The following is a 134,520-nucleotide window of genomic DNA, read 5'->3' on the forward strand; positions in this document are numbered from 1 at the left end:
ATCGATATCATATCGGAGTTACCTTGCCACTGCCCCCGCGACACACGACAGCAAGAAGAGGCTCGATCGTGCTCCAGCCGCCCGCCGCGAGACGCTCCCCACGAGATCTCCACCGCCCGCCGCGGCAGATCCACCCAGCCGCACATCCGCCAGCACCACTTTCCCCAGATCCACCCAGCCGCACCACCAAAGTATCAGACTGCAAGTTCGGATAGCTTGTTCGGACCTCCAGACCCCCAGGCGGGTCTTGTCTGAGGTGGGAACAAATGCAAGACGCCCATGATCTGAGACGAGCCTTGCAGACGCGCGTCTCCCATCCTCATGATCTGAGACGTTCCGTCCAAAGGCGCGTCTCCCATCTGATGATCTGAGACGAGCCTTCCAGTGACGCGTCTCCAGACCCCCAGGCGGGTCTTGTCTGAGGTGGGAACAAATGCAAGACGCCCATGATCTGAGACGAGCCTTGCAGTTGCGCGTCTCCCATCCTCATGATCTGAGACGATCCGTCCAAAAGCTCGTCTCCCATCTCATGATCTGAGACGAGCCTTGCAGTCGCGCGTCTCCCATCCTCGTGATCTGAGACGTTCCGTCCAAAGGCGCGTCTCCCATCTGATGATCTGAGACGAGCCTTCCAGTGACGCGTCTCCAGACCCCCAGGCGGGTCTTGTCTGAGGTGGGAACAAATGCAAGACGCCCATGATCTGAGACGAGCCTTGCAGTTGCGCGTCTCCCATCCTCATGATCTGAGACGATCCGTCCAAAAGCTCGTCTCCCATCTCATGATCTGAGACGAGCCTTCCGGTGACGCGTCTCCCATTTGTCTCAGTAAAGTAAAGCGAGACGCGTCCCGGCTATTTATCGAAAGAAAATTATAGTCACGAGATGTACTGCTGAACGAGATGACCACGGCTGAAATCCCCCTCCCCAGCGTCCCGGAGACCGAGGACCTCGCCACCGCCAAAATCCCCCTCCCCAGCGTGCCGGAGACCGCGGCGCTCGGCATCACCCTCCTCGGCGCATCCTCCGAGACCGCCGCGCTCCCGGAGTGCACCGCTTCGGAGATCACAGCGGTCGCCACCGGCAGATCTGCGGCGCCTCCTCCAACGGGCTTCTGCACCACCAGCCGCAGATCTGCGACACGGGGACCGCAGCTCCCTTCACCACCAACATCCCCGGGCTTCTCCACCACCAGCCGCAGATCTGCGACACCGGGACCACAACGCCCTTCACCACCAACATCCCCCGCACATAAGGATCGGGTACCTCCCATTGTTGAATGTATTTGTTGGAATCGTCGCATTCTGCCTGAATCTGCATCAGCAAACCCACGGAGGAAGCTTCTCTTTGTTTGCTTTAGTGGTAGTACTCTATCGATTTCTATTGTCTCACGAAACCCACGAAACACGAGCTGGCCCAGGATGAAATTTCCGAGCTGGTCGAAGCTGTTTAGCTGCTTCGGCGGCTGCCTCCCCTGCAGCGACTGTTCAGTCACCCTAAACTGCTGTGGCTCGGGGAACAACAACGTTTACAAGGGGGAGGACGGTGATTCAGCTCGCGAAGCTGCTAGCGCTCGTAAGCCAGCGCCATTGCCTGATTTAATATCTATCTAATAATTAATATCGATGTAATAATAATTGCTGGATTTAGCTAGACATTGTAATGCTGGATTTAGCTAGACATTGTAATGTATTGTGAGATTATTTGTATTTCAGACATTGTAATGTATTGCTGGATTTACTAATGTAATGTAATGTAAGCCGGTTCGTTCGGTTTCAAGGGATTGATTCCATGTAATATGTATTGTACGCTACAGACGCGCCACCGCCACCCCCCCCCCCCCCGATCAATGCGAGACGAGCCTTACTAAGGCCCGTCTCGCATTACTTGTCAACGATTTTTATAAAGCCACAGAAATTAATGCGCGACGAGCCTTAGTAAGGCGCGTCTCCCATTACTTTCTGTGGCTTTATAAAATGATCGGAGACAAGCCCTCCCACGACGCGTCTCGCATTGAGGTGGGAACAAATGCGAGACGCGCCGTGGGAGGGCTTGTCTCCGATCATTTTATAAAGCCACAGGAAGTAATGAGAGACGCGCCTTACTAAGGCTCGTCGCGCATTAATTTCTGTGGCTTTATAAAAATCGTTGACAAGTAATGCGAGACGGGCCTTAGTAAGGCGCATCTCAGATCTTAAAATGATCGGAGACTTGCCCTACCACGGCCCGTCTGGCATTTGTCTCTTACCCTCCCCCACCCCACGCAGCGCCGCGCCCGCATTTTTAGCGCGTCTTTCTTTCTGTAATCTGCGACGTGCCCTTAGAGGCTTGTCTCAGATTGCTTGCTCCTATTTGCTGTTTTGGCGTAGTGACGACGGCTGAGAGGTAATTAGTACATATTAAGAACTATCACATGGGAACATATTTTGTTGGGTAAGTTTGCCCAAGGATACTGGTATTTGTTGGTGGACACTATTTCTCTTTCCAAGTGAACACTATTGAATGGTGTTGTTTGTTTCCACGATTCCTTGTTTCTTGTGACAACTGCTTGGACTAGAAGTGATGAATTGGTCTTGGCGATTTACATTTTTTTTCTCTCTCTCATTTTAACGCATTACAGTGGAATGGATAAGAGATTCACCAAATCAAATCTTTTAAGGTCGATCAATATTCTCTTTTGATTGGCTCGTTTTGAGGTGGGACATAGCCTTCTGTTACCTACTCCATAAAGCTGTTCAATGTCAAGTTTCCTCTTTTGAGGTTTCATTATTTAAAGTTTCAAGGTGGCAGATATCAAAACTTAGAATTCCAGTCCTATTTATCTTCCGGAACGGCAAGTTTTAATGTGCCACGCGTATCCAAACCTCACAATTCCAGCCTTATTTCTTCCGGAATGGCAAGTTTTCTGAGGTGGCACAAATCAGAACTGCAAAGTTCCAGCCGTAGGGTGGCCTAATTTCTCCAATTGAAATGGCAAATCTTTTGAGGTGACTGCTCACACAAATGAGAGAAAACGGTGTTAAAATACTGTAAAACAAATTTAGAATCGTGAAGAAAGATCTCCCAATCCAATTTGATTTGAGCACACATGGAAGAAGCGTTTCTTTTCTAAAAACAACCACATTAAAGGAAATTAATAATAATCCCCACCACCAACCCAAGGTGGGTAGAATAGAACCAGTATAAAGTAAGGTCGCCCTGGTGCGTTCCTTGTAGAAGAATGCTTACATGTTCTAGGTAACCAGGTGAAAAGTTGTGCTGCTTGTTGTTGGAGTTTTGGCCTCCCTTTCAGTCTTGGGCTGCTAAGATGGCGATTATGCAGGGCTCTGCTGCTTTGCTTGCTGGGGCAATGGCTCTTGGAGTTTTGGCCTCCCTTCTTACTGGTATGTGGTTCGATTATTGCTTCACTAAACCGAAGTACATGCTCCATAGTTGTGTTTTAACAATTTCTCCTTTAGAAAAATGGTTTTCTTTTTGCGGGTAACCGAAGCATGTATTGTGACTTTTGTCCTATTTTTCCTATTTTATTTAATTTGGTTTCATGTTAGGAAAGTGCATGAAAGGTATATGTCACTTCATATATAGTATACTGCATGTACGAAGAAATCAGAAAAAAAAAATGGCATAGGTTTCTAAAAATAATTATTCCGCTTGTAGGTTTGAGTGGTGTAAATACAAAGATATCTTCGCTGGCGTTTATTCCTACAAAATCTATCGATTTAATAGCCTGCGATTGCACCTATTTTTTGAATGGTTACTCCGATCAAAATAAGCACCTGGACATACTGCACGTCTAGGTGCATAGTTAGAAATGTGTTTGTTTTCAGATGGAGGGATAACTGTAAATGTTCTTATGTTTAATCAGTCATTACGTGGTGCAGGCGTGCAATCCAATGGCGTGTGCTACGGCATGGTAGCCGACGACCTCCCGCCCCCGGGCGAAGTCGTGCAGCTCTACAAGTCGAGCGGCATCAAGAACATGCGCATCTACGCCCCTGACAGCCAAGTCATGGAAGCCCTGCGCGGCTCCGGCATCGGGCTCATCCTTGGCGTCGTCAACGAAGACATCGGCAACCTCGCTGGCTGCTCATCATGCGCCGCGACCTGGGTCCAGACCAACATCAAGCCCTACTACCCCGCCGTGAACATCCTGCACATCGCCGTCGGCAACGAGGTCCAGGGCGGCGCGACGCAGAGCATCCTGCCGGCCATGCGGAACCTTGAAGGCGCACTGGCCGCCGCCGGCCTCGCCGGCATCAAGGTGTCCACGTGCGTGAGGCTGGACGTGGTCATCAACACCTTCCCTCCCTCCAGCGGCGTGTTCGCGCAGCCCTACATGGTGGACATCGCGCGGTTCCTGGCGACCGCCAGCGCGCCGCTGCTCGCCAACGTGTACCCCTACTTCGCCTACAAGGGCAGCCCCGGAGACATCAGCCTCAACTACGCGCTCTTCTTGCCGGGCACGACGGTGAGGGACGGCGGCAACGGGCTGGTCTACACCAACCTGTTCGACGCGATGGTGGACGCCATCCACGCCGCGCTGGAGAAGGCCGGCGCGGCGAGCGTCAGGGTCGTCGTGTCAGAGAGCGGGTGGCCGTCGGCAGGTGGGGCGGCGGCCAGCGTGCAGAACGCGCGGACGTACAACCAGAACCTGATCAACCATGCCGCCCAGGGCACGCCCAAGAGGCCCGGGGCGCTGGAGACCTTCGTGTTCGCCATGTTCAACGAGAACAAGAAGCCGGGGGAGCCGACGGAGCAGAACTTTGGGCTCTTCTATCCTAACAAGTCTCCGGTGTATCCCATCACTTTCAGATGAACCCCTTTGATGTACGAGGGTTATTGTTTTGTTTCAACAAAAAAATATTATACTACATGCTGCCTACATGTATTATTGCGAATTTGCAACAATATAATGCAAAGATTTGCTATACTACAGCTATACAGATGCACATACATGTGTACAAATAAAATCCCGACATTGAATGATGTATGGGTATATATATCGCCTTAAATTGGACCTAAAAAATGAGCTTAGAGTGAACAGCGTGAAAGTCGAAGGACCTAGATGTCCATTTTGGCAGTTAGATGAGAATCCAGGAAAAATTAAAGAACCCTATTGCATTTTAATCTCTCTCTTTTTTAAAAAAAAACTTGAAGCCAAGGATTTTTGCTATAAGATATAGCATTTACCTAGGAATCCTTTTGGATTGCTTGTTGTTCCAACCGAGACGATCACGAACCAAACAAGTTATATAGAAAAGACTAACTTCTATAAATAAGGAGTATCTGTTCTTAAACAATGCACCATTTGTGGTACAAGGATCATGTGTCTTAAGTATACTTGCTGGGATGCAATAAACCATACAGATGTTTTCTTTAAGATAAAGGAATATCTTTACTCCATCCTTTATATAAATAAAACATGGGCATCAATCCAGAAGAAGGTAGATATATATGAACATCCACGTAATAAATAGAGATTTCATATAAGTATATAACAGACATAGAAGGATCATAAATGTCTTAGCTATCCAGCGCAATCCACGGGAAGCTGCTGCATATCCTTGTTCCCATCAGCAATGGCCGATGCCGAGTATAAAACAAGCCGGTGTGCCATTTTTACTTGCCCATCGCATTTGCTGGTTTCATTTAGAATTTTAGATGGTGGGTATGAACGGAGTTGCTTCCTTGCTTGCGTTCGCATTGTTTATTATTGGATTCCACAGCTTGGTTGTTCGAAAGGGTATGTGCTGGTATTTCTTCTTCTTCTTCTATCTATCATCATTGTATTAAAGAAAAAGAAGCCTTTGATGAAAGATTAACCAACTATGGTTAGCACACGGCGCGTGCAGGTGTGGAGTCTGTCGGCGTCTGCTACGGCATGGTCGGCGACGACCTCCCGCCGGCGACCGACGTGGTGAAGCTGTACAAGTCCCTCGGCATCAACAACATGCGCGTCTACGCCCCCGACACCCGTGTCCTGGACGCCCTGCGCGGGTCAGGCATCAGGCTCGTCCTCGGCGTCGCCAACGAGGACCTCGCCGCCCTCGCCGCCAACAGAGCCTCCGCCGCGTCGTGGGTGCGGGCCAACGTCAAGCCCTACTACCCGGCCGTGAACATCACGTACATCGCCGTCAGCGACGAGGTGCAGGGCGGCGCGGCGCAGAGCATCCTCCCTGCCAGGCGGAACCTCGACGCCGCCCTGGCCGCGGCCGGCCTCGCCGGCAGCATCAAGGTGTCCACGTGCGTGCGGCTGGACGTGATCACCAACTCGTTCCCTCCCTCCAGCGGCGTGTTCGCGCGGCCCTACATGGCGGAGATAGCGCGGCGACCACCGGCGACCACCGGCGCGCCGCTGCTCGCCAACGTGTACCCCTACTTCTCCTACCGGGACAACCCGCGCGACATCAGCCTCAGCTACGCAATGTTCCGGCCGGGCACGGCGGTGAGGGACGGCGGCAGCGGGCTGGTCTACGCGAACCTGTTGGACGCCCTCCACGCGGCGCTGGAGAAGGCCGGCGCGGGGGGCGTGAGGGTCGTGGTGTCGGAGAGCGGGTGGCCGTCGGCCGGCGGGTTTGCGGCGAGCGCGGACAACGCGCGGGCGTACAACCAGGGCGTGGTCGAGCACGCCGGGAAGGGCACGCCCAGGAGGCCCGGGGCGGCGCTGGAGGCGTTCGTGTTCGCCATGTTCAACGAGAACCGGAAGCCGGGGGAGCCGACGGAGAAAAGCTTTGGGCTCTTCCATCCAAACGCGTCCCCGGTGTATCCCATCAAATTCCGGTGAGAGTGGCATCATCACGCCGAGGCGGATTGTGCTGGCGTGTCAGCGCATGCAGATCAGTGCAAGATGATGCAAAAATAGTTCAACAATAAAGGCTCGAAGAAAAAACAACTTCAATATGCTCTCTGACAAAAGAAGGATCAACAAGAGAAACAGAAATTAGGGTATGTTTGGTTGGGCTGTGGTTTTTGGAAAAGCTGCTATGAGCTGTGGGAGTGCAAAAGCTGCTGTGAAAAAGCTGCTATGGGAAAAAGCAGAAGACCGTTTGGTTAGAACAGCTGTGAGCTGTTGGAAATTATGTACTATGGGTGAAATACCTATAATACTCCTGAAAGTTTGTGAGACTGTATATAAACCAAAATATTCCTACAAATATAATATGTTCACTATTTCGCATGTAAATGTATCTTTTGGAAAGAAAAATATTAAATTTTCTAAGTTTTTCATCCATATGGGCGGCGTCGGGGCGGCAGCCGGGCCGGGCGGCATCGGGCAGCGCTGGGCGGCGTGGCGTCGGGGCGGGCGGCGGCGGGGCGACCGCCTGGCGGGCGGTGGCGGGCGGGGAGCGGGGGGCGGGAGGGGGGTGGGGGTGGGATGGGGACGCTAGAGCGGATGGGAACGGGAGGTGGATAGAACGAACCGTTTTTTCAATAATTAGTGGCAGGTGGGTAATTTTTTACCCTAAAAGCCATTGAAAGTAGGAGGGTGCTTTTGCATTTGTACTAGGGTGAAAATTGCTTTTAGGCAAAAGCAAGTTTTTGCAAAAGCCCAATCAAAGGCACCCTATATCTGTAACTAGAAGTCCAAGTCAAATCCGTTAGCACGCACCCCGGCCCAGAGAGAGACGACCTGAAATTCCACGTACAGTATTCGTCAACATCTCTACCCGTACGCATACGACGGCGTACGCACGCAATTAATACGTGTACCGCAGCAGGGGGAGAGATTGAGAGAAGAATTTCCATGCATGCGGTGTGGTGGAAGATAAGATAATTTGATGGCCGCCACAGAGAGAGAGAGAGAGAGAGAGTAGTACGCGAGGAAAACCGGCGAGAAGGCCGTCCGGCTTCCACAATCCCCGGACTTTCTCGACCGCGTCGTCGGAGATCGCCGTTTTTTTCCTGTGGAAAAAAAATGGGAGGAGATCGGCGACGTGTTCGGAGCTAAGTGACCGCCGCCACGCGATCCGTGCAAGGTGACCGCCGGCGGTGTACCGCAGGGAGAGGAGAATTTCCATGAGATTTTTTGCGTTGGGACGATGCACGCGCGCGGACGGTCACCGCTCGCTCATCATGATCACTCAGGTCAGGTGCGCCGGCACAAGAAACAGATCGAGACCGGGCGGCCTACCGGTAGCCGCAACCGGTGGACTTGGGGAAGACTACGCTAGTGCCGTGGAAAATGGGCGGAGGGCGACGTGTGTTAGGCCGGCCAGGCCATGCAGACGCAACTTGATCCCTGTCAAACGAACGCGGCCGGCGAACGGTGCGACGCGGCGCCACCACATGAATGCATGCGCCTCTGGACGCGGGAAACGCACCGGACCGGCGACTGAAACTTGTTTATAAAAGGAGCCGGGGGGTGCATGGCTTGCCTGCGCATCGGTTGTTCGTAGTAGCATCCATCAGGAGCAACAATGGCGAGGCAACAAGTTGCTTCTTCCATGCTTGCGCTTGCTCTCATCGTTGGGGCATTCGCCTCCATTCCTACAGGTACTGATGATCGTCATACATTCTCCGTCTCTTCTCTCTATTCTATTTGCATCCTAGTGCTGCCAGTGTTTACTAGTACCTAGCTAGACTTATTGAATGGAAAACAGCGTTCATGTAGTTCCTGAATTAACTGCTGGGTTTGCGTTTTGGTCTTTGCAATTTAATCTGTAGCTGTCCCCTTTACTTTGCAATGGATTTATGGAAGAAACTGCCAGGTGATTTTCCACGAAAGTTTTAGCTGCTACGGTATTTACCGCTACGTAGCAATCGATATCAATCGGTCTACTGGTAATTTTTATGCGTGCACGTCAAAGGAGGAATTTTAGGTCTACCATGTATAGCAGCAGCATCCATCTACTCCTGCCTACTCACAGAAACATATTCCTTTTGCTGACACATCATTCCTTTCGTGTTTAGCCAGATAAACCGATGGACCACTCATCATATTATACCCACATTATTGTTGCACATCGTCAGCTTTACCCAACAGCTAACAGTGTGCATGCATGAGTCTTTACTTTGGTCTGCTGCCTAATCATATTAACCGCGCGCGCGTCGCAGCCGTGCAATCCATCGGCGTCTGCTACGGCGTCCTGGGCAACAACCTCCCGTCTCGGAGCGACGTGGTGCAGCTCTACAAGTCCAGGGGCATCAACGGCATGCGCATCTACTTCCCCGACAGGCAGGCCCTCGACGCCCTCCGCGGCTCCGGCATCGGCCTCATCCTCGACACCGGCAACGACGTCCTCGCCCAGCTGGCCTCCAGCGCCTCCAGCGCCACGTCGTGGGTCCAGAGCAACGTGCGGCCCTACTACCCGGCCGTCAACATCAAGTACATCGCCGTCGGCAACGAGGTCCAGGGCGGCGCCGCGCAGAGCATCCTCCCGGCGATGCGGAACATCAACGCCGCCCTGGCCGCGGCGGGGCTCAGCGCCATCAAGGTCTCCACGTCGGTGCGGTTCGACGTCGTCGCCAACTCCTTCCCGCCGTCCAGCGGCGTGTTCGCGCAGGGGTACATGGCCGACATCGCGCGGTACCTGGCGGGCACCGGCGCGCCGCTGCTGGCGAACGTGTACCCCTACTTCGCGTACCGGGGCAACCCGCGCGACATCAGCCTCGGCTACGCGACGTTCCGGCCGGGCACCACCGTGAGGGACAGCGGCAACGGGCTGACGTACAGGAACCTGTTCGACGCCATGGTGGACGCCGTGGTGGCGGCGCTGGAGAAGGCCGGCGCGGGGGGCGTGAGGGTCGTGGTCTCCGAGAGCGGGTGGCCGTCGGGCGGCGGGTTCGGGGCGAGCGTGGACAACGCGCGGAGCTACAACCAGGGGCTGATCGACCACGTCGGGCGCGGCACGCCCAAGAGGCCCGGGGCGCTGGAGACCTTCATCTTCGCCATGTTCAACGAGAACCAGAAGGGCGGGGACCCCACGGAGAGGAACTTCGGGCTCTTCTACCCCAACAAGCAGCCCGTGTACCCGATCCGGTTCTAAGAATCAAGAGCTTCGGATCCATCCGATGGATAGATATATACCAATAAACCTAGATGGGGTATGCATGAAGATGCTGGGAGAAGCATCCATCTTCTTCGTTGCTTTAGCAGCCTACAAACAAATACTGTACTAATAAGCTGCAGCTGCATGCACAGCAGCAGGGGTAATTAATAAAGGGAAAGCACATCTATGGATTGTGAGCCCAATTATTGATTCCGAGGCCCATATGTCTGGGCTGAAGAGGCCCACGAACGTGCCCTCCGGCTTCTGAGTTTTTTTTAAAAAAGGGGATAAAAAAAAAACAAAATTCGAAAAAGGGGTGCCAGTTGGAGAAATTTAGGGAAATGGGTGCCTCCCGCCCGCTGGGAGGGCGGAAAGAAGCATCCCGCCCAACCATAGGGCGGGATGCTCAAAAAAAATTTCCAGGGACCTCTTCGCGAATAAGAAAACTTTTTTTATTCGCGAAGTGGTCCCTGAAGCAGGCCTCCCGCCCGGCAACTGGGCGGGATGCCTCCCGGTGCACTGTTATTTCATGTGTATGTGTTTTCTGGCTTCCAAAATTCGTAACAATTCACAGAAAAATCCAAAAATAGCAAAACTAGTTTTGTTAGAAAGTAGATTTCAAACTCTATAACTTTTGTTAATGGAGTTTAGTTTGAAACAAAATACTTTTACTCCTATTTTAAAACTAAGATTAAGGAAAGTTTATGCATAACTTTAGGATTTCATGCTTTGTTGTTTATGAAGTTTGGTATGACTATTCTATAAACTCTAGGTACCTTTGTGCAAAGTTTCAAACTCAAATTTGATGTAAATTTAACTTCTTTTGTCTTGAATTTTTCAAATTTGAAATGTTAACTAAACCTAATTATAACCCTTTTCTAATTAAAATCTATTGTTATTCTCTAATGTGATATTATTTAATATCTAATATATAGTCAAAGTTCTAAAACCTATAATCTTATGCTCCTGGTCCATTTTTGTTATATTTTTTCTTAGATTATTTGTTTCAGAAACTATTTGAAATTCAGAATTTTTTCAAATATAAGATTCATTCGCCATACTCTTATGTATGCACATAAAATTTTAATTCAATTTTCCAAAGAAGATTACGGTATCTAAAACTCGTACGAAGATAGTTAAACGATAACGTTTGCAACGTAGAATCTAAATATTACGATAGTACAATACATGAAGCCATTTAAAATAAAATAATATGATAATGAACATTACAAATATTACAAATACATGAATCCAAATATTGTGTCTTCAGTCAATGCGGCAAATATTACAAATACGTATCTAGGTCTGATAGAATCTCAACGCAGCAAATATTACATATGAGCAAACAACGTTTAAATAAAATTACAACTAAATGATGCCTGATGACGTACTAGCACTCGATCGGCGACGTCTCCCACTTCTTGATGCAACCGGAGGTCTTCCATCTGTAGCATCACCTGTAGAGCCAGCTTCAGCACAACTGGGGCCAGCATCATTGGTTGGACAACGTTTATACGTGTGTCCAATCTGATTACATGCACTGCAGCGTTGTATCCTCGGACGGAGCTCTGACTCATCCATATCATTACGAATACGCCGTGACTGACGGCGTCCTCTCTTAACCCGTGATGATCTTGGGTCTGGAATATAGATAACAGGATTATATTTTACAGATTCTAAACTATTCAGATTATAAATTATACTAAAAATAAATGAAAATACTAAAACTATTCAAAACATAACTACTCTAACAAATATTTCCTAAATTATAGTTATTTTCAAGTACTTATATGGCTAGAACGAGAATATACCTCAAAATCGACGCGTGGACAGGGCTTCGCCGCTTCCTCTTCTCTCTTCCTCTTCTCTCTTTCTCTTTTTTCTGATTTTTGCTGGATAAAATAGCATTTTTGGGGCAGGTTGGGGCTTAAATAGCCGGTGGGGGGACCTCCCGCCCGACCAAAGGGCGGGATGCCTCCCGCCCGCTGAACGGGCGGGACGCGTGGGGCCCGGGACATCCCGCCCTTTGGTTGGGCGGGATGCCCTCCCAGGGACCTCTTCGCAAATAATTTATTTGCGAAGAGGCCCTCGGGTGACGTCCCGCCCTCTGGGTGGGCGGGATGTCCCGGGCCCCACGCGTCCCGCCCGTTCAGCGGGCGGGAAGCACCCATTTCTCTAAATTTTCCCAACGGCCACCCTTTTTTCGAATTTTAGTTTTTTTTTATCCCTTTTTTTAAAAAAATTCCCGGCTTCTTCACATTCTGCTTGACATCTCACCTGCTGCTTCCTCCACTAGGCCGCTATCATCAGCAACAGCAACGACGGCTTTAAGCAAGCAGCAGGCTAGGAATTGGTTTTGACGTCTCTCTCGGCGACCATAAACCACACGCCGAATTGCCGGTCGCTGGGCTCGCCCCGACGTCCGCCTCCACTCACCACTGGTCTGGTCGCCACTAATTGCGTGCTCATGAGCAGCCGCGCAAAACAAGTAAAGCGAAGCGCCAACACCCAACCCAATTTGAGCCGAACAATCCACCGCTTAACTCCTCAACGAAAAATTCAGCTCGATTACTCTGCAAACTGTTTCAATTGGTCTAATCTCAACAAAATGGTAGTTCTCTTTCTTTTTGTTAACGTACTGCTGGTTAAATTTTAAGTTCGGTGGCAGAAGATACCTAAGCCATATACTAAAAATATACTCATCTGTAAGGCTGTAGCATGCACAGGATGACCTTCCTTTTTATTTTATTTTTTTTCCTTTTGCAATCAATTAGTACGACAGTTTTATGTAATTATTGCTTCTGCCTTGTAATTCTAAGTTTCGTCTTTACGCATCATCATAGCCAAGAGAGCGTTATATATTAATTTATTATCACACACATGATAGCGAGTAACAGAAGAAACGGTCCGGTGCATTAGTCTAGTGAAAAGTGAAACGTAGCAAGGAGAAAGAGCGAGCAAAGGAAACTAAAGGGATCGGAAGATTACCAATCATGGCAATAGGGACTGATCGATTACCAAGGAAATCATATCACGTTGCAAAACCATGATGAGTACACTACTCCTAATTCCGTCCAGCACGTCGATCTTGGCTTTGCTCGCAAACAGAATCATCATCGATCAGTGCGTAAATGGTTGACACCAAAGTCAAGGAAGATTGATAGTAAAGCTAGGAATAGGATGGACGGTGGAGGTAGAATTGACTTAGCCACGTCTCCGAAGCAAATAAATGCATGCACGTTTTCAGATGAAATAGACAATCTCCAAAACTCATTGCGACTACTGCAGGTAAATGACTAGGCTATATATTTGATAGAAGCAGTAATCAGCCTAGAGAACTCTGTCCTGGTATGAGTAGTTCAAAGTTAAGAAGTGATGATGAGCAAGGTGGAAAATGGTATAGGCGGCCACAAACTATGCTAGTGCACGTACAAGTATTTTCCAGAACAAAATGGAACTACAAATACATGTAGGGCCGGAGGGTGTCCAGTTAAGCATTCGGTGCACCTAATAATGCTGTCTTCACCGCTGGTTATGTATGGGAGTACGGTGCACAGTTGTACTCCAAAATAAAGGACCATCTGCATAAACGCCAGGTTATCCGCCACCAAAATTCGCACATTGTCCGTCCGACGCAAGTATGTAGGCCCTGAAATCGGAAGGTAGCTAGCAGTCTAGTACCTCAGAATTTCAGATGCCCTACGGAGTACCAAACTTAACATTGGAGCAGTTAGGTTCAGACGACGACCCATACAATGTGTGTATAGGCCTCCCACTCTGTGACTTCTTGACTTGATGCCTCGTTCCGAGATTTAGTTTATTTTTAAGACTTCAGCTTTAACAAAGATCGGTCAAGCGTAGTAAGTGGTGCGAGCACTAGAGAGAGATCATCTCTATTACAATCTGTTTGAATTTTTCTTTTTTTTGATAAGATGCCTACTTTGACTTGAGAACAAGCAGCCAAGTGCGAGTGTGAGGTCTCCTAATCCGACCGGACAGTGTGACTCCTCAAATGCTGCATGTGTTTTTGTTTTTAGAAAATCATACTATGCTGTATGTTGCTCGCTGAGTCGTCAGCGGGTCATCCTTCTTAAAGTGAAGTTGGCCAAACGCTGACCAGCGCATACAGAGCACCCTTTTTTAATACGTCAGATCAGGCCACCATACCATACATTGGTTTATTTGGACCCAGCTGCAGCATATCTGCAACTTGTGTGTATATTGGCCACTACTGCAGGAGCGGTGGTTATCGGGCTCTGCAAGCACTACCAGCAGCAGCAGCTCGAAGCTTAGATAGAGGTCTGCAGGGTGGTCATCGTCTTGGAAGAGAGGTCAATGGCAGCAGCAGCAGCTTCTGCTTCTCCCCCGTTCTTCTCCGGCTTCGACATGGCGCTGGTCCTCGGAGTCTTGGCTGCTATCCTTGCAAGTAACTCTCTCCATCTCTCTTCTTCTTCCTTGTTCGTTTCAGGCCGGAAACCCTGATTATAAGCTTGTCCGTAGATGCACGCTAGTCCTTCTCGTCTTCGAGGTCTCTCTCTGAATGAGTGCCGCCCGAGAGCAAGAGAGAGCGCGGTGGCGTCTAGGAACACCACCTGCAGCATCACTTTTGCTGATTTAATCTACTAGCAGTCTAGCATCAGGGCATCAGCATACATTTCGGTTCATCAAGCTAAGTATAATTCCTACGTGCAAGCAAAGCCTTCCTTCTCTTGGCTTAATTTCCCTTGGTCGCTTGGTTCATCAAGCTACATTCCGCCGTTAGGACCGCAATCTAGTCAACTGGGTCCCATGGCGATGCTTGATTGTATACCAGCTCTTGTGGGTACGAGAGTACGTATGCGCTTCATGCCATTTGGCTGCAGCCGAGTTGTTGCACCAACTGATTATTCAGGCATCAGATCACCTGCATGCACGCCCAGGTTACTTCTCCCAGTACGAATCGAGTAGCTTGCTTGATTATCATGAGGAAATTCTTGTTTAGTTTGATAAATGTTATTACTGCATTTCCTCTGCACTGATCCATGAATGTTGCTTGTAAGGCACTGGATCGAGCTTCCCCGGCTCGGAGAGCTCTAGTGCTAGCACCCAGCAGCTACTACTTTCTGTCGGAATGGACATCTCTTTGTTCCCTTTCGGAGGCGAGATGGACTAATTAACGGCCCTGTTGCAGACGTTGCAACAGAAGCTCTTTTTTTGTTACTTACAAAGTCGCTGGTCTTGCCTGCTGATTACTTTTGTTCTGACAGTTGAGTTAACGGTCAAAAACTACCTCCTCCGTTACAGGACATGTAGTTGACCTATCTAGATTCTTGGAAGTCATCGTCAGTCAGAAATTAGAGAATACTAATCAACATAAGTTAGCACCATGTTCCATCAAAGAGCACTACGTAAACAAAACAGTCTGCAAAGTTTGGAATCTACCGGAATTTTCAGTTACTTGTCCTTTTCTTCCTCCATCACAAAGAAAAAGTTGAGAAAAGATGTTTGAACAGCCTTAAGCCCGCCCTTTTCTGAACTGAACGTCCTGTGGGCTATACTAGTTGATTGATTCTGCAGCTGAGAACTCAGATAGAGAGAGTACCATTCATACGAGGTACTACCGCCCATCACAACGTACGTAATTCTTGGCAACAAGAAACATCAAACTAATCAAGTCGATTACCGATACATCCTTCCACGCATGTATATGCCCAGCAAGTACCAGATCCAGTTATTCACCCATCTTCTTCTCCATTCATGTACTGTGTTCCATCTTTAGCAATTCACTCATCGATCCTTCCACGCATACGCATACGCTGGCTCAAGTAAATAGCTCAGTTTTGATGGATATAATATAGATCGGAGTAGCTGGTGATCATTCTACATACCCTGCACTACTAAACCACAATCTTGGGTTGTGTTGGTTTATTATTAGAGATTATAATTCAGCTTGTGCTCACTGCTTGTCTGGATCAATATAATGGCGGGGTCCGATGCAGGGGCGGCGTCCGTTGGCGTATGCTACGGCACGAGCGGTGACAACCTGCCGCCGGCGAGCACCGCGGTGGGCATGCTCCGTGAGAACGGCTTCACCGTGGTGCGCCTCTACTGGCCGGACCCCGCGGCGCTCGCGGCGCTCGCCGGCACCGGCATCAAGGTCGTCGTCGGCGCGCCGAACGACGTCCTGCCCGCGCTGGCCACCAGCGAGTCCGCCGCCGCGGCCTGGGTCCGCCAGAACATCCAGGCCCACCCGCTGGTGACCTTCCGGTACGTCGTGGTCGGGAACGAGGTCCCCGCGGGCGAGACGGCGCACCTCGTGCCCGCCATGGAGAACGTCCATGCGGCGCTCGCGGCGGCTGGTCTGGGCCACGTGAAGGTGACGACGGCCATCTCGCAGGGCACCATCGCCGTGCACCTCCCGCCGTCGGCCGGCGAGTTCACGGAGGAGGCGCGGTCGTTCATGGGCTACGTGGTGTCCTTCCTGGAGCGGACCCGCGCGCCGCTCCTGGCCAACCTGTACCCGTACTTCGTCTACACGCTCGGGCTCGGGCACATGGACATGGGCTTCGCGCTGTTCACGTCGCCGGGGCCGGTGGTGCAGGACGGCGAGTACGGGTACCAGAACCTGTTGGACGCGACGGTGGACGCGCTGTACACGGCGGTGGCGAGGCTCGGGGGCAGCAGGGTGCGGGTGGTGGTGTCGGAGACCGGGTGGCCGACGGCGGGCGGCGCGGCGGCGTCGGTGGAGAACGCGATGACGTACAACCAGAACCTGGTGAGGCACGTGCGGAAAGGCACGCCGCGGCGGCCGAGGAGGGTGGAGGCCTACGTGTTCGCCATGTTCAACGAGAACCTCAAGGAAGCCGGCGTGGAGCAGAACTGGGGGCTCTTCTACCCCAACATGGAGAGGGTTTACCCAATCACCTTCGGCGCCTGACAATCGATGAACGGAATACGTATTTGCCGGTATTGTGCTTGGTGTGTGTACCGTATTTGTACAGGGATTGGTTGCGACCGCTGAGGATTTGTTTGCCTCAGACGCGTACGCTGAGATGTGTTCCATGTGTAGTATAGTACACTACTAGTGTGCGAGGTGTGATGAGATTTGGACACGCGGATCGACACGTTTGCTGGACAAGCAAATTGAGTTGAATTTCATTTCACTGTGCTCAAGTACCCTTCTCGCTCCGATTATCGTTAGAACAAGGGTGTATTCGTTCCCCGGGTATAAAGTTTAGAGGGGTCACATCAGAGAGAATCTTATTATTTAGAAGTATTAAATAAAGTTTAATTATAAAACTAATTGCAGAACCTTAGGGCTAATTTGCGAGACGAATCTAACGAGGTATATTAGTCTATGATTAGCGGATGATTACTGTAGCATCACTGTGGCAAATTATGGATTAATTAGGCTCATTAAATTTGTCTCGCGAATTAGCACCCATCTGTGCAAAAAGTTTTGTAATTAGACTTTATTTAATACTTCTAAATGATAAGATTCTCTTTGATGTGATGGGTCTAAAATTTAGAGGGTAGGAAACGAAACAGGGCCTCAGTCATCTTATGATCAGTACTATTGCTATTCTGCCAAAACGGATAGATTAGAATAATCCCAGAGTAGAAAATGACACGATGATGAAGCAGTTTTCATAATGAGCACCGACATATATTTCTGGTGGGCAAATGGCAGCTGAGCAACTACGGCTTTAACTAGTTGGTAAACAAAACGGTGCCGTGGCAGGATTCATGCGAACAGATAAAAGCATATTCTCGCGCGCTCCTGCACGGACTCTCTTTTCCCCGTCCGTCCTGGCCTGCAGCATATTCCCCTCCCTCCCCTGCTTGCTGACCTGACGGGTTCCGATGCTACCACTACCATCGTTCAGCGTGACTCACGCCCCGTTCGTTTCCTACCCTCTATACTTTATACCTACCATATCAAAGAGAATTGCTATTTAGAAGTATTAAAATCTGTTTATAAAATTTTTTGCACAGCTGGGTGCTAATTCGCGAGACAAATTTAATGAGCCTAATTAATCCATAATTTGCCACAGTGATGCTATAGTAATCATCCGCTAATCATAAACTAATATACCTCATTAGATTCATCTCGCGAATTAGCACTGGGATTCTGCAATTAGTTTTGTAATTAGACTTTATTTAATACTTCTAAATAATAAAATTCTCTTTGACGTGATCCTTCTAAACTTTAGATTCCAAGAAACGAACACACCCTTAACGTACATGTCCTCTGTTTTTCTTCCTCCGTTTCAAAAAAATTATAATTTATCTCCGTTCCAAGCTGTTTTGATAAATTTGGATACATAATTTTAATATATATTTAGATTTATCAAAACAATCTGCATTTTAAAATGGAGGGAATACGGCTTTTCTTATCTGACCGATGATGGCTCCAATCTGCATACAGTAGTGGTGCACGCCGCGACATGCAGATGCACCGGTTGATCAAGCACAGCAGCTCTGACGTTGTTTTCTCGAGGACTGGAGCGGCAGCGACGTTCCTGTGCTGCGCTGCTTAAAATTTCAGAAATTTTATTTTTTTTCGAAAAAATAAATTTCACAGAAATCACACGGCATCCAGTACAAATCATCAATCACTAGCTGCTTTTTTCTGGCCCGAGCTGCCAGTCTGCCACGCACAGTACCACCACCGCCGCGCCAGGCGTCACGTCTCGCGCGCGCAGCTCCACCAAGAACGCACCAAACCCGTCGTAGGGGCCACGCCGAGGCCGAGATGCGGTGGTGGCGCGGCCTCGCCGCCGCGGGCGCCATGCTTGCCGCCCTCGCCGCCGCCGCGGGGCTACGGCCGACGGCCAAGGAGCGCGGCGGGTACCCGTCGGCCGCCGACGCCTATAGCCGGCCGCCGCTGCGGTTCGGGTCGGGAGGGTTGTTCAAGGTGGCGCTCTTCGCGGACCTGCATTACGGCGAGAACGCGTGGACGGACTGGGGCCCCGCGCAGGACGCCGGATCCGACCGCGTCATGGCCGCCGTCCTCGACGCCGAGAAGCCCGGTCCTTTGCTTGCTCCACGCATTCTGTTCTGCCTTCTCCCACTGCAAAATCCCAGCTTTTTTCTCTGAAACTCCTCTTCACTCTGTTGTGGAAATTTTTCAGACTTCGTGGTGTACCTCGGCGATCTCGTGACGGCGAACAATCTCCCGATCCCCAACGCGAGCCTGTACTGGGACAGGGCGGTTTCTGCGGCCAGAGGCAGGGGGGTCCCGTGGGCGGCCGTGTTCGGGAACCACGACGACATGCCCTTCGAGTGGCCGCCCGAGTGGTTCTCCCCTGACGGCGTCCCACCGCTGCGCTGCCCACCGACGAGCATGTCGGCTTCAGGTAAACATGAACAACTTCAAATAGAAAAAACATAGACTCGCGCCGCTTCAGTTCAGTATAGACAACCTCTTTTTTTTTCCAATCGAGGTCCCTGATTGCTTCCGTTGTGTGTAATAAGGTGTGGATCAAGGATGCAGCTTTCGAGGGACTCCGCGGATTGACCTGATCACAACAGAGATCAGCAAGAACAGGCTGTCCTACTCATCGAACGGCCCCAAGGACCTGTGGCCCGGCGTCTCCAACTACGTCTTGCAAGTGCTCTCACGCTCCCACGGCGATCCGGCTCTGCTCATGTATTTCCTCGATTCCGGCGGAGGATCATACACGGAGGTCTTATCTAGTGCTCAGGTCAAGTGGTTTCAGAGCCAGTCTCAGTTCCTGAATCCAAATGGAAGGTCAGAGTCAGACATACTACATTCTGCGAGTATGTTAGCTTGTCTGTTAATCGTACTGATGATACTGGTATGTGTTTGGTTTTTTCCCTCATTTCCTTGAGGCCTGCAGGATCCCTGAGCTGATCTTTTGGCATATACCAAGCACAGCATATGTAAAGGTAGCTCCAAAGGCCAATTCTGAAATAAAGAAACCCTGTGTTGGCTCTATCAACAAGGAGAATGTAGCGCCACAAGCAGCTGAATGGGGTATGATGGTTGCTCTTGCCAAGAGGCCGTCAGTTAAGGTATCTCAGAGACTCAGATCAGTCATCTCAGTTTCCTTTCACCCGATAAATTCTCAGATACAGTAACGTACCATGGTAAATGGTATTTAGTGTTTACTACTGCGTATTCCTCAAGAATCCTGGCTGTATGCTTCCGGGGGACGTTGAAATCCTTAGATCAGAATAGTATATACTGTGTAAAATAACATTGTTTTCTTTTGACAGGCAGTCTTTGTTGGGCACAACCACGGGCTGGACTGGTGCTGCCCGTACGAGAAGATGTGGCTATGTTTTTCACGGCACACCGGTTATGGAGGTTACGGTAACTGGCCCAAGGGAGCAAGGATCATTCAGATAACTGAGAGCCCATTCTCGACTGTGTCCTGGATACGGATGGAGAACGGGACGAAGCACAGTGATGTTACACTAAGCTCCTGAATCTGCCTGAATTTCATGTACAGAGGAGATTTCTCTTTTAAAAGAAAAAAAAAGAGAGAGAACCAGAGGACTGAGTGTTTATTTTCTGTAAATTACGAAGTGTGAGCCCTGATTTTTTTTGGATAAAATGATGGGGTTGTATTTATATTTACTTGAAATAATGGTCATATAATAAATCATCCGAGGGATATAGCTCACTATAGTGGGGATTACAAAATTTGGTGATTAGATGCTTTTCCAATTAAAAAAAAGGACAATACGGCAGGACTAGCACAAACTAAGAAGTTTGATCTGATCAAGGACTACTCGTCGTATCTTTAGAACAGTATAGTAGGGATAAAGTAGTCATTGAAATAACACATAGCTCACTGCTTTAGGCAGACCTTAGATATGTCCAAAAAAAAATATCCACCACGTTTATGCTCCAGACATGGCTTATTTGCACGAATACTTTTTTTTTGAGGGGGTCAACGGAGGCGTTTGCACGAATACTCTAACAGCCGTTTCTTAAAAAGTGAAATACTGTACTCAACTCTGCAACTAGCCATGTCACGGTTTTTGTAAAACAGAGAAAAGCTCCAGTTTCAGAATATTTTCTCTAGTCACAAGTAACTGCCAGTAATACCAAGTTTCAGAATATTTTCTCTAGTTCTATGTGTAGAATGCGTTCAGTAATCATGTCGGAAGTTTGGCCATTGATATCTCTTTGAATATTTCAGATGAACTTTTCGAAAATTGTATGCCCAGCTTTGTTTTGAAAATTAGATTCAAAATGTTATAAATTTAATATATTTTGAATATGTTTTGTAACCATTAATTAGTGGTCAAAGTAGTATCTTAGCGACCATTTGCAATCAGAGAGTGTGTGGTATTGCATGGCAATTGTTTTTAGACTGCAGTGTATCAATATATGTTCAACAAATCATAGGGAGATGCCGGCAAAGGGCGGGAAGGGCACAGTAAGAAGTGGCCGGCGGCCACTGGCAGCCGGTCTTCTTCCGCGGACGGAGCCGGCAAGAAGTTATATTATGCGACGATGGTACAAGTGGTCGTTAGAGTCCAAGTTCATTTCAGAATGTTCACTTGTTGTTCTCCTGTATTGTTTGCCTTCAGAACGTTCGAGTTCAGTTCAGAACGAACCGCCCTTGCCCTTACCGGTTTCATCTTTACTGTGTTTGGCTTGTCAGCACTAGAACATAATGCAAGTCTCTCTCAGCAGAGCTGATCGCTGCCTCAAGCCAGCCTGAGTATTCCGTTGTTTATCAGTTATTCAGTTCAATCATTCAACGTCATCTCAAATTCCTGATGCGATCAATGCCAGAAGAGCACTCGTGAAAATTTCAGATGTGAAAGTCCATGCACCATGCCAGCGGAAGAATTCGCAGAACAATCAAACGAGGTCTCTCACATTTCCAACATGCATCGCCACACAGGAGCTTGCAGAGTTGCAGTCCTGCAGAAGAGCTATCTAACTCGCGCGCGGAGATCGCATGGACCTTGGCCGACGCTGGACGGGCGGCTGCGAGACCTCCATGCTGAGAAATGAGAAGGACGCGCGGTAAGCCAGACCGGATTCCCGCGGCGAGCTTGGGAGCGAGGCGGAGAGGGGCCCTCCCTTGTGCGCCCAAGCGTTGGTCGACTGGTCATCGTCGTTTCGTAGGGGCGGCGGAGAGCCCACGATTAGGAGGGGAGAGGGGAAGACGGAGCGGCCTGGGCGCGGCGGAGCTCCGGCAAGGCACGGCCTGAAGCGGAGGCGGCGTTCCTCGCAGCCCAGGGGGTGGACGTCGTTTCAAATACCGACCGTCCGTCCGATCGGACTTCTACGGCCTGGATCCAGCGCATAAGGGAGTCGTCTTCCTCCTCGAGCTCGCACACCTCAAGCCGTTGTATCCGCCGGCTCAGTAGATGCGCAGGGGGATTCTCCTTCGCCGGCGAAGACGGCCGGCGACGAAGCACCCAGAGACGCGTTTGTGGGTTCCTGGCCCCCGCTCCACCGTCAGCGAGGCAGATCTCCGTGTCAAGTGCGTTAGGTGATAGCACGGAACAAATTTTCTCATTCGCCAATGCACATTTTGGTGTAGCCATTACAATGCTCATCCTTCCCCATTAGTATCTTGCAACGTGATTATATATGCCTCTTATTCATCTTTAGGTTACAGGCAACTAATTGATAGGTTATTCATAAAATTTGAAGTATCATCTGCTTATTTGTGTATGTATATCTGTATGTAGTTGTCTTGTTCTTGTATCAATCAAATCCGCTCGCTCAGAACCTGATGGGGTATGCCGGCGATTTGTCCGGGTTGAACAATCCGAAGTGCCTCTCCGTCTCTGCTCCTGGCTTCTGGTCCTCGTTGAACATGGCGAATATGTAGGTCTCGATGGCCCCGGGGCGCTTGGGCGTGCCCTGCCCAACATGGTTGATGAGGTTCTGGTTGTAGGTCTGCGCGTTGTCCGTGGTGGCCGCGTCGCCCCCGGCCGACGGCCAGCCGCTCTCCGACACGACGATGCCGACATTCCCTGCCCCGGCGTTCTCGAGCGCGGAGTAGAAGGTGTCGACGAGCGCGTCGAAGAGATTCTGGTAGGCGTTGCTGCCGTCCTGCACGACGGTGCCGGGGGAGGTGAAGAGCGCGTAGCTGATGTCGATCTGGCCCTTGTTGCCGATGTAGGAGAAGTAAGGGTAGACGTTCGCGAGGAGCGGCGCGCCGGTGCTCTGCAGGTACTGCGCGATGGGGCCCATGTGGCCCTGCGAGAAGCTCCCCTCCGACGGCGGGAACCCCTGCGTGACGCCGCTCTGCACCGCCGTGGACACCTTGACGGCGCCGAGGCCGGCGTCGGCGAGGGCCCCGTCGATGTTCCGCATGGCGGGGAGGATGCTGGCGGTGTCCCCGCCGGCCACCTCGTTCCCCACGGCAATGTAGCGGAAGGAGACGCCCGGGAAGGCCTGGACGTTGTCCCGGACCCAGGCGGCCGCGGCGCTTGGGTCGGAGGCGAGGGAGCCGAGCTTCTCGTTGGGCACGTCCATGATGAGCCCGATGCCGGTGCCGCTCAGCGCCTGCAGCGCGTTGGCGTCCGGGAAGTAGATGCGCATGAGGTTGATGCCGTTGGACTGGTAGAGCTGCACGACGTCGGCCGCCGAGGGCAGGCTGCCGCCGTTCACGCCGTAGCACACGCCGATGGATTGCACCCCTGGTGCACGCGGTCGGTGACAAACTTAACTGATTAGCATTGATCTAGTTGAATGCGTGGCTAGCTAGCTGTGATACGTAGTAAGAGACATCATCTCGATCGATCAGTCACAGTACCTGTAGGGATGGCTGCGAATGTTCCGAGGAGCAATGCCAGTGCGAGCATGGAAGCCACGGCACCCTGCTTCGCCATCTTGGATCGCTGCTGCTTAATTATCTGCAGGTAGGGGAGGAGGAGTGTCTACAGCAGAGTATATTAGCAGGTAGACAGCAGATGGATTACTGAAACAGCTGCTGCTGCTGCAGTTAACTGAACTTTGCATGCAATCCACCGAGGCTTGCGGGGCCTATTTATAGGCTGGCAGCCGGCTCGACCTCTATCCGGTTCGGCACGCCACACAGCGTGGTACCAAGTCCGTCAATGGCGATTTTCCACCACTAGCGCTACGTAGAGCCAAAGCTCAGCTGAGCCCCATCGGCATCGGCGCTGCTGGTTCACGGGCTCCAGCTAGCAATACTACAACTTGGCGGGCGGCCTAACATAACAGGGCGAGGTCCTCCGCCGATCGCGGCCTCCGTGTGTATGCAGCGCGTACAGATACAATCATACAAAGCCGCGCCTTGGCCGGGCTCGTGGAATTCCAAGCCTCGCTGACCAGACTCAGAGCTGAATCCATCCTGCCCCGTTTGACGGGGCTCCGGCGACATCGATCGCCTAGCTCCTCCTCCTCCCAGTTGCGTGTTGTTTGTACGTGGTGCCGCGACGCGTTCGCTTGGTTTCGTCGCAGCTCCGGCGCGGAGGAGGAGCAAAATTTGAATGACGCGGACATGCAGTCACCATCGGCTTCGGGAAGGGAAGTCGTGAACCCCGTTCAGATTCGGGACAAGCCCGAGAAGCTGCTTTTTTTTTTCAAAAACAAAATAGTTTGGTTCGGCCCAAGTGGCCCGTGAGCACGGCCGCATACCAGCCCGTCCGTGGGCTGCCAGCGACCGATCTGCTGCCAATTACGCCGTGGAAAAAATCCGTTTTCCCTCTTGAATTTTGGCGTTTCCTTCTTAGATAATAAAAATATAAAACTGTCCATCTGGACTCCGAACACATGATCTTTCTTCCTAGCTGTTTTCTCTTAGTGGTTTTCTCTTTTTCTTTTATATTTAAAAGAAATGCGGTTTTATATTTTGAGAAAACGCGGACTCGTGTTAAAAGTTCAGGGAGGTGAAAAATATATTTTCGTTATGCCGTCCGGTCTCCCAGGCCCAGCTGCACGGCGTCAGTACTCAGTAGGCTAAACAGCTGAGTTGCTGACGAACCGCATAAAGGCAGGCATGTCGTCGTGCACACAAACGCTGTGTATAATGAGCAGTATCACCGAACGAATCAAGCATACTATATAGGACAAGTTACTTCAAAGGACTACACTGCAGCTTTGGCTATAACATGCGTGCTCTGCAAGCATTTTTTTCTTCCCCAAGAGAGTCGATCGCCAGACTTGGGAACTAACAGGGGAAAATCCCACAGCTAATCCTGGGATCTTGTCATACTTGTCTTCTCGGCCTGTTCCTGGTGCGCGTAGCGGCTGATGCAGCACCAACAACAACGGCCTCCTTTTCCTCCACCGGGGCGTGCTCCTCCTCTTCTTCCTCCCCTTCCTCTTCGTCATACTCTGTGCCATCGTCTTCATCTGATGCCTCGTTCTCCTCCAGTATCGCTTTGTTGATCTCCATCTGCGCACAGGCAACCAACCGTTTGGACACTAGCACTCTAGCAGCTCAATTTTACTCACGTTTTGCTATGCTAACGAAACTCGGCTGATGTAATCTCACTTGGAATGCGCTAATTAGTGAGCATCTGCTACTGATTACTGCTATTTGGGTGGGTCAGCAAGTATCGCTGCGTACCTCCCGCAGGAAGCGCTCGTCGAGGTCGTCGGCGACGCGGGCGGCGGTGACGAGGGTGCCGACGAAGAGGGAGAGCGGCAGCACCAAGGCCAGGATGAGCGCGTTGGTGCTCGGCGGCCCGCCCGCCCGCACGACCATCAGGCCCCGCCGCCGCCGCCCGCGCCCTCCCACCGGCCGCGCGGAGGCCCGGACGGTACAGGACGGCGGGGCAATGGCGCCGAGACGCGCCGGCAGAGAGAGAGCAGCGACGAGGCCCCGCGCCATGGGGCGGAGTGGGGCTCGGTCGGCTGCGGGGAGGCTTCCGCTCGCAGCGCAGCGCGTCGTGCCAGCAGCGTTCGCCTGCCTTATCCGTTGCTGTTGCCAGGCGGGCGGGCGCTTCCGTCGTATAGGAAAAAGGAAAGGGTTGGATCTCGCGAAGAGGCTTTGTAGGCCCATTTAGCCACCAAAAGCCCAAAAGCATCTGGAAATGTCTTTTGCTGGTAGTGGGCCACTAAATAAAAGGCCAAATACTTGTATGACTTCACTGTACGATGTTGCAGTGTTTCATTTGGTGTTAGGGGTAAAAGAATTATTTGATGTTGCATTACACCGTTAGCTTGTCAAACCAACGGAAGGGCTAAATTATGTCCGCCGCCGCCACCAGGTACGTCCGCCGCTCCGACTGCTTCCGCGCCGCGCGCTCCGACACCGCCCCCCGCGCGGCCTCGCCTTCGCCGTCGTCCGCCGCCGCCGACAGCCTCGTCGTCCGCGGCCACGCGCGGCGCGCACCGGGAGGGCCGCGAGCACCACCAGGAATGGAGCCGCCGCCGCCACCAGCCTCGCGACGGCCATGGCGAGCCGTGTGCAGGCAGGCGGTCACCAGTGAGTGAATGGGACGGACAGTGGCTGGACTGAGATCGCTGGTTCCGCGCCGGCCCCGACTAGGTTTGGGCGCGTGGGTGTACGTGCTGTCGGCCTGGGTGCACGGGATGTGCGGAGGACGGAGGACAAACAAGTGGGCCGGAGTCGTCGTCGTCGTTGGCAGGAGGCAGCGAGTCAACAGCTCGCGGGCATGGAAATCCGGGACGAGCGCCGGCGAGGAGGAGGAGACGCGGCACGGCGGCCTGGTCCACGCGATGCGAGGTGAGAGAGACTCACCTCTCGTGCCTTTTCACGGCCAGCTCTGCTATGCTCCAGTGCTCCATATATATTTTAGGACTTTCAGAAGATGGTTACCCTCATCTCTCTTTGATCAATGGATAGAGCTGGTTGATAGGGTGTTTTCTTTCCCTTTTGATAACGCACCTGATGTGATAGTTTGCATCCAAATCTGTATATGAGCATTTGACCAAAAATGATTCCCTGGCTGCCTGTGAGTGGAAGATTTAATTCAATCAATTCGACCCTGCCTGCCTGCCGCGCCGGACTTATCAGGTCAGTGAGCGTCTGAGCGACTGCGTGCGTCGCCATCGTCCGCGGCCGGGCCAGATGCTCTGCCGTCCGGACACCTGGTGATGGATGAGGGGCGGCGATAGTGGTGGCGATCGAACGGAAGGAAAGCAAGGTGCGAGTGCGAGTGGCCTTCATGGTGGGTGGCGACGGCGACGCGGGCGACTGGAGCGAGCGATCGCCCTAGTGGCGCGGCCCGCCGCGCCGCGTTTGCTCGGGCTCGCCGACACACGTAGCTCGTCTGCCGGGCAGGATAGCGGATTCCATTGGCGCACGTAGCAGCGGCCTCTCATCCTATTGGGGTCGAGCGATCGATTCATTCGCCGCCCGGGGAGCTTTTCGTTGATCTGGATGTGCTCCTTCCCTTGGCCTTGGTGTCCAGACTCCAGACACATGCAAGCGCAGCCAGTCATGACGGGCCACGAAGGCCCCGAACAACTACAGCGTCCCCCGTCCATGGCGGTCAGCTGCGGACTGATGGCGACCGAACAAGGTCGGCGACAGTGCGGGAAAGCGGAATCACTGAAAAATTAGGTCTTGTTATTAGTGGACAATCGGCCTACCTAGTTGACAGGGCGTCGAACAAGAGGAGTTTGGAATTTTTTTGCAGACGAGACACCATGTTTCTTTAACTTTTGGCAAGCTCGACTCTCCCGCGCACGCATATGTTTAGTGGTGAATTACGTAAAACACTAAGACAGAAGACATCATGAGACGAGACACTACTTCTTTCATTTTTCATATTTGAGATTGTTTCTCTTTCCTTTTCTCTGAGATATAAAGAGAATCCATTTGAGATTTGAGATTGTTACTATGAAACCCAGTAATTCAGCTGAATCGTGTGATTTCAGATCGATTATCGTCTTTTGCTTGAGGAAATTCTCACATCTATTGTGTTTGTTGTGCTTACTATCCGGGGATGTTGGCCCAGGACAAACTATTGCAAAAGCTGATAATATCATAGGCCTAGAAAAGAAAAAGACAAACCATCCCACTATAATTCTTTTTAAAATCGCATATCAACTATACTGTGATACAGTCCAGGATTTGCCCCAAAACCTCAGTAGCGCAATTTTCATAATTTTTTTTGGAGCCAATTAAGCTATCAGCCCAATATCCCACCTCACAAGAGCCAACTACCAAAACTAAGCCTTACCACTCTCCTCCCACTCACAACTACCGACGTACGGGCGACTCGATCATAGGCTCATAAAAGAAGACCGAACACAACATCAGGTCCATATCCAATATTGTGCGATGGTCCGGTCCTTTCCCACTCCGAGCATGGATCTCAAGGGGGAAGACACGGACTCAAAACGCTCTCCCTCGCCCCACTAGGGTTTTCCTCTCCACCCCCTTCTCCGGCAACTCAGGAGAGAGCAGCACTATCCCGGCGGCGGCAAACGCCGTGACGACCCCACGTGGCGCAGGCGCCGTGCATTGACGGACGTAGCATTATACAAATAGGTATACATACATTCTTAATTTTATTCGTAAATGTATATTATTCTATTACATAATTTTTAAGTAAGCATAGACTTTCTTTTCAAATGAAAAATAAAGTTTTGCTTAACTACTTGTTCAAACTAACAATCCTAAATACATAGAAGAACATAATCTTCATATGTTTTGCAAGTTGTGCTTGTTGAAATATATTTTTCACTTTTTGACTAAAATATACGTTCCGTGGTTTATCACATATTTCAGGAGATATCATGGCAACTCCTAAACTTTAGTGATAAAGAAGTTACTGGTTGGTTATCTTCATCGAAAATTTAATAGATAACAGTGTAGTTGTGCTAGCCAAATTATAAAAATAAATAATACTTTTATCATGAAAATAAAAAAGATCTTTATATTATTTCTATATTATCTTGAAAGAAGTATATATCTATTTGATTTCAATAATATTCTAAAAGTATGCTTTAAAAGGTAAAAAGTTTTAGAGGTGAAAACCGACACATTATGTTAAGATAATACTTTAAAGAAAAATAAAAAATTAAATATTTCTATCAGATTTGGACCGTTCGTGCTCGCTGCACGTCCCACCCTTGTTGCCATCCATTGGCGCCGCCTCCGCCATGCACCACCCATGTTTGTTGCGACGTCCCGTGCGCAACATCCCGCCCTCGCTGCGAGTGCTCATCCCCATCGCGTCCATCATTGTGGCCTATTGATGTCGTCTATTTCCACCGCGCGCTGCTAGTGTTTGCCACGGTGGTCCTGCAACTACCGACTTTGGGGAAGAAGAAGAAATAAAAAAACTAGCATCTCAAAAATATTGATATTTGCTTTGGAAAATGTTGAATCTGTTCTACTTATATGTAGCCTATAGAAAATATTAATTGTACTACCTTTACAAACTGTTGATATATATTTTGGAAAATATTGATTATATTATTTTCGATTGTTAGTATGATTTTTTAAAGTTTTTAAATTTGTTACGTTGAAATATTAATTTATTTTAAATTATGGAGTCTTTTTTCTCTTTCTCCTATGAGATCGGTCGAACCGGTTCGGCTCGTACGACGGCGTCTACTTAGTTTTCCTCCTCCGTGCGACTAGAAATGGACATAATTAATTGATGACTGAAAACCGACCGGTGTAACCGAGATGGAAATCGAATTGATCGAAACCGATATTTTCGGTCATAAATTCTGTTTCCAGAGTTTTTTCGGTTCTTAGACTCGAGTAACCGATAACCGAACTATTATCTGTCAGGCCCAGTAGCACATACAGCCCGGGCCCAATAACCTACACAGTCTCCAATTCATTTTCATCCCGAAATCCCCACCCCATCCATCCATACCCTAGCCGCCAGTCGTCTGGTCTCTCATCGGCGGGCGATGGTGTCCCCTCCCCTCCTCTCCTCCCCGCATGATCCGGTGTGCCGGCGTGCCAGCGCCTCCACCCGTCTGACGGTGGCGGCCTGACGGGTGATGCGCTGGGCGGGCCTCCGTCGGCACGAGTTCCTCTCAGCCGGGCGGCTCTAGCAGCTCACGGCCCCACCATCTGGCAGGTAGCCGGCGGCGGAGCAGCAGTGCCTTCTCCTTTGACGGGCAACACGCCCACACTGCAACAAGGCCCGCTCCTTCGGCACCGCGATCCATCTCCTCCCTTCGCTCCCCCAGCGCCCGCCGCTCTCCACGCGGTCGGCCCGTGCGCCGCCCTCCACGCTCCCCTGCCCAGCTGCAGCTCGAGTCCGGCTGGTGCGGCAGCACCCTACCTTCCCACGACTTCTCTGTTCTTTCTCTCGGCCTCGGTCTTCCTTTCCTAGCGGCGACGACAGGGCGAGTTGCGCTGCCCGTTGTTCGTCGAGCGACGGGCGCTTCGCCGGAGACGAACATCCGACAGGGGTATGCCTGCCTATTCCCCTCCCTTCCCATCCTACTGCGCGAAATCAAACACCCAAACCCCTAACGTATGGTATTTGTATTCGGATCTGACTATGATTTTACCTACTAAATTTGATCTTTTTGCAACAGTTACTGGGTCCGCCCCTGGCGCCATGGCTGTACCAGAGGCGCCCTCATGCTACGTAGGGATCGCGCGGCAGTCCGCCGCCTTCCGCCTCATGAAACAAATGGTATATGACCCAGTCCCGTCCTCGTGCAATCTTTCCATTTGGCATGTGAATTAAGGATTTAAGGTAATCATAATCATATTTATCAGCTTGAGCCATGAATAATTCGTTAGCATCACGAAGCAAGTAATCTCTGGGATGAACGGATGAACTTTGCTTTCTGTAATTTTGTTGCCTTGCATCCAATTATATTCAGTTTATTTACTGATCCTACTATGGATAATACTGTTTTAGGGATGGGAAGAAGGTGAGGGCCTTGGCAAAGACAAACAGGGAATTAAAGGTCATGTTAGGGTGAAAAACAAGCAGGATACTCTAGGTCCGCTTCTCTTCATCTAGAACTCCCCAAGAGTACTCAGTAAAGAAGTTCTCTCCCAAAATGGCCACAGCTGAGTTTGCTGATCATGACTCTGACTTGTATGCAGGTGTTGGTGTAGATAATCCTTGTAACAAATGGGTATATGATACCACTCAATTTGACAACATACTGAAGAAATTGAAAGTGGTATGTCACATAGCGTTACCATTTCAGTTGCGCAGTCTAAATTTTGATTTGCAACGTCCAGTAACTGTTCTAATCTTTCTCTTGTGCTTTGGTGGTTGTTTCTCTCTGCACAATTAGCAATCAGCTAAGCCTATTCAAGAAGGTATATTTTTCACATTGTTTTTATGTTCTCATTTTGTAACGTTCATATTAGTTATACTCATCTTTTACTTTCCCCTTTTCTCAGAAATTACAGCTCTAAGTGATTCGCCTGACAGCACGCCCAAGAAAGACAAACCAGCAAATGTTGAAGTTACTAAAGTTACTCGACCTCAAGGAAGGTTCGTTTGTACCTGATTCTTAACATTTTGATTCCTCAACATATTCGTTCTTTTCTTTACATGGTACCCTTTTTTCAGATACAAGAAAAGAGAGGGGGGGAAAAGAGTGAGCTCTTATTCAGCAATAGATCTTCAAGGCATACTTGTGAGTGATGGATCCTTTTATCTGTGGTTATTTCGTTCTTAGATAATCTGGCAATCATCCATGATCATTTGTTTCTTGCACTATGTGTTGGTTTGTGTCTAACTCAATTTTTTTATGAGTGATAACTGATAAGTACTAATCTGCTGGATTTAACCGCATGCACTTGAAATTGAGCTACATACTCGCCAATAAGATTTTCAAATTATCTGCCTTATTATGATCTCTGAAGCAACTTGCCTCGGTACAGGTACGCAAAAACGAAGATAATTGCCAAGTGGATCAGAAACCTGAACCAATATGCTTGGATGAACCTGATCCTATCATTTGCCCTGATGCAGGTCAGCAGTTTTGTGGTTTTCAATTACACTTGCTGTTTTTCGCCCTGGCTTCTTTATTTTGCGAGCTTTTGGCCCATCATTTTCTATTTCTCCTTATTGATCTGAGGTGTCTTACTTTTAGTACTGGAATAGGCTGTTGCTGGACTACTTTCAAGGAGTTAAAGAAATAATGCTTAAATATGCCAGGGCACGTGCTTTAACTATTGAAATCTGATTACTTAAAATGAAATCAGGTTTGTTATGTGATTAATTTCTTTGTTCTTTTCAACCGGAAGTTTAAGTATGATTTTCAGGCTTAAACTGTACCGTTTACTGCTACCAAAAATTGCACCCAGAAATTTAGATTATCCACTTAGCATACAAGATATTACAACTATATTTATGTTTTCTTTACAATGTTGTAGTCTCGTGCTTATTAGAGAATAGGTACTGTGTCTGCATCTGGACTGTTCTAGTGCTGCTGAACAAAAACGAAATGCATGTTTGTTGTGCTCTTACCTTTGTTTCTTCTCTAATGTGCTTCATCGTGTACTAACTTCGTTGTGGTTTTACTAACTTGCTTTTTCAATTTTTTGCTGGTTCAGTATCCCAAGCTGAAGATGTGAACTGGTGGGGGCACAAGTTTGGATTCGTATCAGGAGGGTTTCTAGGAGCAACATCTCGTAAAAGAAAATCTTCACGAAAAGATCCTGCTAATGTCCGCCAGACATTTGCGGAGGAAGATCAAGAAAATCTATACAATCTTGTTCAGGTTGGTATGATGTGCTGAATACACTCTAGATGTGACTTTTACAGTCTTTCTAGACCTCTTAAGTACGTTGTCAATTCATTTCACTCCACAGAGATTATGTTATGCCATTTTCACTTGATGTCCTAACGTCGATGTTGATTTATTATACTGATGATTTTGTGCATGATTTCAAAGTAGACATGTTCAAACAATTAAATGTACCTGAATTCTTAATATATCCATTGTTTGTAATTTGCTGTAGGATAAAGCTACTTCTGGCAAGCAGGGTCTTGGCATCAAGGGCCTGCCAATGAAAATTGCTGGCCATCGTTGGAAGGGAAACAAAACTTCATTTGGTGATAGTGACGACGATGATTCAGCCCAGTCCGATGAATTTTCAGAAATTGAAGATGACAATGTGGAACAACCCACTGCTGTTGAATCCATAGAGATAGAGAAGAATACAGAAAAAGAATTGCATGTGGATGTTGGATCCAAAACCAAGGTCAAGAAACTTTGCAAAAGAATACTTCGTCAGGTATAACCATCTTCTCTGTGTGAGTATGAGTCGTGCTGTGCTCTGGTATATGATGGCTACTGACTCTTTGTTCTTTCCAGGCCCCATCTCAGTCGATGAAATTGAAGGATCTTAAGGAAGCCGTTGAAGAACATTCTAATGCTGTATTCTCCAGCTTCTCTTGCAGACGTGAAGCTCTGTTGTTTCTGAAGAAGAAGGTATGCATAATATATATATATATATATATATATATATATATATATATATATATATATATATATATATATATATATATATATATATATATATATATCATTACACATGATCAGTCATTGAAGATCTATTCCGTCCAAAATGGGAAGGATCCTTTACCCTTTCTGTCTGTTTTCTCTAAACTGTTGGCATTACCTACTAGGACAAAATCCCTCAGTCGAGCTATCTGCATCTTCATACCAGGAACTTTGGATGCATCCTTGTTCTTTTTCTGATCGAGGAATAGTTATTTACTGATATGTTATAACTCAGGCTGTATTTTATTCATGAGCCCAGAATACTGTTAGTATTTCTGCTCAGTGTTGATTCCCATTCCATCTCATTGTGTTCTGCAGCTTCAAGGGAGCAGTAAGTTCAGCGTAGAAGGCAAGAAAGTACAACTTGTGTCTTGAAAGCGAAGCAGATACAAAGTTTTGGGGGTTTCCAGTGCCCATATTTGTTGTTGCTTGAGATTTGTAACAGTAGCAGTAGCACATTGAGCTCTGTTGCACAGATAAGGAATCAAACCCTTCCGCAGATGCGGGAGGTAGAGTTTTGCAAAATTTTGGTTAGATGCAGAGGTGCTAATCTACATGTTTGCAGTAAGCACATTCGATGCATCTCTAGCTGTTCTGGTTGGCCCGAGTCTACAAACTGCAGCAGAACTATAATTGTATGTGATTGTGCTATGTGCGCTACTTATTTGCTTGCAAATTGTTTTGCACGTTCCATTATCGTGAAGTCTGGCTATGCACATCAATATGCCATGCCTTCATGCAGAGAATCGTACTATACTTGAACGCATCAGAAGAAAACAAATCTGCCATCCAAGTTCAGCAAGTCTGTATTGCCTGCGAAATGCAATGCTGCAATTCGAATGCCTGCGAGACGTCTGAACCCTGAATTTTTCGTCGTGAATGAAAACACCTAAAAGCTGACGAGACATGCCGGATTCAAGATCATCTTGAACAGACAAGTGACTGGTGGCTGCACGCGAATCAGCAAGCCACAGTGACACGTGATTCAGCAGGTCGCTGGTCGCGTACTTCGACAGGCCGCGGCGCCTTTCAAGCCAGTAGAGTCAAGGGACGAGTCAAGTTTTTTTTTAATAGCCTGGCTGCTTACGAGAGTACAAGAATTCCTACTCCCAGCACATATCTATGTGCTATGTGCAAGCTAAATCCTGCCCTACGTTCACTCGTATGCCTGTCTCGAAGTTGAGGCTGCAGGAATCTAGAAAAAATTATAAAAAATGGCCCCCGAAAATCGCTTCCGAAGGGGTTCGAGCATGGGACGTCCTACCGAGGGCCTGATGCCACTGAGGTTCTGGTGACCGCCAACTGGTCCCAGGCCCGTTCGCAAGGGACGAGACAAGTCGGGGATAAGCCGCGGCGCCATGGCCGCGCCGGCGACACCAAGGCCGTCCCTGATCCTCTCACGTGCCTCCTCGCACTCCCACTCCCAACCCAGCGCCGGCGGCCTCACGTCTGACCGCGTCACCGCCTCCAACCGCCGGCGTGGCGACTTCGTTTTCGTCGTCAACCCTTCCGGTATGCTCCCGCATCCCTCTACCCCTCCGCCCCCGCTAGTACCCTTACGGATTTGCGCACTAAACGCCCTTCTCTTCGCGCGTACTCGGCGTTGTAGGCGCCAATGGCCGCACGGGCAAGCAGTGGAAGCAGCTGCTCCCGCACCTCCGCGCCCGCCTCGCCGACCAGTGCAACGTAAGCCGCGGTCCATAGCTTTCAGATTGCGAGATGATGCCTTCCACTCTGGGATATGTAATTGCCGACTGAAACCCGCGTCTGGTCTCAGATCCGGCGGTAATTCGGCAATCTCACTTTCACTGAATGTTTTTATTTGTTGGTGTTGGCTGATCAGATTTGCGAGTGCATCACTTCGGGCCCATCCCACGCCATAGATGTCACAAGGGAGGTGTGTATGTGTTCGCTTGTCCAATACTTTTGTCAACTTTCTTATAAGCACTAGTGATAGCCTACTTACTGTAGTAGGCTATAAAGGATGGAGTTGATGCCGTGATTGCTGTTGGCGGGGATGGTACGCTTCACGAGGTATTCATGTGTGTAAATTGTTTGTAAAACCATGCTAAATATAGTTGGAAAATTCATGATGCATCATGTGTGTAGAATCTGTAGGTTGTACAACCACGCTCTAAAACAGTTCACATTTTCCAAGGATTGAAATTGGGAGTGCTTATGGTTATAGAGTCGAGGATATTATTTTGAATATGTAGGTGGTGAATGGCTTCTTTTGGAAAGGAAGTCCAGTGTGTGCTCTTGATCGAGGGCCTGACCATTCAACAGCACTTGGTGTGAGTACTATGCCCTACCCTTTTAGCTTTTGGATACTTAAACTATAAGTGAATTGTTGTTTTATACACTGGGGTTTGTTCAGTAGTGAAGTACGTTATTATTGTTCTCTGACAGCTTATTCCACTTGGAACTGGCTCAGATTTTGCAAGGACATTTGGCTGGTATGTTTGTTTCCTTTCCTGCTTGATCTACATATGACATGGTTATTTGTTAACCTCTATTTTTAAAATTGGTGTCATTGTTTATTTTTAAACCAGGACTAATGACCCTCGTGACGCAACCGATCGGATTGTGAGAGGTTTCTTTCTTGATACTTTCTTTTTTATGGTGTTTGAAGTGCTATCTATGTCCTTTTATGTTAATGGATGAAGTATGAACAGTTGTATGGAAACAGAACATAGTGATCCAGTATTATGTCTCTTGTATCACTGAGTGCAGTATCTTAGGAATAATAAACTTCTCACCAGTCAAACATATAAATTATATGACTTCTCTGTTCCCCTGCTCATCTTTTCCTAACATTTGTGGAAATAAGGGTTGAGTCGTGTGATATGATGGTTCTTTACTTTGTGGATTTTTAATCTCTACATCTGAGTTCACAGATAGATCTTTTTTGCAGGAGTAAAATCAAAACTAGACATAGGCGTGATGGAGGGTGCAAACAGAGAACCGCACTTCTTTGTTAATGTTGCTGACATCCATTTGTAAGTGAAACATAGCCATGCGAAACATATATTCAGTGGATGATTTGAAAAGAAGAAAAATTATGTACCTGCAGGAGTGCTAAGGCAGGCTATTTTGCTTCTATGTACAAGAGATTTGGCAACTTATGCTATGTATTTGGAGCTTTAAGAGCCTTTTGGGGACATAATAATCGAGATATGAGAATAAAGGCGAGCTTTGATCTTGGTTCCTTTTCAAAGAAGAATGGCATGCTTCCGAGCATTCTTTTGCTCACACCTCTCTGCAACTGCACATGATAGGTAAATGGGGGAGAATGGAGAACTGTCCATAAAGTCACCGCTCTATGCATAGGAAATGCCAAGTACTTTGGTGGTGGTATGAAGATAACACCAACAGCCGATCCCTTTAGCGGTAACCTTGAGGTAATTCACATGATCAGTATTTATGTTTGAAGTTGTTCGTAAATACTAAGACATTGTAGGATTTCTAAGTTGTGGTAATTTATAGGTTGTTATTCTTCAAGATTTCAAATGGCACGACTTTCTTCTGAAGCTACACAGGCTGTATGGAGGCACGCATCTGTCAGTGAATGGTGTGTCGTCAATAAGGTAAACATAAACCCTGAATCTCATTATGAAGGCTCTTTCCTTTGAGGAAGCAAGCATAACAAGCATACCAGCAATGAAATAATTCGGCGTCTTCTCTAAAAGCACATGAAATGATTCTCTTAGTTTGCATGCTTTGACTTATGAAAGCTTTTACCTTAACTGAAGAGACACAAAGTGCTTTGGGTAGCATTGCTTTTTTATGCTGCGAAGGAAGGTAGTGGAATAGTTTCTTGAAGAGGTCCCAGCTGGGAAATCCTGAAGTGGAAAGTTCTAATTACTTTCTTGAAAGTTGAAATCCTAAGAGTTAAGGGGTTAAAATACCTTCTGGCTTCATGCACTAATACCCTCTAGTAGTCTGCTACTTTTTTACCTAAGTTTATTTGACATATGCTGTAACCTATGGGTCAGATAATCTGACAGGTTCATATCACAAACAAAATACAATTTGTTAGCCTTCCTCATTGTTAGAATATCTGGCAGAGGTCCAAATCATGGAAAGAATTTTACTGGATGCTCAACTCCTTTCCTCCTGAACTGGGTTCTTACCTCTTAGTGGTTTGAACTTTGAAGCCTTTTAAAACAAAGACCAGCGCTAGCAACCTGTTTTTATTTATTCTTTAGTAGCTATCAATCCATCTTCACCTAAGTGACAACATGCTTTTGCAGGGTTCAGTCTATCGAAGTAGCAGAGGTGACGGCTAGCGGTGACATCTTTGTGCAATCTGATGGGGAGCATTTCGGCTTTCTGCCAACCAAATTTTCAGTTCTTCCTGGTGCAGTTGATTTCTTCTGCTAGATCGTCTTGGTCTTTCTTCCTGTTGGACTGATAACAGAAAGATGCACGATTCTGGGTTAGATCACTGTTGTGAAACGATATGGTAATGATCTAGTTGTTCCATTCATCTCCTGCAGTACATCCAACAAGTCAAGTTGTGCCGTGCTGTAGCACACCAACATGTAAGTACTATACTAGCCGTAAAATTTGTTGAGGGCAGGTGTACGTACGAGTGTATTTAACCATTGGATTATTCTGTCAGCAATGTAAATTTGACAGCGACTTTCAGGCAGGCCTCCTGTACCATGTGGATGTGGCAATAACACTTGTTTGCTGCCTGTGTCCCAACAACAACAGGGCCATGATTTGCTGTGGTTTAAGAATATAAGTTAATGCACTCCAAGCTTGCAATACCATGTACTACTACGGATCAGCAGGGCACAAATCGCTACTTGGTCATCATTCTGATAGTGCTAGCCAAGGTAGCATTTCTTGTTTGTTCTGCTTGTTTGGTAGCAAGTGTTTATCTTTTAACTTGCTGTATTTTGTTCTGTACCATATGGATCGTCATTTCCGCAGCGAAAGGTGTGATGCCGTCGTCTTGTGTAGGCAGTATAGTTGTAGCAAGCTTGGCCAAAACTCTTGTTTGATGTGAAGTGATTCCCAATCAGCATCTCTGCCGGTTGATTGTTCCAGCCCTTTGAAATGGGTATCCTTTTGCTGGTGATGGGCCACCAAATAAAAGGCCGAATTACCGTGTGTGTTGGGTTGCCCATGGGCCAATGGGCCGAAACCAATTGGACTCTACATAAACTTCCTTTCAAAACCATCATCACGCAAGCGATGCTTCTTCTTCTTTTCTCTTAGAAAGGTCTGCAAGCGAAAAATCGGAATCATGCAACATATCAAGTGTCGACCGCCGGTCGTGGATTCGGTGGTTGCACGAGGGAAACTGGAACCTGCCAGCCGGTCCCGATCGCCGGCGTCGGTCAGTAAAAGCAAAACAAAGCGCTCGAGCCAAAGCAGCACAACGAGAGCTCGCTCCTCTAATCAAATCCCCCACTGGCAGGGGCGGCGGCTGCGGTTGCGGCTGCTCTCCCGCGCTTGCTTTGGGCCAAGATCGCACGCAGCACGTCGCTGCCGAGCGACCGGATCGGGTCGGCGGGCGTCGCCGTCGGCACCCCCCGAATGATGGATGCGCGTCGCAATTGGCTCGTGCGGCTACTAGCTGCTCGTCGCTCGTTTTCCACTCCTCGACTCCCTTTCGCTCTCCTAGTAGTTCCCTCGCGCCGCCGTCACGTCACGTCACGCTCCCACGTCATCGCCCGCGCACGCATGGTGTAACCGCTGGCGTCACGTCACCGCATCGCGCTGCCTGACGTGCGCCTGCCGTACGAGGAATTTATCATTTAGCCCCGCCGAGCAGACTGCCACCTGTTTAATTTCTTGCAGCCGTATTCATGGAGAAAAGACGACGCCTCTGTCTGATCTTCTCTGGTAAATTTGGTTATCACTGAGCTGTTTAGCTTAGCAACGGTCAGTTTCTTCTACCCGGCGTTTTTCTCGTTGTAAGCAGTAGTAGTAACTGTCGTGGCTGTGGACTCTTCGGGCACATCACTAAAGCGACCAGAGCTTGCCGGTGACCACCAGGTTCACTGGTAGTCTCATCTCACGTACCGGTGAGCGACGCGTTGGTTCGTTCCCCATTCCCTGTAGCTCTGCGGCTCCACTGCTTCGTGAAGAGGCAGCCAGGCAGCGGTCATCTTCCTATATTATCCCTTCCTTTTTCCTTGCACTAATCTATCTGGCATTTTCTAGTTAAACCCCCCATACTACTGTCCCTACTTAATAAACCCTATCCTCGTTCAAGTGGGTTGGGCCGGGCTAGCTTGGGCCACTCAAATAATGTGCTCTGCCTGGCTCGTGCTGCAACACATCTCTTCTTATTGGTGTATCTCAAAAAAAAAAAGATCTCTTCTTATTGGTCTTTCGCATTTTTGAACGATCCTCCATCCCTCCTCGACGAGGGCAAGAAAAGGGCATCTAGTAGGAATTCAAAAAATGTGTGCGAGCATAGACATGCACGTGCACGTGACCGGCACGCGCGCATAGACATGCATGCGGCGGTATCCGAGAAATAGACGGGCAAATGCGTGCGAGCTACTAGCCATGATGGCGGGGCGGGCGAGGCGCAGCGCAACACCGCGCCGCGCCCGTGCCCCTGCAACGATCTGCAATCCAGCGTGCTATACTACCACAAGTGAGCTGGATCCTTCCATGGATGTTTGCTAGCTCTCCGATCCTGCACGACAAAATACAGACGCATATGAGCGGCGAGAAGGGCAGCTAGCTAGCTAGCACATCATCGCTGCAGGGCCATGCTGTCCTGCGGCCCCCTGCCTGCCTGCCTGCCTGCTGCTGCGTCCACCCATGGATCCATGCATGCATTGGCCCCCCCCGGGCGGCACACTGATCACGAGCCACCGAACTCGAGACACAGAAAAGAAAATGACCGATGATAGCGATATATTATCGTATACATGCATGTATATATAAAAACATACACCCGACCCATGCATGGAGGATGTGTATATGTTCTGCACTGCTACTGTTGCGCAAATACGTACAGTGCAGAGCAGCCACATCAGATTTGCTAGCAGCTAGCTAGACAGGTGCTTTTGTGCGTACGTGGCCGAGGCGTCCCCGTCGGCCGGTGCGGGCCCCAGCCGGACACGGAAAGTGGTTGGTGCGGCCTTGTTGTGATCGTTGCAGTTGGAGCGGTGACGACGGGCGACACCGTGCAACACGCCAAGCGGCGGTGAGCAAGACCAGGGGTGTATGGCTGCATCGACCGGTACGTGGCCCTGCGCGCAGCACCCGCAGCCGGTGCCACCTATTAGGTGCACGAGGGAGAAAACCTAGGGGCGCCCATGCTTCCGATCGATCGTTGGAGCACGGCATATCTAGAAAGTGCGCAGAGACCGGCCTACATACACCTACCTAGCTTTTTGCTTGTTTTAGCTCCTGTGCTGGGGACACGCGCTAGCCACCAGCTAGTATATATAGCTTCTTATGTGCAATGCATGGATGCATGGGCATTACACATATATTATCTGTGGCTGATTGGTGCGCGAGCTTTATTTCGCTGTTGCAATAATGTGCATTATTGCATGTGTATGATGAGATGTTGCATTGGGACTCCTGGAGGAATCATTCTGTTGTTGGTACATATGGTGGAGACATGCATGGTCTTGATTTCTTGGATGGCATGGACAATATAATGGTCGATGTGCATGGCGCGCCTACGTATCCCTATGGTCACTACTACACCATCTTTCGTCAGATTCTAAGTTGCCGTGAGCTACCCTTGCTCTGCCCTAGTGACTCTGGCCGGCGGCCCCAAGCAAAAGCTGATGACGGTGGCCGGTGAGATTGCAAAGAGCCCGCAGGTCGGTGGCGAGCCGAGATGTGACTTTCCCCAGTGGCAGGCATGCAATGCACGCATGGTCCTAATATGTAGGGATGGGTGGGGGGGCGGGGTCGCGAATGAATGGGCCGGCCCGTCCCCCCCGGCCGGCAAACGTCCTGACTTGCCAAGCTAGCTAAGGTCCGTCCATGCTCACAAGGTACCTGCATTTACAGTGCTCGGTCGGTCGATCGGAGAAGACACCCACACTTACCTCTTGGCCGGTCGTAGTAGGCCCATTCTATCTAGCTTAGGTAGCCTGGGCGCGTCGGGCCACCGCGGCGCCATGCGTGAAATATAATGAAAGGAAACCATGCACAATGCAAGCGCGGAAGGCATGTGCTTATATATGTTCGTATACATGACCAACAGTGCCGCCCCATGCACGAGCAGCTGGCACTACTCTTGTGGAGTAGGAGTATAGGAGTATGCATGTACATGTACATGTACTCCAAAGAGATCGGCCGATGGGTGCGTTGCCGTGGATCGGCAACTATACGTACCATGGGAATAATACCACGTAACATGCATCGTTGATAGCAGCAGCCAGCTCGAACAGGAGCGGCATGCGCGTACGTTTACGATATATATTCTAATCATCTCCCTCCTCACCATGCACGCTTCCGTGACCGTACCACACGCGTATCACTACGACGTGGCGACGCAAACGCAGCAAGTACTCCGATCCGGAGATGGCGGGGCCTTAACTACTCGGCGCTGGACTCGAGGTGGTAGTCTCGGTCGATCGGTGATCGATCACGGTGTCGGCCGCCCGGCCCGGTTCCATAGATACCCGGCCGGATCGGAGTCGAGGAAGCGCGGCCGCGTGGTCCGTACGCGCGTGCAGCAGACGCACAACAACGAATGTTCATACGCGCGGCGTTTGGACTTATTTTTATCCGGATGGCATCGGATGATTAGGACAATTAAATATGAACTAACCGGTATAAATGGGAATGAATGGCTAATTAATTCATCATTAGCATATGTTTGTTGTAGCACAAATACATGGAGTAATTAGACTTCATGCATTCGTCTCCATCCGTACGATTCGTTTCGTAATTAAACTATATGTAATATTTTAAATATGTGTAAACTAGTAGGAGATGCACGGCAAATCATCGGGCTGTACGCAGTACGCTGGAGTACAACATGTTGACAAAGGCTTCAGATCTCATTGCCCGAAAAAGCGTACCAGAAATTATTTACCGCAGGCAGGTACGGTACCTATACGCAACGTCAGAATAGTACTATCTATTATTCACCGCAGGAGTATACCGTGCGGTGGGCGTCAAGATTTGTGCGTGCATGATGGATCGGATGCGCCTCCTGCGTCGTATGATATGGCTGTAAAGCCGACAAAGCCTCATACTGGGTGGGCAGAGGACAAAGAGCTGGCCTGGCCTGCCTGTACTGTACGTACTTGCAGGCCAAAACCACGTCCATCCAATCCAATGCCCCTCCCCTCCAAACCCTGCCACTGCCAAGCCAGCTCACCCTGCAGGCCTCTCCTTCACTTTTACCCACTGCCTCGTGCTCTCCGTTTACCCACTATCGGCAGCAGTCCTTTCCTTCTTTTTCTTTTTACCCCTTTCTGCTGGTTTCCGTCCAGCTGGACAGCTTGTGGTGTGCATTGCTGACCCATGCAATGCTGATGCTGCCGCGCGCGGCCAGTGTTTCTCCTTGAACAAATACATTCTAGCAGCTGGCAACTACAGGTAGGCTTACGTGCCTTTGATCTGCGCAACGCGTTTGTTTACGGCAGGCCTTTAATTTTACCACCCTTTAATTCGTTTGGATCCATCGGGGTGCGTTGTACTCTGAGCGGAACCATCACGTACGTACGTGCCAGACTGCCAGCTCATGCGTGCTTCCTTCCAGCAAGGTTTCGGGGTTTGGAGGCAAGGCAGGCAGGCATGCTCCGGATGTGTCGATTTCCCAGCTTGGGAGTGCGCGTATGGATCCCGTTTTCGAGTCGTTCGAGGTTCCCCTTCCCCCGAAAACATGTGTGCCGCGCCCGCGTCGATCGATCTCGGTCGGTCGTGCGACACAGCTGGATCTCCGCGAGCAATTGACCAGCCACTTGTCAAAGCATGCTTTGCTGCTCCACCTGGGCAAACCAAACAGCGCGCGCGGCGGCCGGAGCAGGCCGTGGGAGGGATCAGATCAGACCACCGTTGCGGTCCTCCGGATCCATCCTCAACAACGACGACGAGAGCATTTCGCGGCGAGCTCGAAGCGACCGATGGGGCAGCCAGCAAGCAAGCAGCCAAACAGAGATGAGAGATCCATCCAGCTCCAGCCCCAACAGAACAGGGCTAGGCTGTGCTGTGCGGCCTGACCGAGTCAGTGGCAGCAGCCGAGCCAGCAGCAACCACCCCCACCGCACCGCACCAGGCGGCGGCAGCGTCTCGTCTCCCCGTCCCGGCGTCCCGCGGCCGTAAAGAAAGGGTTAATTTGGCGGGGCCGGCGGGCACAGCGCCGCACGCCCCCCAAACCATCCACCATCCATCACATGCCGCTCAGGAAGAAGGGCCAAGCCGACGGCGACCACCCGGCCGCTCTCCCTCTCCCTCCAAATCTGGCGCTCCGCTGCCCCCTCCCCTCCCCTCCCCTGCCGGCCCGCCACCCCTTCCACGTGCGCCAGCTCACCGCCTGCCCCCCCAGCCCCCATAACGGCCGGGCCGGGCGCGCCCCCGCGGCGTCGGATCGGGATCGGGCGGTGGCCAACTAACCACGGCCGACGAGGTGGGGCCCGCGGCACGGCACTCGAGCCCCGGGCCCGGGCTCGGGGACTGGGCCGTGGGCTTCTAAACAATCCTTCACGAGGGGGCTCGCTCGACCTCCACCACCCGACTGGCTCCGTTCCGTCCACCCCGCAACTGTGTCTCCATGGGGGAGAAAGCTTCCTCTTTTTTTGCATGGCCTGCGGCATGCTGAAACCTTGCCTTTTTCCTTGCTCCTCTAGCATTTGTTCCTGGCTTACACCGTTGCCTGCTTAGTTTCACCACTCTTTTTTTCTCAATATGGAAATTTCCAGGTTATTTCAACTACATGACGTAATCAACCGTTGTGAATTACTAGATAATCTGTACCAAACTCTATGCCAGACTGTACAACCATTGTGTCTACATGATTGCCGCTTGCTTTTTGTGTTTTAGAATTCGCATATAGAAATAGTGATTACATATGGGCATGCGAGTCAATGATTAACGCCCTGTATGCCTACAAACAATGAAAGACAGTATCTACTAATATGCCGTAAAACGGGCCGTACGTCATTATCAATCAGGGAAAGAGGAGAAAGGAAAGGGCTACTACCATCTCGTGAAAGCAAATACTAGGACGCCAACCTGCCATTCCTGAAAATGTTGGTCTTTGGGGCGGAGGAATATGTAGGTAGCGAGGTGTGGGGTGCGCACATGATTTTGGGTGGTTGTGATGGGTGCCAAGTTGTGTGGGTGTGTGGGGCCTAAGCTGACGTGGCAGGGCGGAAGCGGCATCTCGAGGGGCGCAGCGCGTGGGTGGGTGGTGAGATTCCGGGGCGCGTTTTCGAGCGCGAGGGAAAAAATAAAATAAAATAGTGCCCAAATCAAAAGGGCACCGCGCAGGGAGCTGGGAGCTGGGAGCTGAGCTGGGAGTGAGCGGAGGCCAGCTGGAGCTTTGGTACGGCCGGCCCGGCGAGACGCAGCTCCCGTCGCCGCTCGCAGACCCTCCGCTCCCGGCCTCCCTGCGCCCGGTCCATGGGCCTCGTCGCATCGGTGTCACTGTTGGTTGCGTTGTTCTTCGGGTGGCGGAAGAAAGAGGGTGTGGTTCCTTGACATGCTTATGGGCCGCGTCCACGCGGGGGGTCGCCGCGCCTTTTGTTCCTTGTCCAGAACTGTAGCCGCGCTGTCCCCCTCCGCACCCCCATGTGTCCCACACACTTTACTCTGCGCTCCGAAGCCGATCTCCCCGTTGTGCCCTCGGCCGCCCCGAGCCCATACCCGCCCTGCCCCTCCGGCCAACCCTAGCCATCAGGAAAATGATTTAGGGGTGCTGGTCCCCCCAAATCTTGGTGCTGGGATCTCCTGGAAAACACAGGCAGGCAACTGCAACGCAACGCAGCGTCATCGGATGAGATGAGATAGGACTGCGCGTGAATATTCAAAATATTAGAAACTGTAAGACTATCACATAGGCTAGCAAAGTCCTAATGCGTTTAATACTTTAATGTAGATTTTAATAGACCCCACATGTTTCCCATGTTTATTTGTATCAACAAACAATTCGTCCTATTCTGCATTTAATGGCACACATATGGCCTAGTCATTTTCCGGTGGAATTCTGTCCTCCTTTTCAATAAAGAAAAACCATGCATCATGCCCGGGAGAGAAAGGTCTGGATTGTCCCATGGCAAAATGCCTTTGAATTCTTGGAGTACAGCACAGGCGATTGTTCCACCCTGTGGCGGCAAAGGCGCCGCGTGGTGGTGGGCATTCATTCCGCTCCGATCCGCGGCGGCAAAGTTCGTTAATCCTCGTGGAGCTCGCTTTAACGGTCTCTCTCCTCCTCCGGGATTCTTCATTCTCCGAGCCAACCAGAGAGCCCAGCAGCCCACGCACCCGCCCTTTTGACCGCACGCAACACTTGACCGGTCTCCATGTGCGTGCGTGTGCCTCCGGCGGGATTCTGCGTCGTCGCTGCTGCTGCTTGAATAGTTTTTGTTATCGCTCAACCACGCTTATCTCGGGTGTAATGAGCAACTAAGCGTGGTCGCCGTCGTCGCCGCCGCTCGCTGCAGCCCCGGCAGGCGTGCGAGCTCTTGTCGCGGCATGTACTTGTCGTCATACATGTGATGGCAGCAGCACGGATGGATGGATGCGCGTAGAAAAGTGTGGAGATCTCGGACAGAATGATGCGTCGTGTCGTACTTGTGGTCGACGAGCGATCACGAAGCGGTCTAGAAAGTGACTTCCTGGACTGGAAGGAGGAGAACAGCAGAAAGGAATTCCTCCTCCTCCTTCAAGCGGTCAGTTCAGTAGTAGGAAATTGCGGCGAGAGCCTTTGCACCTTTGCCTTTTACGCTTGGGTCCAGGGACGCGTGCATGGCCATTCCTTTCGACCGCGAGGCTTTCATTACGTCTCCGTGTGTAATCACATAGGCCATGTGTTGGGACAGTGCCTGCCCCTGCCCCTGCCCCTGCCCCTGCCTAGGTAGACTGCGAACGAAGCAAAGGCAGCAGCTGCGGCAGCGTTCGCGCGTGCCTGCATGAGCTAACTGTAAATGAGCTCTCTCCAAACCGTTGGGTGACTGGTTGGGCCTGGCCTGGTGGATGCTACGGCCATGAGCGCCTGCTCGCCGGCTGCCCGGCCGCCCGTCACGCGCCGGTGCCGGCCGCAATTAATAGCCCCACCACTGACCACACCCCCCGCGTCCCGTCGAGGACGGTGTGGTAGGCGGCCTGGCCTGATCATGGCTTCCTCGACTACGAACGAACCAACGGAACTTTGAAAAACATCCGGCCGAATCGCGTACCAAATGGAGCCTCGCGTCGCATTCTCGCACCCCATGTGTGTACTAGTATTTTCACGCCGACGCAGCGCAGCGCAGGGCAGGCGGCCAGGCCGGACACATGACGCGCGCGATTCATTTCCCTCCCACCATCCACTCGCGTACGACCCGGCGGCCGCCTGGTCCCTCCCGGTCAAAGCTGCCGCCGCTGACCGGCCGCTGGTTCGGCCGGACCGGATGGGTCGTCAGGCGCGAACCGAGCCCAGCCGAAACGGGCTAACCGAACCGTGGGGGCCGTCGCGATCCGCTCCCCCCGACAGAGGTCAAAGGCCATGCCGTCCCACGCGCCGCCCCACCCCGCGCCCATATCGGCAATTCCGCGGCGCGCACGGGGGCGCCCCCGTCTTTTCGCCCTCCCTCCCTCTGGGCTGGCTCCCGCAAAGCGCGCCCACCACCACCACCGGCGCGCCGCGCTGGCCTGCGTGTGCCGGCCCACCGCTGCCGCCGCTCCGCTCATGCGTCGTTGGAGCGGAGTGGCCTCGGCTGGCTGGCGGGGGCTGTCGCGTCACCGAATTCCCCGGGAGCGCGGGGGCTTCTCTGCATGAGTGAACTGAGCCCACCGGGCCGGAGGGCGAAGAAAGGATCGTGGTGTGGATCGGCTTTTTTTGGGTTTGAAATTTCCATGCCCTGCCCAATGGGGCGCCCGCTTCGTGATTGACCGCGCCGCCGCTTTGGTTATGCTGACTTGCCGCCGATGCATGCTGACACTCACATCACCACCCCCGTACTGCAACTCCTATGTGGTAGAGTATACGGAGAAAACTGCGCGCATCATCTTAATCGTCCTGGCATGAGTGGATAGGACACCGAACATGACAAATCCGAGCGACGTCTCGTGCAAAAACCCAACCATATACGTACTAGCAAGCAGATCGAGCGTGGCTTTATTTTAAACCCGAGGACGCAAACGCAGCGCATGAGCAAAGACCCCCTCCCCGAAGCAGGTCAAAGGCGAGGAGAGAAAGAGCATTTCACCAAGAGGTAGCAGGGACAGGTGGCGGCTGCCGCGAAGCAGAATAGGGGGGAACGTGGAGGGCGGAAACGAAAGAAAACCGGGGCATAATAAAAAGAGCAAAGCCCAGGCCGCGGCCACGCTCTTGGCTTCCTCCACCTATTTCTATTTCTCCCCCTCCTCTCTTCCCCCCCTTCTCTCTCTCTCTCCCCCCTTTCCCCACTATAGCCGCCCCTCCCCTCCGCGCCGCTCTCTGTTCCATCCCATCCCGTCCCATTCGCCATTCCGTCGCGCGCCGCCGGCCGGACGCCGCGTCCCGGGCGCGCGTGCGGATTCGCGGCTCCCGGGGAGGGGGCAGGAGCGCGCGCCCCCTGGGATGCCGTGATCGCCGCCGCGCGCGGTTGGAGCCGGAGGGGGGGGGGGCGGGCGGCGGGGGGATGGGGCGGGTCGGGCTCGGGGTGGCGGCGGGATGCGCGGCGGCCACGTGCGCGATCGCCGCGGTGCTCGTGGCGCGCAGGGCGTCCGCGCGGGCGCGATGGCGGCGCGCCGTCGCGCTGCTCAGGGAGTTCGAGGAGGGCTGCGCCACGCCGCCGGCGCGCCTGCGACAGGTCGTCGACGCCATGGTCGTCGAGATGCACGCGGGCCTCGCCTCCGACGGCGGCAGCAAGCTCAAGATGCTGCTCACCTTCGTCGACGCGCTCCCCACCAGGTACGGCCCCTTCTTCCCCGTCCCTCCTTGTGCTGCCTGCTGTGCCGTTGCCTTCCCTCGTTCGTGGCCTCGCGGTTCCTTGATTTGAAGCGCTTGTTTCCTCCTTCCCTTTTCGAGTCCCTTTTCGGATTCTTGATTAGAACGCACACAAAATAAAGTTCTTCCCCCCTCTATTTCTTAACTGACATGTTGGTAGTTGGATCATACCCTTGCATCTCGCCAGCTTGCTCGGTTTCGATGTTACTCCGGGGCGTGCACGCAAATGTGATTTCTTTTTCTTCGGTTTCCCCTTGCCTTCCGACTGATGTGGAGCGACGCGCATTTCTGGCTTTTCCTTCGGGTGTCCGTGCGAAATGCTGCGCGTACGGATTCAGCTCGTTTTTTTTTTCCGCAGCTTGGGTTTTTCATCGGTTCAGTTCAGTTGTTTTTAAAAGCGGCGGCACACAAGGACGCACATTTCTAACTTGTTTGCGCCCAATGCAGTGTGCATTGGGCGTCCCATTCTCCGGACTAGTCGTGTCAGTGCTCAGTACGAGATCGTCCCACATGATTCTGCTTCTCCTTTTTCTTGCTTCCTGCTCTTCTTCGGCGTTGCTGTGCAATGGCGAACAAATTTGGGTCTCCACTTTTCTGATGTGTTCTTCCAACAGTGAACGAATTTGGGCCGTTACTTTTGCTGATATATTTTGTTCATAAAGCCGCCATCTTTATTCGATTCCGTATAATGCCGTGCACATCTCATCGATTTTCCTCGTGGAATTCCCGCAAATACGACGTCATAAAGTTGCCATCTTTGTTGGAGCGGGACACAACGATGCCCATTTCTTGCTCCGTCTCCGCGGGAGCTCGGAGGCTACAGCCTTGTTGCGTCTAATCGCCGTTCTCCGGTGGGTTTGAACAGTCCTGATGCCTGATGCCGCCTGCGCTGCAGTGCTGCTCCTTAGTGCCGGCGCAGCTCCGGGGCTGAGACCATTAATCTCTCGGCAGATGCCAAGAAGTTCTCTTGTGGCCCTTATGCCGCCTGGGGCAAGCACTGTTGGGTTGACGCCTGCATTCATGGAGGGGTTTGGTGTCCTGACACCCATAAAGGGGGTGTGGAGCGTGGCATCTTGGGACATGAATCTGCCTACGCTTTTATGCGCCCAGCGTTGGGTTCACAGGCGCCAGGTTGTATTCCACAATGGCAATGTGGCCTGGGACGTTCTCTGTCAGACGGGAATCATTGCTTGGGGAGGCCGCTCCTTTTGGTGTGAAAGAATACCTGATGATGATGATGATGACGACGGCGGAGCCCTAATGCAGAAATGTTTCTGGGTTCTACTGGGCGGGAATCCTCAGCTGTTGTTGGTCCAAGGCTGGGGTCCGGTGCTGTTCCCACACTTCATCTGATTCCAAGCTGATCATTCAAGCTGCTGGCCAAACCAAATATTAATCTGCTTACTTCTCATGGAACCTATTCGATTCTACTGATTTGTTGGAGCTGTCGAGGTTCAAGGTTTTGTTTTAGGTAGCTGCTCTTGCAACAGCTTAGCGGGACGGTAGAACCATCTACATGACAGATGGATACACATTGGTTTGGTTGGCGTTTTGTTCTTATGCTTCTGTCACATGTTTGGATTTTAGTTCCGTGATGTTTCTCATTCATCGCCAGTGCGGGTTCTTGGTTATTCCTTATCTGTTTTGTGATGGTAATGGAACAATTTCTTCTGGGTGTGCATAGCCTTGTGCAGCATGCAGTATGCTTGAACTTGATGTCTTTAATTTATCTTGACCGGTTTCATATTTGCTTAGGAATGTGCACACTGTTCCTTTCTTTCATCTTTGCCAGATGATATTGCGTCCATTTGTTTCTGTTTAAGCCTATCAGTTTTTGCTCAATTTCATAGGCTTAGCAACACCAGTTTTGTACCCATAACTAATTTGCAATTTTGTACTTCTATTCTATAGTGCCTCGTAGGAGATATAAGCATCTTCCGTATTAGGACATTTGTTTGTGCAACATTTGGTACTAAGAAAGTCTTTCTCCAATTTGCTCTTTATTACCCGAGAATATGAGTTTTCCTATTTTCGCATGGCAATTCAATGACCGCTATACAATATTAGATTGCATTTGTGTCTCTAAAGTTGCGCTAACCGTTAGGCAGTGATTTAGCCATCCTTTATGTGGTGGCTGGTGGCGTGCTAGATATGAAAGATTGCTAAAGTACAAAGGTGTAGTGGAAGGTGTGAGGAGGTGCGCTAGCTTTTAGAACACTAAGCAAGTGAGATGTGCTACCAATTAAACCTGCACAAGGGAGATGCTCTAGCTGGTAGAGCACACACACAAGGGAGATGCATCCATGGAGTTGGCTTTGAGCTGGCATGGTGTTGTTCTGTGGCTGGCTGTTAGAGTACTCACAAGGGAAACCCTCTAGCCGGAAGAGCACACGCACAAGGGGGATGCATTCATGGAGTTGGCTTTGAGCTGGCAGGGTGTCGTTGTGCGGCTTGTCGTCAAGGGGTAGTGCACTTACTTTTGGTATGCAACATCAGACAGATAGCGGCTCCTGCTCACATCCGTTGCTTGTCATTGCATGCACAAACGGCTATTGTCGTCTTGCATGGCTTGTTTGTATTGTAAGACTGAAGCATGAGTTTCCTGGGTCAGTAGGGTGAATCGGTTGCTATGAGGAGGTTAGTAAATTGTTGTCATGACAAATGTTTCATGCTTTTTCAACAAACTGATTGTAAGAAATAGTAGTATGCTTCTAAAGATGGGATGGAGTAGGGGTGACCCTCATAGTCATAGAGTTAAAGAAATGTTATTCTTCTCCTAGAAGAACTAATCGTCCTTTTCAAACCATGTAACACTTTCGTGCATTGCATGTTCTATGGTTATGTCATGTAGAACAATTTATGTAACTTTACTTTTCTTACCAGAGCGACCATCTAAATTCAGATTGTGTACCCTTTACAGAAATGAAGAAGGTATATATTATGCCATTGATCTTGGAGGAACAATCTTTAGAGCGTTGAGAGTAGAAGTTGGTGCGGGATCTGTGGTAACCAGTCGGAAGGTTGAACTTCCCATCCCTGAGGAATTGACCAAGGGTACAATTGAGGTGCTTGTTATTTCGTACAATTTCCAATTTCTGATATAAAGTATGTTTCTTATATGTGTCTCTGATATCTTGTTTGACCGCAGGAGCTATTCAACTTCGTTGCCATATCACTGAAGGATTTTGTAGAAAGAGAAGATGGAAAAGATGAACAAAAGGCGCTTGGTTTCACATTTTCCTTCCCAGTTAGGCAAACTTCAGTCTCTTCAGGGTCATTGATTAGGTGGACTAAAGGCTTTTCGATTGAAAATGCGGTAAGGAAACTGATTTCTGTTACAGAACCGCGCTCACTGTGATAGATGGATTTACATGCCATTTAATTAATAAATCACGAGTCATTGTATTGGTCAATGATTGACACCTTGCTAACATTGTTTTCACAATATTAGGAGATACACAATCTTTTTTTTTTATTGAGAATGTAACATGTGATGCACATGGAAGGTTGATATGTACATGTAGACTTGAAACTTGTTTTCTACCACCTTATTCATTGTGCTAATGGCCTGATTACCCTATCATCACCACCTTATTTCTCCACTTTATATCTCACTTGTGTATGTATATACTGGGAGAACACACATTGCTTTGCTTTGGTGTATGATTGCTATTATGTTCAGTTTATGATTCTATTTTTTATACACTTTATGATGTCAACTTTGGAATATCAGGTTGGGAAAGATGTGGCTCAATGCTTAAATGAAGCTCTTGCTGGGAGTGGACTAAACGTGCGAGTCACAGCTCTGGTAGGTTGCTTTGATCATTTTGTCACACCTGTGCCTACATCTGTTGGTACTGTGTTTACTTTGATCATTTCGTCACATTAGGCAAGCCTCTTTTACACATTGATTAACGTGGATCATATTTAGTGCTATGCACATTCAATATGGGTGCCCTTGCTTGTGTATAGTGAAGTTAATTTGTACCAAATATTTGATTAAGAGCATGATCATGCACCGAACAATGTCACATGTATTTTTCTTTTTTTTTAATTAACAAGGGGGAACACAATGATCATATAATTCTCTAGCAGCTTATTTGTTACACGGAAGTTAATAGCTGTGTGGTTGATTGTAAGATATGCTATCCGTGTACTGTTGAATCTTTTCCTGATGCCAGCCTTTCCTAAATTATCAAAGCTCCTTTATTTAGTTTGGTTTCCTGATGAAGTTACAAATTTGCATTTTATCAATCATTTTCTACGAGCTACCACGGGAGTACTGTCATCCGCATTCTCAACCAGCATGTTCTGCTATGGTTATTGCTTTTTAATTATTGTGTAGCACCAATACCATCTAAATACTGATCTTATTTTCTACTTAGGTGAATGACACTGTGGGGACATTAGCTTTAGGGCATTATCATGATGAGGATACAGTGGCTGCTGTGATCATCGGGGCTGGCACCAATGCTTGCTATATTGAGCGCACTGATGCAATTATTAAATGCCAGGGTCTCCTTACAAACTCCGGTGGCATGGTATATTCTTTTTCTACTTTGTTCTGTAGTCAAATTATCTATTTTCTCTAATGTTCCTGTGGCTAAAAAGAATGTTGTTCTTATGTTTTACGTTCAAATATTCAATTCGTCAGGTAGTAAACATGGAATGGGGCAATTTCTGGTCATCTCATTTGCCACGAACTCCTTATGACATCTCCCTAGATGATGAGACACAAAATCGTAATGATCAGGTGACACTTAGTGTAAAATACCTTCTGCAATATTTGTACCCTTGGCTAGTAAGTATGGCTGAACAAATTTTTCATTGATACAGGGCTTTGAGAAAATGATCTCTGGGATTTATCTTGGGGAAATTGCAAGGCTGGTGCTTCATCGAATGGCTCTAGAATCAGATGTTTTTGGTGATGCTGCTGATAATCTATCTATCCCCTTCACATTGAGGTAAATTTAATGCTTGCTCTTGCTTATCTGGTACTCTTATGTACCTCAAGTGTTTTACTATCCCTTAAAACTTTAGGCTACTGCATCTTTTTTGTAAGATTCATTCTGCTCCCATGTTAAAAGTGCTGGTGGTTATTTTCTTTAGTGGAGTACTTGGAATCTTCGCTGCTCAGCTGAGCATCTTACTAGAACATTTCGAATACTTCTGTCACTGAGTTTTGAAAGGGAAAACTTTACTTGGCAGATTTCCTTGATCTGAATTTCAGTGCCTAATTAAAGTTTTTCGCACAAACTACTACTAATATATGTTTGCCATGTACCGTTTGTGTTCCAGCACACCGCTTCTGGCGGCAATTCGCGAGGATGATTCACCGGATCTGAGCGAAGTCAGAAGGATACTGCAGGAACATCTGAAGGTCAGTTTTCCTGATCTCCGCAAACTCAAATACGTGTGTTTGCTCCAACCTGTATGTACTGAACGGTTTTGATTAATCTGTTCCAGATACCTGACACTCCTCTGAAAACCCGAAGGCTTGTCGTCAAAGTCTGTGACATAGTCACCCGGAGAGCTGCCCGCCTAGCTGCTGCTGGGATCGTCGGGATACTGAAAAAGCTGGGCCGGGATGGGAGCGGCGTGGCTTCAAGTGGGAGAATGCGAGGGCAGCCTCGGCGGACGGTGGTGGCGATCGAGGGTGGCCTGTACCAGGGCTACCCGGTGTTCAGGGAGTACCTAGACGAGGCCCTGGTGGAGATCATGGGGGAGGAGGTGGCGCGGACGGTGGCGCTGAGGGTGACGGAGGATGGGTCAGGGGTGGGTGCTGCCCTCCTTGCCGCAGTACATTCGTCGAATAGACAGCAAGGTTCCATATAGGGAGAGATGGTGATACAGGAGCTAGCCCCTCTGTGCAAATGTAAAAAAGGGACATTGTTTGATATCTATATTGATATATATAAAATTCGGTCCTGTGCAGAGAAATCCCATTTCTCCTTCCTATCACAGCTCTTATTAGCTTCCTTCTTCTTTTGGGTACCTGTGAGGCAAGAGGAAGTTGTTATTAGGAGTAAGTTCAGTTCGTTTTATTTATTTATCCGTAAAGGGAGCTAATCGTTGTAAATCTGAGCTGCTGTTATCTCTAGTGAACTGATCTTGCAGGCCTAATTCTCTTGAAAAGCTGATGATTTATTTTTCTGAAGGATGCTGGACATCACATATACCTAACCTTATCGCTGAAGAAATTGATCCTTGAACGTGAAGGCTCATCGACCGAGGGATCAGTGATCAAATGATAAGATTTTTGATATTTCAGTTTGATGACCACAGTAATGATTTGACATCTCAGCTTGACCTTAACCCTGTTTAGTTGCTTTCCCAAAGAGAGATTCCCACTCCTCTACGATTAAATGGCAGGCGCGTGATGCGTTTTGCTGTTTCTTGCTAGCACTTGCCAACATCATAGGTATTATATTGGCAAAAGGATAGAGTAGATACATGCTTTTTTACGAGGGAAAAATGGTATATTAGATATTTAGATATTTTTAGGGGTGTATTGGATATTTAGATTTTTTTTGAGAGGAGATATTTAGATATATGAGGACAGAATGCATTTGTCGAAGTTGGCCCAATAGTAAAAGTGGCCCATACAACACGCCAGTACTTGCGTGGGCCATGGGCCTCAAAAGGCGAAAGTCAGAGCCCATGCGGAGCTCGGCGCCTGCGCCATTCGAAAGGCGCGACGGCATTTTCTTCCAGAAGGATCCGAGCCACACGTCGGCTCCTCCCGTCTCCTCCGCCTCTGCGCGCGCCCCCGCCGTGGCTCGCCACCGTTCCGCCGGCGCCGGACACGACGCGAGCTCTCTTCCCTTCGAGCGCCTCCCAATCTCCCCCACCCTGATCCACGCCTCCCTTCGCTGTTCTGATCTATGTGTTCTTTTTGATAGATTGAGGTCTCGAATTCGACTAATTGGCGTTGTTGGGCCTATCGGATCGAATTTCGCTGATACAACAACAAGGATTGTACGATTCTTCTGCGTATGGTGCGCGGGCGGAGGATTTGACGGGTAAAATCGGGAGGTGAAGTGCCTTTTACTCTTCGCGCTTCAACTGTTGTTTTGTCGCGTTTTGATCCCCACAAGTTGCTAATATAGGCCATCCTTTCTTTTTTGCTAGTTTAGAAGAGCTGTGAATTGTGCGTTGCGCGTTTAGAATTTGGCCTGCATTATTGCTGTGGATTGTATCGAATCCTTCTGATGTGGCCTCTCGTTTGATCTTGGAAGGATAAGGTGGATTAGACTGACAGTAACAATGCGGTCAGCTAGAAGTAATTTCAGGCGAATGACCATATTTTTTACTTTCCAATCAACTTATCTTTGACATGGATGGGATGACATATCACCAACTAGGAGAAGAGGACATGTTCCTTTCCTTCGATTTTTGCCAACAATGTAACTCGGAAAATGTAGTTTGTAAGGTTGGTACATCTACGACACAGTAGCTGCGTCTGCAATAATTAGATGCACATGAGATGTTATAAACTCGGTATTACGTCCTTGACGGTTGAGTTTTTTACAGGGTGATATTTGTTATGAAGGGCTGTCTGTTATCAGTTACCAAAGGGATCCGTGGTACACAGCTATCAGTTTGTGTAAATTGATGGTGATAATAGAGGGCACACAAGAATTTTACTAACGCCATGACAGAGATGGTTTCTATCTCGATCATCTACCTTCTATTCTTTTTCCTTTGGTGAGGTAAGATAGCTTTAAGTGATGGATGTGTTTCGTTGGTAAGAATAAGATAGATTTAAGTGATGGATGTGTTTTCGTTCAGTATCGTACGAACTGATTAGATATTGACGTACACGTAGTCTAAAGTCTAAACAAAATTGAAAGGAAATCTGCATATTATGACAGACAATTAATCGAGTATGTGGTTGAAATGGTAAATAGCAGGGCTCAACTGTGTAGAGCAACTCGGAAAGTTATACCATAGAATTTTCAAATCGATATATTCTCTGCTTCCTGCACATGTTCTTTATACTGCACATGAGTTTGCTTCATGGAAGACTAAACTTGAAATGGGCTCTTCGATAGCTGTAATATAGCTGTTCAGAGTTGGTTGATATCTGGTATCATGTTGGCAGCTGATAAGATTGCTCACATAGTTATTGCAGAAGATTTGATTGTGCCATTTTATCTAGATTCGTAGCTTCTATTCAATAGTATTCCAATTTTGAAACTTCTCGTAACCTCACCAGTGATATTCATCTTGTTACATCCGCATCTAACGGGCATTGAACATCAACAAATAACTGTTGTGCCTGATTCAGTTAAGACTCAACGTAGTTTTAAGTCTATGCGAAACAACTGACCAGGCTTCGTTGTAGTTTCCATAACACTCCTACATGCTTGTTTTTAGTGCTTTTTGTGTATTTATTCTGGAGGATGCAGTCCTGAAGTAATATCACTGCTAGATAGTATGCTCACTACCTGATAGTACATAATACTGATGTTTATCTAATTAAGATCTAATCAGAGGAATGGTCTATGTTTTTCTCCTCTAATAATTTGGACCATTCACTTGCTTCTTGTGTTATGCTTTCCTTTTCTGTATTACAAAAATATGTTTATGCACCACTTATTTTATCTCACACATTGCAGTAACTTTGAACCTTTAGTTTAATTTATAGTTCATCTCAATGTATGTCGTCAAACCATTCTTGGTGTTTTACTTTCAATAGCCTGCCTGCTAAACATCAATGTTATCTACTAAGTACTTCATAAGCATTTTAACTAAAACGAATGCATGCAAGATTACAACTCTATTTGGTGACCGGAATAGGTTTACTGGCCACCTGGGCCCTTTTACAGGCATGAATTCATTTGGATACTATTGCTTTTGGGTGAACCTGTTGGAGGAATCATTCCACAAACGTGAAGAACTACATGTATGCATTTGAAGCAAGGAAGCATCTTTGGATATTATGCTGTTGTTGGATATGAATGTCCCTGTATATGAGAACTTATATTAGTACCAACATGAGCAGAACCTGTATTGTACATGCAGTTCAATATACAGATTATAATGGTGTCGTTTACTTTCTTTTAGGAGTCTGAATTCTATATCCTGGTTTTCTTTGTTTTCTGCTGACAATAATTAGGAGATGACAGTACATTATTATTGCTCGCTATATGATATAAAAACTGATATGTCAGTTATCAACTTATCATGCAAACCTATAATTCTGCTTGATGGGAGATCTATCATTTCACATTTTTTTTCAGTTTCAATAACTTCGCTCTTGATTTCTTATTCAAATTCGTGCTACATGCTGTTAATAGTTAATGCACAAGTCCATAGAATTCCAAAATGTTTTCTGTTTCCAGACATCATGATTGATAAGCAGCTTCACTGTTTTGGCATGCACATATAATGTTCTGAGTCATAGACTAAAGTAACCTGCTGCATTTATGCAGGCAGTCCTGAGATGAGAGGCTAGTTACATGTGAAATAACAGGCAGTGTTATTTGCTAATCAAGGATCTACTCTCATGCTACTTTCTGCACTGTCGTTAACTGAAAATGCAAAGAACTCAACATGAGTTCCTTGGGACGCGGGTTAGTGATCAGTTGATCAGCACAGCTCAAATCTACGCTGTAACAACAGCTGGGTTACGCGTGTTACTTGGACCCCTACAATCCTCCAATGATTGCTTCCAAAGTTGCATTTACCAGTCAGAGTTCAGGTGACGCTGCTCCACTTTGAAGTACTGCTTCGAGGTATCTTCGGCCACTGAAGTCGCTATGCTGTGTTCTTCAGGCTAGCTACCTTCCGTAGATATTGTCTTTACAGGGAGACTTTTACCTACACTTTTGTACAACATATGCTCTACAAAAGCCTTTAAATAGCAGGAACTGTCACAAGGACAACGGCAGTGACGCCTTTGGGAATATTTTCTGTCCTGGTGCTAGGATGGCTAGGGGATCATACGTGTGTTTCCTCCGTTCAAATGTCTCCCACCTCGCTCCAAAGTGGGCTTTCCACTGCTGCTGTGTGGTGTAGGGTGCCAGATACTGTTTCATCCCAATATCGGCCTCTTCACAGAACTCAACTATTTGGTTGTTCAGGTTCATTGCATGTGCAACGCTACCGTGACCTGAGAGAGATGGTGCTGAAGAAAGGAACCCCACCAGGTAGAAAATTTCCTCATCTGGTATGACTACTGACGTTCTGTTGTCCCACCTGCATCAAAATGAATAGACCAATTGAGCAATCTAAACCGCAACTAGATTAACTTATTTGAGACAGTAATTTTGCAAGTGAAGTTAAGTTACTTTGATTTGTTCACTGGGTAAAGCAGTATGGGACCATTGTTGCTATCTTTCAGGATCTTGCCGAAGACTTCCTTAGCAAATCTTTGGATTGAGCTCCTTGGGATTAGAAGATTCAACCAAGGGTGTGGAACTTCCCAGAGGCCTTGTGCCCTCAGCTTCACCTCGGAGGTGTGCACCCTGTCCAAGAACTCCAGGTACGTGACATCGGTGTGGAATAGAGTAGACCGGATGTACCTAAGTCGAGATAGCAGTGCAGTAACTTCCTGAAACATGTATGTTACAGTTACTATGAATGATGAAGTCACATGTCAACATCTCGGTGCAAACGGAAATAATGAACTCACCTGTTCCATGATATCTGCTTCGTCACTGTTGAAGTTCTTAGTTAGCTCGAGGCAGTATAGAACCCTTCCATCTGGCTGAAAACGGCTTGCTTGGACTGGGTCCTGTGGCTTGAAGGACGTCCTCCAGTTGTTGAGGATGCCTGTCCTGTTTATGATGACAAAACCTTCAATGTAGTCAAAGGTGTTCTCTGCCATGATCAGCATCTCCTGGTCCTCGGTGAAGCTTGCAAAATCCGAGTAAAGAACTCTGATCCACCTCACCTGTCATTGTAAATATCCATTATTTAGTAAATGACTGCATATCCTATATATTGGATGAAACCAAATGTTCATTTAACTGAATTGCTTGTTGACTTACCATCTTTGGAGCAGGCTCAAGGGCAATCCTTGCCCTGGTGATGATCCCGAACTGACCGAGACCGCCGAGAGCAGCGTAGAAGAGATCAGAGTTCTCCTCGGGAGAGCAGGTAACAACGTCTCCTCTTCCTGCATTTTGGTAGTCGCGACATGGGAATCAGCAACTGTTTTTATCTTTGGTTATGTGCTCCTAGCTAGCTAGTTCAATGCTTTTGCGGGTTCGTTTGAGACCTGTCACAATCTCCAGTTGATTGACATTGCTGACCTGCGGTCCGTGGCGGAACGCCTGGCCGCTGACCCCCGCATTAGACAACGTGCCACCGACCGTGAGATGGAGATAGTCGGTCCAAGACTTGGGCGCCAGGCCGTGCTTGAGGGTCTCGTGGAGCACGTTGATCCAGAGCTCCCCTCCTGGGGCGTCCACAAACGGAGACATGCCGCCATGGACTACCTGGAGCCTGTCACTGCCCCGGAGCGACTCCATCCTGACGACGATGCCCCCGGCAGCCTGGGACTGGCCCATGAGCGAGTGCCCGTGGCCGCGCGCGGCGACGGTGAGGGGCGAGCGCTCGCCCAGGGAGAAGACGTGCCTCAAGGTCGTGGCGATGTCGGACACGGAGCCGGGGTGGAGCACGGCGGCCGGCAGCAAGCTGCAGCGGTTGCCGAAGTCCCGCGCCATGGCGGAGGTGTCGTGGAAGCTGAAATGGCCGTCGAGGCGCAGCGCCCCGAGGGAGGAGAGCACGTCGGCGTCGGGCACGTGCATGGTCACCCCGCCGAGCGCCAGCAGCAGCAGCATCAGCTTGAAGCAGTGCTCCAGTGATGGCTTCATGGTGTCCGGCCGGCCGGCTGGCTCTTCAATTTATAATTCAACAACCCAACCAAAAGGATGGAAGTTTGGCAGGTTGGTAGGAAGCTTGGAATTTGAAGGTGGAGATGGAGAGGGCTTCTTGTATAGTGGGAGATCTTGATGATGAGGTGCAACAAGAGCAGGAGACGGACTGACGGAGGGAGGAGAGCGAGAGAGAGAGAGAGAGAGAGGGTGTAGGCGGTGGTGGTGGTTGTCCATGCAGGGGAGGGGAGGGGTCTCTCTATATAGGAGTAGGAGGGGGAGCTGCGTGAGGCGTGAGTGGTGCGGTCAACTAAGTCAGTCCTGGGCGCTGGCTGTTTGGTAAAAACCGTATGACGACTGTCTGCCTGCCGGCTTGGCTTTGTTGCTTGCAAATTCGGGCACAGGCATGCCCTAGTGGTGCGTTGCGAAAGTTTCTTTTTTTTTAGCTTTTCAGAAAAAGTTTCTTTTTTTAGAGCGCGGTGTTGTTGCTTTGTAGCTCCTATCTTGAGCAAGGGGGGAACATAACAAGCTAATGGCGAGGAGGAGATCTCACAGAAAAGAAGGGGGCCGGATCCTCTGTTCCAGCATCCGTCGGCGCTCTCTCAGACAGTCACATGGCTTGCATGCGTCTGTCCCTGCCCAAACCCACAGGACATCCGTATGTTGGTCATATGCTGTTGGATTGGAGCTCGGCTGGGCCTTTGCTGCTTCTCTGAAGAACCTCGCTGCCCTTCTCTAATCTAATGAATGATAAGCAAGGCAAAGCTCGCTGGAGTGGATCTTTCGGTTAGCTCAATCGTATGGACATGGATTACTTGGGATATTTCTTTCTCTCCCTCTCTCGATCTCCCCCTCTCTGCTGGTAGTGAGTGGTAATTGCTTGATAATTCCAGAGGGCCAGGAGCTTTCAGATGATAAATGTTTGGCATAATCACTTGCCCCACTTGACCCCATTTCACTCATCATCCCGTGTTCCAGCCTTCCTTTCCCATGTAGCAGTGCCCGCCATCGTTGTTGAGCTGAGCTTGTTCGTCCGGGAATTGATGAGGAGAGCAGCCAGTAGCCGCTAGGGGCCCTCTCAAGTTCGTTTCCCGAATCCAGTAGCATCCGGGTGATGGCAACATGAGCACACATGCGCAACCACCTTTGTGGTACGACTTGGACCGTCGCGTTTGCTGTTGCTGCCCGACCCGACCCCAGCGTATGCGGAAGCCCAGCCCGGCTACGTACACGGCACAGCAAGCGATCCGATTCTCTTCTGTGTGGACGCCCCGGAGCCCAGCCGGATCGACCACCCGACCCAGACCAGAAACGGACAAGAGCTAGCTGATCAGAAATCCAGAACGCTTGTGACTTGCAAGGGCGAACGATCCCGCTGTTGGCGTCAGGAATTTAAAGTGCAGGGGGGGGGCGAGATGGACACCGGCGGACGGTAACGCATCGGGACGCGACCAAGTGGAGTGGTGTGGTCCGGTCCGGCCGAGCACTAGCACCAAGCAAGCAAAGGGGTAGCAGAGCAGAGAGGCCGCCACTTTGACCGTCACCTGCACGTCCATCCTGTCCGGCCGCATGCCTGGTAGGCAGACTCCACCACACCCTCCCTCCCTCTCACGTGGCGAATTAGCAACTACGTGCTGCTAATTGAAGATCTAGAATGTGTACCCTGAAACCGCGTCTAACTCTGCGTGTGAAACGAAACCAACTTGGCACATCAGTGTAAGTGAGTAATTAAAGTTTTGCTTGTACTAACAATAAGTCTAAGAAATAACGGCGGCCTTGGCATCATGGACCTGCTGTTTTGTCAAAAAAAAAAAGGAAAAGAAAACGAAGTCCAAGAAATAAAAGTTCACTCATAAAGCGAGAATGTTTATTGTTTAGTGCTGACCACAGGCACAGGCAGGCACCCTTCGAGAACACGGCCACGCACCGTACGTGGGGCTGGCAAGTTGGGGCCAACTTAACCACTACACCAAGATTGGTGGATCGTGGATGGATGGCACCACCATCGATTCATCGTGACCTTGACGGCGCCCGTCCGTTGCAATGCACCGTTGTGTCGATGTCGTCCACACAACCCGTCGACAACAGTCACATGAATGTATGCAGAGCTGGAAAGCAAAAATACACACTGTGTTTTGAGCTTACGTGGCATAGACATACATACGGATTTGGTTAGTAGTGTTTCTTTTTGCTTGTGCTCTACTTTCCGACATTTATTTATCTGGTTTGTTTATTTGGTGCAGATGTTGGAAATTGTATCATCTAAACAAAATTAGTTTCATCGCTGGATAATCGGATTTGTCACTGCAATATATTTCTGATTAATTGTGAATTAGAAAAAAGAGATAATAAGGTACTTAGCAAGATGGCAACGGTTACGAAAAATCCGCGTACCGCGCAGATACTAAACCCGGTGGGCGCGGGTGCGGGTTTGGATTTGTGCCCGTGGGTACGGGCGCGGGTACAGATCTAAACCCAACGGATATTTTCTAACAGGTTTGAAAAATTAATACCCGAACCCACAAACCCGCAAGACCCGCTGACATGTGGGCCCGGGTGGTTATATATATGCACAATTTTAGGGTTTCTTCCCATCCCCGACCCCGACTCTCCTCTCCCCGACCTCACAGTTCCCACTTCCCATCTGCCCCGCCGCCGGCCGCCCGCCCCCATCCCCCCCCCCCCCCCCGCCGGCCGCCCACCCGCCCCCATCCGCCCCGCCGCCGGCCGCCCGTCCCCATCCGCCCCGCCGGCGGCCGCTCGCCCGTCCCTATCCAGCTCGAGCTATATGAGCGTGCTCGCGGGTACGGATATACACGATATTCGTGGATAGCGGATACGGACGTCGTTTCGTGCCCGTGGCGGGTTGCGGGCGCGGGTGCGGGTACGGATTTTAGTATGCGGATATGGATATACAAAGTTAATATCTGCGAGGATATTACCCGTTGCCATCTATAGTACTTGCAAATAAAGTACTCTTTGGAACTATATTACAAGGAAGGAATTCGTGTTTGTTCATACGCAAGAATGAATGTGCGCGACGAGCCAACCGACCAGATATGGTATCAATGATAGACGCCATCTTGCACAGGTGTTGTTGTTCTGTTCCTGCGTGTGCCCTGACTGACGAAGCTGATGTGTGAGCAAGACAAGCACTGTGACGCAGAGAGAGATGCTCATGCATGTGCATGGCATGGGGGAGACCTGACCTGACGGACTTGGCCAGGAGAGGGATCGGATCGATCGAAGGCGGCCGGAGAGCGATCGCCGGTGCGGCCCGGCCTTGAGATCGCGCGGAAGTGGACCTCGGGGACCCATCCCCCACGTGGCCTTCTTGACATTTTCCCCGGTAGCTTTCGGCCCGCGGGACCCAGCGCGCGGACGTGTCAAGCCCTGACATGAGGAACAAACTCACAAGCTGTGGGGGCATGGCCCACGATTCTGTTTGGCTCTGGGGTCTCTGCTGCAATCTCCTGACTCATTTATCAGCATGCTCGAGGATGGCAGGTAGACAAACTCATGAGTTGCTATAGTGGTACGTACATTTGTACTGGCACTCGTGTCCTTGTAATGCACGCCGATCTTAAGGTTTGGAGATACCCTCCCTCGGTCCCTCCACCAACAACAAACAATGCAACTCTGAAAATTCTAAGACACATTAAAAGGAATGAGCGCAATTTAATTGGGTCTCTGCATTCTTTGTGGGATCGATTTTGAATCTTATAATTGTATTCTTTATGGGACGGACGAAGTACTTAAGTACTATTGAATCTATCTAATGAAAAAGTTGCATATTCCAAATTAAAATAGTCCTGAGCTATGCAGCCAATTGTTGATGTGTTTCACAAATTGACATACATATTCCAAAATTGTTGCAAGTTTTTTTAGAAATAATCGAACTCAGTGTTTTAAATAGTTCTTCGGGCCGGTAATAGTTCCATAATAGCCCGCTATTTCTAATACAACAGTCATAGCCGCGGCTCTCCGGAACTGATATAGCTCCACGTAACCCTCTATTTATCTGGATTCGAATATGCTTTAGTTTTTCGTGAATCATCAAACCATTTTGTAAAAGTTATTGCCAAATTCTTGGAAATTTTAAGAGCGCGGAAGTTATCAGATAGAACATTGACAATCCCTCGCAAAAAGAAGAACCCTTGATGATCCAATAGTGGCAGTTGTTCAAGGACCTGGCTTCACCAGGTTGAGCTTTATAAAATTAGCTACAATTATGGACCTGACTTGTATAGATATTTCATAGACATGTATATAGAACTATATTATTGTCACTTTTTTTTGGTAGTAACTGGTCAGGAGTTGTGCATCACAAGATGGTCCAAGCAAAGCGCCATTTGTATGTACGTGCTTTCATTTCTTTCTTTATCGTCTCGCTCAATGTGTGCAAATGTGAAGATATATACATCAGTCGTCGTGTCGAGCAACCAATGGGCGGCAACCTCCTTGTTTTCCAACTCCTTTTGACTAGGTTTCATCGGATCAATAGTGCCAAAGCCATCTATATTATGCATGCGTAAGAGATGGAGTGTGATGGCAGAGAGCGACTGAATTGAACATTCACTAAACGTGAGCGTGAAGGTAACCACTCGATCTAGTGCGTTGGTCTATATGACCAAACTACGTATGAAAACTATATTGTCTTATGTGTGTGGATGCATTCCCATGTTTTATTAGAAAATGGAAATTGTTTCCGATCTCTGCGATCTTTTACAGCCAATTCTTACATTATCCTCATCTCGAAGTGTAAACACAAATAGAAGGGAGATGAGTGCACATAAATTAATTAGGGGGGAAGTCAAAAGTCTATTATTGCTTTTCCATCTATTTTCCCCATGTTGATGTAGCATATATATGCATGCTCAAATAATAGGAGCAAACATGCATGCTGGCTGTGTACTATAATACAGATGATTGGGTTAGAGAGACCAGGCGTTCCCATGATCCAACATGTATATATACACATAAGCTGCCAATACTATAACAACAGCTTGCTTCTTGTGTGTAGTGCAGTGCATGCAGTAGTCAAAAGCTAGATGCCATCAGAACCAACCCTAAAAGGTGGTCTAACATCTAAGACAGCAACTAGCGCTGCCCTTGCTTGACATGATTTTACTACTTTAGCCAGCAGCCAAACCACCTGATAATTGTCCAGTGTTTAGGTAGACAGCAGTTAACCCTCACTGTTGTTCTGTCATCATATTGCCGGCATCTTTGAACATTGTGCTGCTAACTTTCTACGTCAACTACAAAGTACACCACTGAGATAAAAGAGGAGGTGTCAAATAAAATTAATATTGGAACTATCGATCAAATCAACTCAAAATCTTGCCATTTTCCACAAGACATATTTACACTGTAACCAGACAGAGAAGAATATACTAGCTAGAATATTGAATGGCAATGCCTGCCAAATGACAGATTTGATCTGCCTGATATTAGTTTCTAGCTAATCAAAAGGCAAACATGCATAATAAGCCTACTGCCCTACTTGCACAAGAAAGCGTGTACAATAACACGCAACTAGCAGCATGTGGTATGTTAATTAAGAGATTAAAAATGGGATTGGGGGCAGGCAAGCTCTGTGACCTCAATTTGACATGAGGTACTGCTCTTCTTTAACTCATTCTTTTCCATTAATTAAAAACGACTTGCATTAGAATTTCTTTGGTATGGTCAAAATAGACCCTATCCCGAGCCTTGTAAATGTTTGGGTGGTTCATGTGACGTCACTGAACCAGTGTTCAGTTGATAAAAATGAGCTTCAAGTTTCCAAACAAAAAGGCTCCCCTTGAAATGCGTGCTTTATTTGGAACATGGAAATTTCATGAAGAATATGTGAGAGGATAAAAAAATTGCTATGCCTAGTTTCTAAAAAACTACAATCTACTTTCATGTTGATTTTCTAAGAAATGAAGTTTAAATCGTAGGGTTACTTTTGAGATATATACACCACTACCAAAATACCTATCTCTGCAAGTAAAATTGAAACTGACATGGATAAGGCATCATTGTTGGATCATAACATGAGCCAGCAGGCATGAACCCCCCGAAGTTGATGCTTCTACACTACAGAATCTACCAACAATGCCTAACTATAGACCTAACAAATGATATAGTGTAACTACCAAGTACTAGCTGTAGTAGTTGTGTGCAAGCATAGTGCACATACAAATAAGTGGAAGTAGCTACACATACACACTACTGGTTGTAGGTTAGTTCTGCAGGTCCTGTCAAAATGTCTATAGATACATGTAAACGTGCTCGCCATCGTATATACGCATGCAACAATTGATCTCATTCAGCATGCCGTCGAGGTTTGAACTGCATTTACTGGTTTAAAATGTAAGTCTTGATCAAACAAAAGTTTGAAACTTCTGCTGCATCTGATGTATGACCGATATATGGTCCATGGATAGATGAAATGTACTAATAATTTGGCTTTGCTGAGATAAGCATGGACGAAGAAATTTAGGACATCTACTTATTAGTACCTAACTCGTCCGACAACGTGCGTTGATTACATCGCTTTACAGGCAATTTGTTATGTTTTGAGTCGAGAGTGGTGAGACCGTCATCTAAATTTGGTAGCTTGATCGAATTGAACCAGGAAAGCATATCATTTTTCATTCCACTGATTAGGTATGCAAGGTAACCTCCATGAACGCACAAGTTGCAATTATAACCTGAGCGCCTAGTTTAATTTAATTATTTGACATCACACCATCATGCAAGTTGCGCATCCATGGAAAGTGGTTGCTGTGCTCCAAGCTTTCCTACGTAACATGCATATCTTGTCACACACTTAGACTACACATATATGATATATTAATCGTTACTTAATATGGTGGGTACTCCGTGCATCATACTTGCACGCAATCAGGAAATCAACGGCTCAAATCAAGGGAAAGTATTTTCGAAGAAACAAAACTACCATGAACCTAAAAAATTGTAACCATCCTTATACATAAATACTCTCTCCACCGGTGATGAATAAGTGATGTTTTGAGCATCGATATGGCCTTCAAAACGAAACTTTAATCAGACTTTAAACATAACAAAAAATTACATTTTTATGGAACCATTTTCACATATCGAAACTTGACACATAAAGAGTTATTAAATTAAGTTTATAATGGCTAACTGCACGCAACTCAAAACATCACTTATACTTATAACTGGAGAGAGTATAGCTAATTAACAAACCATAGAACGTAGTATGACTAATCAGCTTGCTTGCTAATCTCTGCTGGTAAATTGTAGGACGGTGTTTGCACCGTCCATTCTACCAACTTTGCGAAAGCTGCAAAAAGAAGAGCCGCCAAACTAACTGCTGCTTTCATGCACGCATAAGCTATGGCCGCATTTCCCATGTACTAGCTAGTGCATGTTCAAGCATGCTAATAAGTACGAAAAGCTCGGCTTTTCAAGCTTCTAGAGATCTTTAGCTTTGACAATTGGCATCATCTATATATGAGCCGCCAACAATAATGTAGGAGGAGAATAGTATCTTTCTTACTTGGGGTGTCATACCTCATTGGATCTCACTGACACTTCTCTCTAGATTGATTACTAGATATGCCTAATTAACTATACGAAAGTGGCCTCTGAAGCCTAACCATGCAACTATATACAAGTTTACATAAAGTTGCAAGCCTAACTAGATCACATTACTAGCTAGGTAGCTTTCATGTAATCAATCCCAACTTTTGCTGATCGAGCATGAAATCAGTGAATCTTTGACAACAAACACCATATCTCAGTTAGCATATAGTACATTCAGCCATGTTTGGATTACTTCTATGAAGCTAGTAGTTACACCCAATTAGCAACTGATATATCAAAAGCACTAAATAAATAAAGCATGCGAACAGACAGAGACAAGAGTGCGACAACATATGAGAGGTCAAGAAAAACACCATATACATCAATTATTGCTAGCCAACCATCTGCAAAGCTAGCTAGCAACAGTAGCATACACCCGATCCTGCATCTGTCTGAAGATCTTTCTGATGATCAAATGGGCAGCAACCTAGCTTTTGTGCCCATAGTTACTAGTACTACACTGCGGGTGGCCGGTTTCCCATTTGCAATAAAGTCAATTTGATCAGTGATGCAGAAATGCTGCGCTGTTGCGACCTTTTTGCTAGAGATTTGGTCGGTTTGGTGCGCGCTGCTGGTGCCGGATACAATAGAACCGAATTCTGATCGACCGTGTTTTGCCCGGCAACATGTCGCTTAAAGGCCCAGCCGTGAGAGCCCCACAGTGGAGTTATGTGTTCCAATTTATTTCGATTTCAATTTGTGGGTAAAAGTTCGCTGTCTCGGAATGTGGCCCCACAGGAAAGTTAATTTGCTATTTTTCAGTACATTATGCCCTAGCTGGATGCATGCATGCATATGCATATGGAATACAGTCACTCGTGACAAACGTGTTTGGGTTTTGTTTGAAATCGACACACCAAGTTAAGACATCATTCGTCCAAGCGTCTTCAGTGGATCTTGTCTTTCATGAACAAACAGTCCCTCTCATGCATTGATTGCATGTGCTTTCCTTATTTTGTTGCTGAATAGAATCTGTGGTCATTAATTTTTGATTTATTTGGTACCAGTCTTTGATCGTCATTCGAGTAATACAAAAGGTCATAGGTGTCTGACAACAACACATGATTCTCCATGGTTGGAGAGCAATGTTGTAAACTTTTGTTGGCCACATTGCACTTCGCGGTAGATTAGGCAACTAGGATAAAATTAGGATGCCATGCATGTCTTTTGATAAACATGCATGTATGTGATATATAGTGATCTCTTGATGAGAAAAATAGAATAATTCTTCTATATATTCTACCCAAAGGAAGGTCAACATCGCTTGGATTTTGTATTATCCTTGTTCAGACCCATTGGATGATGCTGTCTCAAAACAAACGTATTGGATTATGCTCATCGACGTGTCGATTTTTCATGCGATAATTAACTTATAAGCAAAAGTGAATGATGTACATCTTTCAGGGTGCACGCACCTATCATTTCGGTTCCCTTTGGATGAAACGTGTTCGTTTGGTCTCGTTTTCTAGTTATTCTATCTGATGCTTTTATTGCAAAAGTTATTCCCTGTGATCATGTTTTCACTTCCTGATGCTGTCGTTAGAAGCAGGTCTAGCAAAGGAAGAACCAGTGGGATCACAAATCAATAATTGCCGTAAAAGATAACTTATGAATTCAGTTACTTTCATGAAGTCGTATGATGACATTCCGTTAGGACTTGTACTGTGTCTAGCTCACTCTTAATTTTAGTATTTATGTAAACAGTTACATCAATCTATACTTGTTGCAGAATTATTTGTGATCTCTACAAAGAAACGATTTCCATCCACTTTACATTTCATTTATTTCTAGTTGCATGTAATTAATTGAATGAGTTGGTACCGCATGCATGTTCGATCTTGGAGTATATATGTTTGCCTCGTTTGTACCGACATGTATGAAGTGGAGTACTTCACAGAGACAGGTATTATTCTTTTTAGACCAGGTTGCTTAGTGTCGTTCTCAACGCTACTTTCTTTATTGTATGATGTAAGCGCAATCTAATTAGTATGCCAGAGATATGCCATCTTCATCATGTTCATCTTATTAATGGTCCAATACGACATGGACGTTTCTGTTCAATAATAGCTGAAACAAAAGGAGATTGCGAATCTAATGCGGAGATCGACACAACATAACCGGACGTAATACGATTCCATTCCAGTATCACGATAATCCTTTCTAGGCGCTAAAGCCTAATTCATTCTGAATTAGTCCGCGGAAAAAGAGAAGTAGTGAAAGAGAAGCAGCATGCCAGCAATAAAAGATTTGGTATCTGCGATCGAGATTACCACTGAATGAAAGTTGGGTTGCATATATATATATAATCGGGCGTAGACTATAGGCGTGACAAGTTATTCTTCATCTAGTGATGCATTTTCCTATGGTTTTTTAGCTTATTTAATTCCCTAAGCAGTGAAATGAAATTATTCTGCAGAGGTAGGTGGGCCATCCCTGCACGCATCAGCTCCAATGGGTGCAAGTAAAGTCCAAGCCCACAGGTTATGAAAAAAGTAGGGGCCAGGAGCAGTTGGCTAAAAGGGTGACAGGCCAACTCTGAGGGTGGGAAGGGAGCAATGTTCATATCATTGCTGCAGGAGGGGTGGAAAAAGGTGCGTGATCTATGAGGCAATAATGTACTCCATTTCGGTCCAAATAGTTGTACTACTGGACACCAAAAGGGGCATGATCTGTGTACTACTAATGTTAGTGTTAGAGATTCATCCTTTGCGCAGTGTCATCTTTCATTCGAACAACATAGCCTTGTAATAACCTGGTACCACATGTAATATACTAGGAAGAAAACCGGCAACTTGTTTCTCGCCTGTCAGGAACACGCAAGTAAATTCTGGAAGAACTATCAAACTAATTTCGAGCGTCTGGTTCTTGTATGAAATAAAAATGCTTACCTTTGCCTCAACAATTTCAAGACTTGTGGTAAAGAAACAAAAAAAAAAAAAAGAGAAGAAGGGTTTAATTCCATATCTGAATTTTTATTCACTCCAACCTATACATACATACATATACCAAGGCATCCATATGAGGCACAAAATGCAATAAAATGGATGACCAGGAATCTGGACAGCAGCCCTAAAGTAAAAGGTATATTATACCCTGAAGAATGAACCTGACAAGTCACGAGTTCTTGAGACAAGTACTGGCCCAGTGCCACATCACCAATCTTATCACCATGAGTTGACATACAGTGGCATGATGGCAATCTGGACTCTGAGCCTCTCCTCCTTCCATGCTCCTAGTGGTAAGCTAACGATAGGGGTGGACAGGTGCGAGCGCTAGGTAGGGGCGGATCATCGCGGCGGCAGAGAGGCGGTGATCGATGGGATGAAATAGATGCGACCGCCAATCCGTGCAGGGGCTAGCTAGGGCATATAGGGCAGGCCCATGCCTACGCAATCCATGTCTCTCCATCTCGCTACACTCCAGCTCCAGCTCCAGCCCCTGCCCCCCCTGTCTCGCCTGTCACCAACCGTCCATGTCGATCTGTTGCGTTGCTGCGAAGAAGATCCTCATCATCAGCCACCACCCTTCGTCTTTACATCTTACAGTGCCTCCGATCCCTAGCTATATGTTATTCCCTTTAATTTTGCGCCCTCGCTCGCTCGCTTTGCCGGGGTGGATGATGGATGGGTCGGGTGGATAAATTCATCATCACCAACAGTGGGCCTCTCTTTTGAGAAGTGATCTGCGTCGCGTCATGTCTGTCCGGGGGAGGATCCGTCTATAATTGGGAGCGAGCGAGCGGAGGCCAATGCAAGTGATCTGATCTGATCTACTATATATGATCGACATGATGTGATTCGCCGGAGCACATCTCCGTCGATCATCATCTATAGTAACGTCGATATCGATCGGAAACAGGGCCGGCAAGAGGTAGGAGGCAACAGCCACACCACACGCCGCCGCAGGAGGGCACGCGCCGGGCACGGTGGAGGCTCGTGTCTCGCCGCCGGTGGGATCGACGTCGTCTGCGACAGGCACTCGCACAAGCTGGGATGGATTTTTCACTTGCGTCCAGACTCGCAAGCAAAGAGCCTCGAGCACTAGCAGTACGGGTCATCACTGACCATCTCTTCGTACCCCTAGCTAGCTAGAAGCACGACGACCGCTAGCTAACCGCTCTTGCTGGGTGATGACAAAAATTCTCCATGATGGCCACGGGTTCCGGTCCTGGGAGGGACCGGGGGTCCAGAGGCGAGTCCGGCGAGCCGCCGCTAGCTCGGTCCCGGTGGTTGGACGCAATCTGCCGTACCTGGCTCAAGATACTGGATGTACCCACCGTGCCCGTGCCGTGGACGCGGCCCAACAAATGGGCTGCCTCAACAACCTGAACCTTGCTTGTGCCAAGGCACACCCACTGTCGCTCGCTGAGGTTACAGCGCAGATCTCGGAGAACCAATCACCAGCGACAGATCACTGTATTTCTGGTCACAATCTGATTTTTCTGGTGTGCCGATCCACAGATGACCATCCACATTTATGAACGAGAAATTTGTCGGTGCGAAGATCATCCATTGGCATACCCCCCAAACATTTCATTTGTCTGAATTTTGTAATGAGCTACTTCTAGGCCTTCCCCTCCCAGAATCAGTGACCGGGCCGACGGTGACTCCGGTCGGCCTCGTCCAGCTCCGCCACAATGGCTCACGTAGGCTACAGCATCCTTGCATCAAGTTGCAAATATGCAGCGGCAAATTGCCACTGCAGTGAGTAACCGAGCTGGACACACGAGCAGCTACAGACGATACGAGTGGGCAACATGGCAAAGTACTGAGAAAGGGCGACAACGATACAATCATATAAACCGCCCTGATCATACAGGTTTCCTCCCGTGCAGAAGCAAAGAAGGGTCAATTGCACACATGGGCAATCATTTCTTGCACCAGAAGTGGATTGCATCAGGGCCAATAATTGCGCACAACCAAAGACAAGGAAACTACACTCAAATGCACCATTGAGATCCCATTGCTGCTACAACAGACAGCATGGACAAGTCGTTCATCTTATTTGCATGTGGCTTTATTGTTCACCTGAAGCTAGCACCTACCAGACAAGAGAAGGTCCAAATGACTGTCGGCAGCGGGATAATAGTGACATGCTGTAAGCGGACACCTCTGAAACCACAGAACGGCCTCCCCATCTCTCTTCTTTTGATAGCTTCCTCACATTACAGGAGACTTCGAGGTCAGGCGCTTTTCAGAAACTGAGCATGGTGCGCAATGTGATCATCGATGAATGTAGCGATGAAAAAGTAGGAATGATCATATCCAGGCTGCATGCGCAATATCAGAGGAACCCCGGCAGCCTTGCACGCCTCCTCGAAGTTGCGAGGTAGCAACTGCTCAGCCAGGAACTTGTCATCTTCCCCCTAAACAAATTGTCAATACGAGCATATCAGATAAGCTCTCTCACAGAAACAACATTTTTTTACTTCACTCTGGAAAAAACAAAAACTTGATTGTAGTTGTAGTAGCCTCAAGACTCATCAGACATTTAATCCTCCAAACAGCGTTTGCACTGTGGGTGATGTATGATAGTTATAAGCCCTAAAATCTATCAGAAACAGCTGATAAGCTTGACCCTACTCTACTCCTTAGGAGCCTAGACTTCTACCCAGTTCAATCAAGAACAAGCATTTTAAGTTAAATCAATCGAATCAGGCAGTAGTTGTCTATGCTACAGTCAAGTAACCCTGATAGACAATGAAACCGTTCATGTATGGAGTCCTACAAATGCTAAGTTAATCAATAGAGGTCTCATCATTAGATGAGCTAACCGAATCCACAGTGTAGAAGACCATCAAAATGGCTGTGCTCAATCGCGTACAACAGTATAACAAATAAAATGTAAACAGACCATTTGAAAATGTTCTAAGGTCCGCATTTGCCATCAGCTTGTCACATACCTATTATCCAGGATGGCAACTCTATAATGTTGTCACATACATCTGACTATAGGTACTAGAGTCAGACTCAGTGGTACTTTCAAGAAAAAAAATTCCACCTATAATGCTAAGTAGATCTTCAAATGTATCGCATGCCACTTATCTGTACTGGACTACTGATTGCTCATATATGTGCTGGGTGGTCGATGAGGTTTCACTTTCAAGAATGATAGATATCAGATGCAAGCACTAAATGACTAGTCAACTCATCAAAAGAGACATGTGTGGCAACAGGTGGTTTCAGGTTTGATCACATGGACATATGTCACAACACTCGACTTAAAAGATTTTCCTCCATTTCTTTTAAACAATACTTCCTTTCATGTTCTGAAAATATAAAAGGAAACCAAAACAGCTGGGATAGCAATAGCATGATAGCAGAAACAGGACATGGGTGAATCCATGGCCAACATTGTACCTGATCAATTAGGATAGGAGTAGAAACTTTGTTGTTCTTTTTAATGAGGCAGGTAGCATCATATTCCTACAGCAATCAGGTACGTATAAGTATCCAACATATCCAGAGATATATAAGTATCCATCATATCAAAGAGAAATAGGAGAATACCTCCCAATCTGATTCTGTTGAGCCCAGGTAATTTGAGAATGCTTTCTGACCCCACGGGCAGTTTATCGGATTGACAATTGGAGCAAATGCTGATACTGACTGAAATTTTAGATAAACGCAAAATTCAGGGTGAGATTCAATACAAAATGTCATGGATGTCAACTTGAAAGGTCTATCTAGGCTTAAACAAAATGATATGTGAATAATACCTTGTATTTATCAGTGTTTTTCAAGTAAATTGTCAGTGCACCATGGCCTCCCATAGAGTGCCCAAAAATGGATGCCTGTTTAGTGTTGAGCAGTACAAAGTGATCACTCAAAATTTTTGGAAGTTCTTTCACAACATAGTCATACATGCGCCAGTTTTTCCATTTTTCATTTGTGGCGTTCAAATAAAACCCAGCACCTAGTCAGAAAAGGAAAAAAACATTAAGCTTATCTGAACGAATGTGCAGAAATATAATTCATTAAATCTGCTAGTATAGTGGAGTGTCTCTAATGTTCCAACAGAAGTGTTTTTGAGTTTTGACAGAATGTAAAGGATCTCCTGTTACTACAAGAGCAAACCAGTCTTCTATTGCGACCTACTTGCCATGGTAAAGTGTCAATTTCCTATCTTCCTCAAAACACATAAAAGAACCTCACCATGATTTGTACAGTTACTAATGATCATACGCAGGGCAATACAAACAAGCGATCCTGCACATTCCTTTCAAATACGCTGAATCCACATTAGTTAACACAGGGTGACCAAGACCACAATAATTGGAATAAGGCACAAAGAATTGTCTAGAATTCTAGATAGAACCATAAAAATATTAGCCACCAGGGTTACAGTCAGTAAGCAGTGTTCTTATCCTGAACTCCAGATACATCATTATGGAAGTTGACGCGATTAGTTCTTGCAAGTTGAGTGTTGATGTTATAATCACTTTATGAATAGCTTAACAAGCTCAGTCCACTGTAATTGAACCCAGATGTTTTTTTTTTGGCAGGATTTTTGTTCTCCTTTTGTAATTTGATATGAGTTTTTTTATTACAAATTGTTTGACAAAAAAAATGCTGATGTAAATCTCTGAAGATAACTAGGTAAAGAAAGATGTCCTAATACATGGCTAGAACATATATAAGAACTAATAAGCACACCAACCAAAGACAAATAGCATAGCACCCATGCTACTTGGCAGTCATCATGATTCTAGATCATATGATTTACCATAAATTCATATCATCATAAGGCACTCTATCGTGTCATGGTTTGCCTTTGACTTTAGTAGCATTGGACTAGTGAAAGTGCTGCGCAATCCAACAGGCTTATACATGTTACACTAATTGCCACACTGGTTACACCAAATCTCACACATGCCTTAAAGAATACCATCATTCCGTGAACTAATTCAGACTAGCCCTATAAGCTCCTGCTGAATTGATGACAGAAAAATTAGGAGAGGTGGATGATTACATAGTGAAACTATCACAAGACAACTTGCCAAGTTAGATACTTAGACTGAAACTTGCCGGGTAGGCAGACCATATATCTGTACAAAATGCAAAACTTTATCAAGGCTATATCTTAGTTACAATCCTTCGTTCCTTACCAACACCAAAATCATAGCTGTCTGACTCTCCTTCAATATTTAATCCGCCTGCATGAACCAAGGGAAAAGAGCAGTGAGAAAATAGAACTCCTTTACATTAACAAAATAATCATGTAAAGTGTATTCTAAACAACAAAAAAGGTAAAAGGCATTAATAGAAGTAAGATCACATTGAGCATACCCCAAATCATTTGCAGGTAAAGGAACAGACATTGCAGTCAGTTATCAACAGGATTATAGTTACATGGTAAATAGGGAAATAAGCGTTACTAGACTCGACTCTACAGTCTACACTACGTTTAGGCTGGAGGGGGGAAAATGCAGTTGGTAAATGCCCTAGGGAGGCTAGAACTTAAGGGAGAAATTGCTGTTGCCTCTTTTGCTGATAAAACTGTCTCATATCAAACCCAGGAAAAGGATCTACAATGGTGTAATCACTTATACACAAGCCAGTAAGATCTCAACGGTTTAAGTAATAACCCTTGTTCCTTAAGCTCCCAATACTAGCAGCATTGTATTTATCATATCAATTTTTAGAGATTCAAGTTCATACAAGTGATAAAAAGGTATCCATTAAGGGCAAATGATGTCCACAGCATAAACTTTGCTAGTATTACATTAATTGACAGGATCAGCTAGCCCCCAAAATTTCGCACAGAGAAAAAAAAGGAAATAGTAATCATCCCGGCATACTGAGACGTAACAGCACAGGCATAAACCCTAGAAACGGAACGCGGTGAGAGCACGGGTTCAATATCGACATACGTGGGGAGGTGTCGGGCGCGACGAGGGCGATGCCGTGGGCGGCGGCGGCGCGCTGAGCGCCGGCCTTAATAATGAAGTTCTCGTCAGTGCAGGTGAGGCCCGAGAGCCAGTACAGCACCTGCAAAGCAGCGATACGACACCTCGTCACATTCGACGGCTCGGATTAGCCCCGAGAGAAGCGGGGAGCAATGGCGCAGCACTCACGGGGACATTGGACGCCGGGGACGGGGGCAGGTAGACGGAGAAGGTCATGGGGCAGCCAAGGGTGGCGCTGTGGTGGCGGAAGCGGAGGTTGTGGCCGCCGAACATCTTGTTGCTGCTCAGCTGCTCCACCTCCCACACGTGAGGGGGAGGTGTCACCGCCATCGCTCGATCCACGCCGGGCCTTCGCCTTCCGGTACGGTGGGGATGGGGAGAATGGGAGTGGTGACTGGCGTTGGGCGGAGAGAGATGATTCTAGAAGACGGGTAAGGCGACGAGAGAGAGGAAATATCTCAAGGCTCGACGGGCCTTGACAGGCCTGATTGTGGGCTGGAAGTCTGAAGCACCAGATATTGGGCCGGAACATCTTAGTGTGCGTTAATGGGCTATTATTCCTGGAGCCATCTGAGACACTGCAAAATGCTAATTTCCGGCAAGAAAATTAGTTCTTTTTATCTGTCTGAGGAGAAGGTTGGAAGAGTTCATTGTACTTTCAAGTTTTTACAGTCGCCTTTGTCTGTATTCGATGAAGCCCTGTATGAATCGGGCACAGTTCAGCAGGAGCAACTTGCTTGTGTTTGACCTGGGTGTTGCACACTCAAAGCTGGCTTGGCTAGTAGCTTAAACAGTGCACCTGAATTTTCCCTCAAAAATCGAAGAAGATCAAGAAATGCACTGATCGTAGATATACCTCGTCCAATGGAGTGTGAAAATGGTCATGGTCAGTGTGTACATGCCATGTTCCCTGGAATTCTAAAAAAAAAGGTGCATGCCATATGCAACAAGTTGTCGAAACATCTAGAAAGTTTTGATATAACACTGCAAATCAACACCTAGCAGAGAGACACATCGCAGAATGCTAATTTCCAGCCAGAACAGCTTCTTCCCCCGGCACTGATGAGTACTCTCAACTCAACTGGGTGTTCATGATTTCATATAATAGGTGCTTATAACATTTATTGATCTAGTAACCTCTTGTACAACATGGCAGTGGAGAAGCACAAAGAATTCCACGACTAACAAAGGCCCAAGCTCAGAGCCTCACACATCCGCCAATCATATACATCTTCCGGAAGGTGAGGAGCTCACCCATCTTCCAATATTTGAGATTCGTGCGGTCCACGGAGGCCGCACGATCTCCTTCCTCCCCCTCCTCCTTCTCCTCCTCCTCTCAGCGCGCCGCCGGCCACTTCGGTCATCAGGTTAGGGTTCCAAGTTGAGGGTGCAGAAGGCGTGGTCGGGAGGTGGGGGAACTGCCGACGGCAAGGTCGCCGCCGGCGGGGGTATTGGTTGAGGCCGGCTGTGAGCTTAGGGTTCCAGGGTTACCGAGGCACGGGAGCTCCAATGGTCGCCGGCGTTAGAAAAGAAGGTGCGGGGGGGGGGGGGGGGGGATCGATAGGCGTGGTGTATGGGCAGGCGGCGTGGCGGAGGGCGCGCACCGCGGTGGGTGGGTGGACGGCGCGACGGCAAGGCAGCCGTCTGCCGGGGCGGGGGCGGAGGACGGCGGCAGGAGGCCTGTTGGGTCTTAAAGATGATTACGCGGAAGATAGATAGGAACCCCCTCAGACTCAGACACCTGCTCCAAGCTCGATCAAGAATGATCTGTAGCTTGGCGAATTGGTTCTCATCCAGCCTTGTGTTTATATTCTGCTCATATACAGGGCTAACAAGATCTTGGTTTTCCGAAGAGAGATGGATGGTTGTAGAATGCATTCCTTTCTGCCATCTCAACCCTTTAATTTCCTTCCGCGAGGGTCATTCATCAATTCATCCCTCGAGGCTTGACAATATCTCTTGCCGGGAGCTGCTTGCAGATTTTGACAGGTCAAGTATTTATCAGAACAGTAATGCGAATCAATTGGAATGCACGAGAAGAGGGTGAACTTTCGCTTGATTGCATTCCTCACTCCTCAAGCACGCTGTAAATTACCCAGTTATGTAGAGATCAACGGGCGGAGCACAAACCTTTTTATCAGTATTCTGTAAAAGCCTCTTCAGGATTGTATTGGGCATAGTTTCAGCCGGAGCAACTCGCTTGTTTTCTTCCAGGTGTCGCTCACTTATCCTGGATTGACAAGCAGCTCAAAAAATGCACCGACGGCAGATAGCACTTAGAATGTCCAAGTGAGAAGGAAATGGATTTTTCAGCTGAGCAGCAATCCAAAAGTATACTGCAGATAGTTCAGTTAAGCGGCAAGCAACAGAATGGCGGCACATACAACATAAACCTTTCTAGCAGGATTCTACAGAGCTTCTTCAAGATCGTCCGCCGCCATGCCCGGCGGCGTGAGCTCATGCGCGCAAATCTCTCAGCTCGGATGCAACGACGGCCAACGGAGCGGTTCCTGTTCCTGCTGTGGGAGAGATGGTCGTTCTAGGGCTCGAGTGGGGATGGATCTTCGCGCTCTGGGCTGCGCCGGACGCCGGGGAGGACGGTGACGGCGTAAGGGCCACAAGAGCCGACGAGGAGATAGAGCAGTCAACCAGGGGTCTATTTGTAAATACTTAGGGGTCTAATTGAAAATAATCGGATCGCGATCCATAATCGCGATCAAATCGGGGGGTATTTATAAATAATTGGATCGCGATTAATAATCGCGATCCAATTTAGGGGGGTATATGAAACTATACAGGGGCCTTCCTGTAAAAACTCGGGGCGGCGACATGGGCACAGCTGCCGGCGAGGTCGCTCTGCCGCCGGCAAACCCGCTAAACCCGCCGCCAGGTCCGACGAGTTCCCGCGCGCATCCTCCGACTCCTACTCCGCTCGCGCGCTGCTGACGGCCCTCGCTCCTCCAGGGATGCCGCGGTGGCCTGAGACCGACGGACCTAAAGCTCGGCGCTGCGACGCCGCCGCGCGGACGGCGGGTGCGCTGGCGCGGGATGGATAGAGCACAAGCTGCTAAAACTCGACGCTGCTGGCTCGGTTCCTCTCCTTGTCGCATTCGAGTCTGCAGGTCGCAGCGAGGGATGGCCGATGGGCAGTGATCGGCCGACGGCCGGCGGTGCTTGCGGCTGCGCACGAGCTGCTTTGCTTATCCTGTACAGGTTGCAGAATGCATCCGCACATACACTCCTATCAGATCCTAGCAGAGCGCACATAAACACTGCAAAAATCATACGCTCCACCTGACACGCTGTATAATGCTGATTTCCAGCGAGAGTAGTTTCTTCCTCGAGTACTCTCAACTTGGTGTTCATGTAACTAACAGGCGATCATAACATTTATTTATTCAGTAATCTCTTGTACAATGTGGCAATGAAGAAGCACAAAGAATTCCACAACTGAAAAAAAGGCCCTGTAACTCAGACATGCCAATAGCACTGCGGAGAGACCTGCTCCAAGCTCGATCAAGAATGATCAATAGCTTGGCGATCTCCTCCCGCCTTCGTTTATGTTCTACTAATATACAAGACTAACAAGATCATGGTTTTCCAAGGAGAGATGGGCGGTAGAATGCATGGCTTTGTGCCATCTCAATCCTTTCGCGAGGATCATTCATCGTTTCATCCCTCAAGGCTTGGAGAATGTCTCTTGCTGGGAGCTCCCTGCAGATTCCAATAAGTCCAAGGATTTATGTCAGAGCTGGTTTAACATAATATAGGCAGTTAAATTCAGGAATAAGAGTGTAATTTTTCACTTGGGTTGCAGTCCTCACTCCTCAAGCACACTGTAAAAATTCTCCAGTCATGCAGAGAGCAATGGGGGCGACACAGAACACAAACCTTTTTATCAGTATTCTGTAAAGCCTCTTCAGGATTGGGCATAGTTCAGCCGGAGCGACCTGCTTGTTTTCTTCCGGGTGTTGTACACTTAAGCTGGGTTGACTAAGCAGCTCAAAAAATGCACCAACGGCAGAGATACCCTGTCAAATGGAACGATAAAACAATTATTCTGAAACACACCATGTTAGGAAAAGGGACAGTTCCAAAAGTTAGGGTTGTCCAACATCCAGGAAGCTTTGACATCTTCTGCAATCTTCGCCTTTCAAAGTTCGTCAAGAGATTCTCAGAATAAAATAAAACAAAACACTGTTAATGTATTACCTGAATCATTCCCTTTCCCTTGATACTATCACCCATGTCAGGACTCAGCTCTCCCTTGGCAAGCATTTGCCCATACCATGCATTGCGACCTTTTAAGAGAGTTACATAAGTATCAGCCAGCAGAGGACCAGCAAGTTTCTCTGGTTGTTCTGTCAGCAAGTGAGTAATGAATATCATCTCTGACGTGCAATGAGCAAAATATACAGATTTGCTTGTTGCACTCTCATTTGTTAAAGCTGCCACCATTCCTGAAACATAAAGAGAGACATGGTGAAACAGGAACACATAAAATTAGTAAAACAAAGCAACCATACTATCCTATTTGTGCCCATGGCCTTTATGACAAATATAACGTTGAGTCAAAAAATGGAGATTATCAAAGAGTAAGTAGCAAGTATTCAACACTAAATCTCTATTTCAAGGTTTTCAAAGTGGATTGTTTCTCTTTTCTTAAAATTCTAAGGAACCCTTCTGATCCTAGTGTACCCCACCCTGCCATCCATACTCTATTAAGGCAAGAGGTCATGGTGATGGGTGACCATTAAACGGATCAACTACAATTTAAGCAAAAAAAAACTTCCATGTTTCACATACTTTCTTCAACCTCAAGGAGTAGAATGCCAATTACACTAATGTTGACAACTAATTAAAATCAGAGAAGTTAGTTTTACCAGCGCCAATTGCATACACATTCTTCAGGCCACCCATCACCTCATGAGTGACAAGATCACTGTTGTCCCAGACAATGAAATGTGGCTGCCTCAAAAACTTAGCAAGAGGCTTCCTCCACTTGTTGGATCCACAGATTCGAGCGTTTGCGTATTCTTTGTTATAAATTTCTGAGGCGATGTTTGGTCCTCCAAGATAGAGTATATTCTCAGTTGGAACTCCAGCTGCATTGTATTTCGAAAAAAATATCAGCCTGTACTGTTGAGTTCAAATATGCAGGTCAAGAATTAAGCACAGCCACAAAAAAACTGATTATATGTTTCAACCAGGTGCATGTCAAGATCAAGACCATTCTTTTGATCAGGGGCATTGCAGATAAGCATCATGTCATGATCATGCCATAAATTTACAAGTTTGGTGTGTTTGACTTTCCGTGCATGTAAAACACATCATAATGGTAAATAAAGAAATGGAACAGACAAGCAAACACATGAATCAGAATTTAATGCAGCCTTCAAATGGAGCAGATTATTGAGCCAAAAGAATTGTTGGTGGGAGCATAACCACAAATTAACTGTGCTAAAAGCTAATGGCATAATTATGCAGTATATCTGGTTATGGTAACAGACAGGTAATAAATAGGTTCAGTCTGTCCTCTGTACTAGTAAATGGATAATTATGGTAGGTAACCAACTGAAGTTATTAGCATGAACTATAGAAATCAGGAGCGTTTGTCAAATATTGTGCGGTGCACATATGAGCATTCCACATGACAGCATTTTGTACGTTAATCAAACATTGTGCTATTTAATCATTACACTAGTAAATAGCCAAGTACTAGGAACACTTTGATCAAGCAGCTTACCATGCATGTCACAGTCATAAATCTATTTTTGGCAACCAAGACCATTCAACTTCCTTCAGAAACCGAGTGATTGAATTCGAATCTTTCAATTTAAAATACACAGAGACAAAAGAGACAAGAGAAATTCTTACTTGCCGAACTAATCATTTGAGTAGGTGTAATGATACGAGGAATCGGATCCAATGAGGCTTCTATCCCCTTCGCCAGGGAAATTATTACCGGTACACTGATCCTCTCCTTCCAATACTTGCTGATCTCCTCAAACACCTCCCTCGTCTCGGTGGATGGCAACCCATTGACCACAATGTCAGCATCCCAGACGGCTTCCTGCAGGTTGGTGACGACCTTGAGAGGGCAGAGCGGTGTTTCGATCATGTTCAAACAGAATCCATCCTTCAATATCTCATCGGCATACAATTTTCGATCCCCAAGCCGTGCCTCGACATACTTCAAGTAGGCGCAGCGGCGGATGAGGCGCCTCAGAACGTCCTCCCTCGAGTTGATCACCTCGAACAGATGCTCCGCGGTGGACCGGTCCACCGTCCTTCCCGGGCGGCGCCAAATCCTTATCTGCACCTTCTCCCGAAAATGGCCATAGGCGTCCTGCAAAAGAGCAGCAAAGACACTGCCCCAAGCGCCGGCACCAACGCTGACGATCTTGAGCAAGTCTCCGTCCGACTTGCCGAGCAGCCGGCGCAGCTCGTCCAGCCGCTCCTCAGTGCCATTGGCGCCGTGCACCGATCCATTCATGTGCACGCTCCCAACCATCTCTCTCGCAATCGAACAGAATTCAGAAACCACTCGAAACTAGGACACTAAGAGCGGCTCAGCTCACAGGTGTGTGCTCTCAGAGGCAATTAATCGAACAGCTTGAGCGCGAGGCAGTCCTACCCGCCCAGAGCCCAATTCCTGCATCACCCAACGACTCCGCCACGCGCGAAATCGCTTCAAACGCCGCTCACCAACCACTGACCTAACACAACGCCCCCTGATCTTCCCCTCAGAAAATTCCGAGAGCTGGTCATCCACCACCACCTACAACCACAGAACGCCAAACACAAAATCAAGCACAATCCAAGAACCACGGCACGGTCGCAGGGATAAGTAATGGGATCAACGCCGGTAAAGCAAGCAGCCGCCTTTACGTCGCCACCCACCTCCAGCTCAAGGATACCGGGGCCGGAGCTGTCCGGCAGCCGGCATTGGGGCGAGGCGCGCCGGGCAAGTTGGGGGTGGGTGGCGTGGCGGATGGATGGATGCAACGGCCCAGAGCCTGGATTGGAAGCAAGCGCTCGATCGGCTTGGCCTGGATAAGTAAATGGGGGCTGTTCGGCCCCGGAGGTGGGTGGAGGCATTAATGGAGATGGATGGCGCCAACCATACAGTGTCCGCCATTAATGAGCAAACGAGCGAGGAGTGGGAGTGGGAGCGGAGTGGGCCGTGGGGGAGGAGGGTGGACAAGCCTCCTGCCTCGCTCGCTGTTTCTCGAGCTGGTCGTGCACTGGTGCTTGCTTACTCTGCTTTCGCTTCCTCGAAGGAGACGATGACGATGAGTCGGCTACAGTCACTCGTTTCTCCATGGCAGAGAGCGCTGAAGTGAACTGGATCACTGAAACTGCATCGCGGTACTGATGCGCCAGCGCCAGCGATGGAGACAAGATTCGGGATACAACAGATCGAGAAAGCCAAGCATTCGCCTCCGGCCTAAGATAGGCTATAGCATTGGCGGTAGCCTCCAGCATGCTCATCGATCGATCGCTGACAATGACACAGTGGCATGGCATACTCCAGTGCATAGGAGATGGGAGCAGCATCGCTGCATCGGCAAATGTCGCTGTCTTCCCGGGCGGGGCAGCTGCAGCTTTCAGCTTTCTCAATGGCGCGACCGTGAAGTGAAACATACATGCCGGCGTCCCTCTCAGGCACATTCATGCATTTATTTTTTACTTTTTTTGAACGAACACATTCCATGCATTTAGACAACACTCTTCTTTCTTGGTTGTCAGTTGCAACCACCACTTTTGCAGCACCAGGACTGGACAGCTCAGAGATCAAACAGATCGTAGCGTAGCAGCAGTCGTCTGATCTCCATCGCCTCTGCCCCCCCCCCCCCCCCAAAATCTTCAGATGATGCAGAGACCTTGTAGGTTCCATCCATTCCAGAGCAGTTAATTCCCTCGCGTGCAGAGATTGATGGTGCAGTGTATCTGGAATTCTGGATTGCTTAAGCACACGCTGAGAAAAAAGAGTTTCAAAGTTGCTGAGAAAAAGAGGGAAACTAGGCCCATACTTAGCAACATGTTATGTTGTTGCCCGTTCAAGTAAGTATACTAGGCCTTGGGCCTAGGTAGCCATGTTTGAGAGACTCGGCTAAAACTTAGTTTGGCCCAAGTTAGGCTCTCTTTCGCAGGCCCACTAGCCCCACAGCCCACGTCGAAAACGAAGCTAAAGGGAAGGAGCCCAACCTGGCGTGAACCGACCCCTGACCGGACCCGATGTCGTTGGTCGCCTACGACGCCTCTTCCGACGAGGAAGACGCCGGCGAGCCTCCGGTCGCGGCGGCGCCCTCCCCTCCACCCGTAGCCTCCTCCATCGGGCCGCAGCCCAGGCCTCCGTCTCCTTCGACGGCGGTGGGCGCCGCTCCTCAGCCTACTCCGCCGCCGCCTGCACCCAGCCAGAGCCAGTAAGTCCTTGCTGCCTTGTCTCTCTAGGGTTTCGCTCGTGGGAACTGGGGTTGCTTGGCAGGTGACCAAGAGACGGGGCTGGCTGATTGAGTGTGCTGTACTAAAGCTGAACCGATTGGCTATCGACTCACCGTACTAGTAAATCTTCCATCAATAAAACTCATGGTTCCCCAAATAGCTCACAGTAGCTGTAGCAAAATCATCTATGCTAGTGAAGGTTCAGTTCGAAATGATAATTGGCATGTATGTCTGCATACTTTGCAATGTGCTCCTTTTATTGCTGGGATTTATTTATGCAACTTCAAAACCATGAAGAGAGTTCTAATATTCTATATGTAAGGTCATCACTCATCATGATATGCTTGACGTGATATGCAGCACAGCTTCTGCCTTTCTCATTAGAAATCAAAGAAGACACCTCCACTTTCACTTTTTTTTATACAATAGTATCAGTATTCAGTTCACACAAGCTTAGTGGCACTCAAGTTAACAAGATTTAGTTAAACCAAGCTGTGTAATTACAATGACAAGGATTGTTCAGGGAAACTTTGTTGACTGCAATTGTATTCGTGTTTTGCAGTATTTGGAATATATGCTAACAAGTGAGTCACATATCACTTCTGAAATAATGCATTTGTTTACTATTCCTACTGCATTGCACACTCCTTCCTCAGTGGTCACCATAGATCAATCTGGAATTACAATTTGTTGGAATGAGGCATTGAGATAATAAATTCCAACAAGAAAGAAAAAAGCACCGTTACCTTGTCTTTGATCTCCTTTCTTTTTTTGAAAAGAAAAAGAAAAAGGGGGAAAAATGGTACTCCTAACAGGCCAAGTTGGATTATTAGATGTCCTGTGCAGTGTTGGTTTATTGGGCAAAAAGATTTCAAGTGATGTTAGTTATCTAAAGCAGACACTTCCCTTCCGCATTTCACCTCCTTACCGTATTTCATATGGAGCTACTTCCCTTGTTATTTCATTGCCCCCACTTTCATTTTGGTGCCTGGCCTTGTTTTTGTTTCTTCCCTTTTTTCCCTCAGTTGTATGCATGCTGAGATTTTATTTTGGATGTATACTTTTCAGATTTGCCACTTGCAAGTAGATTTCTACCAGTCCTCCCTGCCATTGCTTTCTAGGTTTGATATGTTATTGTCGAGTTCGTAATTTCTTGATTTTATCTTTTTTGCTCCAGGAACATAGCATCCATCAGTTCGAGTAATGTCTCCCTGCCCACACCATCATTAGACCTCCCAGATGTTGCAGATCTCTTTGCTCCCCCTGCAGACAATGCATCAAGGAAGAGAGAATCAAATGGATCTGCTCTTCATGACTCACGCAGTAAATTTCCAAGGATGCAACCACAAACCCGAGGCGTAAGAAGTGCTGCAGGGAACTCTCTAATTCCTCCGCAGCTTCGTGGAAGGTTAGTTTGTTTTTCCTTTTCCTGTGTATTTGGTGTCATGTGGGACCAATCTCCACAGTAAAATGCTTTTAGTGAACTAAGGCATATGGGCCCAGTCCCAGATTGTTTTTGCCAAATATTCACATCATGTGTTTTCTATGCCTAAATAATGTTTATCTTTTGGTCACTGCTTCACAGGAGCAACATTGTTACTGAAGATATGAGCAAACTGTTTGTGGCTAAACGAAAAGAGTAGCATTTTAACACTTCGTGAACGTGAACCCATATTCGGATTTCATCGACACATGTACTGCCTCCCACAGTCCCATGGATGTGTGGGCATGATGGAAGGATGTTGTTGAATCCTAGAGAAGAAGGATGCTAATGGTACTTGCAACCTAGATTCCAGAACACAGTGGGTTGTCGACTTGTCGTCAGATTTGGATATTTTGTTGGTGCCTATTTCTCTGGTGCTCACTTGCATTTGCGGCGCTATGATGCTACATGCCTGATGTTGGATGCATGTAACTCTGTCAGGGCAAACTAGATGCTGTCACCCTGTTAGGAGTTAGGACTAGGTGCAACTCCATTTATCTTTTCATTGGTGATGATCATGTATTCTGCCCTGCTCTAGTTCCTGGTTAGCCTTGTTTCGAGACGTGCGTGCATTATCCGCTGTGCTCTAGTTTGGGTTTTGGGATCGTTGAGCCTATAAAGCTTTTATTTGAGTTATATCAATACTCTGAAGGAATGTTGTAAACTAGTTGTTCTCTTAGGATTCTGTTAGCAAAACGAGCGTTTTTTCATTTTAACAAAGTTTTCGCAAAAACTAATTCCACTCTGTATTCTACCACTACCATCGTTCTCCTGCACTATTCATTCAGACTCAGAATTTATCAATGTAAGGGGGAGAGAATTCATTATTTTTCACAACGATCTTGTCCGTTTTCATTATTTTTTCATAGAGGAGAAGAGTATCTACGACCAATTTCAAGTTTACTAAATTTATTTTCACCGAGCGCGTGAAATTTGTTTTCCCCACAAAAACAATATTTTCGCGCTCTCGCCGAAAAAATGGGTCCGAAAATTTCCATGACATTCATTTCTTCCCTCCGGAAAGACGAGCGAGAGGGAAGAGGCGCGGTTTTGGCTTCCCGAGTACGCTTCTCCCGCGGCATTTGCTTCGGAACACGCGCTTCCCTGGCGCAGCGCACTCATCATCTCTCTTCCGCTCCCCCATTCCTCGCATTACCACCGCACCGAAACCCGAATCGGATGCTCTCTTGCTCACTCCGATCAATGGCGGATTAGCGCCGAAGCGAAGGCGCGAGACCCTACAGAACTTCTGGCCTTGCTCCCTTCGAGCGGAGGTATAATTCCTTCGTTTCCCCCAATATTTTTGCGGATTTTTTTGCTGTCGTGTTCTCCGCGCCGACGAATCGTTCGTCTCTTGCCGCATGCGCGGGAGATATTGGTCGAACCCTCTGATTGCGCCTTCTGGATTGCTCGACCTCTAGTCGCCTCCGTGCACTCCACCTGCGGAAGGCTTCCCTCCTATCCTCTACTCCCAGCCCTGAACCCAATCCCCTCCCCCCGTTTACACGGACCCCGCCGGCGTCTGATGATTCCTCTTTTGGCGATTGCTGCGTGATGAGCGCAACGAGCGTGAGATTGCCATGCAGACACTTCTGGGAAATTAGTACTTGTGATTGATTCAACAATATCATAGAAGTTATCACTACTAGTGCTTCAATTTAAAATACATAATATTGGTCCATGTAGTAGTTAACTTGTTATTGATGCTGTTACGAACGTCTGCGTTATTGATTTCTAGGATGATCAAGTTGTCATGTTCTTCAATGCACTATATGATTTACCATTAGATGTTGTTTTGTTATCTAAACTCTTGTGGTTATCTGATGTCTGATATTTTTTTTTTCTGACAACAACTGATTGCCATATTGTGATTGGACAGTCTACTAGTCCTAAGCCTTTAGCTCTCTGAATTCTATTTTTTTCAGAAATAACACAAATATGGATACATGTTATTGTATTAACACTGTCTTCTCTGAATCTCAACATTTCAATCACTTGCTACTGGCTACCACATTTAAGTTTGCAGCTAGCACTATTTATCTTGAAAACTCTGCTTGCAGTTGGCTGTATTGCCATATCTTCCCGTACTTCTGGACAGGACAACATGTGTCATTTATCTTTCTTGTAATCAAACATTTTCTGTGTGCACATGTGGGTGTGTAGATCCGCAGTTAATACTTTGGCAGTTTGAAAATGTTCCTTTCATTTATGCAGTTTTGGTTTATGCATCATGTTCAGATTTTTGTTAACAACTGGATAGTCAGATCACGATTTGTCTGTTGTTGGTAACTGTATTCACCGTTTCGATTTTGTAGGTTCTGCCTGCCTATCTATGTTAGCCATTACAGCTTGGGTACAATGAATAGCGCAAGAGTTCAGGGAAGTTTAGATTACCTTAATTCGCAGGAGCCTGGTGATGAATCACAGGCCACAGCTATTGATACTGTGGAAAGACTTCTAGTAGGAGATGATATAGAAACTTCTCAGAAAACAAGCACTTACCCGATTAGTGGGATAAAATCAGCTTCTACATTAGTCACAAAAGTAGCTCAGTGCCTGGCCAAAAGGACCGAGTACAATAGCCCCCTCCAAAAGTCAGGTATCTTTGACTGGGCTGATACTCCCAATAATGATGAATGCACGGCCATTTTGATCTCCAGGAAAAAACAGAGGATCCATGCTAACACTCAAGTGAAACATTTGGCCTCCCAGAGATATGGTGGCAATGGATCAAGTACCAGGACTGGGTTCATATCAGATTGTATTGGTGGTGACTCAGCCATGGATTCTTCTAAGAAGCCAGAGCCTGTTGGTTCTGCAGATGATTTATATGAAGCATATGATATTGGGCCAAGTACTCAGATGGCAGCTGAAGCTATGGAAGCATTGTCCAATGCCTCAACTGTCAATTGTGTTGTCAGGGAGAACGCACATCCTGAAAGTTCTGTTCTCATAACAAATTTGGGAAAAGAAAGGAAGGCTGATAATATATGTTCAGTTGAACCACCAATTCAAAAGCGAATCGGTGGAAGTTCAAGCTCTATGAAAAAGCATCCCAGGAAGTTAAAAAACAGGAACAATCCAAAACAAATGGCAGGGAAAGCTAAAGGAAGCATGGACAGTGGCAGCATACAAGTAGCCATAAATCATGAGGTGTCAGAAGGAACCAAGGCATCTGGTGCAAGTGATTCAAATATTCTAGGTTCTGATGCTGTAATCCACCCTAGAAGGAAGAGAACCTATATGTTTGTCTCAAGAAATTCGAAAGTTCAATTCAATAAAGCTGGCAGCTCAGCTACATTTACATCCAAAACTTCAGAAGTAACAGACTCATCAACAGCAAAAACACTTAGCATATCTGGCCCTGATTTCAACAAGCATGCTGGAGTGGAAAAACAACCCACATCTGCACAAGAAGATCACAACTCTAGTTTATCACGCAGAGTACCACTGATAGAGCTAAATAGCGCTGGCCCCCAATTTAGGACACAGATGTCAAAGAAACCACAGAAGAGAGGCCTTCTGAAATCACCAGGTTCCCGAGAACTTGCCAGTCTGTTCAGAAATGAAGCATCTCCGGTTTTGCAATTGAGCAGGCGAAGAAGAAATATGTCCAATGTCCGTGTTCTGTTCAGCCAAAGCATGGGCAAGGAAACAATCAAAATGCAAACAAAGGTAGTTTTCAATACGTTAGTTATACATATTAAACCAGTATTTAGAGGTCTGTTGATGGTTCCCACATTTTAAATTTTCCTGGACGTTGGCAGATATTGATATACTTTGGACTACCTATGGCAACGACTATTACAGAGGCTACACACTTTGTTGCTGAAAAGTTTGCCCGTACAAGGAACATGCTAGAAGCAATGGCTATGGGGATACCTATAGTCACACCATCATGGCTTGAATGCTGTGGTGAAGCAAGGTGCTTCATTGATGAAAAGAAATACATTATGAGGGATATGAAGAAGGAAAAGGAACTAGGCTTTAGCTTGCCTGTTTCAATAGGCAGAGCCTGCAAAAAACGATTGCTTGAGGTTTGCCACTAAATTCTTAGCTGTGATGAATCCAATTGAAATGAGGAATGCATGATGTCGGAGGAAAATTGTATTCTCTTTTATGCCAAAATTTTCAACTTACAGTATATTTTTATGGCCTTCATTTTTTTTGTAATACTTACACTGTTAACGTTTCCTGACTTTTCCCCAAAAAAACTAGGGTAGAAGAGTACTAATCACCCCAAATGCCAAGCCTAGCAAGGAGCTTCTCAAAAGTTTAGTGGTGGCAGCTCATGGTCAGGTATGCAACTGTTAATCTACATATTGGGTCCTACTGTCCTTGGTAGACTGGTAGTCTACCTACCATCGCATTCATTTATCAAGTATATAACCATATAGCCATAAGTCAAAATAGGGAAGATCACATGATTACTTTCTGTTTTACATGTCATAATAATTTCGTATGACCTTGATATATGTTTGAATTTCATTCTTGGTTACATAGTTTTTATTGGCTAATCTACTCTGGTGCTAATTTTGTCAGCCATCGGACAGAATCACAGCCTCTGCAATAAAGAACAAGAATTTTGAGGGGACCTTTGTCATCTCTTGTGAACAAGACCGCAGTGTCTGTATGCCATTAATTAGGAGTGGTACATATTATGAATTTTCTCTCCCAAAAGATCTTTTTCTGTTGCTTCCCCCGTTTCTTGCAATCTCAGGGATCAAGTTCTGTGCAATCTTTGCAGGTCTCCAAGTGTTTGACTCGGAGCTTCTCCTGAATGGTATTGTCACTCAGAAGCTAGAGTTCGACAGGTACATGCTTGCTCTCTTAACAGTGTAGGGTCATGTTGTTTCTTGAACATTTTGGCTTGCAGTATGAATGAAATCAATCCTGTCTTCTAACTCAGAAATGGTGTCTTGTGTGTTCTAGGTATCGCCTTTTCCATGCAAAAACCATTTGAGCAAGATCCGGATAGGTTCGGTCCTGTGTAAGGCAAACAAAGCACTTTGTGTACATATGCATCCTTATCGTTCTCCAGTTACTCGTATGATACCCTGCACACTCTTGCGTGTATTTATCGTTGGAGCCTCTGGCCCTTACCATGAATGATCACGTGCTTCGTTTGGCCCTTGGTAGACAAACCATATATGTGGGATTTTGGACCCTTTTTGTTGTACAACTATGGCCACGTTAGCCTATGGTACGACTAAGTAATTACTTGGGTCAGATATATATATATATATATATATATATATATGTATATGTATATGTATATGTTATCATGCTGCTGTCAAGGCCATTCAGAACTGTCGTAGAACCAAACCAACCCTAACCAGTTCCGCCGAAAGACATCTTTGACATTGCTAGGCATGAATACCACCGTGGTATCTGCACATCTCCTCGGGCGTCCGTGCTCCGGATAAATTATTGTTCGTGTTGCGCTAGACAAGAAAAGAGCGAGGTGTGGGAGCTGGTGCGCTCGCTGCCGCCGGCGCTTTGTCTTACCCTTCAACGCCTGTTTCTCGGTGTCAGAGGCGTGCGTTCTCGTACAGCGGCAGGAGAGGCGGAGCACTGAGCAGGAGCCGATGCGCATGCGGTTGCAGGTTCAAGTGGCTTTGCCTAGCGACGGTAATGCTCAACGGCTCGCAGCCTTTGGTGGCAGCCGACATCCTTCTAGCAATGGTTCGAGCAGGGCGCTTGTGGTCGGGCATCACTGGAGGTGGCGGCCGGTGATCTGTTCATCCTGTAGTTAGAACGCAAGTCAGCCCCAGGGCAAAGAAACAATAGAGTTCGTTCAAATAAAAAGGTGCTGTTGTGCGAGTTTTTTTTTTTTGAAGGGTACTGGTGTGCGAGTTTCCAAGAATTAGCCAGCTCTTCACTCGTGCTCTTTATATTAGCAAATGGATGGTTGCAGTTGCAGCACATCAATGAAAGTTGATCAGTAGTAGTGTGTACGAAAGATCATACGATCATCATCATCTCATCTGATTTTGGTCGGAGCAAATGCACTAAGTACTGCACCCACCAATTCGCACCTACTTGTTGAAACAGGCATGACGGCTTATAAAATGGCATTTCCAAGGGTGGCTTATAAAATGGCATTTCCAAGGGCAGTGACGCTACCATCCGCCTCTGGAAATGGTGGTACTTCTATACTGTCTCTGAAAATGGTTCCACATAAAAAATTCATAACTTTTTCATATGATCTCGGATTAAGTTAAATTTTATATCAAAATTGTAGAGAATGACTAGCTCTAAAGTGTGATAACTTTTTTATTTAAGATCATTTAATTCTTCAAAAAATTATTATAAACCTAAATATGGCTATGACTATATAATATCTCGTACAACCCAAATCATACTTCTAGGTTTCAACAATCTCAACCTTTATATATACTGAAATATACTTGGTATATTTTTTATCTATAGTTCACAATAATCATAGTTGTAGAAGTTTTATTTTGTTATTTGTTTTGCTATATGTAAAAATTTAAATGAATTTTTGGAATAAAATTGAAAAATATTTTTAGAGCCGGGTGGTGGCATCACCCGCCCCTAGAAACGATTTATAGGGACGGGTGATGACGTCACCCGTCCTTACAAATCAATTTTAGAGTTAATATAAAAGAATAGCATACCCCATAGAGTCACATATGACTGTGTAGTGTGGTGGAGAGGAAGGTATGCGTAAAGTTTGAGGTATGCAGTTCGAACTCCGAGTGAAGCAAGCGTGTATATTTTGTCAAAAAAAAAAGTGAACTCGATATACAGTGGCTGGTTGGCTGCAATATTTTTTCTTCTTTATTTTGCTATTTTTAATTTTTTTAATTTTTTGATTTTCTAGAAATCGATTTGTAGGGGCGGGGCGTGTTACCCGCCCTAAAATTCGCATTTTTAGCTGCGAGAATTAGAGGCGGATGCGGACCCGCCCCTAAAAATACGTTTTTACCTACCTCTTAAAAACCTTTTTCGTAGTAGTGTTTAGCCTATAACATCAAAGAAAATCTTACCATTTAGGATTATTAAATAAACTAATCTGTTTACAAATTTTTTTCACAGATGGATGCTAATTCGCGAGACGATATACCTCATTAGATTCGTCTCACGAATTAGCTTAGACGTTTTGCAATTAGTTTTATAATTAGACTTTATTTAATATTTCTAAATAATAAAAATTTCTTTAATATGATAGAATTAAAGTTTAACTATCTGGAATAAAGCATCCCAGAAACGCTAGATGGAAAGAGGGGGCATCAGAAGCATCCGTCTGGTCACCACAGCAACCAGCGCCCCCAATTATCTCGCGCTTCCTGTCGACGACGGTAGCGTGTAGCCACCTCCTGCCACTCGAACAAGTCCAAAGTAAAATATCCAAACCAGGAGAGGGCTGCCCTGCACCTGCAAGGGCGGCCAAAATGCTCAGGTTGGAAGAATAATGTATGGGTCCTGCACAAGCAGGGGCGAAGCCACTTCCCTAGTGCCCATGCATCAGGGTAAACTTCTCTTTTTACCTCTAACTAATTATTTTTGGGCTGTGCACCACGGTCGATTTGACCGTAGCTTCGCCCCTGCGCACGAGCAACGTGGTGAAACACGAGCCTAAAAAGTTAGGCAACTGGTTCCTCTCCAGTGCTGCAGAGGAGGCTCGTCCAATTTTTAGTTGGAGAGCTCCGTCTAAGCGTGCTTCTATTGGTTGCAATAATATGATCTGTATTTTTTTTATCTTTGACCCGTAGAAACGTCGTTTGCTACAAAGACAAAACAGCCATGCAACGAAGAATGCAGACTTGTAAAACTTCAGATAGATTCTACCATTATTCGCTACAAACATTGGTTCTATCACCCACATTCAGACACATTGTTTGCCTGAAAGACAACAAGGTCGAGGGACTGAAGATCAAATAGCTAACAGCGGCAACAACCGTCACTCCTACCTAAAATAATCAAAACTGCTGAATTCTCTTGTTCCTAAGAGGAAAAAGAACGACGAAGCGTCTTCGAAATCACACGGCGTTGGGGCCGGTGGGGATGGGCTGGTACCCATCACGGCGATCAGACGAGTCGCTAATGGAGTCGACAGGGATGAGCTTCAGGATGGCACCAATCACCAGGCTGACCGACCCGATCAGCACGCTGGTGAGCCAGAGCCTCCCGCTCAGGTGCTCCGTGCTAGCGAACGTCCCTAGGAGCTCCACGATGATCACCTGGAACGCCGCGGTGGCACCGGCGACCGCCGAGAAGATCCAGCTGCTGAAGATGCCGCTGAACACATTAATCTTCTCCATCTCCCTGCTGTTTACCTCGTTGAAAACCTGAGGTGCCCAAAGAACGGAGTGTGAGTGACAAGAACAAGTAAAAGTTCAGAATTAAGAAGGCAACTTCAGCTTCTGTACCTGGCAGAACACGAAGGTATTGAATATGAACGTGTTGAGCTGGGTGCCAGATCGATCGCCGCTCAACTGCAGGAGGCTCTTGCCCTTGAAGATGAGGGTGCCGAGCACGACCAGCTGGTAGATGCTCTGGCCTATGATGTTCCTCCACATCACCTTGGTGATGAAGTTGTCACCTCGGCCGACCGGTGGCCTCTGCATCATCGCATCGTTGGGCGGCTCCGTCGCCAGCGCCAGAGCGCCGAGGGTGTCCATGATCAGGTTCACCCACAGCAGTTGCACAATGGTCAGTGGGGCGCTTCCTGAATTATTTGTTCGGTTGTAAATCACAAGAGAATTGAAGTCACTCAGAAAGTTATGAGATGATGTGACAAGAATGAGGTTCAACTGAACATGCAGTTACGCGCACCTGTGAAAGATGCGGAGACGAAGTTCACCATCAGGGCAACAACGTTCACCGTGAGCTGGAACTGCACGAACTTCTGGATGTTGATGTAGACGGAACGACCCCATTTGGCGACGTTGATGATGGTCGAGAAGTTGTCATCCATGATAATCACGTCGGCATTCTCCTTGGCAACCTGACCAGCAGTTACAACCGCCAAGTAGTTTAAAACATTGTTGATTGAGTCACTAGTGCTTAGGATCAGGAACAAACGTGTTACAAACTTCTGTTCCAGCAATGCCCATGGCGAGGCCGATGTCAGCCTCGTGCAGCGCAGGCGCGTCGTTTGTGCCGTCGCCAGTCACTGCCACCACCTCTCCGAACATGCCCCTCAGGTTGGTCACCAGCGTGTGCTTGTCCAACGGCAACGACCGAGCCATCACCTGCAGACACAAGAAACCAGTCGTGTCAGTTTTCCTTATGCAAAAAATTCTTCAGAGAAGAAGCTAAGAGAATGCAGCTACGTGCCTGGATTCTGGGTATGATCTCCTTCATCTCGTTGGGGCTCTTCGTCCGGAAGTCGGGGCCCTCGATGGCAATCCCATCATCAGTGAGGATGCCGCACTCCCTCGCAATCGCCTTCGCCGTGTTGATGTTGTCACCGGTGACCATGCGGACATTGATACCTGCAGCGCGGCACGTCTTGACAGCCTCCCTCACCCCTGGACGAAGGGGGTCCTTGATGCCGAACACCGCAATGAGCGTGTACCCATCGCTGGGGATGTCGCTACCGCTGGTCACATCCTGGTACGCCAGGCAGAGCGTGCGTAGTGCCTCGCACGCGAACGCGTCGATGGCGCTGGCCACACGCTTCGCCTTGGCATCCGTGAGTTTCTCGACGCTGCCGGTGCCGTCGATGATGGAGCTGCACCGTCTCAGGACGACCTCGGACGCGCCCTTCAGGATGACGCGGGGATGGCCGGCGGCGTGCGGGGACGCGACGACCACGGCCATTGTCTTCTTCACCGAGTTGAACGGCTCCACCTTGAGCTTCATGGCGCTGCAGCGCTCCACTTTGGTGTACTTCTCCACCTCGAGACCGAACTCGAGGATGGCCGTCTCGGTGGGCGTGCCCATGATGGTGGTCTTCCCGTCCTTGTTCGTGACGACCTCCGAGCCGGAGCAATGGAAGACGCCCTCTAGTAGCACCTTTGTGAAGTTTTCTGACAAGGACGACTTGAGCTCGTCGAAGCCCTTGGCGGTGCTCACGGTCTGCGCTGCCCCAGAAGCCCAGACTTTCTCGACGACCATGTGGTTCGTGGTGAGCGTGCCGGTCTTGTCGGTGCAGATGCAGCTCGCCGACCCCATCGTCTCGCACGCCGAGAGGTGCCTCACGAGCGCGCGCTCCTGCATGAGCTTCTTCATGGCGAACGCCAGGCTGAGCGTGACGGCGAGCGGCAGCCCCTCGGGCACGGCGACGACGATGATGGTGACCGCGACGGCGAAGAAGTTGAGCACCGAGAGCGCATCCTCGCCGCTCCACCGCATCAGCCCGCCGGGCGCGTGCGCCTTGTCCACCAAGAACCGCGCCATGAGCACCGTGAACGTGAGCACCGCGAACGCCAGCCCGATCTTGCCGATGATGGTGGCCACGCCGTTGAGCTTGACCTGCAGCGGCGTCTCGTCCTCGCCGCCCTGGCTCAGCGTCTCCATCAGGTTCCCCCACTCCGTCCGCATCCCCACCGCCGTCACCAGCATTCGCGCCGAGCCGTCCTGCACCTTGGTCCCGCCGAGCAAGAACGGCTTCGCGTTCGACAAGTGCACGGGCTCGCTCTCACCGGAGAGGCTCGACTCGTCGACCACGAACGAGTAGCCATCAATGTACAAGCCGTCGGCCGGCACCTGGTCGCCGATGGACAGGTGCACAATGTCGCCGACGACAATGTCGTAGATGGACACCTTCTGCCGGTAGCCGTCGCGGGTGACGTGCATGTCGATCTTCTTCTTCTCCTTGTCGAGGTCCCGGAACTGCAGCGACTGTTTGTAGTCGCTGGCCGCGGTGATCATGACCACGAGGAAGATGGTGAGCACGATGCCAAGGCCGTCGTACATGCCGTTGGGCCATCCCTCGGTGGCCAGGCCGATGATGACGGAGATGAGCGCGCAGAAGGCGAGGAGCAGGAGCGTCATGTCCTGGCTGGCGTCCCACAGGAACATCCAGAACGTCCTCGGGGGCTTCTCGGTGTACTGGTTGGCGCCGTAGACCTCAGCCCGGATGGCCGTGTCGTCGGACTTGATGCCGTCGGCGAGGGAGACGTTGATCTTCCGGGCGATGCCGTCGACGCCCCTGTGGTGCCTCAGGTTCTTGGTGTCGTGGTTGCGCACGACGGTGGCCAGCTCCTCCGCGCTGACGGAGAAGCCGCATTGCCGCGCGAGCTCCGGCAACGGGTGCTCCGCCTTGCGGGCGGCTACAAATTAAGGATTTCAACATCGACATTGTTAGGAGACTTCAAGATCAGATCGAGGAAGCAACAACAAATTGAACCACCCCAGATCGAATGCAACGCGTATATAAAAGAGAGGATGTGTTAGCGTACCATCGATGAACTGCAGTGCAGCCTTCTGCACGTACAGTGCAACACGAAGCTTCTCCTGTGAATCAGAAAGGAACATTTTGAGTGCTTCGGGCTGGATGAGAACAAAAGGTGCAAGAACAGCTTATACCATATCTGTTATTTCCAGCTCGATGCTAATTGAAATGTAAATACCAATAAAAGGTTTCATTGTTCTGTCATGCAGCTTTTAACGTGGTCAGTAAAATTACATTCAGTTAGTAGCATGGAAAGGAACTTTTACTGAATATAATCGTTCTAGCGCAAGTTGGCTGATAAATTGGGCTAAACTTCACCTTTTGTCTGCTTAGTCTTTACAAAATTCATTAGTGATAATCATAAAAAATACTTTTGAGCATTCAAACTGCTGTTAAATACTCTCACTTTTTCTTCATGTATTCTAACCATGAGTACATACAAATAGATCAAGACACGGTCCTGGTATTAGTTAGTCTTCAAAACCTAAAGAGTGACAATTAACTTAGCTTAACTCTGTCTTGTAGGTTACACAAAAAGGCAACTGATATACACATTGTGCAATAACTAATGGAAATTATGGAGCACTTCAAGAAAACAATATTTGCTCTTCATGCTTCTGGGCCTTTATAGGTTGACCATTGAACCTATATTCAGAATCCCATAACAGAAGTAGAAATTCCAATACAGGTATTCTGCTCGGCCTAGTGTGGATTAATATTAGTGTGATTTTATACACTGATATGTAAAATATAGTTTTCTGCTGTACTTTAACATGTGCAATTAACTGGCAAAAAATAACTATAGCATTAGCCCTTGGGCCTTGAGTCATTGACCTAACTGCCAGAAGTTATATTAGTCATAATTCAAACTATCTGCTGTCCATTGTTTTTCCTTGAGAATACCATATCTGTTTTCCATATAATTTTCGAAATAGGCAAGTTTGTATCAACCATATTTTCTACAAAGTATTTTTTGACAACGCACATGAGGGATTTTTTTTGCGCGCATTAAGGTACGTAATGCGACGCATAAAGACAGGTCATGTATTTGCTGCGCATTATTTTTTAAACCGATTGCGCAGGACAACAATGTATCTTTCTATCAACCATAGTATTGAATTCAGTGTAGCATAAAAAGACCGAGGGAGCTGTGCTATCCTTCTATCTCAATAATTTGTCAGTCGCAAATGAGCAGTAGCTCCTAGGAAAGTTGCAGAAAACGTTGACCTTAGGCACTAGGCAGGCAATGTCATGCCATCCCGCGCCGTCTTGCGTTGGATGAACAGCGATACAATGTACAATAACAGCGTATCAGATTACTGGTTCTTAAGTCTTAACCCAGTGCCTGAATTGTTTCGCAAAAAAAAAAACAGTGCCTCAATTGCCTTAGATCGGTCAGAAGAATACGGCGACACGACGCATTGCAGATCGAAACTAATTGAGTTTCATCAACTCTAATAAAAAAACAATTTCAATCCATGCGTGTGAGGTCAGCAATGAGATGAGATGGCCAGATGGGTCCTTGACGGACGTACCTGTATCTTGCGACGCTGCGTCTCGACCTGTGACCGCTTGTCGAGGTCGGGGACCATGCGGAAGCGGCGGCGGCGGTTCTTGACGAGCGTGCCGACGGCCTCCCGCCACCGGCGCTGCGCGTCCTCCGACGGGTTCTTGGCCGGCACCTCGAACCTCTTGAGGAACTCCATCGACTTGTTCCGCAGGTACGCCATGGGCGCTCGACCTGTCGACGAACTGAACCTGAACCCCTCCTCCTCTGATCAACAATAATCACAGCTGCCTATCAGCTGCGCACGCTCTTGACTTGAGTTCCTGGCAATCAGGTCTGCAACTCCATGGCCATCTACCTCGCTCTGTGTCCCCCCTTCTCCCCCCGCCGATCTCCTTTGTTTGTTTCGCAGGCAGGCAATGGTGATGGGTGGCTTCTGGTTCTGGGAGCGCGGGCTACCGACCCACCTGCCGCGGAGTCCGAGTAGCAGGGACCTCGCTGCAGCAGCTTTGACGGGATCAAAACTCTAACAACCTCCCAATCTCACCCCATGCATCGGATCTCCGTCGATAAATATAGGCAGCGCCCATGCATGCGCTTACTTCTGTGCTTGGGGTTGCCCCTGATTGACATGGACACGAACTGCAAGTCTGCTTCAGTTAACGTACATGATCTGTTAGCCATCATAGATGATCTCACAAAGGAAAATCAAGATCAATCATTGGAACTCAATGAACGCTGATCCGATCAGATCTTCTCTCGAAAAACACATCTATGAATCAACCCCTTTGTTCAGTGACGCGCAAGAGATCTAGTATAAGACATGGGCATACACCTGATAATTTCTACAAAAGAACTCAAGTTAGTTGGTATGATACACGAGTGGGGATGCATCTTCGCGCTCTGGTCTGCGGCGGACGACGGGGAGGACGGCGGCAACGGCGTAAGGGCCACAAGAGCTGACGAGGACACAGAGCAGTCAACCAAGGGCCTATTTGTAATTATTTAGAGTGTAATTGCAAATAATCGGATCGCGATCCATAATCGCGATCCAAACCAGGAGGTACATATAAATATTCGGATCGCAGTTATTAATCACGATCCGAATTAGAAAATTATATGAAAATAAGGGCCTGCCTGTAAAAACTCGGGGCGGCGACATGGGCACAGCTGCCGGCAAGGTCGCGCTGGCGCCGCCTCGCCGGCGAACCCGCTTGACCTGCCGCCGCCAGGTCCGACGAGTTCTCCCGCGCATCCGCCGACTCGCACTTCCCTCGCGCGCCGCTGACGGCCCTCGCTCCTCCAGGGATGCCGCGGTGGCATGAGACCGACGGACCTACAGCCGGCGCGGGGTGGATTGAGCACAAGCTGCTAAAGCTCGACGCTGCTGGCTCGGCTCCTCTCCTTGTCGTGGTGGTCGGCCGTGGCCGGCGGTGCAAGCGGTTGCGCACGAGCTGCTTTAAGCACCGAGACTCCTAGCAGAGCAACAGTTAATCCAATTCAGTTAAGCACCGAGACGGCAAAGAAGTTCGACAAGTGCACTGGCTCGCTCTCGCCGGAGAGAGGCTCGACTCGCCAAAGCAAAATCAAGATCAATCATTGGAGCATGCTAGTTATGCAATGGTATTGCACAGGCTATCTGTAGCTTTTTTCCAATACAAATTCCACCACAAGGTGGCGCATACTGATTGAACCAGTTGCTGACACTCTTTCTTCAATCTTCATATCGACCATAAAGCGCACAGAGAGCATAGGAGGGAGGATAAGTCAAGCGTTAAACCTCCATACAGCAGGCAAAAAAGATGTTTCCAACCATGTGAAATATTACAATCACCACATTGACTAAAAGCAGAAAACACTCAAGAAGGACACCAAATTCTTCAGGTCTTCCGCAGCACGTTCTGCCTTCTTCAGCGACTAGCGAGCAGACCCAACTTGCAATTCAGTGCTTCCTTATAAAGGCCCGGCAGAGATAGTTGCTCCTTCAAAGTTACCTCAAACTTGACCTTGGAGCATAAAAAGTAAAAAACATCATCTTCTAGCATCAGTCCACAATTCTCCAGAGCATCTTCACATCTGAGAACAAAAGAAACTTTTTAGTTTGCACAACCATCACACAGTAGCAGAACAAACTAAATGTGAAGCGTGAAGTTTCTTATTGTATAAAGCCACCACTTATTGTCAACATATTGAAAATTAGTACCAAGCTCCTTCTCAATTATTACAATATGGCAATCCATAAAATTAGCGATATCTACTGTAAGCACTTGGCAGCAATTGTTGGTATGAAAGAAATTGATGAGTATTTCTGATTGAAGCATAATCAAGCTACAGATTGGAGATGACAGAAACAAATTAGGACACTCTGTACGACAACTGTTGACAGGACACTTTCAGCTAAACTACCTTGATCCTCATCTCATCCAGAGCTTCTGAAACTGGAACAAAACTGCATACTTGTTCTATGAAATCCACGGAAATCTTGCTTCATGCATGTTTAAACATCTTCATGCTAAGCCAATGCAGATAGACTGCCACGATTATGACAGGAAGCGTCAATGGCACAAGTAGGCAGTAATACCTGCAAATTACACAGTAAACTAGTCAGAGAACTTGTATATCAATTACACAAAACTTGTATGCTGTTACATGGACCTCACTCATTCAAATGAAAACAACAACATGAAGAACATCCATAAGTGAACTTTCCAATGCACCTGGCTTACTTGGTACTATTAATTAGTTTCCAAATAAGTGGACTCTCTGTGCTCAGATGAAAGTTGGCAAAAGAAACAGAAGGCACTGCCTTGGCATTCCTTACCAATCATTTTGGATGGCAGCTAGAAGACTGTTTTCATATGGTGGAAGCAGCTTGGACACGACGGCAGTGTAGAAGAAACCCACAAACAAAGTGACCCCAAAAGCAATGAACGCTGACCCAACCAGATCTTCTCTCGAAAAACGCATCTCTGAATCAACCCCTTGGGCCAGTGACGCGCAGACCGACCTTCTCTCAGAGGCAGACCCAGTATAAGACATGGGCATACATCCGATAATTTCTGAAAAAAAACTCGAGTTAGTACGTATGATACATGTATGTATTGTAATTGGGTTGAAGTTAGTGCGTATGATACATGTATGTATTGTAATTGGGTTGGATCCTAATACAAATAGGTTACTTTTGGGCTTGGGGCACTCTGTTTCATTCAGCAGGAAGGGAAGAGGGGGGATGGCACATCCGGTGGGTGCTCGATGCCGGCGGTGGATCTAAGATTTCAACTTAGGGTATGCCAAGCAAGTAGTCAAATATTCAATTCAGTTAACCCAGTGAACAAATCGGTCAACAATTATTAAATAAAATAATTGTTGACCGATTTGTTCACTGGGTTAATTGTTGACCGATTTGTTCACTGGGTTAACTGAATTGAATATTTGAGTACTTGCTCGGCATACCCTAAGTTGAAATCTTAGATCCACCACCGGCATCGAGCACCCACCAGATGTGCCGTCCCCCCTCTTCCCTTCCCGCTGAATGAAACAGAGCGCCCCAAGCCTAAAAGTAACCTATTTGTATTAGGATATAGGATCCAACTCAATTATGTATTGTACGTACTAACTTGAGTTTTTTTTAGAAATTATCGGGTGTATGCCCATGCCTTTATACTGGGTGTATACCTCACTCTTTTACCTCGGGTGACCTTGTAGAGTTGCTCGAAGTCATTCCACACATCAGAGGTGGTTTTCCTACCTCGCTTGCTGACGGAGGTAGTATTGGCTGTACTCGGACTCGCACTATCTGTCGGCATGGCTGGAGAAGATTGGGGCTGACTTCCGCCGGCAGTGTCGTCGTTGCCGAAGCCAGGGCCGAACAGCGCGTCACAGTCGTCCATGTCGTCGTCAATGTCGATGAAGGCCGTATCTGGCCGCGCGGCAGCAGCGGCGGCAGGGCGCCGGCCAGGGAGAGGCGGGGTCCCCCGCGACCTCCGAGGCGGAGGCGGAGTCGTCATGTCGCCGTCTCCTTGTCCTTGGGCCATCGGCAAGCGGCGGGTGGGGCGAGCGGCGACCGGCGACAGGGGTAGGGTGGGCGGCAGGCGGCGGCTGGGGTTGGGGCCTTGGGGGTGGTCGGGTGGGGTGGGGAATTGGGCATGAGTGACAGACGAGGGTTAGGGTTAGGGTTGGGTGACTCTCTGTTATTTATAGGGGGGCAGGATTGGTGGGCTTTGATGGGCCTTTTATGTGCTTAGCGGGCTTTTGATATATGGGCCGTGCCAGGTCGGCCTGTGGGCTTGAAGTGAGGCCCAAGCACGGCCCACAAATAGGGCCGTGCCGGCCCAGGCCCATAATTATTCTGGGCCGTGCCGTGCCTGGGCTGCGCCAAAAATTACGGACCGTGGGCCGGCCCGTTAGGCACGGCCCAGAAGTACAGGTATATCCGCGGCGTCTCTGTCGGCGTCCGCGTCGAACCGACGGCCCGGCGCCTCGCTGGCTGCAACCGTTCCACCACGTGCGCTCGTGCTCGCGGGAACACAGACGCTGCTCCCAGACGTACAGTGGCAAGGCTTCGTAATTTACGCGGAAGCACGTGGACCGACTCGAGGAAACGTAGAGGCCCATCCGTGCGCGCGGTTCCGTGGACCTGGTCTTCAAATGGTTCCATGCCTTAGAGAAGAGGCCCACGAAGGTGCAGAGGACCCGGTGCACGGACGCGGTCCGTGGGAGGGCGTCGGTTTCCCGGAAAGAAAGAAAGGCAGCAGCGAGGGAGGAGAAGGGGCCCGTGGGCCCAGGTCACGGGTCTCGCCGAGTCGAGCCGGCGGGTGGCTCACCCATCCCTCTTCCTGCCTGCACCCGACGCCACCGGGGATCTCCTGTGGCAGCACACCTCACCCCACGTCGTCGGCGACGCACGCAACGCAAGACTCCTCCACTTGATGATGCGATGATGGGTGCACGCGGCCTCGCACGGACGCGGCAATGGGATGGATCCATGTCCCAGTTTGTTTCGCCTACCTGTACCGGTCAGTTTAGGTATGATTAGTTCCGTGAAACGTCAGATCTTCGTCTCAGCTGCTGAGTTGGTTATCTAGAAATCCCATCCATGTGTTTCCATGTTTTCCTTCATTTATTATAGGCGGATGAATGGTAGACGGGATGATCTTTTACGACAATTTGCAAACACAAACACACACATATATAACGAAAATTCGTTAAAAAATGCAGCAAGACATCTGCCTCAATGAGCACTCGGCACACGGACAAATTGACCACAGAAGATCCTACCTAGCCTTTACCCCCACCCAATTTCAAAATCTTCAAACCTCCAACAAAACAAGATAATCAAAACAACCAGAGGATCAGAAAAAGTTCAAATGGTCCACACTAACACAACCACAACCAAATTAAGGATCCATCAAGTGTGCTTTACCCACTAACAAAGCTCATCACTAGTCACTCCTCACTGATCTTTTTTTTTTTGAAGGTAACTCCTCACCAATCTCCCCAAGCCTCCAACCGCTGCCGCTGCTCTTCTCCTACAGCTAGCTAGCTTCCCACCTCCCTCTTGGCCTGGCTCTCTCCCCTTCCCTTCCATTTCACCTCGCTGCGGTTTACCTCTCCCTTTCTCTCACCTTCCTCGCCCACCTCCATCGCCTCCTCCTTAAGCAACGCCCCCCCAAGCGACCCGCGACCCTAACCCTAAGCGCCACCACCAACCGGGCCCAAGCACACCCACTGGCGCGCTCAGCGGCGGCAATGGCGGGGCGCCTCGTCTCCTCACACTCCTCGGCGGCGGCCGCGCTCGCCGGCCGGGATGCGTGAGATCGCGGCGCCGGATGGGGAAGGACGCCGGCGAGGCGCAGCAGCAGCCGCCGGACGGGGCGGGCGGCGGCGGAGGCGCAGGAGGCGGAGGAGGAAGGGGCGGCCGCTGCTGCTGCGGAGGGACAAGGGTGGTCAGGCTGCAATGCGTGGCGGCGCTCGTGCTCGGGGTAGCGGTGCTGCTGTCGGCGGTGTTCTGGCTCCCGCCGTTCGCGAGGCGGGGCAGGGGCGCGGAGGGGCCGGATCCGGGGGATGAGTTCGGAGGTGAGCGCCTCCGCATTGCGAGATCTCGGTCTCGTTCCTCTCTATGCGGACGAGTAGTGGCTGTTGATTCGATCTGTGCATAGTTTCGGCCGGGTGCTGGCTGGTGATTGCTCAGCTTTGGATCTGGATATAGGCAGTGAATAGCTGCGGCTTCGGGATAGAAATTTTGAATCAACTTTGACTGCGAGGAACCCTGTCGAGACGCTGTGAACTATGTTAGGTTCGGACAACAAGCTGGATCTTCTAGAGCGCTCTGCTATTGTCTCATCATTCTACTGGTGTACCGCCTGCAGATTGAGTCGCGTATGGTTCGTGTTTTGCTGGCTTCGATGCTTGGATTGGATCAGTGCTGATTGGCATGTGTCGGTGCTCCTTTTTTTTTGGGGGGGGGGGTGGGGGGTGGGGGCTTTGTCAAAAAAAAAAAAAAATCGTGCCAACATGAGCGAGTGGTTGTGTGTTTGGTTGGAAATTTGAATCAACTGCAACGTGTAAGGAAGGGTCCTCCTTTGGTATCTGCTGCTGCTGCTATTTTTGTGAATGTAGTAAGTTTAAAACATGCTGCCAAAATGGGAGTACTATGCTGGCCTGGGTACCGCGGAATGGTTGGGAAGTGGTCACAAACTATTTCTGTTGATTGCTGATGTATCATTTTGGATTCTGGGGATTCTTTATATTGCAGATTGGGTAATGTAAGAGATATTGATTCTGTGCACTGGCCTGACCAGATTTTGTGCTGTAATTATAGATGAGTTTTCATTAGGCCATGGGATTATGCACCGGATTTTTGTATTCATCTTAGTTACTATAAGATGAGATGAACCAAGGGATTTCTGGTCATTTCTATTCCCTCGTTTATCCCTGTTAGATCTGTAGATAGCAGTTTGATTTGCAGTCTGCTCCCTAGCCGTATGAAGTGTTCTTGAATTTTACCATTATTTAGAGACCCCATAGCTTGTACCATATAATATGCAATGAACTCATTGCAAAAACATTCCATTATAGTATATTGTTTACTAACGTACCTACATTTTGCAGCTGCTATAGTGGCAAGCTTTAGGCTACACAAGACAGTTCCTGAGCTGAATGGAAATAAATCTAAGCTCGAATTTGATATCTATGAGGAAATTGGCATTCCTAATTCCACAGTAGGCCCTCCAACTTCCTGATCTATGCATTACTTGATACTTGCATCCTGTTGCCCTAAACTGATGCTTAAAGTTCTATACAGGTGGTTGTGAATACGCTGCACCCATTAGATGGCTCAAACTGGACAAATGTCATCTTCAGCATTGTCCCTTTCCCAGAGGACTTGACTATCTCATCAACATGGTTGAGCATTCTTAGATCATATTTCATGTCCTTGGTTGTACGGCAGTCAACACTCCACTTGACTGGCTCTCTATTTGGGAATTCATCATCCTTTGAAGTAGTTAAATTCCCGGGAGGAATAACGATCATCCCTCCACAAACTGCTTTTCTTCTTCAGAAACCCCATGCGACTTTTAATTTCACTCTGAACTATCCAATCTACAAAATACAAGATAGAACCAACGAGTTAAAGGATCAAATGAAGGCAGGACTACTTCTCAGTCCATACGAGGTTAGTAGTACCCACTGTCCTAGTTTATTTGCGGTTGTCTTCATTATCAGTTCAGGCTGAAGCATATTTACGTGTAAGATATGTTACTTTGACTCTCCTTCTAGCGACCTTCATCATGCCAGAGGTGTATAGGCATTTGGTAATTCTGGCACTTCTTGTCTATGCATATATATATATATATATATATATATATATATATATTTGCATGTGATGCCAATGGTGCATATAATCTTGTAGACCTATTGTAATTTGTGACATATGTTTCTGGCGTTTACTCATTAGTTTGCTCAACACTTCACGCAAATATTCTGTAAATATGAGAGATCATGCAAGGCACCACACTAGGTTCACAGGATAATCTATCTAACATATTTCTTTTGTAAGAACCACGAAAAAGAACAAAGCACAAAAAATTTCTGTCTTGCTGTTGTTTGTTTTGTACAGTTGCTTGGTAAGATAGCAATTCAGACTGGGGAAAATTCCTAGGCATAAATTAGTAGTGTAGTAGCTATATGTTTTTTTCCTTGCAAATTGAATCTTTGGGTTTGTGCAATGCAGAATCTGTATATCAAATTGACGAATTCGCAAGGTTCAACGATTCTTCCTCCAACAATTGTTGAGACCTCTATTGTCCTTGAAGTTGGAAATCACCAGCCATCTGAGCCATCTGTGCCAAGGATGAAGCAGTTGGCGCGGACAATTACCAATTCATCTTCATCCTCTGGAAACCTGGGTCTGAATCATACTGTATTCGGCAAAGTAAAGCAGATTAGCCTTTCGTCGTATCTTAGGCATTCCTTACATAGTGGGGGTGGTAGTGATGCACCTAGTCCTGCACCCATGCATCATCATGCTCATCACGGCCATCATCACCATCACCACAGTCCTGACAACAACAGGCATCTAGCTCCGGCTCCTGCTCCAACGCATTTTCCTGTGCCGCAACCCAGATATGGTGCTCCACCTCCATCTGGGTGTCCATACAGCAAAAACAAGCCAAAGAAAAGAGGGCCAATCACACCAGCTGCTGAACCTGCAGCTAATGACCACCGTTCTGCTTCTAGTGCCCCACCACCACATCCATGGTCACCTTCGCCTGGTAGTCGTTCTCCACATCATCCCACTATGCGCGGTAGATCCCCTGTTCCGTCCCCTCCTGTGCTACCGGAGCCACCTTTGCCCACTGTTTCTTTTGCTCATGCACATCCTCCAAGTGAACATGGAAGGCGGACAAGTCCTGCTCCAAGTGAACAGGCAACACGAGCGGGTCCTGCTGGGATGTCACAAGTGGCTCCTGCACCTCATTCATGTGAGTTGTTTCTCCATTTATATTTTTGTGACTTTAGAATTTTTTATCCACAAGCAATTCATTTATACGCTGCTGAGTGTGCGCGAAGCAAGTAAATGCTGTTCAAATCGTAACAAGCTACCATTATACATCTCACTGTAGGATTTAATTAAACAGTTCATATTAGTGCTTTTTATCCACAGTTTCTGCTCATGATAATTGCAGTATATACAGTTCATTTGAGTGTATATCTGATCTTAATTAGCTACATACTAGTTGAGGTTCAATTGCCATATTTCTTTTCTATGAATACTTGCATCAGTTGACATCGGCAACAAAATGAACTGAGGTTTTGGAAACTGGAGATTTGTGGGTTTGAGAATACACACAGTGCTCCTTTTCTTTTCAATCATAATGAACTGAACTTTGAGTCCCAATCAGTTAACAATAACAAAATGGAGTTGAGCCCAAGCAGACATTTGTACTACTCATGTTTACGCTTTCGTATATTTAGCTCATGATACCAACATATCATCTATTCTGACCATATAACATTGTGCTATTGCAGCTGACACTACCAGGATGCAGGGTGATTCCTGTCGCTGGGTTCTTTTTGTCTTTATATCATGTATCCTAATGAGCCTACTATGATGAATGGAGCACACGGCTAACCAGATGTAAATCCACGTCTTCAAGAGAGGACGGGGCTCTGCGGGCGGTATCATCTGGTTGTTGGTTGTAGCCGGGCGATGCGATCGGCTCCGGGGCAGGCGGCCTAAAGCGCAAGGAAGCTCACCCCTGCCTCGGCGTGCCGGTACACTCGCTGCTAGTGCATGTAAATATGGGTGGGAGATGGGAAACGGGATGGATGGGGGTATAAGGCAAACCGCAAGAGGGGCGGCGGCGGCGGCTGCGCGTCATGGTCAAAGCCACAGGGGTGGCAGGCCCTTCTGTAGCGCGTGCGCGCCTGCCCCGGTCTGCCGTGGTACTGCCTGCTGCTGCTGAACTCGTTAGAGGATCTCTCCTCAAGTGTAAAGGACCTCTGGTTTTCGCATATGAGAGGGCGCGGCGTTCGCCTCACAGCTTTGTGGAGGCTCGTTACTAAGTTTTGCATCCTCTTTTTTTTATAAAAAAAAAGTTTTGCATTCACGCCCAGTTTTGCTGTGATCTTCTCTCTTTGAGTTTTCGTGGTATAATCCCATCTGTGTTGCCACAAGAAAAAACAACTGAGCTGTGTGACCGCTGTTGCTGGTGTTCGGATCCCGTTTTTGGTCATCTTTCGCCGGCATCCATGCATGTTCATTCATACAGAAGCTTCAGATACTGTGTATATGACTATAATGTAGTGGTGCTGTGGTGGTGTGAGGCTCCCGGTCCCGGGCCCTCTCACCAAAGTCGCGTGATTGCATTTAGGAGCTTCTGATGCAGACGTGCCTGACGTCCGGATGCCATGCCACTCTGCTGCCAACAGGCGGCCTTGGCGCCAGGAACGCGTCCTGCCGCTCCGCCACCGCAGATGGCCGCTGGCCCGGACGCACTTGCCGGCCGCGAGGGCTCGGTGGCCTTGCATCTTTGTACCACGCGCGCCGCCTCTGCCATGGATCCATGGGCCATGGCCCCGGCTCGCTCCTGCAGCGGTCGAGGATCACGGGCTGCCTGGCCGGGCACCCCGGCGGCCGGCGCGGCGATCCCGGGTGTGCCAGCGTCGCATGCGGGATCTAGGAAAGGAAAATAACCACCAGGGCGGCGCGCTCCCGGCAAGCTATAATTCGGTTCCTACTACAGCTACAGGTAGAGTATGATCGCCAGGTAGGAGTAGGTGGTTGCTGCCTGCAATCGTCCAGACGCGGCTCTGCCTCTATCCCTGCACTAGCAGACCGGACTCACCGGTGCCGGCGACGGAGTACCACCGGGCGCCTGTGCTCCCCTCCGCCATTAATGGCGCACGAGACCGGAGACCCCACGCAACAGCAGATCCGGCAGCCTGCCCGCCCGCTCGCCGTCCAACTGCATTGACACTGACACCCTCTTCAATTGCCGTCGTCCCCATCCCGCGCTGTCACGTATCGTGCCGCACCAACTTGCACGGGCGCTTCTCACCACGAGCTCCCAGGTTAAACCGCGCACCCCGCGCGCGCACGAACGCACGGTACGCCACGCGAGCGCGATCCGTGTCCATTGCTGCCACCGCAATTGCTCTCCCACTGGCGGTACAAAGCGGCGCCGCCTCCCTCGGCGCTCCGGCACCTGCAGCCAGGCTACCGAGCTCCACGTACGCACGCCGCGCGCGCGGAGCCTCCGCCGCCATGCCGGCCGGCGTCTCGTCCTACCTAGCGGCCATGCGCCGCGGCCGCAGCTTCGCCTACCACAAGCTCAAGAAACTCCCGCCGCCTGCCCCTCCCCCCATAGCCACCACCTTCGAACAGCAAGACCACCACCAGGCGCCGTCCGCTGCCGCCATCCAGGAATCCTACCACTCCTACTACAGCGCGCTGGGCGCCGCGGCGGCCAGGGGGCGGTGGAGGCAGCAGTGGCAGCGGAGGGCGAGGCGGCCGCGGCTGAGGATCTCGGGCCTCGCGCGGGCGCTGCGGCGGAGGGCGGTGGCCGTCGGGGGCAGGGTGCGGGCGTCGGTGGCCAAAGTGGCGCGGCGGCTGAGGGAGGGCAGGCCCTATATCGGGGACCTCTTCGCCGGGAACTACATGTTCATGCAGGTGGCGCCGTCGCCGACCATGGTGCCCGGGATCGACGACAAGGGCGGGTACGCGCCCTTCGCGGACTACTACTACGGCGAGGTCGCCAAGGGCATCAAGCCGCCGGCGCCGGCGGCCGGGCCATTGCAGGTGCAGGTGCACCATGCAGCTGCTGCAGGGGTGCTGTACAAGGTGTAGCTGATCTGATTGGTACGGTGCTCCGGTCGATCGTGCCGTCAGTTCTTCCGATGCTTCGCTCTATGTTCGTGCTGTCAAAAGTATGGGTAAATAATAAAAGTTGCCAGTTTGGATTTTCTTCTCCTCCTCCTCTTCTTCTTCTTCTGGGCACTGATGGCTCATCTTACTGCGGCCAGCACATTAATGGTGTGATGAAATAGTAGCAGCGTCGTGGGTCCGGCGAGACGCTGTCTATCGGGCCCAGTTTAACTCACCGGGCCTACTTGCGCATGTGGTACACTAGTGAGTAGAGTACTGAGGAGTAGGCCAATCAGCGGATTAGGCGCTACCGAAGGAGCCACACGCCGAAGCGTACCGCGCAATGGCCTCAGGCGCAAGAGCTTGGCTTCTCCTCCGCCGTCATCCGGTTGCCCAGCTGCCGGCGGCACGGCACCCTACGGCCTCAGGCCGGCCGGCCGACGAGGTCCAGTTCACCTGCGGCAACCATGCACGGCTGCAGCTGCAAGCACGCGAGGGCGGCAGAGACAGCGGCTGGCGTGCCTGGTTTGCAGAGTCCAGCCGTGCCCCCACAGGCCACAGAAATCGGCGTCGCGTGTCGGTGTCAGCGAGTAATGACGGGTGGTTAGCGGGCGGATAGCTTGATTGCTGACAGTGATCCTCACCTGCTTCGTCATAACTCATTCATGTACTCCCTGTTGCTGTTTCCACCCGGCTCCACATCTTTTCCTTTTTGGAAGGAAGCTCTGGCCCTGGGCCCATGGCGGCATGGCACTGCAGCGTTGCGACCCAATTTCCCTAGCAAGCACTAGACCACTGTTCAGCCATCAGAAACAGGCAAACAGCTACGATGACCGACGATCATGTCCTGAAATTCCTTCAGAACATTGAGCACAGTGATCATGGATAGATCTCTCATAAAGCACATGGGCACATGAAAACAGGAAATGACGCGAATCACAGAGAATTAGCCATTTGTCAGTTGGAAAAGGTAACAATTGAATGAATTGGCAGTCTTGTGTACAAGTGATCTGATGGTACAAATGCTACCGACTATGCTGCAATGAATTACACAACGTGACGATCTTTCAAGAATGTGAACTGAACAAAGAACGATACACTGGGCTCCCCGAGTCTGAAGGGCTGACTGGCTGCTTGGGAGGGAGCAGATGAAGGAAACAATGTGGTAAACGATCAATTATCTGACAAATATGTACCGGGAACCTGATCGCGCCGTATGGTCACAACAACTGCTGCTTTTGTCAATAGGGTTTACTATGCTTGTTGTTTTCTCTCTTGAGTTGTACTTTGAGTTTCTTACCGCCTAACTGGAAACCGTTCATCATACTGATGGCTGCCTGTGCAGAAGCTGGAGAATCGTAGCTCACAAAACCTGCGGCAGATTATATAAATCGATTAGCACAGTTAGCAAGGTTGTGTGCACTGGAAGATAGGGTGTTAAAAGTTTTTACCGAAGCATTTGCTGACACCCGTTGCTTTGTCTACAAACACCTTAGCACTTAGTACTCTACCAAAACTCTGAAACGCACTTGAAAGTTCTTGGTCACCATAGTCTTGTGGGATATGATAAATAAATAGATTGGCTCCAGGAGGACCTACATGATAATTAAACAATGCAATAAATGTCACAATATCAGTTATAATGATGGTAAACAGATTAATTGATTCCATAATGTGCTATGGATTTTGATAGTACAGCCTATAATCAGAGCTACCAATCATTGTGCAGTATCTGTGTTAGAAATCAAGTCTTCTGATAGCCCTATGTACTGTTGTACACTTTTGAGAAACAAAGGAAGAAAATGTACGTGATGAACATGACATTATGGGAGACTTTATATTGAGAGATAAAAAATGCATGCTAATGACAACAGCAACTATCTCCCTTGCACAATACAGACATACAGAGTATTGTATTGAACGTGTCTAACCTTCGATCTGCCCACCAGTATTGCTTCTGGGACTAGTAGATATGGCAGAAGTGGCATTCGAATTTGGAACTTTAATCGAATTGTGAGAATTTCCAAAAGGACGATTGTTCATGAGACCACCAGGATATGATCCAGGATACTGCATACCAGGAATAGGAGGATAAGGGCTGCCTAACTGCATTGCATTAAATGACCTTTGAACTGAACTGGGGGACAGTTCAGGGTTGACTCCTCTTATTGAGTTTCCTTGATTAACAGGTTGAACCATGTTTTGGAAGGGACCTTGATTTTGCATAGGTGATAAAGGGTACTGCATAAGTCCGTATGTCCCTGGTGGCTGCACAGAAGATCTAAATCAGTACACAATAAATTTTAAGTGGACTATTTAAGGCACAAAATTAGTAATTTTAAGCTATACAAACAACACTTGGGTTATTTAAGTATTGATAGCATATCAAGGAGTAAAGCTTAGAAATTTCAGCACTTTGAACTAAGACCATCTTTTTTTTGTTTGCAACAGTATGTATGAACAAGCAGGAAACATCCGAATACTGACAGATAGATGCTTAAATTACATTTTCAATGTGAAGAGCACAAGTCAAAAAAAAACATCAGCAACAATGATTGATGGAAAAGTTTTGTAAAGAAAATAACTAGAAAAAATAAATCGGTGTATAATATTAACATTTTCTATTATAAAGCAAAACAGTGTAGAAGGTAAGTCACCTGGTAACCAAATCCATTATATTGAGGCATATATCCCATCTGTAGAGCTCCAAATAGTGAAGATTGCTGCATAGGACTTGCATTGGGCATATTAGATAACTGTAGTTGAGCTTTTTGTGCTTTCCTAGCCTGTCTTTCCTTTTCTGTATCGGCCCATTTGACAACCAATGGCACACTAGAACCCTACAAATGTACCAGAACTTTTTAGAATACATTTACCAAAAATATGGGTTTCGGAAGTAATCCTTAAAAATAACATAGTTCAAACTCAACGTGTCAAATTAGCAATCCAAAAATGCAATAACAAAATAATCTCTCTAAATTTCACAATTTATTTACAAATTGAAAGTAACTAAACCACCATAAAATTTTGGGCTCACCGCATCACCACCGATTCATCATTTAGTTGAACAATTTTTTAACATATTCCCTTTGTCTCTGTATATTTTGACAGGCAAAAATCATTTCATGAGTACACTTGTAGTGTGGCCACATCACAAGCTAAGTCAGCACCATGTGGAAGTTATAATTTAAGTCATGTAGGATTCACTAGGCAAACTCAGGACAAGTTTAATGAACCCAAGGGTGAGGCTGAATAGATTTGCATTCTTAACGATCAAACTAAATCAAATATTTGCAGAAGATCTGGCCAGAAACTGGATAGCTGCAAAATCTGGAATGCCATAATATTAAGACCTATATATTTGACAATTCCACAGTAAATGCAAAGTATTACCTCAAACTGTTGGATAATAAATAGAAGTACATAATTCAAAGTCACGAGCTTTAATGATATGTTCCCATATGAACCACAGTAATAAAAAAGCATGTAAAACTTCCATGAATTTCCTATCTCATTTGGTCAAACCTCTATTTTTAATTACTGTTACTTGTAACTGTTGGATGATAATTAGAGTATATAATTCAGTTGAAACTATGAGCTAGATGCTATGCTCCACCGTGCATCACAGTGATATAAAATATATGTAATAATTGCTTTGGTATCCTAACTCATTTTGTCAAACCTCTATTTTGTGCTTCCCATTTAGAGCCTCAATGGCTGCCAATGCTTGTTCTTTTGTCTCATATTTAAGGAAGGCGCAGCCAGCTGGAAGAAAAGAAAAAGCAAACTTAATTGACAATATACACTTGAGATGACAAACTGTCTAGACCAAGCGATGCTTATAATTTTATTGATAAGGAAAGCAACTTATCCACAGGACATTACCTTTGCTTGTTTGCTGTGAACCTCTCAAAATTTGTAAATCCTTGATATTTCCATGTTTGGAAAACAGATCAGTCAACTCAGTATCCGTAACATTTTTCGGAAGCATTCCAATGAAAAGCTTGTGTTCTGGAAGTAATGACAAGTATAGATATGACTATATGAGTGCACTGTTCATATATCAGTAAAATACAGGCAACGATGTCGTGAGCAAGATCCCCATAAAAATCATTGGCAAAGAGAAAGTTCTATGTAAAGAGCAATCATACCCAGCCTCTCCAACTCTCCATCAGCATATTTTACTTGCAAAGGACTTGATGCCTGAGTTAAACAGAGAAACATAGAAGAGCATCATCATAGTGTCAAAGAAAGTAGAGACGATTTACAAGATCTGTATTTGATGAGTGCCATAGAAAAGTGTCACACATATAACCATACCCACACAAGGCATCAGAAGGGTAGCTATATTAATAAGAGAGCAGTATTAATGGGCAAGTGTCTCAGTGGCTCCACAAAGTCAGTGTTTACCAACTACCAAGCATTTCAAATATTTCCCAATATTAGGATGTGGATCTCTAACCACCAATACTTTATAGCACGTTTTCTATCGCCATCCTTATTTGGTGAACTTTTACCTCTGCTAGTCTCATGAAATGATGCAATGTTACTTCGTATATTTTAACAAAAAACCATATCAGCAGAAGTGGGATTAGATACGTAGTCATTTTCTTGATGCAATTCATTGGGTGAAGACAGCTAAGATACCCATATCAGCAGGAGTATTGATGCATTTTCATTACATTTTAAATCTAGTCCAAAAGCTTTACTCATACCCAGCTGTTTCATCTATCTAAAACTTTGGTCATGTTTGATGGGACAGAGGCCACAATAGACCACACTGAGAGTCAGGTTGGCTATAAGTCCATTGTTTGGTTTGAGCCATCAGTTAGGTGCACCACTAACCTTAAGCTACAAAAAGTTCATTTTCCATACAAGATGGATGCAAAAGTGTTATGCCAACTGGTGGTCTAACTTCTATTAGGTGTGCCACGTCAGAGACAAGCCTAGGCCATTATATGGTTGGTGACCAGAAGTCAGTTGTCATAGAAACTAGCTTCCTATAAAAACCATACTTCCTCATGAGCAATTAAACAGGTACGGTTCTTGACTACAACCCCATAATCTTGTCTAAATACAATTTCGTTAATCAGCCGAAATGTTTGACTAGCTTCTGTTGACAGATGCTACATAAGGTCATACTTTGTGGAGGACATAAATCAGAACTTCCTCCTGAGCTTGTGTCTATTGATCAATACACAAATTGCCTACAATTTGAAAATTACACCCAACATAGGCATATGCTACATCAACATGCCCACTATCTGATTACACCTGAAAGGAAATCTCTAGAATTCCTCCTGTCCTACATAAGAGCAATTGATTCCTTAGCTAATGCTGGAAGTTATAGACATTTAGTTTCTAGAGAGGCTGAACCGGCTAACTTTGATAAATACCATAATAGCATCCGGTAGATGACCAGGCACTGACCTTACAGAATGGCACGATAAGATGTACTTCACATATAGAACAGGTTCCAACCAAAGAATGGCATAGCAATACCAACTTTACAGAAAGAACTCACTGAAGGGAGGTTAAAGTACATATTCTTTCTTATCCAATGTGCAAGAAGGAAAAAAAACAATTGGCGCTGGGATTAACACTATTCAGACATATCCTTGAAATCAGCCATAAAGCAGTCCTGGAAAAGGCAAAAACTGCTGAAATAATGCAGAAAATCTAGAAACTAGACTAGAATGGATTCACATCTGCAATCATTTGCGCATTCCCCTTGAAACCTTGACAAACTAAAAATGGTTAATCTATAAAATTTGAGTGAGCCCAGAAATGTTAGACAAAGCCACTTCTAAATTTTCGACCACCCACCGAAGTCGCAGTCACTAGATTAAATTTCCCCAGTGTCCCACCAAAGATTAATTTGATCCCACCGAACAGCTAAAGGCGTACATTAACTGACATGTGGCCCGTGCCAACCAGATTATGGATATTCATAATTTGCGATCACCAGAAAGAGCTTAAGGTGCTACAGTAGATTCAGTTCCTGAAAATGCCACCTAGGCAGATACAAGGAGAGACATGCTAACAGAGCACGATTAGAATGCTTACGTACCCCAGGGAGCGTGTGCTTGTTGTGGTAGGCATTCACCGCCTTGTCAGCTTGTTCCCTTGTGGGGCATATGAGGAAGCAGCACCCTGCATCATGTTCAAAGCATGTAAAACTGATGTCAAATCAACAAGCAGATGGACACAATGAAGCAAACACTGCCAGGTTGGAGCTGCACAGAGGCGAAGGCAGTAGCACTAGAAGCGGAAAACTGGCTCGTCAATGGTGCGACGTAACAAACAGCTTTCAGGGGGAAACAAGGAAATGTTTCTAATTTTGCACAAATGGACATCCCAACCAAATATCCACATCTGAACCAGAAATACTCGAGTTTTCCTGAAGCCAAGCAGCTAAGAATAGCAAAAATTCCACGCAAATATAGCACATTTAAGCCTGCATTGCTCCAAAACAAGCTCAAGCCATACCAGGCACGCATATTTATTTATTTTTGTTTTTTGGCAAAAATCCAAAATGAAAATATGGAGCCAGCAAAATGTGAATTTAAAAAACAGAACCGCAATAAAGGCAAAAATTTAGCTCAGGCATTGGAGCGCATATAAAGCAACACAATTCAGACTTAATAAACTCAAATTCGTGCTGAAACACCCACCAACCAGATAATTCGACGCGAGATCTCCCTCCAGCATTGGAGCAAATCGAACCCCCACTAGTAAAAAACCAAGTCAAAACGCTAGAAATTCGAACAGCAAAGCTCAGATTCCTCCGAGGGCATTGCCCCAAAACGCGACTAAGCAAAAACACCTCGAGAGAGCACGAGAGCTCTTAGCAGCGCGGCATTACGCCAAATCAAGCCGTAGCAAGCGCCCCAGAGCGCGAGCGAGGGTGGCGAGCCCAGATCCGGGCTCACGGATCCGTACCTCTGGAGACCTTAGTGACCTTGTCCTTGATGACGGTGACCTCGTCGACGGCGGCCACCTCCCGGAACATGGCGAGCAGCTCGGCCTCCGTCATGTGCTTGGGCACCTGCCCCACAAAGAGCTTCACGCTCTGCTCCTCGCTGCCTCCTCCCTTCCCTGCTGCTCCTCCTCCGTCCGCGGCCGCCGCAGCTGACGCCGCAGCGGGCGGCGCGGCCTTCTCGCCGTCCTCCGCCATTGCGCGCTCGGCCTGCTAGGGTTTCCGCCGGAGACTTTGTCGTCGCCGCTGTAGGGGAGTTGGCTCCGCCTCCGCCTCGTCGCTGCGGTTGCTGGAATTGTTTTTGGGTTTAGGTGGTGGAGGGGAGGGAGGCGATGGAATGGAGTTGGAGTTGGCGTCCGGGGCGGAGCAATTAATAATTGCTAATGGATATGCATGCAGCAGTTGGAGGCTCCCCTACTTGTTGCAATGATGACCTGAGCAGCCTCTCTCTCTCTCTCTCTCTCTCTCTCTCTCTGTGTGCGAGGAGGTGGTGTTTTTTCTGTGTGTCTTTAGAGAGAGAAAGAGAGAGCTAGCTAGCTTGAGAAGACGATGGAGGTTGTCCTTGTGATCTTCCTTTGCGGCAACGGTTTTCATGCAGGTGTGTGTCTTTTTTTTGTTTTTCTTTAATTCCTTTCTGAAGAAAAAAAATGGTTTCTTCATTTTCTGTAGTGCAACTGTGCACAGGCTTGGATTTTATGTCCATGTGTCGTGCTCTAACTCTGCAGTTATTATTCCAGCGATCAGTACATTTAATTCAAATGGTTTGGGTAAAAACGTGTGACGGGGTCAACCTTTGTCGTGCCGGGTTTTTTTACTGTAAGATGGAGCGGTAGCTAAATTTGCACCGAACTATTGGTATATAGCAGGGTTGACTGGAACAGGGCAGTGGAGGTCATGTCAACTCGTGGACCACTTCAAGATTCAACACAAAGGCATGATGTATTTTTTGGAAAATGGAGGATTGTAGAGCCACCACTGAAACTAAAATATTACCACCCATATGCTCAATCTGACTACTCATCATGATTGAAATCAAAGAAAAAAATATTCGAGCTGATATGGTCAAAAATGGATTTTTCTTTTTCCAGGCAGGATGAGCAAGAAGATACCCGAAACTGATAACCAATCATGTGGATTTTTCCGAGGCAGATCAGTCATGGAAAATTCTCATTGACGTTTTCAGTACTGCATGATACGGGCCTGTCCAGTTATTTCAAATTCAGGCTAATAAAAGAATCACCTGTATATCGATTCCTGAACTTACCTTTCAATTGTGGTGTCAAAACTTGGGTTCCACCGTGCCCTTGACAGATGGTAACAAAAGAAGGCCCTGGACCCGAGGAATGATGGACAGGGACATGAAGGCAGCAGGAGACACCCTCACACCCATGACAATTGGAACCCTCGCTGTCAATCCTCCCACAACAGAGCTGGCATGTCTGCTCCTCTAACTCAAATCCATCTGAACTTTGCTTGGCCCAGCAACACATTGAGATATCAGGTGTTAGGCATTCACACACCTGAATGAAGCGTGAAATTACTGCAGGGTCCAGGGGGATTATACCAGGGAGGGCCTGATTAACATGCTAATCTTCAGAAACGACAGCCATATGTGGGTGGATGATTAGAAAGATGTGGAAGCTGGATAACTTATTGAATTTTTTTATGAGAACTTATTGAACTTTATTAGGGGCAAGAAGCACTAGACCCTGGATGGCTCGATCTGCTTTTGATGATGCCATCCTCGTCTCGTCAGTGTAATGGTACGGCGCGGATGTGTCTGAATGATTTGGGGCACTGCTGCAGGGTGCAGACCCAAAGCTCCAATTGGAGGATGCTCCTTCTTTCATGATACTTAGCTGAGCCAGGTCTTTATCAAAGCTGATGGATCGGTAGATGGATGCTTGGGCCTTGATATCTTAGGGCAGTTTCAAAAGGAAAAAAACGACAGATTATCGATGGCGATTTGATCGCATTGTTGTAGAATAGTTGGCAGTAACTTTTGGTGTAGGTTCCTAGATTCGTAACACACACCTTTTGGTACTATAGTTGTAGAATAGTTGGCCGTGAGGCTGATGCCATCAATCCTTTTGGTAGTATCCAATTGACAGGTTTCAGAAGTACTTTATCCATTATTTTTAGCAAGCGTATTAGGATTTTAAAAAGTCAAACTCTGTAACTGTTTACCAAAAAATTAGTCAATTACAAAACATCCATGGCAGTTGCTGAAGGAGTATATTGTAAGATAAACTGATGATCAAAATATACCTCTAAAAAGGAATGTGGGTACTTCTGACGTGGGTATGGGTCAGATTGAGATGAGAGTACTTCTAATGTGGGTCAGTCAGATTGAGAGTAGCAGCAGCCAGCAGAACGTCCATACACCTAGCTGTCTACGCGTATATCTTTTTTTTTTCCTTTTGTTTTGTAAGAGAGCTAATGATCTATGTATAGCTCTTCCCTGCAAAGGTTGGTAAGGTACTGAAGGTGACTGGAGAATACCACAGCAGACAGCACGAAGCTTACCCAAAAAGGACGTACTGTACAAGCCGCCAGATCCCTTTCTACGAGAGAGGCAATTTGCTGCAGACTAGAATAGTAATTCTAGGCTGGCTTCCAGTGCGGCCACATGCTCCGTGTCCCCATGGCCTGTATAGCCTGGCCGTCGTACGCAACGCAACGGCCGCATCCAGTTGCCATTGCAAGCTAGCGAGTCAACCTATAACCACCACCAATCTGCCAGTTCTTCCTGATAAACCTCTTGTCATGTCATGCCCACAGTACAGCTAAGCTAGCACAACCTGCTTCCTAATTGCACAATTGGCGCCAGATGCAGCCTGGCAGTGATTGCAAATCCTTGCTTTTTGTGTGTGAGACTCCTTTCTCAATTCAAGCTAATGGACCGGCTGTAGGCAAACAGGCAGGAAGTCTCCATCTGTCATCTGTGATGCTCTCACCTCATGGACGTGCGAAGACAAACCTCCCAACTTCCATTTTGTAGTAATTCTTTTTCTACAAAAATTCACTCACATCCCGTGGGGAAGAAAGAAATAGCAGGCGCACCACAGAACCTCACAGCCCAATGTCGATCTTACCGGCCCAGCCCACAAGTATCTGCAACACTCGAGCTACACTTTACATTTAGGGCCTGCAGTCATGTAGAGCCTGATTGGTTGGCTTCCAACTTTTGCCTAACCAAAATTAAAGCATGTCAATAAAATTTGACTATCAATTAGTTTATATCTAAGAATTGATCACTTCAATATTTGTGACCAAAACTATGGCAAGTTACTAAAAACTTCTTAAACCTTACAAGAGGGAAAAATATTGGTTGTCATATTTTGGCACTAAACAAAATAGGTACATAAATTTCTTACCATACTTTGACAACGCTCACAATTTGGCATGCCTATTATTTTGCTTGCTATGATTTTGGTTTGGCAAAACTTGGCATCCAACCAATCAAACTCATAGAAACTCAAGGCAGTGTCAGAGAAAGAGAGAAAAAAAGGGAGCAGCGAAGCCAAGTGCAGGCAACGGGGAGCATTGCCATGGCGTCGACCTCCACCTCCAAGTCCAGCCATGAGAGAGCGCTCAGTTCTTGACGAACTGGAGGCCGTTGGCCTGGGAGTAGCGCTCCATGAAGCGCATGAAGCGGTCCCACTCCCGGGGCGTGCGCATGACGTACTTGGCCTCGATCCGCGCCGGCTTCCCGTTGACGAACTTGGCGCTGACGTCCACCGACTGCAGCACGCCCTCCTCGTCGATCATGTAGAACCCCGTGATGTCACCCAGCTCCGCCGACGAGTCGAACACCGACGGCTGCTCGAAGGTGAAGATGGCCACGCCGTTGGTGCCGTCCCGGGACTTGGTCAGCCGCACGTCAGGGATCGTCTGCTCGTCCGTGCCCTGGATGAACTGGATCGACGGCTTTGCCATCATCACCACCTGCACCGGCGACGACCGGGGTGTGCCGCACGGCCGCGGCCGCGACGACCGCCGGCACTGCAGGGACACGCCGTTGAAGGACGACTGCAGGCTCTGCTGCTGGCTAGCGGCACCTGAAAATAGGTAGGAACAGGGTGTGAGATGCTCCATCATCAGATTGGCAGTAATGCCAGGTTAACTTCGGGAGGGAGCAGAAATTGATCTTGAGACCCCGGCATGTCAATGTTAAACATGGAAGCAGAGAGTACAGTCGTGCGTTGAAGACAACGTAGCCAGAGAATTAAAATGGCCTCAGTGCACATATATAGCAAATACTGAATGATTAATTTTTTTTGAAAAATACTGAAACAGAGTTAGATATGCAACTGAATGGCTATTTTTTTGAAAAATACTGAATGACTAATTCTTTTTTTTAAAAAAATACTGAATGACAAATTCCATGTATGTATTTTTTTTTTGAGAGAGAGAAACAGGAGGGGCGCCCCCTACTGTGCTAGAATATATTAATAAAAAAAGAAGTCTGGGAAAAATTACAAAGAAACAAACAATCGAACAAAAGAAAAGAGCAAAAAGACAACAGAAAAGGAGAAGAGAAAAGGGTACAAGAACAAAAGACATACAGGTATGTATTTGTCATACAGCCATACAGGTGTAGAACAAAGGACACAGAAAAACAAGGTACGATCCATCATGCATGCTATAATGCTAGAGATGAGCACATTCAGAAACTTAGGTTCGTGCGATTTTTAAGACGTATAGACCGGGTTGATCTGTAGATCGAATTAATCTCACCAGGTTTTGAGCTTACAGCTAGCCTTACAGGCCCTCAAGGTCATTTGAACAAGTCAGTGTGAGAAAGAAAAAAGAAATGGCTCCCTGATGCGTGTACACAGGCAAGCCCGATGAATATCTTCTCTTTCTGGAACACTTCCTATGAATTGACAATATTCACATCATCACATGGGCAATCCAATCCTGTTTGTGCGTGCTAAGAAGAGACAGGGATCGACTCCATTCACTCCTAAACCCCGTCCCAGAAAATTTATGCATCTTGGTTAAGCAGCAGCCTGAACACTGAGCTGCGTAATAAATATCTTTATGCACACATCCTTCTGTTTGTTCATGGGACTGACTACCAATTCATCATAAAGCTAGCTACTCCAAATATCTTTCTTTACAGTCAAGAAACTTCCTTGATGCAGCTCCCTAACCACCACAATTTACCCCCAAACTCAGTGACACCCTTAAGCATGATGCAGGCAGATTTGGCGCATTGCTCCTAGGCACCCAGCAAGCGATTATCCTACGTACATGACTTGGACAACAAAACAGAAACGGGCCGGGAATGCAGTTCCAAAGGGGACTGTACCTGCAACGCACTTACGGGGCTGTGCCCGTGCCGAGACCGGCGAGCCAACGGCGAGAGCCTTCATCACTGCGGCCATCCTGCAGCCTGGTGGCTCTTGAGGCAGCTGGCCGGGGAAGCTGGTGTCCAGAGGGAAGGAGAGGAGGGGGGAAATGAAGGGAGAGCTGCTGGGGGTTTGAGTGGTGCAGAGGGTGGAGAGAGTGAAAGGGGCGATTGGGTGGTGGTGTGTCCAAAAGACAGCCATCCATCATCCCTCTGGATTCTGGTCCTCCGTTCTAACTGCTGCTGCTTCATGGCAACCTCAAGGTTTCGAGTATTTGCACGTATGCCCTTGCCACTAGATGGGTCCCGCATTGCAGTGAGAATAACCAATCACCCATCCATAGCCCACCACACCGTCCCACCCTCCCTGCCTGCCCTCCTGCTCTCACCTTGACCTCCTGCTCTCACTGCTTTGGCTGGCCGGTGGCGAGGTATGATGTGCAGGGCCAGGTAAAGCAGCAGCTTTCGCTGAATGACCGGTGGCGAGCGCTGATGTGCAAGGCCGGGAGCTGCGACGGCCAATGGGTTTGCAAGCCCAGCCCACCTCCCTTCTTCTCCGTGCCTCGTCTTCTTCGCTGCGACACCCACCTCGGCCACCGCCACCGCTCGAGGAGGGCCGAGGGCTTCCCCTCAGCAGGCTGAAGCTGGTGCTGGAAGGTGGAGCTTTATCAAATGATTTTCATCACCGGCGCACGGTGTCCAGGAGCAATATTTGAACTAGTGGTGTAACAGAACTTTAAGTTTTTCCCCCAAAATTCGATTTCTTAAAAAAAACTCAGCTTCAAATAGCTAGGGAAAAAAATGCAAGTCTTAATTCCATTTGAGGGTAGAAAGTGGACTAAAAAGTGCTTAAATTTTGGTCCATTTGCAGTTAGATACTTGTATAGCTAGTTCTATAACGTTCAATAAAGAAATAGAAGTGAATCGAAGGACTATCATCTGATCAAAAACAGATTTAGACTCTCATTGCAAAACACAGAGTAGGCAGCAGAGTCTTTGAGTCAGACGCCGGTCTCACATTTGAGAGAACCTGCAACAGGTACGGTAAAGTGAACAATCTTTTTTGTGATTCTTGGCACTCTATAGCTTCTATGGTTTTGGTTCACTGTTTAACCAACAATGCTATGACCACGGGGCTTCATCAATCCTTTATCTTGCAAAATGCTCCTTACTTGGACAGCACCACTCCACATGTCTCTATACGCATAAAGGTTCGAAATAGTTACATAATATCCACTATTTTCAGGCTCCAAATTTAGCAAATGCCTCGCGATGGATTCACCCATCTTGAGTTCACTCTTGCTACTGCAAGCATTTAGCAATGCACCCCAAACACCATGTGCTTGCTGGGATGATAAGCTCTCCACAAATCTGTGTGCTTCCTGCAGCCGACCAGCCCGCCCAAGCATGTCTACAATGCACACATGATGTTCTGGTGTTGGGATAATCCCAAATTTTTCTGACATAAGGTGGTAATACTTCCATCCTTCATCAATAAGCCCAGAGTGACTGCAAGCTGATAAAAGAGCAATAAAAGTGCTTCTCGTTGCTTTTGTTCCAGAATCAATCATCTTCCAGAAAAGTTCTATGGATCTCAATCCATGGCCATGGAAACCAAAGGCTGATATCATGGAGTTCCATCCAGCAATTGATTTTTCAGCAGAAGCTTCAAATACTCTGACAGCAATATCCAGTCTTCCACACTTGCAATACATATCAACAAGTGATGCTGAAATAAAAACATTTTTTTGCAGACCAGACCTGACCACATGCCCATGTATGCTCTTTCCTTGTCTATAATCCCCAAGTTGTGTGCAGGCACATATAATACCGACTATGGATATTTCACTTGGTACACAGTCTTCCATCTTCCGATAGAACTGCAATGCCCTCCATCCATTGTTATTCTGCACGAAACCAGAGATCATACAATTCCAGGAGCACAAATTTTTCTCTCCCATGCTATAGAAAACTAACTCAGCACTTTTAGTATCTCCATAGCGGAAGTACATGGCTAACAATGCATTTTTCACCCTCAAGTTGGAAGCAAGCAATTGCTTCAAGATCATGCAGTGGATAGATTTCCCTAGTGACTGCAGATTAAGGTTTCCACATGCCGATAAGATGCTAACTAATGTAATACTGTCAGGGTTTATAGGCAAAGAGGAATGCATGAACTGGAAGGCTTCCAATGCATCTTTGTAGAGTCCATTCTGAGTACAACCAACTATGATTGTATTCCATGAAACAATATCTGACACCGGTATTATTCTTTCTATCAGCAAAAAAGCAGCCAATGGGTCACCACAGTTTATATACATGTGTATCAACGCATTAACAGCTGAAACTTCACTAGCAAATCCATACTTCAAGCTGAAAGAATGAAGTGATTTGCCAAAGCTAAGTTCTTCCGCACTAGAGCATGAAGGTATGATAGCTAGCATAGTGGTCAGGCTACAGTGCAAGCCCTCAGAAAGCAACCCTTTGAACATTGATTGTGCCTCTTCTCTCAGTGAATCATTTCTTGAGTAACCAGAAATCATTGTGTTCCACGATATCAAGTCTCTTCTTGGCATTGTCCTAAACAACAGGCTCGCTGTAGATGGCTCATTGCATTTCAAATAGAAATCAAGTAAACTGTTCCCTATGGACGGCTCCTCATGAAGAAATCCTTTTCTGTGTATGTATCCATGAACTGCTTTTCCTTCAGAAACTAGGCCTTGATCACCACAACCTGAAATTATGGTGACCAAAGTGGCAACATCTGGCTGGTTCTCCAATCTCATTTCCCACAAAGCAATAAGGGCTTCGCTTACTCTGTCATTCTCGACCAGCCCCTTGATCATAGCATTCCATGATACCAAATTCTTGTTCAAATTGCTGGCAAATACCTTCACTGCAGCCTCTGGCAGCCTAAACTCATAATAGAATGTCGTCAGGGAATTAGCCACGGAGCAAGATGTAGTGTCCTCATAACCAAGTTTGACCGCACAGCTATGAACTGACTCCCCAAAGGAGAAGAGATCATCCAGACGAGAGCAAGCTGAGAGGACAGAAGAGAGGCTCACCTCATTTGGCTGAAAGATGGAACGGGTCATTTCCTTGAAGTACCATGCTGAAACCTCAGCAAGTCCGTTAAAAATGCTTCCACTTATCACAGAGTTCCATGAGGTGGTGTCCCTGCAGGGCATCCTCTGAAACCCAACCTCTGAGGAGTAAAAATCGCCACATTTTGCATACATGTCAACAAGGGCGTTCCACAGGCTCAGGTGACCGGCATCGAGGCACTTCTTCGCCGCCATGCCATGAAGCGCCATCCCATGCCCCAGGTTACCCGCGCGGGATGCACCCGACAGCATGACGACCACCGTCGTCGAATCAAACTCCCCGAGCTCGCAAGCCATCCGCCGAAAAAGAGCCACGGCATCGTCGTGCCGGCGACTCAGCGTCAAGGCGTTGATGGCCGCATTCCACAGGATCACGTCGGGGGCGACGGCCTCGCCGAACAGCGCCTGCGCGGCGCCCGCGTCGCGCGCCCTGGCGTAAGCCGTGAGCAGGGACGTGCGCACGGGCGGGTCCAGCACGGCGCCCGACTTGACAGAGGCACAGTGGAGGGACGCGATGACGTTTGCGTCCGCGGTGGAGGAGGACGCGGTGAGGGCGCGCACGATGGCGCCGGCCCTCCTGCCCGGCGTTTCGTCGAGCAGGCGGTGGGCGTCGGCCGCGGGCGCATGTTGGGAGGATGCTCGGGCGGCGAGGACTACCGGAGGCCTGAGAACCGACGAGATCGAGAGAAATTTGGCGGCCAGTAGGCTCGGAGTTTGGCGTCGCATCCACCGCCGCGGTGCGTCGAGCTCCGGTGGTAGGCCGGCGGTTGCAGCTCTGCTCCGGCGGCATGGGAGGCTTGTGAAGTTGTGATCCTTCAGAATGCGGGCAAAGGAAATGGAGCTGGCGGTCGACGCGGGCCGAAAATTCCCTATCCTCTTGACAGAAACACATGATTTTGGCCCAGCCCACTACTGACCACGTTTTCGGTTTGCGGTACAGCCCGTCTGTGGAAGAGTCCAACTGGTGGGGTGGGCCGTGGGCGGTGTAGCAGCACATCAAGCAGCTATTTCTTGGGCCTCTGAATTATGAATTTATGACAGTTTGGCTTCGGAGAACCCCCAACCACATCCCAGTGTATATTTGGAATTAAAACTAAAAAAGTGTTGAAATTCAGACCAAGTTTCAAAATATCGGTATAATGAAGCAGTTCTCTGATCCAAATGAAAACCATAGTGTGCTGGGAAGCGTGCTGTTTGTTTGAGGCCACCGGTTTGTTCTGAGACAGGCACCACTAGCTCCAGCCTCCAATGACGTGAAGTTAACTTTCTCACTCGCCGGAGCTTGGCAGGACGCCGATTCCCTCACCGCTCCAAGGCGACACGGCGTAAACCAAAGGAGTGGAGATTCGTGCGACGTTACGAACAGCATCTGGGGTTCTTCTTCCGACAAAAGTCTCGCGCCCCAACTGCTACGGCCGTCGTCTCTCGTCTCACAGTCATCAGCAGAGCCTAGCCTATACTAATCAGGCAGCAGACGAGCACGTGACTGCCTACTTAATCCCTTGGCGTCTTCCTCCTACAGCTAGCTAAGCCTGCGCGACAAGCAGGCGAATCTTCTCATCGATCGCGCGCAGCTCACAGATCGGCCAGCTCAACGTCACTCTTCTTGTTGCCTTCTTGCTAGGGCTGGAGCTCGACCAGCTCCTCCTCTCAAGGCCGCGTCCACAGTAAAAAGCCAAATTGCTGGTGAACTGGGCTGGTAATACTGGCGGCGATTAGTGAAAAGCCAAACAAATTTACCGAGCTATAATTGCAGGGTATTTCGTCGAGATGGAGCTGGGGGCAAATGGACACTGCACGTGAAGAAGCTAGCCTGACGACGACATGGCCGACCGATCCCATCTTCATCGCGGATGTCTTTTTCCTATCATTGGATGCCACTAGGAGCAGTTTGTCTATCTTCGCATCACACATGTACATCTCGTTTCAACTTTGGTGAGTTTTCGTGTCCAACATCACGGTTCATGAGATTTGCCTAGCTGCATCTGTTCTTCACTTCTTCTCCTTCAAGTTCAAGTGCAAAGGGGCCATAGCATGTGAAGAAGTTACTGCAGTAAGAAGAGTGGAGCTGTAATAAGGCCCTAGGTTAAGTCACAGTGAACTTGCACTGGTGCGATCATCCTCAAATTAAACTCCAACGAGTTAGTAACCATAACCACTAAAGAAAATAATTATTGTAGTTCCATTTATCCTCAAATTAAGGCAAGAACGATTCACCTCATCTCAATCAATACGCATTTTAATTTTTTTTATCAGTTGGTTTCCAGAAACAGCAGTCAAATGTTCTTGGTAAGATATGCACACACAGTTCAGAGGCCACGTGATCTTCTCCAATCATGGCTGTCTCAAACCATGAGCGAGATCACATGCCTGCAGCTGCAGTAGTTGTTGATGTCTTCAAAGTTAATTTCTTGGAAAAGTGGTAATGCTAGAGGCTTTACGCTGATAATCATGAGGTGATGATGAACCTAAAGTGTGAAGCCAATCTAAAAGGAGCACGAAAGGGGAGAAAATAGAATTTCTATGTGGAGTTCCAGCTGCACACTGCCCTTTCCGGAGAATTATCACGTCCCCTTTCAGAGTTTTCTATTCAAAAAGTTGTCAGTGATACAAAGGAAACGATCATATGCTTTTCCAGGTTATGCTTTAGCAGAAGCATCAGAAACAATTCCTAGCATGCACTACCAATGGTATCTGATCTAATGAGCTGCAAATTATAGGAGCAGCAAAACAATCACATAATTAAACTATGATTGCTTGTAAGAATAGCCTCTGATGCATGTGTGGCCTTTTGGGTCACTTGTGAGGACCATTATGTGAGGGCCTCTGATGCAGCTGAAGAATCAGCAGTCAAGGTAGGGTATGAAACAAGCAATCAGGGAAATCCAATTTGAACTTCACCTAAGGTACCATAGTTGAGCACTTAAACTAGTAATCCCTCCATCCAAATTTATTACAAGAATCACCCAAATAATCTCAACTTAATAAAGGCCACAAAACAAAACGGCTATAACATCATGTAACCCTTCCTCCCAAAAATTATGAATCAAAAGATAACTAAAATTTACAGGAGAGAACTAGACACTGATGAAACAGACTAGTGTAACAGTTCTTCACAAGGACAGGAGTAGTGCAATGGAAGCTGCAGAGCCAACCCGACCAACCAACGGCCAACTTTTCCTGCACGCCTGAAGGCTGGTGAGGTGAGAGAGGTATGCTATGCCCCAGTCGCCTGCGCCTGCTGTCGCATCCACGAGCGAGGAGCAGAGGTGAGGACCATGGCTGATGGCCTCGCCCACTCCACTACACCGACCACATGGCCAGCAGCGCCACGGGGAGCGCCCACGCCACGGCCGCCACCGGGGCCGGCGGCGGCGCGGGGGACTGCGCGGCGACGGCGGGCGCGTAGCCGAAGGGCGCGAGGGCCGAGTTGGGCTCGAGCGCGTCCGGGTTGGGCGGGCTCGGGCTGGACGGGATGGTGGGCTCCGCGTCGGACGGCGGCGCGGCGGCGCCGTCCTCTGCGGGGGAGGGCAGCACGGGCATAATGTCCGGCGACAGCGACACCGCCGGCGGGGGTGCGGAGTGGGGGTGGCCGTGCTGCCTGGGGAGCCGCGGGAGCGGCGCGTGCGCGGGCGCCGCGGAGATGGACGACGCCCGGAGCGCGGCCGCGGCGGCGCAGGACGGCGCGTGGTGGAGCGCCAGCACGGCCGCGAGGACGGCGAGGAGGAGACGGCCGCGCGCGCGCGTCCTCGCCATTGGTCGCTGCCCGCGCGCTGCGTTGGTGTGCGGGGGGCGGAGAGGTCAGAGGATTGCTAATGCTTGGCGATGTGTGCCCTGCTGCGGCCTTGCAGTTGCAGTTGCAGAGCTCGTGTTGTGAGCGGGCAGTGGGTGAGTGAGATAGTGGAGAGGTGAGTGGTGGTCTGGTTGTGGTTCGGTTGGTTTTGGGGTTTGGTCGGGGTGGGGAGAAGCTGGTGGGCACACCGCGCACATCGGCACATGTTACATACTTACATGGTGGCACGCGCGCGCCACCATGACTGACGATGCACCCGGCCGTGAAGGGTAGAAATACTTGGATCAATGACGCCATCCAGGACGGGAGGAGCAAGATCGTAACAGCGTGCATGGCGTCACCTCGACCAGCACGGACGTCGAGGTCCAACGTGCCGCCGGGGCCGGGCAGTCGACGTGCCATGACGGCAGGACGTGTCCTGTTTTCTGCTGTGTCGGCGTCGCTTCGGAAACGTTTGAACTGCGTGTAAAAGCTGACATCCCAGCAACCCGAACACAGTAAACGTCAGAGTTCGAACTTAGGCCCCGTTTAGATGCAGTCAAAATAGCAAATGTTATAAATCGGGATACTGTAGCGCTTTCGTTTGTATTTGATAAATTTTATCTAATCATGGACTAACTAGGCTTAAAAGATTCGTCTCGTGATGTACAATTAAACTGTGCAATTGGTTATTTTTTTACATACATTTACTGCTCCATGCATGTGTTTTAAAGATGGAGAGAGAGTGAAAAAGTTGGAATTTGAGTTAGAAAGATTTGGAATCTAAACAAGGCCTTATGCGATGGAGGAAGTAGAGGCTTCAGAGCCTCAGCCTCACGGATGTGCAGGCTCAGCCCAGGCACCAGACTGCCAGAGACGACGAGGAAGCAGGAAGAGCGAGAGCAAAGACGGTGGAGTGACCGTCGCCGTTTCTTCCGTGTGTGTAACTGAAAAGCCCAAACCCGAACTCCCACGACTGCTCGCCGGCGGTGGCGTAGGACGCTGCGGGGCCGAACCGAGCGACGGCGAGCGCGGGAATGATGCCATCCACCGCGGCGGCGAACGTTTCCGTGGAGCTCGACCCCTGCGTTCCTTCCTTGGCCCCTCAGTACAGTAGGGCCCTGGGTTGGTGGAGTACTCATCCTCCATCGTTCTGCAGCCGGGTGGGGGAATGTCGAGGGGCCGCGGCTCGGTGGGGTGGTGCCGCCGGTGAGAGGCGGTTGTGGAGGTGTTGGAGGTTCGTGGCCGCTTCAATGGAGACGGACGACGTTGGTCCCCCCGTCGGCTCGGGCAGGAGCAGGAGCCCTTTGGCGGCGGCGCTCGCGTCTGGCGGGCGGTGCCGTCCCTCGGTGGCGCTGGCCGCGGGCACGGCGGCGGCAGGGAAGATGCATGTCGGCCGCCGTCGTGGAGCGCAATGCAGCGAGTTGAGGCTCGATGGAAGCGAAGGCTGCCGAGATGACACAAGAGAGGTTCCTGTGACGTCTCCGGCACCGGCGACGCCGAGCGCGACGGCGCGGCGAGCACGAGAGCGGGCGCGCGCGCGCGAGGAGGAGAGTCCAGGCCTCCAGGGTGGACGGTATTTCATTTACCGTCCACGCCTGGAGTAGTTTGAACCGTTGGATCCGGAGGTTACGGCCACGATTTCGATCCGTTGGGAAGACGCGGCAGCGTTGCTGGGCCAATCGGCAGGGGCCCAGTTGATTGAGCCCACCATTTGTTATTGAGGCCCGTTGGGAAATTTGATCTGCGTGGCCTGCGCGGTCGCCGTCGTCGATGCGCCTGCGGTGCAATTCGACGTCGACCGCCGCCGTCATGCGGCCAACCGGCGGCCGGCGTAGCGAGCCCGGATCGGGAGGCAGCATCAATTCACGAGCCCCATGGGCATCCAGTTTCGCTTCTCCTTGGTCCGTGAATCGTGATCGAAGATCGAGCGAGTTCTTTGGCCGCCGGTGCACTTCCTAGTTCTGCTCTGCTTTGTAATCTCTCAACTCTCATCGTACTTTTGCAGAGAGCCAGAGACAACCAAGGGAGTTTTCTAGCTCATGAACCATGGTTTTGACAATAATTAGTCTCTGGCTCTCTTCTATGAATTTTACGAGCATTTTGTCGATGCAGATAAGCAGATAGTAAAGGTATGGCCAATAAATGATTCTTGGATGACTTGCTGCAACAATTGCGTGCTTACAAGGTAGCTCGAACCAGTTAACAAAATGATCAGGTACTGAAGGCTATGTATAGGCCTACGGTTGAATGAACTAAATAAAAGACTTAGTCATGTGAGCTTTAAGTTTTTTCCATCGATTAGTCTTCCTATGAAGCATTGGAGGAAACTAAAATAATGGCCACTAAGCTCAAATTCCCGAAGAGAACACCTATAACATTTGTTTCGTTTATCGATTTGTCTAGATGGGTCCTTCTTGATATTACTCATCAATCTTGCTGCAATGCTGCTCTTCATCTACTTCTCCTTCTACCATGGTTGGAAGTAGTAGTGCCAATGTTATCTATTTTTTAAGTTCAAAGTTCATCACAGTCACTTCGGTAATGCTACGAAACACTGCCTATTTCTCCTTTACTTTTCTAGGGAAGAAACTACTTACATCATCAATTCCTTTAGCAGGGGCTTGAAACAAAGATGCTCCAGCGACTTGATATGATCCTCCAATGCGTACTGACTTATATTGTTGAGGCCACGAGGAGTTGCGGTGTCCCCACCTTGCAAATCCGGATGCCAGATCAATGGATGCTCATGGAATCCCTACGCTTGTGTTCACTGCAATGACCAAGGTGCTGTTCGTCTTCCCAGGAATATACATTGTTATTGAAGGTTAAGCATGACAGGTGATGTTCACTGTAAAACAATGGATGCCTGTTGACTGATACCCTGCGATCTTTGTGACTCGCGGCGACAGTGTTTTTCGTCCCCTGTAAATGCCAGTAGACGTTGCTGTGCCTATAGCAAATCCGGAGTGTCTGAGCAAAGTACGCATTGAAATATCGAAGCATTGCATTGGCAGCAACAAGTATGAACATTTAGATGCAGCGTCTTTCCCCTCCAAATCGTATTGGATGTTTGACAGCAGTAGACTGTGGCAACCACGTCATTGCTGCAGATGTTTTCATCATGGATCGACACCCCAAGGAGATATAGATATCTTGCCATCTAAACATCTACCGGAACGTTCTTCATCACCTCAAGGGCATTAGGCAGCCTGAAGGTGCCATCGACTTGTGCACAAGGGCCACGGACGCGGTCAGCTAGCATGCATCTGCGAGGCCCTCCAGCTCCAAGTCCAAGCGGCGGAGCTGGATGGACCCAGGTCCCATGGTGATGGAATACCTCGACGCGGCGGAGCTGCGGGCGGAGGAAATGCGCGCGATGGGTCTGCGCGGCGGTGGCCGCGGGCACGCACCACGGCGCGGGAAGATGTCGGACAGCGGCCGCCGGGAGAAGCCCGCGACGCCGGTGGCGCCCGCGGGAAGCGATCTCAAGAGGCGGTCGGGCGCGCAGGACCCCGCGGTGGTGAACTCCACGGGGTGCAGCGTGTTCCGGCCGTCGGTGGCGTTGGCCGACATCGCCATGCCGGTGAGGTCGCCGACGGAGCACTCGCCGGTGACGGGATTGAAGGGGCGGCCGGCGCAGGCGCAGCCACCGCCCGGCTCGCGGTTGGCCCCGAACCCGCCGGCGTCCACGTACCGGCAGCGGGGCCGGCGCTGCTGGTTGGCCGCGCGGCACGTGTCGGAATGGCACGGGACCGTGCCGTGCGTGGACGGGCATGTCGACCAGACGAGCGAGCCGGCGAGGTCGACGACCAGAGGCGCGCTCTTCTTGATGG

The 134,520-nt window shown here is 48.2% G+C and overlaps 20 protein-coding genes, 1 long non-coding RNA gene and 2 pseudogenes across 49 annotated transcripts; 13 read left to right on the forward strand and 10 right to left on the reverse strand.

The window, feature by feature from the left end:
- The first annotated feature begins 3,304 nt into the window (after positions 1-3,304).
- On the forward strand, positions 3,305-6,835 carry LOC112893136 (annotated as a pseudogene).
- Positions 6,836-8,336: 1,501 nt separating this feature from the next.
- LOC112893147 (glucan endo-1,3-beta-glucosidase GII-like) lies at positions 8,337-10,196 on the forward strand. The gene is made up of 2 exons (XM_025960325.1): positions 8,337-8,490; positions 9,052-10,196. Exons 1-2 carry the CDS (start codon positions 8,415-8,417, stop codon positions 9,981-9,983), a joined length of 1,008 nt encoding a protein of 335 aa, XP_025816110.1. The 5' UTR covers positions 8,337-8,414; the 3' UTR covers positions 9,984-10,196.
- A 4,051-nt stretch (positions 10,197-14,247) lies between these two features.
- LOC112893146 (lichenase-2-like) lies at positions 14,248-17,128 on the forward strand. The gene is made up of 2 exons (XM_025960323.1): positions 14,248-14,412; positions 15,965-17,128. Exons 1-2 carry the CDS (start codon positions 14,322-14,324, stop codon positions 16,900-16,902), a joined length of 1,029 nt encoding a protein of 342 aa, XP_025816108.1. The 5' UTR covers positions 14,248-14,321; the 3' UTR covers positions 16,903-17,128.
- Positions 17,129-18,617: 1,489 nt separating this feature from the next.
- On the forward strand, positions 18,618-20,617 carry LOC112893144 (probable inactive purple acid phosphatase 16). The gene is made up of 5 exons (XM_025960320.1): positions 18,618-18,997; positions 19,100-19,324; positions 19,443-19,719; positions 19,829-20,003; positions 20,208-20,617. The coding sequence occupies exons 1-5, from the start codon at positions 18,721-18,723 to the stop codon at positions 20,418-20,420; spliced, it is 1,167 nt and encodes a 388-aa protein (XP_025816105.1). The 5' UTR covers positions 18,618-18,720; the 3' UTR covers positions 20,421-20,617.
- Positions 20,618-22,526: 1,909 nt separating this feature from the next.
- LOC112893149 (glucan endo-1,3-beta-glucosidase, acidic isoform-like) lies at positions 22,527-23,919 on the reverse strand. Its single transcript, XM_025960327.1, has 2 exons — positions 23,726-23,919; positions 22,527-23,609 (listed from the first exon to the last, which is right to left on the reverse strand). The coding sequence occupies exons 1-2, from the start codon at positions 23,799-23,801 to the stop codon at positions 22,687-22,689; spliced, it is 999 nt and encodes a 332-aa protein (XP_025816112.1). The 5' UTR covers positions 23,802-23,919; the 3' UTR covers positions 22,527-22,686.
- Positions 23,920-24,958: 1,039 nt separating this feature from the next.
- Positions 24,959-25,867, reverse strand: LOC112894393 (ryanodine receptor 1-like). Its single transcript, XM_025962089.1, has 2 exons — positions 25,508-25,867; positions 24,959-25,333 (listed from the first exon to the last, which is right to left on the reverse strand). Exons 1-2 carry the CDS (start codon positions 25,769-25,771, stop codon positions 25,145-25,147), a joined length of 453 nt encoding a protein of 150 aa, XP_025817874.1. The 5' UTR covers positions 25,772-25,867; the 3' UTR covers positions 24,959-25,144.
- A 3,875-nt stretch (positions 25,868-29,742) lies between these two features.
- On the forward strand, positions 29,743-34,039 carry LOC112895318 (PIN2/TERF1-interacting telomerase inhibitor 1-like). The gene is made up of 12 exons (XM_025963264.1): positions 29,743-30,291; positions 30,421-30,521; positions 30,753-30,837; positions 30,944-31,023; positions 31,141-31,165; positions 31,250-31,343; positions 31,422-31,488; positions 31,736-31,826; positions 32,411-32,577; positions 32,819-33,094; positions 33,175-33,291; positions 33,682-34,039. Exons 2-12 carry the CDS (start codon positions 30,444-30,446, stop codon positions 33,736-33,738), a joined length of 1,137 nt encoding a protein of 378 aa, XP_025819049.1. The 5' UTR covers positions 29,743-30,291; positions 30,421-30,443; the 3' UTR covers positions 33,739-34,039.
- Positions 34,040-34,659: 620 nt separating this feature from the next.
- LOC112895812 (sphingoid long-chain bases kinase 2, mitochondrial-like) lies at positions 34,660-38,259 on the forward strand. Of its 4 annotated transcripts, none has more exons than XR_003229275.1 (13): positions 34,660-34,875; positions 34,973-35,049; positions 35,207-35,260; positions 35,338-35,397; positions 35,580-35,657; positions 35,773-35,819; positions 35,916-35,956; positions 36,278-36,362; positions 36,437-36,551; positions 36,642-36,764; positions 36,850-36,950; positions 37,617-37,907; positions 37,988-38,259. XR_003229275.1 is itself a non-coding variant. In XM_025963803.1 (12 exons), exons 1-12 carry the CDS (start codon positions 34,722-34,724, stop codon positions 37,744-37,746), a joined length of 1,065 nt encoding a protein of 354 aa, XP_025819588.1. In that variant the 5' UTR covers positions 34,660-34,721; the 3' UTR covers positions 37,747-38,136. The 4 variants fall into 4 exon arrangements, 1 of the variants encoding a protein (XP_025819588.1); XR_003229276.1 differs by having other exon boundaries at positions 38,015-38,259; XR_003229277.1 differs by having other exon boundaries at positions 38,019-38,259.
- A 9,599-nt stretch (positions 38,260-47,858) lies between these two features.
- On the forward strand, positions 47,859-54,387 carry LOC112895612 (hexokinase-3). The gene is made up of 9 exons (XM_025963588.1): positions 47,859-48,406; positions 51,363-51,507; positions 51,591-51,758; positions 52,176-52,250; positions 52,828-52,983; positions 53,097-53,195; positions 53,279-53,406; positions 53,741-53,822; positions 53,909-54,387. Exons 1-9 carry the CDS (start codon positions 48,135-48,137, stop codon positions 54,275-54,277), a joined length of 1,494 nt encoding a protein of 497 aa, XP_025819373.1. The 5' UTR covers positions 47,859-48,134; the 3' UTR covers positions 54,278-54,387.
- Positions 54,388-55,126: 739 nt separating this feature from the next.
- LOC112895613 lies at positions 55,127-70,509 on the forward strand. 24 transcript variants are annotated; one of them, XR_003229210.1, is made up of 13 exons: positions 55,127-55,477; positions 55,579-55,874; positions 55,976-56,154; positions 57,274-57,350; positions 57,880-58,182; positions 58,531-58,616; positions 58,791-58,931; positions 59,021-59,318; positions 59,454-59,548; positions 59,686-60,684; positions 60,764-61,843; positions 62,511-62,620; positions 63,359-63,961. It is a non-coding gene; the product is annotated as an uncharacterized LOC112895613 (long non-coding RNA). The 24 variants fall into 24 exon arrangements; XR_003229232.1 differs by lacking the exons at positions 59,686-60,684; positions 60,764-61,843 and adding an exon at positions 62,146-62,365 and having other exon boundaries at positions 59,021-59,350; positions 63,359-63,959; XR_003229227.1 differs by lacking the exons at positions 59,686-60,684; positions 60,764-61,843 and adding an exon at positions 62,158-62,365 and having other exon boundaries at positions 59,021-59,350; positions 63,359-63,959.
- On the reverse strand, positions 58,088-60,296 carry LOC112895611 (cytokinin dehydrogenase 4). The gene is made up of 5 exons (XM_025963587.1): positions 59,670-60,296; positions 59,440-59,567; positions 59,082-59,342; positions 58,738-59,000; positions 58,088-58,645 (listed from the first exon to the last, which is right to left on the reverse strand). The coding sequence occupies exons 1-5, from the start codon at positions 60,265-60,267 to the stop codon at positions 58,321-58,323; spliced, it is 1,575 nt and encodes a 524-aa protein (XP_025819372.1). The 5' UTR covers positions 60,268-60,296; the 3' UTR covers positions 58,088-58,320.
- A 2,154-nt stretch (positions 70,510-72,663) lies between the features above and the next one.
- On the reverse strand, positions 72,664-77,218 carry LOC112892067 (S-formylglutathione hydrolase). The gene is made up of 7 exons (XM_025959136.1): positions 76,964-77,218; positions 76,760-76,877; positions 75,995-76,042; positions 74,606-74,802; positions 74,397-74,495; positions 74,247-74,312; positions 72,664-73,252 (listed from the first exon to the last, which is right to left on the reverse strand). The coding sequence occupies exons 1-7, from the start codon at positions 77,123-77,125 to the stop codon at positions 73,070-73,072; spliced, it is 873 nt and encodes a 290-aa protein (XP_025814921.1). The 5' UTR covers positions 77,126-77,218; the 3' UTR covers positions 72,664-73,069.
- A 2,938-nt stretch (positions 77,219-80,156) lies between these two features.
- On the reverse strand, positions 80,157-84,260 carry LOC112892068 (probable glycerol-3-phosphate dehydrogenase [NAD(+)] 1, cytosolic). Of its 2 annotated transcripts, none has more exons than XM_025959138.1 (6): positions 84,058-84,260; positions 82,673-83,576; positions 81,679-81,900; positions 81,008-81,255; positions 80,687-80,826; positions 80,157-80,509 (listed from the first exon to the last, which is right to left on the reverse strand). In XM_025959138.1, exons 2-6 carry the CDS (start codon positions 83,307-83,309, stop codon positions 80,386-80,388), a joined length of 1,371 nt encoding a protein of 456 aa, XP_025814923.1. In that variant the 5' UTR covers positions 83,310-83,576; positions 84,058-84,260; the 3' UTR covers positions 80,157-80,385. The 2 variants fall into 2 exon arrangements, with proteins under 2 accessions (XP_025814923.1, XP_025814922.1); XM_025959137.1 differs by lacking the exon at positions 84,058-84,260 and adding an exon at positions 83,699-84,005.
- Positions 84,261-85,002: 742 nt separating this feature from the next.
- On the forward strand, positions 85,003-87,442 carry LOC112892069 (proline-rich receptor-like protein kinase PERK8). The gene is made up of 3 exons (XM_025959139.1): positions 85,003-85,224; positions 86,421-86,651; positions 86,829-87,442. Exons 1-3 carry the CDS (start codon positions 85,037-85,039, stop codon positions 86,884-86,886), a joined length of 477 nt encoding a protein of 158 aa, XP_025814924.1. The 5' UTR covers positions 85,003-85,036; the 3' UTR covers positions 86,887-87,442.
- Positions 87,443-87,774: 332 nt separating this feature from the next.
- LOC112891944 (mediator of DNA damage checkpoint protein 1) lies at positions 87,775-91,898 on the forward strand. Its single transcript, XM_025958956.1, has 7 exons — positions 87,775-88,000; positions 89,042-90,401; positions 90,494-90,763; positions 90,945-91,025; positions 91,269-91,377; positions 91,474-91,540; positions 91,659-91,898. Exons 2-7 carry the CDS (start codon positions 89,085-89,087, stop codon positions 91,687-91,689), a joined length of 1,875 nt encoding a protein of 624 aa, XP_025814741.1. The 5' UTR covers positions 87,775-88,000; positions 89,042-89,084; the 3' UTR covers positions 91,690-91,898.
- A 2,834-nt stretch (positions 91,899-94,732) lies between these two features.
- LOC112894955 (calcium-transporting ATPase 1, plasma membrane-type) lies at positions 94,733-100,011 on the reverse strand. 2 transcript variants are annotated; one of them, XM_025962808.1, is made up of 7 exons: positions 99,657-100,011; positions 98,070-98,192; positions 96,033-97,961; positions 95,789-95,947; positions 95,529-95,700; positions 95,123-95,421; positions 94,733-95,041 (listed from the first exon to the last, which is right to left on the reverse strand). In XM_025962808.1, the coding sequence occupies exons 1-7, from the start codon at positions 99,822-99,824 to the stop codon at positions 94,733-94,735; spliced, it is 3,159 nt and encodes a 1,052-aa protein (XP_025818593.1). In that variant the 5' UTR covers positions 99,825-100,011. The 2 variants fall into 2 exon arrangements, with proteins under 2 accessions (XP_025818593.1, XP_025818594.1); XM_025962809.1 differs by having other exon boundaries at positions 96,033-97,972; positions 98,102-98,156; positions 99,630-100,011.
- A 413-nt stretch (positions 100,012-100,424) lies between these two features.
- On the forward strand, positions 100,425-102,574 carry LOC112895767 (annotated as a pseudogene).
- A 2,560-nt stretch (positions 102,575-105,134) lies between these two features.
- Positions 105,135-109,719, forward strand: LOC112895737. The gene is made up of 5 exons (XM_025963730.1): positions 105,135-105,676; positions 106,712-106,821; positions 106,905-107,276; positions 107,835-108,585; positions 109,133-109,719. Exons 1-5 carry the CDS (start codon positions 105,430-105,432, stop codon positions 109,213-109,215), a joined length of 1,563 nt encoding a protein of 520 aa, XP_025819515.1. The 5' UTR covers positions 105,135-105,429; the 3' UTR covers positions 109,216-109,719.
- An 865-nt stretch (positions 109,720-110,584) lies between these two features.
- On the forward strand, positions 110,585-111,575 carry LOC112894866. The gene has a single exon (XM_025962694.1). It carries the CDS (start codon positions 110,871-110,873, stop codon positions 111,450-111,452), a length of 582 nt encoding a protein of 193 aa, XP_025818479.1. The 5' UTR covers positions 110,585-110,870; the 3' UTR covers positions 111,453-111,575.
- Positions 111,576-112,392: 817 nt separating this feature from the next.
- Positions 112,393-118,891, reverse strand: LOC112894865 (RNA-binding protein BRN1). Its single transcript, XM_025962693.1, has 9 exons — positions 118,413-118,891; positions 117,541-117,623; positions 115,622-115,673; positions 115,356-115,481; positions 115,153-115,235; positions 114,128-114,310; positions 113,402-113,738; positions 112,922-113,065; positions 112,393-112,842 (listed from the first exon to the last, which is right to left on the reverse strand). The coding sequence occupies exons 1-9, from the start codon at positions 118,645-118,647 to the stop codon at positions 112,712-112,714; spliced, it is 1,374 nt and encodes a 457-aa protein (XP_025818478.1). The 5' UTR covers positions 118,648-118,891; the 3' UTR covers positions 112,393-112,711.
- Positions 118,892-121,737: 2,846 nt separating this feature from the next.
- On the reverse strand, positions 121,738-123,952 carry LOC112895316 (photosystem II reaction center PSB28 protein, chloroplastic). Its single transcript, XM_025963263.1, has 2 exons — positions 123,767-123,952; positions 121,738-122,510 (listed from the first exon to the last, which is right to left on the reverse strand). Exons 1-2 carry the CDS (start codon positions 123,840-123,842, stop codon positions 122,044-122,046), a joined length of 543 nt encoding a protein of 180 aa, XP_025819048.1. The 5' UTR covers positions 123,843-123,952; the 3' UTR covers positions 121,738-122,043.
- A 253-nt stretch (positions 123,953-124,205) lies between these two features.
- LOC112895314 (pentatricopeptide repeat-containing protein At4g19220, mitochondrial) lies at positions 124,206-127,686 on the reverse strand. The gene has a single exon (XM_025963262.1). It carries the CDS (start codon positions 127,636-127,638, stop codon positions 124,915-124,917), a length of 2,724 nt encoding a protein of 907 aa, XP_025819047.1. The 5' UTR covers positions 127,639-127,686; the 3' UTR covers positions 124,206-124,914.
- Positions 127,687-129,787: 2,101 nt separating this feature from the next.
- Positions 129,788-130,822, reverse strand: LOC112895371 (vegetative cell wall protein gp1-like). The gene has a single exon (XM_025963325.1). The coding sequence runs from the start codon at positions 130,666-130,668 to the stop codon at positions 130,216-130,218; it is 453 nt and encodes a 150-aa protein (XP_025819110.1). The 5' UTR covers positions 130,669-130,822; the 3' UTR covers positions 129,788-130,215.
- Between the last annotated feature and the right edge of the window lie 3,698 nt (positions 130,823-134,520).

The sequence above is a fragment of the Panicum hallii genome, chromosome 5 (assembly GCF_002211085.1).
Source record: "Panicum hallii strain FIL2 chromosome 5, PHallii_v3.1, whole genome shotgun sequence".
NCBI classification, from domain to species: domain Eukaryota; kingdom Viridiplantae; phylum Streptophyta; class Magnoliopsida; order Poales; family Poaceae; genus Panicum; species Panicum hallii.

Coding starts and splice junctions, on each gene's coding strand:
- LOC112893149 (XM_025960327.1), bottom strand. CDS start 23,801: ATGGCGAAGCAGGGTGCCGTGGCTTCCATGCTCGCACTGGCATTGCTC. Junction 23,610..23,725: donor ATTCGCAGCCATCCCTACAG/GTACTGTGACTG, acceptor CGCGTGCACCAG/GGGTGCAATCCATCGGCGTG.
- LOC112894865 (XM_025962693.1), bottom strand. CDS start 118,647: ATGGCGGAGGACGGCGAGAAGGCCGCGCCGCCCGCTGCGGCGTCAGCT. Junction 115,482..115,621: donor TGGAGAGTTGGAGAGGCTGG/GTATGATTGCTC, acceptor CATTACTTCCAG/AACACAAGCTTTTCATTGGA. Junction 112,843..112,921: donor GGGTGTCAGCAAATGCTTCG/GTAAAAACTTTT, acceptor AATCTGCCGCAG/GTTTTGTGAGCTACGATTCT.
- LOC112894393 (XM_025962089.1), bottom strand. CDS start 25,771: ATGGCGCGGGGCCTCGTCGCTGCTCTCTCTCTGCCGGCGCGTCTCGGC. Junction 25,334..25,507: donor ACGAGCGCTTCCTGCGGGAG/GTACGCAGCGAT, acceptor GCCTGTGCGCAG/ATGGAGATCAACAAAGCGAT.
- LOC112893147 (XM_025960325.1), top strand. CDS start 8,415: ATGGCGAGGCAACAAGTTGCTTCTTCCATGCTTGCGCTTGCTCTCATC. Junction 8,491..9,051: donor ATTCGCCTCCATTCCTACAG/GTACTGATGATC, acceptor CGCGCGTCGCAG/CCGTGCAATCCATCGGCGTC.
- LOC112895316 (XM_025963263.1), bottom strand. CDS start 123,842: ATGGCCGCAGTGATGAAGGCTCTCGCCGTTGGCTCGCCGGTCTCGGCA. Junction 122,511..123,766: donor GCCCCGTAAGTGCGTTGCAG/GTACAGTCCCCT, acceptor ACCTATTTTCAG/GTGCCGCTAGCCAGCAGCAG.
- LOC112894955 (XM_025962808.1), bottom strand. CDS start 99,824: ATGGCGTACCTGCGGAACAAGTCGATGGAGTTCCTCAAGAGGTTCGAG. Junction 97,962..98,069: donor ATCCTCTCTTTTATATACGC/GTTGCATTCGAT, acceptor GCCGCCCGCAAG/GCGGAGCACCCGTTGCCGGA. Junction 95,948..96,032: donor AGATCATACCCAGAATCCAG/GCACGTAGCTGC, acceptor TTGTGTCTGCAG/GTGATGGCTCGGTCGTTGCC.
- LOC112895318 (XM_025963264.1), top strand. CDS start 30,444: ATGGCTGTACCAGAGGCGCCCTCATGCTACGTAGGGATCGCGCGGCAG. Junction 31,166..31,249: donor AGCTAAGCCTATTCAAGAAG/GTATATTTTTCA, acceptor CCCTTTTCTCAG/AAATTACAGCTCTAAGTGAT. Junction 32,578..32,818: donor ATCTATACAATCTTGTTCAG/GTTGGTATGATG, acceptor AATTTGCTGTAG/GATAAAGCTACTTCTGGCAA.
- LOC112892067 (XM_025959136.1), bottom strand. CDS start 77,125: ATGGCGGTGACACCTCCCCCTCACGTGTGGGAGGTGGAGCAGCTGAGC. Junction 76,043..76,759: donor CGCGCCCGACACCTCCCCAC/GTATGTCGATAT, acceptor TGGTTCATGCAG/GCGGATTAAATATTGAAGGA. Junction 74,313..74,396: donor CAACAGAATCAGATTGGGAG/GTATTCTCCTAT, acceptor TGATTGCTGTAG/GAATATGATGCTACCTGCCT.
- LOC112892069 (XM_025959139.1), top strand. CDS start 85,037: ATGTCGTTGGTCGCCTACGACGCCTCTTCCGACGAGGAAGACGCCGGC. Junction 85,225..86,420: donor CCTGCACCCAGCCAGAGCCA/GTAAGTCCTTGC, acceptor TTTTTGCTCCAG/GAACATAGCATCCATCAGTT. Junction 86,652..86,828: donor CCTCCGCAGCTTCGTGGAAG/GTTAGTTTGTTT, acceptor ACTGCTTCACAG/GAGCAACATTGTTACTGAAG.
- LOC112894866 (XM_025962694.1), top strand. CDS start 110,871: ATGCCGGCCGGCGTCTCGTCCTACCTAGCGGCCATGCGCCGCGGCCGC.
- LOC112893146 (XM_025960323.1), top strand. CDS start 14,322: ATGGCAGCAGCAGCAGCTTCTGCTTCTCCCCCGTTCTTCTCCGGCTTC. Junction 14,413..15,964: donor CTTGGCTGCTATCCTTGCAA/GTAACTCTCTCC, acceptor GGTCCGATGCAG/GGGCGGCGTCCGTTGGCGTA.
- LOC112895612 (XM_025963588.1), top strand. CDS start 48,135: ATGGGGCGGGTCGGGCTCGGGGTGGCGGCGGGATGCGCGGCGGCCACG. Junction 48,407..51,362: donor GTCGACGCGCTCCCCACCAG/GTACGGCCCCTT, acceptor TACCCTTTACAG/AAATGAAGAAGGTATATATT. Junction 53,196..53,278: donor CACAAAATCGTAATGATCAG/GTGACACTTAGT, acceptor TCATTGATACAG/GGCTTTGAGAAAATGATCTC.
- LOC112892068 (XM_025959138.1), bottom strand. CDS start 83,309: ATGGTTGGGAGCGTGCACATGAATGGATCGGTGCACGGCGCCAATGGC. Junction 81,256..81,678: donor TGTGTATGCAATTGGCGCTG/GTAAAACTAACT, acceptor TTTATGTTTCAG/GAATGGTGGCAGCTTTAACA. Junction 80,827..81,007: donor AGGGAAAGGGAATGATTCAG/GTAATACATTAA, acceptor TCCATTTGACAG/GGTATCTCTGCCGTTGGTGC.
- LOC112895371 (XM_025963325.1), bottom strand. CDS start 130,668: ATGGCGAGGACGCGCGCGCGCGGCCGTCTCCTCCTCGCCGTCCTCGCG.
- LOC112895812 (XM_025963803.1), top strand. CDS start 34,722: ATGGCCGCGCCGGCGACACCAAGGCCGTCCCTGATCCTCTCACGTGCC. Junction 34,876..34,972: donor TTTCGTCGTCAACCCTTCCG/GTATGCTCCCGC, acceptor TCGGCGTTGTAG/GCGCCAATGGCCGCACGGGC. Junction 36,552..36,641: donor ATCGAGATATGAGAATAAAG/GCGAGCTTTGAT, acceptor TGCACATGATAG/GTAAATGGGGGAGAATGGAG.
- LOC112895737 (XM_025963730.1), top strand. CDS start 105,430: ATGGGGAAGGACGCCGGCGAGGCGCAGCAGCAGCCGCCGGACGGGGCG. Junction 105,677..106,711: donor TCCGGGGGATGAGTTCGGAG/GTGAGCGCCTCC, acceptor TACATTTTGCAG/CTGCTATAGTGGCAAGCTTT. Junction 107,277..107,834: donor TACTTCTCAGTCCATACGAG/GTTAGTAGTACC, acceptor TGTGCAATGCAG/AATCTGTATATCAAATTGAC.
- LOC112891944 (XM_025958956.1), top strand. CDS start 89,085: ATGAATAGCGCAAGAGTTCAGGGAAGTTTAGATTACCTTAATTCGCAG. Junction 91,378..91,473: donor TATGCCATTAATTAGGAGTG/GTACATATTATG, acceptor CAATCTTTGCAG/GTCTCCAAGTGTTTGACTCG. Junction 91,541..91,658: donor CAGAAGCTAGAGTTCGACAG/GTACATGCTTGC, acceptor TGTGTGTTCTAG/GTATCGCCTTTTCCATGCAA.
- LOC112895314 (XM_025963262.1), bottom strand. CDS start 127,638: ATGCGACGCCAAACTCCGAGCCTACTGGCCGCCAAATTTCTCTCGATC.
- LOC112893144 (XM_025960320.1), top strand. CDS start 18,721: ATGCGGTGGTGGCGCGGCCTCGCCGCCGCGGGCGCCATGCTTGCCGCC. Junction 18,998..19,099: donor CCTCGACGCCGAGAAGCCCG/GTCCTTTGCTTG, acceptor GAAATTTTTCAG/ACTTCGTGGTGTACCTCGGC. Junction 19,325..19,442: donor GACGAGCATGTCGGCTTCAG/GTAAACATGAAC, acceptor GTGTGTAATAAG/GTGTGGATCAAGGATGCAGC.
- LOC112895611 (XM_025963587.1), bottom strand. CDS start 60,267: ATGAAGCCATCACTGGAGCACTGCTTCAAGCTGATGCTGCTGCTGCTG. Junction 59,568..59,669: donor TCAACTGGAGATTGTGACAG/GTCTCAAACGAA, acceptor ACCAAAATGCAG/GAAGAGGAGACGTTGTTACC. Junction 58,646..58,737: donor TACCCAGTGAACAAATCAAA/GTAACTTAACTT, acceptor ATTTTGATGCAG/GTGGGACAACAGAACGTCAG.